General features: G+C 51.4%; 2 protein-coding genes and 1 long non-coding RNA gene across 17 annotated transcripts; 1 reads left to right on the top strand and 2 right to left on the bottom strand.

Annotated features, from left to right (window-relative positions):
- Positions 1-29,399: 29,399 nt before the first annotated feature.
- On the bottom strand, positions 29,400-45,975 carry ZBP1 (Z-DNA binding protein 1). 9 transcript variants are annotated; one of them, XR_001881500.1, is made up of 10 exons: positions 45,663-45,905; positions 42,291-42,356; positions 41,674-41,898; positions 40,947-41,015; positions 40,361-40,534; positions 38,656-38,823; positions 37,214-37,417; positions 35,665-35,883; positions 32,318-32,811; positions 29,403-30,291 (listed from the first exon to the last, which is right to left on the bottom strand). XR_001881500.1 is itself a non-coding variant. In XM_017852161.1 (9 exons), the coding sequence occupies exons 1-9, from the start codon at positions 45,694-45,696 to the stop codon at positions 30,095-30,097; spliced, it is 1,356 nt and encodes a 451-aa protein (XP_017707650.1). In that variant the 5' UTR covers positions 45,697-45,905; the 3' UTR covers positions 29,403-30,094. The 9 variants fall into 9 exon arrangements, 5 of the variants coding, with proteins under 5 accessions (XP_017707651.1, XP_017707650.1, XP_017707652.1 ...); XR_001881501.1 differs by having other exon boundaries at positions 30,215-30,291; positions 38,656-38,820; XR_001881502.1 differs by lacking the exon at positions 42,291-42,356.
- Positions 45,976-73,326: 27,351 nt separating this feature from the next.
- On the bottom strand, positions 73,327-136,304 carry PMEPA1 (prostate transmembrane protein, androgen induced 1). 4 transcript variants are annotated; one of them, XM_017852092.1, is made up of 4 exons: positions 136,105-136,304; positions 84,445-84,599; positions 77,982-78,035; positions 73,327-77,555 (listed from the first exon to the last, which is right to left on the bottom strand). In XM_017852092.1, the coding sequence occupies exons 2-4, from the start codon at positions 84,556-84,558 to the stop codon at positions 77,010-77,012; spliced, it is 714 nt and encodes a 237-aa protein (XP_017707581.1). In that variant the 5' UTR covers positions 84,559-84,599; positions 136,105-136,304; the 3' UTR covers positions 73,327-77,009. The 4 variants fall into 4 exon arrangements, with proteins under 4 accessions (XP_017707581.1, XP_017707579.1, XP_017707580.1 ...); XM_017852090.1 differs by lacking the exon at positions 136,105-136,304 and adding an exon at positions 135,239-135,553; XM_017852091.1 differs by lacking the exon at positions 136,105-136,304 and adding an exon at positions 84,877-85,247.
- LOC108515320 (uncharacterized) lies at positions 87,261-102,805 on the top strand. Of its 4 annotated transcripts, none has more exons than XR_001881495.1 (4): positions 92,409-92,538; positions 95,403-95,526; positions 95,740-95,818; positions 100,378-102,805. It is a non-coding gene; the product is annotated as an uncharacterized LOC108515320 (long non-coding RNA). The 4 variants fall into 4 exon arrangements; XR_001881496.1 differs by having other exon boundaries at positions 95,403-95,566; XR_001881494.1 differs by lacking the exon at positions 92,409-92,538 and adding an exon at positions 87,261-91,767 and having other exon boundaries at positions 95,403-95,818.
- Positions 136,305-141,884: the final 5,580 nt, after the last annotated feature.

The following is a 141,884-nucleotide window of genomic DNA, read 5'->3' as shown; positions in this document are numbered from 1 at the left end:
ATTGAGGTCTTTGATGGTTTCAGATGTAAGTGCTGCCCTGCTGTTAGGCTAAAATTTCCAGTATTTGAAAAGTTCCAAGCTAATTTTCAGGGAGGAAATTAGATGAGAAGTGGCTTTTAAAACATGGAGAATCTTATGCTTAAAAACTTGGGTTGCCAAGGAAACTCTCTCTCCAATATTTCCTTGCCACCATGTTGTAAATTAAGCCCCTAACTGAAAGGTGATTAAGGTAATTGGTGGCACCGCTGCAGAGAGAATGTGGCAAGGCAGCTGGAGAGAAGGAGCCCCCAAGTTTTTAGGGCACACAACCCCCTTAACTCTGGGGAAGCTGCATTCATTACTGCATGTGGGGCCCTTGAAGGCACCTTTGGAGGAGAAGGCAGACCAGCAAACAGCTGTGAGCCGTGCTCAGTGAAAGGCCACGGAAAGGAAATCTGAAATGTCACGCTGCTACCCTGTTGGTTTCGAGTAGGTGAAAGCTCCATGAGTCAGTTAATGAGCAGATCGGGAAGGCTACAGTGTTCTGGCCCCCTGTGGCCAGGTTAATGTATGTGGTATCAGGAGAGAGCTTCAGCAATTGTTTTCTGCCACCTTCGGGAAGAAGGCAATTTAGCATTTAGTTTGTGGTCCCAGCCATCCAGCAATCCATCTCTCCATTCATGTATCTCTCTATCTGTTCATTCATCTAACTGTCCATCTGAATATCCATCTACCCATCATTTATCCACTCACGAAGTCAGCCATCCACCCATGTATTTGTTTATCCACTCATCCATCTATCTGTTCACCTGTTCATCCATCTACCCACTCTCCCCACATACACAGCTGGATGGATGGGCATATCAATGAATGGAAGGATGGATGTATGGATGGGTGGATGGATGGATGAATAATGGGAGGGGTGAATGAGTGGACGGAGAATAGACAGACGGATAGTGGATGAGTGCATAGCTACTATCCATCTGTCCACCTATCTCCATTTACCTATCTATGCAGCCACCCACCTACACATCCATACATCCATCATCTATTCGTCATCCATCCTCCATCCGACCATCTATCAGTTCATCCCCTACCCATCCATCTAGTAAGTAAACATTTCCTAAGCATCCATAATTATAGTGACAACATCTCCCACTCACTGAGAGATAAGGTATGTCAAGGTCTTTCCAAGCACAATCTCTTTAGATCCTTTCCTCAACACTGTGACTTGAGTTATTATTCCCATTCCAGAAATGAGGCAGTAGAGAGGTTCTCACAGCTAGCAAAGGTGAGAGCTTGGATTTTAACTCTTGTCTACACCCTGGGTGCAAATTCCTAGGAGGGGAGCAGTGGGTTTTATCATCACCTATCTCTGCATCTTTGAGCCCGGAGAACAAGATGTGAAGGAGGGTGGGGACAGAGAGCTTGGCTGAAGCACTGGGAAAGAGACCTGTATCTCAGGCTCCAGGGGCCGGGGCTCTCAGTGACCCAGGTCCAACTGCCTTGGCCCTGACCTCCTGCCCTAGCACACTCTTCTGTACTTTTCTAGGCTTTTCCTCTTCCCACGGGGTAAACACTGCCAGCGTGGTCAGGTTGCTGGTGCCAAGGTGAAAAGTCCATGGATCAGAAACCTGGCCCCCCTGGGAAGTGCTGTTCCCAGAAGCTGAGACCTTTCTTCCAGTAAACTTTGGCCTCCTTCTTTCTGGCCCTGACTCCCCGTGCACAGGGAATCCAGGTTCACATCAAAGGGGTGGGTGGGGGGAGAGAGGGGTGTGCAGCTGAGCACCCCATGGCCCAGCGCTGCACTGTGCTGGGGCTTCAGGTGCTTCTTCATAGTCAATTCAGTCAACATCCCAACTGGGGGCGGGTCTCAGTCTTCTCATTTTGCAGAGAAGGAGACTGAGGTTCATAGTGGCAAAGTAACTCTCCCCAGGTCACACAGGTAGTTTCAGGGAGAGAAGTCTCATCTTGAACCCTGATATCAGCAGGCAGCAGCTGGAGCCACACTGTAGTGGGCCTAGGGGTGAGTGAGTGGGCTCCACTGTAAGCCAGTCACTTCTGAGCTGGGTGACCCTAAGTGAGTTCCTTAACCTCTCTGTGCCTCATTGCCCTCTTTCTGCTTACAGGGTTGAGACGACTCACAGAAGGGCTGTACACCAAGTGCTTTGGATACTCTGGGCACTCAATAAATGCAGGCTCCACGCGGTAATTGTCTCCTGTGTGTACTGGAGTTCTGCAGGGAGAAGTCTGTTGGGTAGAAGCGTTCCGCCGCTGCATGCTGGCTGAAGGGCTGCAGCTGCACATCGCGGAGGCTGAAACACCGGGAGAGGTGAGGCTCGATCTGCTGTCATTCAGCCCCAGCAAGGGCACCCCGAGGCGTGGCGGCTCCTCCACCGCTGTTTCAGACTGTAGTCCCGGGAGAGGCTGCCGCCTTGCTGAGGGGTGGGTGGGAGCCGGTCCCTGGGGGCGGGCGGTTCCCCTCCATGTGTCCTTCACAACCCTCTTCACAGGCAAAACCCAGGGACAGGTGTTAAGAGCTGTTTGTCATCCATCTAATGAACATTTGTTGAGTGAACCTCCGAGGGGCAGGAGCTGTCTTGTCCTTATCTCCTCTGACTCTGGTGCCCAGCACACGGCCTGGTGATACCCACTGGAGCTGACCCTCCCAAGGGCTCCTGTGTACCAGCAGAGAAGGCATTTCCAACAGGCTGCCTCTCCAAGCCCAGTCTACTCTCTAAGGCAGCCGTTGCCTGTGTCCTGCTCACCGGGCTTAGGGGGCCAAGATAGCCAAGGTCACTGGGATCCTAAGGGACAGAGCGGGATTTGAACTCCAGTGTGTCTGCCTCCTCCCCAGAGGCACTGCCTCCACCACTCTCTCCATCTGCTGACCCCCAACTGCTTTGCAAATGTTACCAGTGTCTACCGGTTGGCAAAGGCTTGCTCAACCTGGGAGCATCTACTGAGTGCTGTCTCCATGGCAGGGCCTGGGGGACTCACGGGAAAGCCAGACACAGCCCAACCACGGCTGAGGGCTTCTGAGGACACTGCACCTGCTATGGTTTTCTGTCGGGGTACCTGCCCAGGAGTCAACTCTGGAAACGCTTTGGAGCTGCTTCCCAAGGCCAGAGAGAAAGTCTGCCCCACTGCTCCTTTGTGGAGTAAAATCAGAATATTTACTCCTTATGGAGTTTGCCCCAGGTGCCAGGGCCTGTGCTGAGCCCCTTCCCATGGTCGCCCCTGAAAGCCCCTGAGGGAAATGCTGTCTTCATTCATATGCTGTTAATGAGAAAACCACAGGGAATTAGCCATGAGCACCACCACCTTTCTTGTCCCTTCAAACATCTCCAAGTCAGATAATCATAACAATAGTGGCAGGCATTCCACATTCATACAAGCTGGCAGTCCATCCTGCCTCGGCCCCCGGCCCAGATAAGCAGAGGGAGGTGGTGCTGCACCCTGCATCTCTATGGATGGGGAAACTGAGGCTCGGGGCCGGGAGGAGGCAGATCTGAGGGCTCCCAAGTTTCTCCTCCTCTCGCAGACTGACTAAGAGAGTCACCCAAGGTCATCAGAGCTGCCGCGGCAGCAAGACAACAATGTTCTGACTTCTGGTCAGGTCCTCCTTCCATCACGACGCTCCAGCAAGGGAGGGGAGGCAGGCGTGGGGGCCGTCAGGGGCCTCTTTAATTCATGAGTTACTGGCAGAAGCACAATCTCCAGGGAAGATTGATGACCGGCTGCAGGTATTGGTGGGTGGATTCATAAAGCTGTCGGCAGCGGGCCGTAAATCAAATGAATATTCAAGATTCCGCCTCGGGAGCAATTCCCTGGCTCCGACAGTAACAAGATGGATGTGGGTAGGAAGGCAGGCGTGGTGGCCTCAGAAGCCCTTGGCCCCGGAATGAGGCACCGCACTTGCTCAGAACTTCTGCATCTGCCTGGGAAATTTGGGCAGCTCAGAAGAGGGAGGAGAGCAGATCATGCACCCCAGACCCAAACATGGACCCTATGTTGAGGATTATGTTTTATTGAGGCATCATGTACTTGCTGTAAAATGCAGAGGTCTTAAGTGGAACGTGGGAGGAGTTTGGACACCTGTGTGTAATCACCATCCAGATCAAGGTCTAGAACACCCCATCATCACCCCAGAAAGTTCCCTTGTACTCTTCCCTGCTCACCCCCCATCCCGAGCCCCAGGCAGCCACTGCTCTTCTTTCTCTCACTGGAGCATGTGGACTTCTGTTAAGGACGTGGACTTGTCTGCCTGTTTTGCTCAGCTTTCTCTGCTTGGCTGAGCTGGGAGCAGCTCCCTGTCCTGCTCCGCTGTGCGGTCCCCCATGGCAAGCATCTGCCACCATGGTATGGGCCATTCCACCCTTCATGGCCACCTGGGCTGTTTCCACTTTTGCCGTTCTGAAAGTCTGTTGTGAGTTCCTGCAAGGGTTTTTCTGGGTGCTTTTCTTCGGGTAAACACCTGTGAGTGGAAGGGCTGAGTGGAAGGGCTGGGTCCCAGGGCAGACATAGGTTTACCGTTTTAAGGAACTGCCAGACAGATTTCCAAGTGACGATGCCTCTGCATTCCTGCCAGCAGTGGACCAGAGTTCTGGCACTCGGTCCTCATCCTTGCCAGCGGTGTTTATGACACCTGTTCAGGTGAGTGCAGTGGCAGCTCACCAGGAGACCCCCCATCCTTTGCTCAATTCACCAAGTCTCCACTGGTCCTGGGACACAGCCTTTGCTGTCCTCTTATGAGCCCTTGGGGAAGGTAGTTCATCTTTGTGGCTGAGTTCAGGAGCCGAGTCCCCAGGATCTGCCCTCCCCACCGGGCTGCCACATGTTCCTGGGGCTGCTGAGGCTGGGACTCAGAGCTGCCTTTTTAAGAACCCTCCCATGGCTGCCCACTGCTCTCAGGAGGCAATGCACTCTCCTTCCGGTGGTCACGAGGCCCAGTGTCATCTGACCCTGGCCATCTCTCTGCCGCCACCCCAGGCCACCATCCCACCTGCTAATCATGGTCTACTGCCTGGGATCAGGTCCCACCCAGGACCTTTGTCCTGGCTGTTCCTTCTGCCTGGACTCTATTCTCCAGCCCCTTCTGTTGGTAGCTGTGTCCAGGTAGAAGGAACGGCCACTGCCTCTGACAGTGATGAGATTGCTGTGGGCGAGATGCTGGGCACGCTCACCAGGGGTCCCATCACCAACCTCATCCTCCAGACAAGGAAACTGAGGCCCAACAAGGTCACTGGAACTGCTCAAGGTCATGCCACAGGTCAGGGGCAGAGAGGAGACCCGCCTTCATCTCAAGCCTGTGGAATCATCCTCTCCTCCAGAGTGGCCTGGCATCTTGTCTGGGAAGGAAGCTCTGGGCTGGCCTTGGGCATAGGCTAGATAGTATGAAACGTCACCCCTCTTGGAATCCACACTCCCCCAGTAGGGCAAAAGGCACACTCGTGCCTCTTCCTCTTCTGGAGAACATTTCCCCATTTCCCAACTCAGCATCAACCTCTTTCCTAATTCTGGGCCATATTGCTTCACTGCCATTAGCCCCTACCACAGACAAGTGTTCCGTGGGGTGGGGAGGCTTTAAAAGTTAACACAGGAGAGAGGTGGCCAGCACCACTGGGTTTCCCCTACTATCCGGAGCCCCTGTGCATCCTGGTACAAGACCGGCCCCCAGGACTCATCAACATCCCGGAGGTCAAAGTCTCTGCAGGTGGGACAACCCAGAGCAAATCTTGTCCCGTGAACTCTAGTCCCTTTGTATGCTGTTCGTGTGGGGCAGGCTGGTGACAGAAGACACTGTGACCCCCACCCAGCCCAGGTAGCCCTGCCTTCTCTCCCCAGAGCCGAGAGCACTGATAGCCTCAATTGTTGAAGAAAGGGACCTGTCCCAGGGTCTTCACTTTCTAGGTCCTGCCAGCAGCTCTGATTTCTATTGATAGAAATAAAAATCATTCTACTGATATCTAATATTGCTGTCATCCATCAACCCCCCTCAAATCAACTCCCCAAAAAACAGTCACCTCAGATTCTCCCCATTGAAGTAAAAGTTTCTTTTCCCAGACTTCTAAAGTCCGAGAACAAACCTTAGCAACACAGGCACGTCTCCTGGGCAGAGGCGTGCGTCATGGAAAACTTGGAGGTTGGTGATTGGGCCGCCTCTGCTGCAGAGTCAAGTCCCCGAACGCTTGAAAAACAACATAATGTATTCCTGTCTGCAGCTCTGAGCAAAAGCTCATTTTGTGTCCTGTGTTTCCATTTCCTGAGGATTAATAAGTGTGGAGGGGAACTCGGGCTTCGTGCCGAATATTTATTTAGTCAATATACACATCAATTTAGCAAATTAGAGATCGCAAGCCATTTCTAAGCAATGCTGTAAAAATAATAGCTGTACTTTAAACTTGTAATGGATTTTGGTTTGGTGGGAGGTGGTGGCTACTACGTGCCTGGTACTTGATAAACACAAAGAAGTTTAGTTCTCCTTAAACTTCAGTGGATGTCTGAGTCATTGGAGATGTTTGTTTACAAAGCAGACAGATCCTGTTACCCAGGGCACAGGCTGAGGGGTCTGGGGTGGGGGCTCTGGAACACAGGGAAGAGTGGGCTTCCGGTGAATGACCCTGTGTCTACCCCCCGGCTGTGGAGGGCAGGGTTTCTCTGCCCCAGGGCTGCTGTCTTGAGGGACTGCGTGCCTGTCCAGGGTGGGGGCTGTTCTGCGCACTGGAGAATGTTCAGCCTCACCCCCGTCTCTGTCCACTAGATGTCAGCAGCAGCAGCCCCCTCCCCAGCTGCGACACTCAGAAATGTCTCCAGACACTGGTACACGGCCCCTGGTGGGCAAAATCTCCCCCGGCTGGGATCTCCTGATGTAGCGCAGGGTTCTCAGCTTCTCTGAGCCTCATCTCTTCATGGAGACACACATTCTCATGAGCAAGGGTTCTATCCCACAACCCCGTGAGAGCACAGCTGCTGCTCACATGGCAGAGCTGAGAAAACTTTGACTCAGAGAGGCACAGCGACTTGCCCAGGGGTACACAGCACCCGCAGCTGACCTGGGGTACGCAAGGCCCTTCCAAGTCCTTGGAATGCTCAGTGGCACCTTCTCATCCCTCGAGCCTCTGTCCCAATGTCACCTCCTCGGAAGGGCCCTCCCTGTCTCTCTGTGCTAGTGTAGGCTCTTGCCCCCGCTCTTCCGATGCGCTTTCTTACCCCTCTGCCGTGTCCCCCACAGGACTTGGCCTAGCAAGCATCGTGACTGTGTGCGTATTGACTTGTCCTCTTCACTGTCCCCCACTGGCCTATGGGCCCCTCAAGGTGGGGGGTTCCTGAATGTGCTCCCTGCTGTTGCTCCAGGCTTTGGCGCAGAGCAGACGAATCACAGAGCAATCAAATGGCTCATTGGAAAGATTCCCAAGGCAAGGCTGCTGGCTGCACCACACCATTCATTCTCCACATATTCTTCGCTAATAAGGCCCCTGATTTTTAGCTCCTGGTCATATGGAAGTGTGACCAAGTGCTGGCCAGTAAGATGTAAGTAGAAGTCTTGTGTGAAGTCTTTCGGGAAGTATCCTTACAGGAAGAAGTAAGCCCCTGCTTATCCCTTTCTCTTTCCTGATGACTGAAGGTGGGATGTGATGGCTGGAGCACAAGCAGCTGCCTTGGACAATGAGGTAGAAGCTCTGTGTTGAGGATGGAGGGTCAACACGGTAGAAGGGATCTGGTCTTTGGTGACTTCTAGAAGTTGCCTTACCATGCCAAGCTGGGCTTCTCTTACGTGAGGGTGAAGTCATCTTCTGTTTCATTTAAGCCATGCTGCCCCTGGGTCTCTGCTCCATGCACCACACTGAACCCTAACCAGTCCTCTAGGCTCTGAGACTGTCCAGGATGGAAAAGGGAGCAGATGTTGGTTCTGCCCAGTCTGTTCTCAAATAAGTGGGTCCCATGAGGTTCTTTAATTATCATAGAAGGAGCTCGCACATGCACTGTTGAGGCTAATCTGCCCATCTCCCAAGGTCAGGGGATCGTTTGTGCCCCCAGGTGACAGGTGTGGTGCTGAGGGTCACAGGGATGTGAGGGGAAGGAATGAGCTAGGATTCAACTCCTGCAGTACCAGATCCTGGACCTGTGTTCCTTAGATGACACTACTGCCTCTGACCTTCAGTCATGCCCGCCCATCCATCCATCCATCCATCCATCCATCCATCCATCCATCCATTTCTTCATTCACTCAATGAGTGTTCACACTATGCTTGGTAAATGCTGGGGACAGGGTAGTAAACGCTACAGCTTCTAGAATCCTGGAGCGAAACAGACTAGTAGGTGGAGATAGACCGTGAGCCACCAGACAGAGGAACAGACATGGAGATTAGAAAGCACTGGGCAGGGAGTCAAAAGGGGAGATGGAATTGAAAGTGACTAGTAGGGTGGCTTCAGAGAGAAGAGATGGGAAAGTACGCTCTGATCAGGGGAAGTGAGGTTGAGAAGTGAAGAAGTGGGGACTGAGGGCTGTGAGAGCTGGTAACGGTGCTCCAGGGAGAGGGAACAGCCAGTGCAAACGTTATAGGCTGCGGGTGGCCCAGGCAGGTCAGGGGATGGGGAGGCTGGAATGGGAGGGGCCATTCTTGAAGAATTTTTGGCGAGGGGATCAGACCATGTGGAGCCTGGTCAGTGAATTATAAGAAGAGCTGGTACTACACAGCTCTTACTCAGTGCTTTGCATGTCATAGTTGATATTTTTGGTACCGACTTCTGTGCCCTTACCATTCATCCAGTGGTGACCAGCAACAAACACCTGTGACTTCCTGGGCTCGGAGACTTTCTCAGACCACTGCAGCTGCTCTTCCCATGCACTGGCAGGCTGTTCACACACTCCCTGGTTTGAAGCATCCTGCAACCAATGTCTGCCAAGATGGGTGGATACATACCTCAGCTCCCTCATCTCCCGGCTGGAATAAACTTGATCTCAGGGTTATTGATGGTGCACTCTTCACTGGCTCCCAAAGTTCCCAAGAAGAGTTGAGCCCACGGGGACAACCTACCTGCTAAGATGCCCTGTGTTGCTGCCTGCCTTCCCCTTCCCTGGCTCACTTTCCCCTGTCCTCTGCTAGGGCTTCCTGGGATTGTTCATGTTCTTGTCTCCCAATCAGCTCCTGGGACAACCCAACCTGAGACACAGAATTTGCTCATTTAGTCCTCATGGTGATCCCAGAGAGGAGGCACTATCATTGCTCCCATTGCAGAGAAGAAAATAAAACCGAGGCACAGAGACATTAAGTCATTTGCTCCAGGACACACAGGAAATGGCAGAGCTGGGACTTGAACTCCATGGAGGCTCTGAGTCTGTGTGTTGACCACCCCGTCTGCAATATCGTTTATATTTCATCCTGACTATGACTTGAGGTAGGCGGGGTTTCCATGCAGACCAGCGGTTCTTCAGCTGTGGTTCTTCCCTAGCGACAGCAGCAGCACCTGGGAATTTGTCTGAAAGAGTGATTTGGGTGGCTCATCCCCAGAGCTCGATTCTGTGGGTCTTGAGGTGGGCCCAGGAGGTTCTGGTGCACGCTCAAGTTTGAAAACCATTGGTGTAGGAGAGTGGTGTAGACATGACATGCGGGAGAGGAATGGGAAGCAGCAGAGGGGTCTCCATCCCAGGAAGGAGAGGCTTCAGGGGAGAGAAGGGGTGCGGGGGGTGGAAAGGGGTCAGATTCAGGCCACATTGGGGGTTGAGCTGACAGACTTGGAGGTGGATGGGGTGTTGGGGGTGAGGGGAGGAAAAACCAAACATGACCCCTAGATGTTTGGCTTCTGCCAGCAAGTGGATCTCAGCAACATCCCCAGAGTGGGGAACACCAGGGGAAGCTGGCTGGGCAGGGCTGAGGGGTCCTTGTGAAAATGAGAGGGTGGCATGCATAGAAGGGGGGCTGCCCTTCTCCCCAACCCTGCATTTTCCAGAAGCAAGGCTCTTTCTGGGAACCTGACTCCCTCTGAGAACAAGCCTGGCTGAGCAGATTTGGGAGGAGTGGGTTGGGGCAGGAGCTGGGGCCACTGGGTGGTGCTGACGGGGGAGGGGTGGTGCACATGCTGCAAAGTCCAGTCCTGTGGCCTGTGAAGGGAGCAACAATGGTGGTACCCGGGGAATCTCTGTTCCTGGAAGGGATGGTCAGGCAGAGGCTAGCTCACCCCACACCCCAGCTGTGATGTCCTGACTCCAAAACAGGGCGGAAAAAAAAAGCTCAGGGCGGAAAAAAAAAAAAAAGATAGCCGCATTTCACCATTGCATTTCAAAGCTTTCAGACAATGGTTGCCACCCAAAGATGGAAGCTCCCAACGCAGGTCACCTTGCTGCGCAAAAAGGGCTTTGGCTGGGACATCAGTGGGCTCCCTGTGAATGGTCACATCGGAGAACAGAGTTATCTTAACATCAGCAACTGATTTAAGAAGTAGGCGATTATTTTAAAATAGCATTTTAAAATATTTTTATCATTTAACTGTGTGCAGTATTCACATGCCCAGAAAAGCAATCCCCATTACAACACAAGGATGCATGGGCAAGGATTGGGTGGTGGGGGAAAGGGGAATGCTTAGGACTTGCAGAAATATGGAGTTCAGTGGAGAGCTGTAGAATGGAAAGGAGCTGAAGAGATGGCATATCAGGAAGGAGGACTGCCACGGAGAAAGGGATGGTGGTGGGAATGACCGTGTCTGGCCATCAGCTGGCAAGATGGCCCTCTGAGCTCAGTAGGAGATACCTGTGATGGGCCAGGCAAAGAAGCAGGTCTGACTGGAAAGGCAGGTGTGGATTCACGGAGCACAGGAGTGTGATTTCTCAGGGCTGGCAGGTAGAGAAGGAAAACAGACATTTGTTTCTGGAAGGGGATAAAATCTTTGATTTTACTCAATCTGATCCAACATATATTAATTGTGCACCTACCACGTATAGGCACAGTTGTACACAAGAAGATACAATGGTGAACCAGACAGACATGGCCCTGTCCATAGAGCACACACTCTGAGGGTGACAGCTTAGAGAGCATCACGTGATGTTGTGGTGGTGTGGCCTGATGGGGTGAGGGACCTGCCAAGGTCACACATGGCTGGATTAGAGTCCCAGGCCTTGACTGCCAGCCCAGTGCCTTTCAGCCTGTCCTTGAGCAGGGACTCCTGGGAACACACTGTGGGTGTACCTGGTAGCCCCAGTGCCCTCGTGAGCAGCTTCAGCAGAGGGTAGTGAACTCTCTACCCTGTGGATTCTTCTGGAAAGAAAAGATATGTTTTCTTGCTGCTGGTGGAACTTTAGCCACAAGGAACCTACTTTTCTCCCATATTTCTGCATACTGAAAGGGGTCTCTCAATTTGGGGCTGAATCTCAGACAGACCGAGGGGAGGGTGCCCCCCAGGCAGACTGCTCCTTGGGCATCCTAAGCATGTATCCTGAATTCACAGGAGGCATGGAATAAATTTAGACCAAGGGTGGAGAAGGCAGCTGTCAGAATTTTCAGCCTCCTTTCTTGGCCTGGGCAATTCTGCTCAGCCCAAACTTGCTTAGCCAAACCAAAGCCCTTTGGGGCATGGCTGTACCTCCTTAGAGGACGTCTGAGGTGGTATCTGCTGTTGTCCTGGCACATCTTCAGGAAAGAGGTCTCATCTCCAGTTCAAGTAATTTATCCTGGAATTCCTTGCAACCATAAACACACTAACCCTGAGAGGGGCTTGGATAAACGTGAATTTCTCCATCGTATCACACTCCCACAGATGTCTCAGCAACGAAGCAGCTGGGGCCAGGGAGCATCTAGACTCACTTCTTAATTGGTCTCTCGCTTAATCCTAAGCCTTCAGCACTTTCTCACCTGGGTGTCCTTTCTTCATGCTATGCACATATACAAAGCCACCACAGAGTCATACAATTTAGGACCAGAAGGGATCTCTAAAAAATAACCAATGTGTTTCGGGTGCTACGAACCAGGGACTGTGTTAAATGCTCAACCAGGATGAGCTCATTTGGCTTCCATTGTGAAACTGCTGCCTTAGGGAGCTGCTCAGTCCAGCCTCTCAGAACACGCCACCTCAGCGACACAGACAGGGAGAGAGCCCCCACCACCTTGCAGGGCTCCCCTGATTTGTCCTGAACAGCCCTGGTCTTTTAAGGAGGCTTTTGAGGTTGATGTTGCCCAACATTAAGCAGAAGTGAGCAGGAAGCAGGATGGAAAAGGGGCACTCACTCGAGTGAGCTTGGACCCTCAAGCTGGCCCTGCAGACCCCACTATGTCCTGGGAAGGCCTGGGGGGAGGTTCCGCCTCGCTGTCTTCGGGGTGGTGATAGAGCCACCCATACTGCATCTCCAGCCCTTGTAAGCTCTGCCCGTGCTCTCATCCCTGCAGCCATGGGAGGTGGGGGCCACCTCTCATGCCCACAGCTGGCTCTTTGGGTCACGGTGAGAATTAAATGAGAAAACACATGTGGAGGGCTTAGCATGGGGCCCTGTGACTGGCAATCCGTGACAGGTGCAAGCTTCTCCTGAGTCCCACTTTACAGATGGGGAAACTGAAGCCAGAGAGGATAAGTGACCAAGCTGGGTTTATGACTGATCCTCTGGAACCCTGATCCCATGCTCCTTGTGGACTTGAATGCTGGATGCCGCCCAGACCCTGAACACGTGTCCAGGGAATCAGGGCACCAGTAAGGAGGATGAAAATGAGGCTGTGCACATGGAGACAGTGGTGTTTTCCCAGCATGCCCTATTAGGGAGGGGCTGTCAGTGCTCTCATTGTATAGATGGGGAGACCAGACCTTTTTGCCTGAGGCCACACAGGGAGGCAGGATTTGAATTCAGGTCTCTCAAATAGCAGAGGATGAGTGCTTAACACTACCACCCCTACTGGTTCCTTCTCACAGGCAGAAAGGCAGGATCCCCCTAAGGCAGGCTCCCAAAGGCTGCACCGTTTCTGCTGACACCCCCAGGACACACCTGGAGGTGGCCATGGTTTCAAGGTGGTTGGTGGCTGGAGGGTGTCATGGGGAGCGTAAGGACCCCGCAGCTTCACTGCCTGGGCTGGCGTCCTGCACAGCCACTTGCCACCTGTGTGATCCCAGCCTGTGTCTGCTGCTCTGAACCCGGCTCAGAGTTGGATAACTGGAGAAGAGCACATGGCACTGACTGGGTTCCAGTCAGTGTGGCTCTCAGTCCATCCCAACTTCTTGCTACCCACTGCCTCCAGGTCAAGCATGTAAGGCTCTTAGCACCGCTGGGCACACAGCAGGTTCCTCACAAGCCCCACTCCTGCTGTGTGCCACGGCCACCCCCGTTTCCCACCCTCTGCTCTGGGCTGTGTTCTGACCAGGGCCTGGCTCCCCAGGAGAGAGGAGGTATCCAGGGCAGAGGTGCCAAGTCTAGGGGGTGGCCCTCTGTGAGCCCCTGTCCCGCTGGGCTCCTGGGTTGCAAATAGCCCCCTCCCCTGGAAATGCCTCCAGATGTAAACACACCCATGTGCTGAGAAAAATACCAGTCCCCTGCCCCAGTGAGCACCAACCAGCACCAGGGATTTTGCTGTCCCGGCAGTGGGGTGTCCCCCGTGTGTTCCCTTCAACATCCACCTGCCTCTCAGGTGGCTTTGCAAGGCCTTGTTTTTCTTGACCAAAGTCCTGAGCAGAAGGGACAAGCTCAGATGGGGTGGGGCTGCTCCCAGCTAACCCATAGCCAGAGTCTCTGAGAGCTAGAAGTTTCCAGCAAGAAATCCAGCCCGAGCCAACTCCGTTAATCATTCTCCGTGGATTCGGGACTCGGCCTGGATAGAGTTTTCAGGCCACAGGACGGCCCAGGCCCAGCATGAGGATGGGCACAAACATTCCAATGGGGGTGCTCTGGTGGCCTGCCCAGAGAAGGGGCAGGGGCAGGGGTGGGGAGAGCGAACGCCCACCCTGTGGCTGGACAGAGCCAAGGGAGGCCCTGCTGTGATGCTGGAGGAGTGCTCCCCTGGGCTTGCTCACACCTCACCATGCTCCTTCCAGAGTCAGAGGGGTGGGAGGGGATAAGATGAGAAACAGACTGGGAAACTAACCCCGGACAGCTGCAGAGATGCCCTCCTGCAGCCCACAGAGCAGGCTTCTGTGTATTCCTAAACACCCATGCGTACTTTGTGGAGTGGACTATGCCGGATTCAGACATGAGAAAGAAAAGAGAAGCATGGCAACAGGTGCATGAGATCAACAAGGAGAGGCTCAGGCCTACTGGGCACACATTGCATGCCAGGCACCATGCCCAGCGCCCAGGAGCCACCTGTCTAATGCTCCCGCCATGCGAGCAGTAAAGATTGTCACTGTATCCACTTCTCGGGGGGAGCACTGAGGCTCCATCGGGTTAGACCTTTGTCCAGGCCCCATGGTAAGAAATGGCAGAGCAGGCTGGACCTACCTCCGAGCCAGGTGTGGAGCAGGCCCGGGTGGAGAGGGGCGAGGTCCACATGTCCCCTCAGAGACGCCAGTCCAACAGCCGGTTCCCCGTGACGTGGTGTAGGGGTGGCTGTAAACTCTTAGATCCTGGGATCACAGACCCCAAGGCCAGGACCCAGACCTACTGCCACCAGCTGGAGTGGAGGGGACGTCACTGGCAGGGACCTGGGGCAGTGGGTGCAGTGTGGCCCCACGAGGGCCCAGTGGGGACCAAGCCGGGCGGGCAGCTGCACCCACTGACCCCTCTGCCTTTCCCTCTGTTTTGTTCTGTCCTCTCTCACAGGGACACCCACAGCCTGTGTTGCTCCAGGTCCACGTCTGCCCAACACACCTGCCTCCAACTGAGCAGATCTTCTGTGGGGCCGGGGCGGTTCTCCTAGGAGAGCAGCCTACACTACAGGCCCATGAGCAAAGGTTGCCCGGAACAGGGCACCTGAAAGATGCCTGGGGGCCTGAGGGCACGAGTGTGTGAAGAAGCGGGAAGGGAGCTCCATGAGAGGGAATAGCATTATGGAGGGGCTCAGAGGCAAGGGCCAGGCCGGGTGCGCCTGGAACTGGCTGCACGGGTGCGTTCGGTGTGCTGAGTTCTGGCTGGGGAGCAGGAGGAGGAGGAGGAGGAGGAGAAGGAGGAGGAGCAGAGGGCTGGGTCTGGCTAACTGAAGGCTGAGTTCAGGAGTTCAGTGTTCTGATCCTGGGGGCGATAGGGAGCCACTGAAGGTTATGGGCAGGGAGTAACAGGACTGGAGTTGTAGCTCCCAGGATCCCCTGAATGCTGAGAGAATGGACGGAGGGGCCAGAGGGACATGGGAGGCCAGTGGAGAGATTCCTTCCACAGCCAAGAGAGATGTGGTGGCTTGGCTGGAGGTGGTTTTGGAAGTGGGGAGAATGGGTGAGTGGAGGATTCTAAAAGTGGGTTTTGATGGGACCCTCCCCAAGGAGGCTTCACCAGAAGCAGAGAAGATCTTCCTGAGTCCCAAGGGAAGACGTGGGGACCCTACCCTGTTGCTGGGCCGCCGGGTGGGGGCCTGTTGCGTTTCTCATTGCTCTGAGGGCTCCTGCCCCCTCTTTGGGGAGACAGGCTCTTCCCGTTTCACCAGGGAGCAGCTGGAAGCCCTCAGAGCAATGAGAAGGGCAAGGAGGACACGGGAGCTGTACTGGGACTTGCCACCCCCTACCAGGGGAGGACAAGCTGGCGGGGAAGGAGTGGGCCAGCCGGGAGGCCCCTCTGGATGTGCGGGCTGGGATTGAGGTTCGGGGTTTGGGTGGGGGCAGAAAGACAGTTCTGTCTGGATGTTGACAGTCAGCAGAGGAGGTGGGAGGGAGCTTGTCACTTCCAGACCCATCCTGCAGCCCCTCATCTCAGGCAGAAAGTCTCTGGATATGACACCTCCAGCCCTGGCCTTAGATATCCCCTGTCCGAAACTGGAATCAGCCAGAAAATCAATGCTTAATCTGGTGACTTCAAGAGGAACATCGGCCACCACCTCGGAACCTGGACCCAGACCTGCGTTTTCGTAAATACCCCGGCTTGGAGTGAAGTCCTTGTTCAAAGTCCCCCACTGGTTAGTGGGATTCAAACCCCAGCTGAGGTCCAGAGATCGTGCACTTGGTTCTGCGTGGGGGTGCGTGGCAGCCAAGGAAGTGGGCTCAGAGGCCATGGGGCTTACCAGGCACCTTGACCTTTCTGGGCCCAACTGCGGCCCCCAGGGAATCTGAGATGCATCCTGGCTGCCACGGCCCCGGTCCAGGAATCACAGTGGGCTGGGGTGATGGGACCAGCCTGGCTGGGCACAGGGGCCAGAGAAAGGAAGGGAAGAGATGGCATCCAGGGGCCTCCAGCTAAGGGCACAAAGGGAAGAGGACACCGGGCCTTGGGGAACTCATGGTGCTGTGGGAGAACAAGCAGAATGAGGGTCCCCCATGACAAAAGCAGAAACCCAGGCTCGGAGGGTCGCTCGCAGGCAGGTGGCAGAGCAGGGGTGCGGAGCAGGGGGAGCCTGCTGCAGCCGCCACCTCTTTGGGTGGGAGTGTGCTTCACTCGGGGGCTTGCTCTCTGTGTGAGGCTTTTTCTTGTCCAACAAACACTTACTTGCTGTGTGTCAGGCCTGTCCAAGTGCGACAGGTGTCCACTCCCTAAAACTCCCACAATAACCCTGAGGTCAGTGCTGATGGGAAACCAGGCACAGGGTGGGTGGGTACTTGCCCGGAGCCAGGCAGCCTGGGAGAGGGCTCAGCTACCCAGACAGTTCCAGGGCAGAGCGCATGCCCCAGAACAAGGAGGACCAGGAGGCCTCGATTTACCCTTCAGCCTGCGTCCCACAAAGGGCCAAGGTCAGGAACTGCCCCTTCTCTGTCCTTAATCTCACGCTAGGACCTGGGCCAAGTAAGAGGTGAGTCCTCAAGGCTACCAGCCACAGCCTGTGTCAGAGCCTCCTGGGGAGGGGCTGCTGAACCCCTGGTCACACCCGACTTCCCCGCACAGTGCCTGGGGCCGGGGCCTTGGAGCTGTGATTTGCATCCAGTCCCTTGGCAGATGTCAGCTACCACTCACACTGGGGTCTGAGTACAGGCCTGGCCCCCGAAATGGTGCTGCTCATTTGAGAAGACACAAGCGTCTCAAGCAGAACACAAGGGGCCCATAAGATGTGGGATAGAGTTTACGGGACACAGAGAGAAACCCCGCCTCAGATAAGGCCCGGGAGGGAGGGCTACAGGGTGGAGGAGGAGGTCAAAGGGCCAAGTTAAGAGGCAGGACGTCCAGGTGGAAGGCACTGCCCAAACAGAGGCCCGGAAGCTGGAGAGGGGTGTTCCTAGCTGCAGTAATTAGATCCCGGGAGCAAATAAGGAAGAAGATATAAGAGAAGGAAGATGGGTGGGTCGGGCCAGACCCTGAAAGGCCCCGAGGGACAGGTTAATCAGCCAGGTTTCCAGACCCACTGGGCATCAGGGTCACCTGCGGGAGTTCATTCCTTCACTCATTCAAGAGGTGCATACTGAGTGCTAGTGTGGGCCAGACATAGTTCTCAGCCCTGGGGAGCCCAGGGGGAGCTGATGGATGAGACCTCTGCCCTGGTGGAGACAGAAGTGGCATCAGAGGACAGAGACTGTAATTAAAGAAACAGCATATAAAATAATGGCAGATCCCTCCGGATGCTCAGAGGCAAATAGACCAGGACACAGTAGAGAGTGCCTGAGCTGGGAGAGGGGCCATTTGAACCAAGTCCCCGAGATGAGCCAGAGGAGAGATCTCAGAAGTGGGTGGGAAGCCCCCAGAACAGATGGACGCTGGCAGCCCCTGCAGGGACTGGACACAAAGCCGCTGAAGGACGCATCAGGCCATCACCTCTGGGCAGATGGTCATGCGCAGGGCATCACCTGTGCTCTGCAGATGAACGGCCTGACTTGAGATTTGAGGGTCTGCAGAGATGGGGTGGGTGTAGGGGGTCTCAGAATCAGAAACTCTGACCCTGGGTGAGACCTCGGGGACCAGCCCCTGGCCCAGGGGTCCTGAACCAAATTGAGGCAGAGGGCTGCATCCATGCCCCCGCGCCCTCCTGCCCTGTGAATTCAAGTATGGGCTTTGTTTGCAAAAGCAGATCAGGGGCGCCACCTGGTGGCTAGAGCTGAGGCCGTGGCCGCTTCAGCCCAGGCCCGGGTCCAGGGTGGCCAGGGCTCAGGAGGCCGGTCCCTTTAGGTCACTTCTGATTTTGTAGATGTTTGTGGTTACACAATTAATATGTGTACCTTGCAGATACAGTAGAAAACCCAGATAAAGCTGAAAGAAAGCAACCACCTGGAATTTCGCACCCAGAACAAACCCTTCTTCACATGTGCACGGATTTCTTTCTAGGCTTTTCTTTATCCATCCAGGCATTTTCATAAAAAAGTGAATCATACACCACAGAGAGTCTGTAACCTGCCAAGCTGTTTCCCACTCACCGCTAGATCGTGGCTGTCTTCGTGCCAATGAATCTGCTTTTACAACATCATTCCTGCAGCTGTGCACGCCCTTTGGGTGTGGCCAGAAAGTGACTGAGGCCGACTGAGCCCCTGTAGGTTGGATTTCTTTGGAGCAAAGTGAGTTTTCTGGAGTTTTTTCACTTTGTTTTTGACTCCCTTGGGGAAGATAGGAACTTCAAAGCCCTCATTTCTCTGGTGCAAAACGGGTTTTGACAAATCCACATTTAGGGGTAAACTTCATGGTGCCAGGGTCCAACCTCTGCTGCCTCCCTGTGTCTGAAGCTGGGAGCATAGGGGCACTTGCCACTCACGCTGTGAACTGCCCTGGGCCCCTCTGGTAGCCTGAGGGTTTACACTGCCTGAAGTGGACGCACAGGCAGATCATATGCCTCACAGGGCTGTTTTGTGTTTAACAGGTGGTCTTTGTAAAGCACTCCATGCAGCGCTCAGCCTGTGGTCAGCCCTTGGTAACTGTCAGCTTTGTTACCATTCAAGGGACTACGGGGTGTGGGACAAGAGCACTGCGGCTCCCCCAGGCCTGTGTTCTTGTCACTGGCTGTGGGATGGGGGCCTGTTCTCGTCACCTGCTGAAGGGCTGGAATGCCTCCTTGGGGTCCTGGTGGGGCCTGACTTAGTGGGTACCGAGTTAGATCACCCTTTGCTATTCATGAGGCTGTGGCTGTGCCAGGAACTGCAGGCGCTGTGACAACACAGCCACGTCCCCTGACATCCACTGATGTCCCCTGCTCTGGGGCTCTCCGCCGATGATCTCATTTAACTTCCTGTTTTGCAGATGGGAAAACTGAGGCTCAGGGATTCAGTGGCACCTGTAACACCTCACACCTGGTCAGTGGCGGAGCCTCTGGGGCCCGGGCCTGGCTGCCACTCGGGGAGGTCTTGTTGGGGCCTCTTTCCTTTGTCAGTGACTCCAGGACATCTGGACAGAGTGGGAGGAGGTGACATTCAGCAGAGTGTGGCCATGGTGCTGTGTGTGTGAGATGGGAGCCTGTCTGGAGGCCTGGGCCCTACCTGGGCACTGAGCTGTGTATGTGTATGTGTGCACCCCGGTAGGGGGGCGCTGAGGTTCAAGGTAGGGGGTCACTTGGGCATGTCACAGCACAGAGGGTAAACCTGCTGTCCACCAGGCTTGGGGCAGATATGGCTTCTGAATCCATCCTACCTGAGCACATAGATTCAAACCAGGAGCTAGACTAGGAGTCAGAGAAGGAGGGGCCAGATGGAGAGGAGGGGGCGGCTCAGGGTGCAGCATGGTGAAGGTACATTACCCACAGCACTGATGCGGCCACTTCAACGAGCCAGGCCTCTGCTAGTTTCATCCTGAACACAGATGATCACCCCATTTGGCACACGTGGAAACGGAGGCACAGGAGGACTAGGTACTTGCCCAAGGTCACACAACTAGAAACTGGTTGGGCAAAACCTTGGGTCTGGGGTGGACCAAGTTTGTATCTTTGGCCCCACACTGTTGTGTAGACCTGGAAGGCATCCACCCGCATGGCGAGCCAGAGGGGCCTGTGGGCCGACTGTAAGTTCAAATGGGCTCTCTCTTCAGGTCCTGCAAACGAGGCGCCGCCCCACCTCCCTACCTCCCAGACAGGAGGGGTGATGATGTGGGTTTTCTTCCACACTTGGAGGTTGTCTGTACTCATTTTGTGCCCTGGATTTAATCCTAGAGGGCCATTCACTGGCTGTGTGACCTTGGGCAAGTAGCTTAACCTCTCTGTGCCTCAGTTTTTCTCCATGTGAAACGGGGTAAAGATTCCTTCCTTCGTGGAGTCGGTGGAGGGATGAAGTGAGTCAGTGCCTGTGGGAGTCCAGAGAGCATCAGCTCCTGCAGGGGTCGGGACTTCGATGCCACAGGAGGGCTCGCAGGCAGCGTCCTTGGGAGTCATGCAGGAGCTGGACTGGGCACTTGAGCGGGATACCCAGGTTGCAGGGGTGTTCCCCACGATAGAAGAAAATCAGCCTCTGAAGGGTGCTCGGTTTGTGCTCCTTCTCCCAAATTTGGGGTACTGGCATCAGCTGGAAAGGAGGTCCCCCCCGGGGAGGGCAGAGCAGGAACTTCACCTGGGGTCTGTGGACGGTCTGCAAACCTTGTGCACCACCCCAAAACCGTCGGGGAAACGCGTGTGTCTAGCTGCTTTGTGGGGAAGGAACAGGAGGGGTCACATCAGATCCCCTACCCCGCCTGACTCCACCTCAGGCCTTGGAAGTTTCCGAGCCCAGCCTGGTGAGTGGCGGCCGGCGGCGTGCGGCCAGCAGGGGGCGCTCGGGCCAAGGCTGTGAAAGCGCCGAGCGCCTGCGAGGCCGGCTCCGCGCTCCTCCCCTCCAGGCCGCCCCTGCGCCAAGACCTGCGGAGGGCGGGGGCTGGCTCGGCCTTAAGCCTCCGGGAGCCCGAATGGGGCCGCTGGGGCCACAGCTGGGGCAGCAGCCCACCAGCGCCCAGCTGGAAGCCGCCCCAGACATCTCAGCCCGGGGCGGGTGTCACAGAGTGAGTTTTGACAATTTCCCGGCCTAACCCCACCTGTACAGACGGCTGTCAATCAATCCCTGGGAGGGCCTAGTCTTCAGCCCTCAGGTCTGGGAACCACTGGGCAAGGACTCCCTTCATCCTTAGCATGAGCTCGCACCAGGCAGGGTCGGTCCCTATTTCTGCCCATTTTACAGAGTGGGAAACTGAGGCTCGGAGGTAGCAGGACTTGGCTGAGATTACAGTCAGGTTACACACACGAGGGGCTGTGATGCCAAGCCTCATTATTTTTTCTTTCCATTTATTCTTTATATTCGTGATATTAACAGCAGCAGCAGCAGCAGCAGCGCCTGTGACGGACCTTCTCAGTCTGGGCCCTGCTGGCACTCTCAGCTGGATGTCTGTGTGAGGGGCATGGGGTGTGCTGCTCGTTGAAGGGCATGGGGTACCCTGAACATTGAAGCCGCTTAGCAGTGCGGGCTGCGTGAGCCTCCTGGGGACGATGCCCGTGTACTAATCCCAGAACCTGGAACATGTTACCTTACATGGAGAAACAGACTTTGCAGGAGTGATTAAGTTAAAGATCGTGAGGTGGGGGTTCATCCTGCATTATCAGGGTGGCTTTGATGTCATCACAGGGGTCCATCTAAGAGGAAGGAGGAGGTGAGAGGGAAAGGCGGAGGTTCAGAGCCGGTAAGCTGTATGCTGGGGCAGAGAGGAGTCACAAAAATAGGGCGGATCCAAGATTCACCTCCAGGATCTCCCAGCCACGCAGTTCACCCCTACGCCCCGACCTGCAGGCAGAGCTGGGAGGGCCAGGCCTGTCCCGAGCTCTGTAGCCAGGGGCGCCACACCCCTCACCCCGTCCCCACCCCCGGCCCCCCAACTGACACTCCCACCTTCAGGGCTTTGCTGGCATTGGCCCTGCGGGACTGCTTCTCCAGCAGCTGGTGGCACTCAGCTGATTGTGGCAAAGGTCACTGTGCCCCGGGGTGGGCATGGGGGGGCAGGTGAACGAGACATAGTGGGGGAGCTGACCAGCCAGGGGCTGGGCAGTGACAGCCAGGCCGCAGTGATATGTCCTAGGCAGCTTTTTCAGTAACTGTTTAAGAGCACTGGCTTGCAAGCCTGCCTGATGGCTAGGTTTGAATCCTATCTCTGTCCTGGGGCAGTAGTTTAACCTCCCTGAGTGGGCTGCCTGGGAATCATGCGGGGGTGGCTGCATCGTGCTGCATATCCACAGCTGTCCAAGGAACCCCTGTTTCACAGGAGCTCTTGCAGAAGGAGGGATTTCATGGAATGCAAAATCCTGGTCCTGCTGGCCCCTCCCCAGCTGAGGCGGTGTGGCTGCCTGTGGGTGGGTGCCAGTCTGCTTTCATCCATGGGAGCTAGTACCCTGGCGGATGGGAGTGTTAACTCCTCCGTGATGGCTTGACCACCAGGACTGGGAAAATCTGGTTTTCAATCTGAAATTTTGAACATGGGTCTCACTTGTCAGCCATGTGGCTTTGGGCAAGCCTCCCTTGGTCCCAGTCTCATCATGTACTTAAGAGTAGGATTAAAGAATGCTTAGAAAATGCCCTCATCACAGAAGGTCCCCACCATTCTAAGCACCCCTAAATTCAGGGGTGAGCCTGGATTGGCTACAGCTAATGACTCTCATCCCCATGCCCAATTGGAGGTGGTAAATACTGGGGCGGTTTAGAAATTGCTTTTGTCCCCTGTGGGAATGTGAGGTCTGGAACCATTGCAGCCACTTTGTCGCCAGCAGGGAGGAACTCTCAGTGGCTGGAAAGTCTCGGTGTGGAGCCTGAAAAAGCTGAGTCTGTGGGAAGCCATGCAGAGAGACGGTGGGACGGTGGGTCCTGAACCACATTGTTTGGGCTTCTGGATGAGGCCTTACCTGAACTCTGATAGTTTGCAAGAGTCGATAAACACACTAAAAAAAATACTCTTCTTGGTTTTGATTCAGAAGTACCACTAGATCTGCAATATCTCACCTACAATATTTAACAGATGCCTAAACATACAGTCATCCCCTGGTATCCCCAGGGGATTGGCTCCAGGACTCCCTGTGGATACAAAATCCATGAATGCTCAAGTCCCTGATATGAGATGATACAGTATTTGCATATAACCTATGCGCATCCTCCTGTATACTTTAAATCATCTCTAGATTACTTATAATACCTAAAATAATGTACATGCTATGTAAATGGTTGTTATACTGTATCATTTAGGGAATAATGACCAAAAAAGTCTACATGTGTTTAGTACACATGCAGTCATCTTGTTTTCAGATATTTTCAATCCACAGAACCCTCACATATGTAACTGACTGTATTTTTAAACATCTTATTGGTTTCATTTTTCCCACTTGAAAGTTTATTCCCACATTCACTCAGCCTTCCATTCCAGGGCACAGCCAGTGGCTTCGTAGGTTTTCTGTGCAGTGTCAGGCTTCAGATTCTCACAACTCCTCAGGCAGGGTTGTTGGTTTTTTTTGTTTTGTTTTGTTTGTTTGTTTTTCTGTGTGGTCTTTCCTGGCATGTCTCCTTTTTTTCAGAGAGACCATCCACCAGTCTCTTCCTGAGAAAGGGGGCATGGAAGGTAAGCATATTAGTCCATTCTCACGCTGCCAGTAAAGACATACCTGAGACTCAGTAATCATAAAGGAGAGAGGTTTAATGGACTCACAGTTCAGCATGGCTGGGGAGACCTCAGGAAACTTAAAATCACGGTGGAAGGGGAAGCAAACATGTCCACCTTCACATGGCGGCAGCAAGGAGAAGTGCCAAGCAGAAGGGGGAAAAGCCCCCTATAAAACTATCAGATCTTGTGAGAACTCACTTAATATCATGAGAACAGCAGCATGGGGGTAACCACTCCCATGATTCAATTACCTCCCACCAGGTCCCTCCCACGACACATAGGGATTATGGGAACTACAATTCAAAATGAGAATTGGGTGGGGACACAGCCAAACCAGATCAGAAAGTTTTCGAGCGATTCTATTGGATAATATCCTTGTCAATCCGTTCTCCCAGTGAGCACTTTGCAGGGGGATAGCAAAGGCAGGGTGGAGGCATCTCCCTGAGGATTCCGAAGGCATTTTCCTCCACCCACCATGTTGCCACTGAGCCATCTTATGCCATTTAAGTTCCAATAGTTTTTCCTGGTGTGTAACCATTTTTATTTTGTCTCCAAAGGCTTTTAGAATCTTCTCTTTATTTCTAGTTTTCTAAAATTTCATCATAACGGATGCCTTGTTTGGGGCTTTTGTATTCATTGTGCCAACTATTAGGAGGGCCTTTCCATCTAGAAATTCATGGTCTTTCATTTTGGGACTTTTGTATTTTTAAGATAATCTATACCTCCCACTTTCCTCATACTTTCTACTTATGAGATGTAAGACTTACTTCATTTATCCAGTAATTTCTTTTTTCCCCTATTATTTTCCATCTTACAAACAAATCTTTACATCTGGGAAGCTTTTTTTCAACTTTTTTTTTCCAACCACCATACTATTCCTTTTTAACATTTTTTCAGCTTTCATGCTTCCAATGTCAAGGAGTATGTCCTGGTTCTCCTAAATGTCCTTTATTCAACAAATCACTCTTGCTTTCTGGTTGTGATAACCTCGCCTCTCTTGGAGGGTGTTAGTGACTGAGCTTTGATGTTTTCTTCTGTTCACTGCATTTTCTCTTCTTCCTTCTAATTTCTCTTGTATGTTTGCTTGCTTTTGTCTGACCTTCATATTAAAAGCTTTCTTCAAACGTCTTGCGAAAACACCTTTTTACATAAAGAAGTTCATTTGAGTAGGGTTTTCTGTAACTAACAGGCTACTAGTGACCCCTCAGTCCACCCCACCTTGCACACTCCCAAAGTGAAAGCCACCACGACCATTAATTGCATCTTGCCCCCACATTTTGTGAGGGAGGCAGAGAAGAAATTCTTGGTGTTGCACAAAGTAGGGACAGAGGTACAGGGAGGGTCAAATGATGGGCCCCTGGCACAAGGAGGGCCGGGTAGCACCTAGGCCAGAACCCATCCTCTGGGCTGCACCTGTCCCTGGCATCTGCCATCTCTGTGTGAGGCCACTGTCCATCCCATGCATCCAGCCTGTAGCCAAGGAAGATGGTGGGAGCCTGACACCCACTCCCTGTAGGAACCTTGGAAGAGCCTTTAATCTGTGAAGTTCCTCAACATCACAATTGTCCTTCAAATGAAGGGATGTTTTGTCTTTCTTTCTCTAAAGAAAGACTTTCTGTGTTTGAAGAATTCTGAAAAGTAACACCCATATATACCCCATTCCCTGAAGTAGACACTTGGTTTTTGTGGGTGCAGCACTGCTTCCCTTTTCTGACCCCAGAACCACTCTTTCTTGGGGAACACATCCCACATGGAGGACCTCACCCTCCCCTACCATGAGAGAGCACATTGGACCCCACAGTGGTCAATCAGGGAACTGCATTCTCCCTGATTGGTTCAAGGATCAGCATATGACCCATACACAGCCAATCTGAATCCTCCCTGCAACATACTCACAGCAGCATTTGGTTTGAGGACAGCTTTTTCTCCCAGGGTTTCCACATTGGCAGACCGTGAGCCTTCGGTGGCTGGGGCCCTGTGGAGAGGGCCTCATCAGAGGGATGGAGAGAAAGAAGCCTGAAAGGAAGGCTTAAGCCTCTGGATCCAAGCATTCCTGAACATGAGTGTCCCTTGATTCCCCAGTTGCATGAGCAAATATATTCACCATTGTGTCTGAGCCTGGGGAGCTAGGCTTCTGCCATTCAAAGCCAAAATGCCCTTGAGTCCCTCTGTAGACTCTTCTTCTTGCTCTAAGCATCCGCTTTTGGTTGCCTGGTAAAATCCCACAAGTGAGGAGTCCTGTCTGAGGTCACCCAGAGAGGAGGAGAGCAGCTGGAATGAGGACATAGAATTGCATCTGTGAGCAGGTTGGTGGTTTCAGAAAATCATTTCTAACTCCTGGAGCAAATTCCTCCTCCCCGCATCGAGCTCTTGGGGCTGCAAGCTCCATTTGCACACACCATCGCAGAAGGGAGGGGCAGATGGGCGGGCTAGCCAAAGCACGGGCTGAGAGGCGGATGGACTTAATCATTCTCTGCTTTTAACGGTATCTAGTTAATTTCCTTCCCAAGGAGACCAACACTGACCTTCACCTTCGGCCCCCATTAACTGCTAGCAATGCTTTGTCAGCGTATTTATGACAAATTAATTACACAGGGAAAATCTTGCTGGGAAAATGAGTATTCTGGTTTAGACTGGGGGTAGAAGCTGCATTTTGATTCCTCATTGACAGGGGGCCTGGTTATCCACAGAGTTTGGCCAAACTTTGAGGCAAGCAACTGATTTGCAGCTCCATGCAGAAGGAAGACACGCCCAGAGAGAGAGCCAAACGTCATTCTCATCCCCTCCTGCCTAGTGACTCATGTTTGCAAACTGGATACTCCATGAGAAAATACTTTGAGGATCCCAGATCAGCATGGTGGTTGAGATAACTTTGCCTACAGTATGGCTGAGCAGCTCCAGTCCATGGCACAAGAGCCGCTATCCCCCATAGTCAATCCAATGGCTGTACCGACCCAGTCCTCCCTGTGGGCTGACTTGTGCAGCAGTGTCTGGTCCAAACTCCCAAGCAGCCATGGTCTGGTCCCTACCTGCCTCCCCAGCCAGCCTCCCTCCACTCTTCTTTGTGCTGGGCTCTCCGGCAATACCCAAACCACGGTGGTTCTCTGAATAACTCAGCTGGTTCTGATCTGCATGACTTTACCCCAGCTGTGCACCTGTCTAGAGCACCATGTCCACCCTACACAGCCTCCTCCCGCTGCCTGGTCTTGAAAAATGGGCTCTCGAGAGTTTATTCCTCCTCCAGGAAGCCTCCTGAACCCCTCTAGGCTGTGTCTGGGCCCCTGTCCCACACTCCCATGATTCCCTGTGATTGTTCCTGCTCTGAACTCCCTGCCTGTGTGTGTCCCCCCTCCTGGCTCACTGTGAGCCAATATCAATGACAGGGCTTTATCTCCCACTCTCAGTAGCCCAAGGGCCCAGCACAGGGGTTAGCCTGCAGGATGTGGTCAGTGAAGGGCCTTGTCCAGCACACACTGGACCCTGGAGATATAAGAGTCAAAAGCCAGGGCCCCTGAGCCCAGTAAATTCCTCATTCGAAGGTGAGGAATGCAGTGGACTTCTGAGGTTCTAGCCTGTCCAGCATCCTTTTCCTGGTAACTTTAGAAAACAGCTGATCCGTCACCCTTAGGCCATGTGACTGGGGGTGGTTCCAGAGATAAGCTATGTGATACCAGTTGGCCAATCACTGCCTTCCATACCTCTGGCCAATGAGTGGTGGGGAATGGGCATACAATTAAAGCCATCTGTTGTGGCTTTTGCTGTCAGGAGAGTCATCCCTCTCCACTGGGTAGCTAAGCTAGTGGTGTGGGGGCCTGGAGCTGCCAAGGGCTGTCTTTGAAAACAGAGGAAAGCAGCAGGGAGGTGGAGTGAGGCTGAGTTCTAAGACATCACCTGAGCTCCTGGATCTAGACATTCCTGAAGCAGGCTCTATGCCTGGACTTGTCCGTTAGAAGAGTCAGTGTATCCCCTTTTGTGCTGAAGCAGGCCTCAGCGTTCTGTCATCTACAACCAAATGAGTCTTGATGGACACAGAGCTAGACTAATGACAAGGAAATGTTGGGACAGTGAAGTGTGGGTTTGATGTAGGGAGCAGAGGAGGCTTCAGGAGCAGACAGGAGGCATCCAGCTAGGCTGGGAGCTCTGAAATCTCCTGATAAGGTCATGCCTCAGGTTGAGTAGCAGTGAGCTAAGGGGAGTGTGTAGGGGAGGTGAGGGAGCAGCTGCCCTTCAGAAATAGAAATCCCAGTGGAACCGGCTTCAGCACAAAGGGGACCTTTCAGTTCTTCTAATGGGTAAGTGCTAGGATAGGTTCTGCTTCAGGAATGACTGGATCTAGGGGCTCAAACAATGTCTTACGAATCCCCTTTAATGGATAAACTATAAGTTCTACCTGTCAGTCTAGGTTCTGACCAATATGTCAAGGCATCCACCTTAAAGATCCTCCCAGTCAAGCTGGGCAAGGAGACATGAATTTGTTCAATAAGTGTTTTTACTGAGGCCCTGTGATGAGCCAGCCCCTCCCTGCCAAGGTAGACATTAGCCCCAGGGGGCATCAGCTTTTGGGTGTCAGATGCCAAGGCCAGTGAAGGAGACACAGCAGAGTGTGACAAACGCCCACCTGAGGGCTGGGTGTGGCATTGGAGTTGCGGGCAGCAGAATGCCTCTGTGTGTGCATGTGTGTGTGTACACGTGTGTGTGCACGTGTGTGCCTATGTGCACATTGAAGGAAGGACACAGCCCTTGTTCCACAATCACCCTGCCCGGCTGATCACCACCTCCCTCTATCCCTCTCTATCTTCCTCCCACCATGCCCCACCAAATCCCTCCACTACCCACCCCACCCCGTGGTTCGGGAAATGTTGCAGAGCCCATAGCCCTTCTAGGGGAACTTAGCTCCTAGCGGGGTGGTCAGGTCTGGTAAATAACAAGTTGACATGGTTTGGCTGTGTCCCCACCCAAATCTCATCTTGAATTGTATCTCCCATAATTCCCGTGTGTTGTGGGAGGGACCCAACAGGAGGTAATTGAATCACGGGGATGGTTTCCATCATACTGTTCTGGTGGTAGTGAAATAAGTCTCATGAGATCTGACGGTTTGATAAGGGAAACCCTTTTCACTTGGTTCTCATTCTCTCTCTTGTCTGCTGCCATGTAAGATGTGCCTTTTGCCTTCCATCCTGATTGTGAGGCCTCCCCAGTCATGTGGAACTGTGAGTCCATTAAACTTCTTTTTCCTTCTAAATTACCCTGTCTTGGGTATATCTTTATCAGCAGCGTCAAAGTGGGCTAATCCACAAGCACTCTCTGCTGATTGGCCAGAAGAGGTCACCTGACCCATGGGTCAGCCAATGACTTCCAGCAGTGCCTGGGGACCAGGGGTGGGGGTGGGAAAGAATTTTCAGTTTGGGAGTTCAGCTGAAAAATCCTGAGAGATCAAGGCTGAGGAGAGAAGATTCTAGACAGGTCGGGTGATAAGGAGGTCAGGTGGCCACGACGGGCGTTGAGGAAGTCAGACCTCAAGTGAGAAGAGAGTGGGGCAGTGTTTCAGTTGGCTCAGGCTGCTATAATAAAATGCCTCACCCCGGGCAATTTATAAACAACAGGAATTTATTGCTTACAGTTTCAGGGTCTGGGAAGGCCAAGATCAAGGTGCCAGCAGAGTCAGTGTCTGATGAGGGGTTGGTCTCGGCTTTAACGATGGCACTTTGTTACTGCATCCTCACATGGCGGACAGGCAAGTGGGACTAACAGAACCCCTCAAATCCTTTCATGAGAGCACTAATCCCACTGGCCCTCTTGACTCCATCCCCTCCAAAAGGCCACACCTCTTCATACCACTGCACTGGGGATTACGGTTTTTTCTTGGTTTTTGTTTTGAGATGGAGTCTCACTGTGTCACCAAGGCTGGAGTGAGTGCAGTGGCGCTGTCTCAGCACACTGCAACCTCTGTCTCCTGAGCTCAAATGATCCTCCCTCCCCGGCCTCTGGAGCAGCTGGGACCACAGAAATGCACCACCATGCCTGGCTATGTTTTTGTATTTTTGGTAGAGACAGGGTTTCACCGTGTTACCCAGGCTGGTCTTGAACTCCTGAACTCAAGTGATCCGCCCACCTCAGCCTCCCAAAGTGCTGGGATTACAGTCGTGAGCCACTGCGCCCAGTTGGGATTATGTGTTGATATGAATTTTGTTGGGACTCAAACATTCAAACCACGGCAAGTAGCCATGATGGAAGGTAACTCAAGGCAGATGCCCCGAGCCCAGGAAAGAGTGGAGAGAGTGGCCTGGGCCAGGCTAGACTACCGAGCCCCACTCCCATCTACCCACCTCTTCTTGGCACACCAAGGGTTCCCCAAAGCAACTCCTTGTCATCTACTCCTGGCCATCAAAAGACCTGGCCTGAACTCATCCCCACGCCAGGTCCATCCCCCAAAACTGACTCATGCAGGTGACGTCTGGAAGCAAGCAGGTCAAACAAGACACTTAAGGAATACAGAGAGCAGCAGGCTAGTGTCCCTAGCATGCACCCACCCCCACGTGTCCAAGCCCCACGTGAGGCTGTGCACTAAATCCCACCTCCCCACCAGCTCCCATAGTGTGAGGTTTCATCCACATAGTCGCTGCCTTCTGCAGCTTTGTGACTCCTGTTTCCAAGAGTCATAGCTTCCAACTTGGGGGTGAGCTTCGAGGAGCTGCGAGTGATGGGCTGACCAATGTCTTGAGGAAAGTGACTTCTGGATTGTGTGTCTGTGGGACGAGGACCTGGGGAAGAGAAGATGGGGGGTCAGCTTAATGGGCATGTGGCCTGGGCGTTTCCACAGGGACCCGCTCTTGGAAGGATTTCAAGCTCAGCTTGAGCCTTTGTTGTTACTTTCTAGATTTGTACTAAGTCTTGAACAGGGAGCCCCACCTTTTCACTGTGCATTGGGCCCCCAGATCATGTAGCCAGTCCTGTCCTAGTTTCACAGCAGTGAAATGGAGGAGCAGAAATGATACTAGAAAGCCCCCATCCCAGGGCTCTCCCAGTCCTCCCAGGGGCCCCAAAGGACGACTCTCCATGCCCTGGCACTGACAGTCTCTGATCAGCAATTTCCTCGAACAAAACAAAACAAAACAAAACAAAAACATTCCAGGCCTTACACCTCTCAGGATAAGGTCCTGCCTGCCACTCGAGGAGGAAGTGACAGGCAGACCTCATTTTATCGCACTTTGCCTTATTGTACTTTGGTTTATTACACTTCATAGATAATGCATTTGCTTTTCCACAAGTTGAAGGTTTGTGGCACCCTGCATGAAGCAAGTCTATCAGTGCCAATTTTTCCAGCAGCATATGCTCACTTCCTGTCTCTGTGTCATATTTTGGTAATCCTCACAATATTTCACACTTTTTCATTTTGATTATATGTGTTATGGTGGTCTGTGATCGGTGGTCTTTGATGTTGTTATTATAATTGCTTTGCTTTGGGGTGCCACAAATATCACCTGTATAAGATGATGAAGTTAATTAATAAATCTATGTGTTCTGACCTGTCACTGCTCAGCCGTCTCCTCCTCTCTCTCCCTCTCCGCAGGCCTCCCTATTCAGTGAGACGCAACAATATTGAAATTAGGAAAATTCATAACCCTACAATGGGCCAGTCGCCATGGCTCATGCCTGGAATCCCAACACTTTGGGAGGCCGAGGCGGGCGAATCACCTGAGGTTGGGAGTTCGAGACCAGCCTGACCAACATGGAGAAACTCGTCTCTACTAAAAATACAAAATTAGCCAGGTGTGGTGGTGCAGGCCTGTAATCTCAGCTACCCAGGAGGCTGAGGCAAAAGAATCGCTTGAACCTGGGAGGTGGAGGTTGCAGTAAGCCAAGATTGCGCCATTGCACTCCAGCCTAGACAACAAGAGCGAAACTCCATCTTGATTAAATAAAAATAAAAAAAGAACCCCAAATGACCTCTATGTGCTAAAGTGAAAGGAAGAGTTGCATGTCTCTCACTTTAAATCAAAAGCTAGAAAAGATTAAGCTTGGTGAGGGAGGCAGGTCCAAAGCTAAGACAAGTTGAAAGCTAGGTCAAAAGTTAATCAAATTGTGAAGGCAGAGGAAAAGTTCTTGAAGGACATTAAAAGTGCTACTTCAGCAAACACATGAGTGATGAGAAAGTGAACCAGCCTTGCAGCTGGTGTGGAGAAAGTTTTATTGGTCTGGATAGAGGATTGACCAGCCACAATAGTCTCTTAAGCCTAAACCTCATCCAAGGCAAGGCCCTTGCTCTATTCAATTCTAAAGGCTGAGAGAAGTGAGGAAGCTGCAGAAGAAAAGTTGGAAGTAAGCAGAGGTTGGTTCATGAGGTTTAAGGAAAGAAGCCATCCCCATAATGTGAGAGGACAAGGTGAAGCAGCAAGTGCTAATGGAGAAGCTGCAGCAGGTTACCCGGAAGCTTTAGCTAAGATCGTCGATGAGCACGACTACACGACACAGCAGGTTCTCAATGTAGACGAAACAGCCTTCTATTGAGAAAAGATGTCATCTAGAACTTTCATAGCTCGAGAGGAGATGTCAGTGCCTGGCTTCAAAGCTTCAAAGGGGGCAGGCTTTCTTGTTGGGGACTAATGTGGCTGGTGACTTTCAGCTCAAGCCTCTCCTCAATTACCATTTTGGAAATTCTAGGGCCCTTAAGAACGACGCTCAATCAACTCTGCCTGTGTTCTATGAATGAAGCAACAAAGGTAGATGACAGCACCTCTGTTTATAGCATGGTTTACTGAATATTTTAAGCCTAGCATTGAGACTTACTGCTCAGAAAAAAATGTTCCTTTGAACATTTTACTGCTCATCGTCCATACCACAGGAGCTGGGTGTTCAGGATCCTGGGCTGAGGGCCAAAAAAAAAAAAAAAAGTTTTTTTTTTTCTGCTCGTTGACAATGCACCTGTTCATCCAAGGGCTCTGATGGAGATGTAAAAAAGAGTTAATGTTGTTTTCATGCCTGCTAGCACAGCATCCATTCTGCAGCCCACGGATTAAGGAATAACTTCAACATTCATTTCTTATTCTTCAATAAATACATTTTATAAAGGCGTAAGTGTAATATAGAGTGATTCCTCAGATGGATCTGGGCAAAGTAAGTTGAAAATTGTCTGGAAAAAATCATCACTCTAAATGCCATTAAGAACACTTGTGATTCACGGGAGAAGGTCAAAATAACAACATTCACAGGAGTCTGGAAGAAGTTGATTCCAGCTTTCGTGAATGACTTTGAGGGGTTCAAGACTTCAGTGAAGACAGCAACTGCAGATGTGGTGGAAATAGGAGGAAAACTCGAATTAGAAATGGAATATGGAGATGGGACTGAATTGCCGCAATCTCATGAGAAAGCTTGAACAGATGAGTTGCTTCTTATGGATGAGCAAAGAAAGTGGTTTCTTTTTTTCTTTTTTTTTTTGAGACGGAGTCTCGCTCTGTCGCCCAGGCTGGAGTGCAGTGGCCAGATCTCAGCTCACTGCCAGCTCCGCCTCCCGGGTTTACGCCATTCTCCTGCCTCAGCCTCCCGAGTAGCTGGGATTACAGGCGCCCACCACCTCTCCCGACTAGTTTTTTTGTATTTTTTTAGTAGAGACGGGGTTTCACCGTGTTCGCCAGGATGGTCTCGATCTCCTGACCTCGTGATCCGCCCGTCTCGGCCTCCCAAAGTGCTGGGATTACAGGCTTGAGCCACCGCGCCCGGCCGAAAGTGGTTTCTTGAGATGGAATCTATTACTGGTGAAGATACTGCGAACATTGTTGAAATGACAACAAAGGATTTAGACTGTTATATAAACCTAGTTGGTAAAGCAGTAGCAGGGCTGGGGAGGCTTGGTTCCAATTTTGAAAGAAGTTCTAGTATGAGTAAAATGCCATCAAACAGCATTGCATGCTCCAGAGAAAGCTTTCGTGAAAGGAAGAGTCCATTGCTGCAGCGGACTTCATTGTTGCCTTATTTTAAGAAATTGCCACAGCTGCCTCAACCTTCAGTAACTGCCACCCTGATCAGTCAGCAGCCATCAACATCGAGGCAAGACCTCCACCAGCATAGAGAAGATGACTGGCAGAAGACAGATGATGTTTAGCACTTTTAGCAATGAGGTATTTTAACATTAAGGTATATACATTGTTGTTTAGATACAATGTGATTGAGTGCACACCTAATTGACTACAGCCTTGTGTGACTATAACTTGTATGTGCACTGGGAAATCAAAAATTTGCATGACTTGCTTTATTGGGGTGGTCTGGAGCTGACCCATAGTATCTCTGAGCTATGCCTATAGATGTCTCTTGGCTACAAGGAGAGGTGGGTGGGTCAGGGCAAGGGGTAAGGATGTCATCAGCTCCTCTGCTGGAACCTCAGGGAAGAATGTCAGGATGTTGCAGGACAAATTTGGGCATGTGGCCATTTCTTTAACAACACAGAGCTGTGTTCTTTCCAGAAAAGGGAGTCTTCAATCGTCTGGCTTGAGACCCACAGGGCTCTGCAGACGGCCTGTGCTGTGGGGTCCTAAGCCTGATGGGGGATGGAGGGCTGGTGGCACACGCTCTCCTGGGGGTCCCCAGTGGCCTTGGAGGTTTCTGAGACTCCCTTTGCTGCTAGAAGGGAGTCCATGTTCCCAGATGCTCATGGCCTGCACTACTGGCCTGTGCTCCTGGCCCCCGTTCTGCAGGTGTCACATGGGGCACCCAGGGGTCCTGGAGGGAGAGTTTGAAGGCAAGGCACATGGGGCCAGAGTCTCTTCAGTGTGCCGGGACAGCAAGGACATGGCCTTTGGGGTGAGAAGACCCTCTGCACTTCCAGGACAGGCGTCCCCTGGGCCTTCAGGCACTGGAGGGTGGATGCTGGCCAATCCTCCAGATTCTGCGAATCCATGTTTTCTACCCACTGGTGGGATTGGGTGTGACCCCTTATTCCAGATCCCAAAAGGGCAGGAGTGGAAATCCTCCTTCTAATTCTTTCTTCATATGGGAGGCATGAATTTCATCCTGCCCCTCTCCTGCTCAAGGCCCCTGTGGCTCCCAATTGCCTTAGCATCGACTGCCGCCTGGAGCTAGACCCTGGCTCTGCTCTCCACACTCAGGTCACCCTCAGACCCCTGTGGGCTCCCATACTGTCATGTCCTCACCTCCAGCCATTGTCCACCCTGTTCCACCCACCAGGTACACCTGCTTTGTATGGATCCACCTTGCATGGACCTGCCCTACTCTCCAGCTGCCCCTACCCCAGGCCCCGAGCTCCCTTCTGCAGAGTTGGGATCCTCAGGCTCTGCAACCAGCCTGTGCAGCTTCCAGGGACAGAACTGTGGCTGGGAAGGTGAACCGCGCTGGTTTCCCCTCTCCCCTCTTCCTGTTGGCAGCGGAGCCCCTCCCCTGAGTCTCTGCTGAGCTTAGGCTGCCTTGACACAGGCAGCACCTCCCAGATCCCCCGTGGCTAAGTGCTGGCCCTCAGAACAGCACAGATGCGGTGGGTGGGCTTGGTCAAAGACAACAGCGGCTCTCTGTACCCTGTCTTGCCCCTCTGCTTGCTGGTGCCAAGTTCAACCCCACAGATGAGGATGGAGCCCCAGGGATAACTCATCACTGAGGTAAAAGAATCCCTTGTCTGCTACCCTCACACAGACATGAGACCTGGGCTTTGGGCAGGGGGGGGCACAATGTGTGGCATCTCCACTGCGGCAGGTCAGCCTGTGCCCTGACGCAGAACCTTATTTGCATGGCAACCCAGCACCTTTCTGGGCCCAAAACAATCATGACAGCAATAACACTCCTATCTCCTGAATGCTGGCAGGGCTGGTGCAGGGCTGAGCTCCGCCTTCAGATTTTATCTCAGCCTTGCAACCACTGTAGGGGTTGCTTCAGGCTATTCTTACCATCCCACTTTCCAGCTAAGGAGACAGAGGCTCCCGGTTGAGGTGACTTGGGTGGGCCCCTCCACTAGGGGGACGGAGCCTCGAGCTCTGACGGTAGAGCTGCTGCTCCTTGCTGTGGGTGAGCATTGCCTCCAGACTCTGGGAAACCAGAGATTAGTGAATGATCGATGAGAATGAATGAATGAATGAATGGAAGGTGGCGAGAGAAAGAGAACACACAGGGGTCCACTCTGTCCCCCAGCTCACCTGCGTCCTCCCCTGTCTTCCCATCTCCAGACCCTGCGACTCCTCCTGGTCCAGCCACCCCTGGGCTGATAGACATTTTGTTGCTGTTGCCGATGGTGGCATACTCGAGAAAGCATGATTTCATGTGGATTCTCTGGGCGGCATCCCCCTTGGGGTGAGTTCTTGGACTGGGCATTCTTGCTTCAAACAACGCTTCTGGGCCGGCAGCAGTGGCAGAGACTGTGGGTCAAAGGGAGAGAGGCCTGGAGCCAGGAGCAGCTGGATAGTGGCCCGGAGCCCTGACCCCCAGACTGGCTCACCCTCCTCCCCAGACCTCCCACCAGCGGCCCACACCATCCCAGGCGCACAGCCTGTGCCTGCCCACCACACCTCCACACGTGCTGTTGGGCTGCCTGGGAAGCGTCTTTCCGCCAGCTGGTGAGTCTGCCCCACTGATCCCGCCCAGCTGATCTGGACGCCAGTGTCTTCTGGGATTCAGCTCCTCTCTCCTCTGCTGCCTGCTTCCCACTGCACTGGAACACTGGCCCCCACTTTTGGTTGAAATCTTATGGGGGCTCCCAGCCTGGCCCCAGCCCCTGTCATCTGGCTCTGCCCTTTCCCACCCAAACTTCTGAAGAACCATCCACACTGAGTCTCACCTCCTCCACTCCCCAGACCCCTTCTGCTCCCTGGCTCCCAGAAACCACCCCCGCAAGGTGACCACGACCCCTCTCGCTGAACCCCACAGATGCTTCCCTGGGCTCACCAGCCTGGCCCCTCTCTGGTGACTCCTTTCCCGGGGCCTCTGCTTTCCTCCTCCCTCGCTGGCTTCCCTGCTGGTTCTTCTCCCCCAGCCCATCTCTGCATTCCCACTGTGGGGGAGGCCTTTGCCCGGGGCCCTCTGGTCACTGCAGCCACAGCACCTAGTGGGGCACCTGTCTTCCATCCTCCCTAAACACCGTTCCTCCCAAACATCACCCTACTCCAGCTGGCCCAGCCTCTGCTTCTCTGCCCATTTTACAAATGAGGAACTGAGGTTTCCTGCCATGGGTTGTAGGGGATGGGGATCCAGAGTGCTAGCTTTATTTTATTTATTTATTTATTGAGATGGAGTCTCACTCTGTCACTCAGACTGGAGTGCAGTGGTGCGAGCTCCATTCACTGCAACCTCCGCCTCCCGGGTTAAAGCAATTCTCCTACCTCAGCCTTCTGAGTGGCTGGGATTACAGGCACATGCCGCCATGCCCGGTTCATTTATTTTGTTGTTGTTGGTATTTTTGGTCGAGACGTGGTTTCACCATATTGGTCAGGTTGGTCTCGAACTCCTCACCTCAGGTGATCCACCCACTTTGGCTTCCCAAAGTGCTAAGATTACAGGTGTGAGCCACTGTGCCCAGCCTAGAGTGCTAGCTTTAAAAGCCCCACCTGCTCTACTGTGGTTCAGCTGCCTGGTGGAAGGAAAGGAATTTCCCATCATGCTTCTCTCCCCACAAAGATTCTGGCTCCAGTTCCTTCCAGTGAGGACCCACGGGGTGACAGGGGTGGGTCTGGCCTCTAGATCCCCAGTTACCTGGAGGGCTGCCAGGGGGGATGTGGGCAGGGCCCTCGGACGGGACGCTGTGAAGCCTCATCTCATTGCTGTGTCCCAGCTGCACCCATCTGAGCATGGACCGCTCCATGTGGATGTCCTGGGGCTCCCAGGGATCATTCAGGGTCCCCTGAGTTGAGGAATGACCTGGTGCCATTGAAGGGAGGTGGCGGGGACCAGTAGAACCTGGCAGGGGACAGTGGCACAGCCTCACCAGAGATTACTGCAGCCTTCTTCCCTCCCCTCACCACCACGCACAGTCCTGTCCTCTGAATTCTTCCTAGACACCATCAAACTGGGGGCCAAAGACTTCAGGCTCTGGCTTAGACAGCAAGAGTACCTGGCAGAATAGCTCATTTGGGGGCTCCCTGGGTTCTCAGGACCGGGGCTGGTGCCTGGGTGTTGCAGGGACACTCACAAACCCAAACAATGAGCTCCTCCTTCTGATTCCCAGTCATTCCCGAGCCTTCTGACCTCATAGGGACAAAGTCTCCTTTGGTGCTAACACCAAAGGCTCAGAGCCTCCCGCAGTGTTTTAACTGCCAGGGACAACATTTATTTTTATGGTGATTTTAATGGTTTTCACTTAAAATAATACTATAAAATTGTTTTAAAATAAAATTTTAAAAATGTGCACTACTCAACATTAATTAAATAATCAGACATGGGTATGGCCAGAATTGGGAAGGTGGGGCTCAGAGGATTAAAGCTGGGGAAACTATGATCTAGATTCTAGAACAAAGTTCCTCATTTCACAATTGGGGAAACTGAGGCTGACAGTGGGGAAAGGTTCTCCCAAGGTTACAGGGAGTGTCCCGACTTTGGGCCTGAAGCTGTCACTCACAGGTGACAAGGCTGGGCTGACAGGTGGCTCTGTTCCGTCTTGCCACAGTACCCAGCACAGGGTAAGGGCTCAAAGTGCAACACCGCATTTCATCCAAACTAGGATGGCACAGGTGGTGAGATGCACCCCAGTTTCCAGCCTGTTAAAATGTGGGGGAAAGTTGCATGTCTCAGAACAAATACTGTACTATGATCACCTCCCCTGTGGCATTCCGCGGAGGGAGAGGAAATTGAGTTGTTTCTCATGAAAAACACCAGACCCCATTGAAAATGAGGCACAAGGTCAGGTGCAACACAGAGATACCCCATCTTAATTTTAAAATTTTATTAAAAGATAAAAATTAAATTAAATTGTAAAACGACGTAGAAGGTATCAGAATACAGGAAAATCAGGAGAGCTTTGATCCGGGCATCCTCATTCTCAGGATGGCCATAAAGGTGGACCGTGGGGATCTGGAAGCAACTCTTTCCCCTTGAAGGGCTGAATTCCCCCACTCCCCATCCCTACCCTTTGCCCCCACCCAGTGGATCAGGTGGCCCCCCACCGAGGTCCCCTCCCCGGGCTCTCTCGGGTGACTCACCATCCTCCCCGGAGGCTGTCTGTCTTGTAATGATGTTCCCGTGTCCAATCTGGATGGCTTCGGAGTTTGCAATGGAAATCTGGCCGTTCGGTCCATTCTGGCAGATCATGTTGATTGGATTGTGCTGGTAAATAATTGAGGCCGACTCTGCTCTTCTTCCAGAATCTTCTGCAAAATAATATTCAACTCGATCCCTTCACCCCTCTCTGTGGGTCAGGGGTTCCCAATACCAGTCAGCAGCACCAAATTCTCCTGGGGAGCTTGTTAAAATACCCTGGGTGTTCCGAGTCAGTAGGGCCAAGTGGGAGGCCAGAGCTGAGTGTTTAACAGACACCACAGGTACCTCAGAGGGAGCCTCGCTTGAAAATAGCCCTGTGAGTCACTCTACCTGTGTCCTTTGCTGCCCCCTGGCTGGGCTGCCATGATTGCTGACTGGGAGGACTGCAGGGGCCCCACACTGCTCTCCCTGGGGGGCAGCCACAGCCCGGACCCCCGAGCACCTGCACCATTGCCCTTCTCCCTTGAGTAGTGGCTGAGAGACAGCAGCCCATTGGCCAGATCCGTTGTGCTTCACGCCCATGATATTTTAAATATTTGAATTTGTCACTAGTGTTTAAAATCTGGCGGCTGTCACGCATTATTCCTTCCTCACAGCAGCCCTAGCATGCTGAGACCCCCTTGGACACCCATCGTGAGTAGCAGAGTCAGCCCTATAGCGGTCGAGGCAGGCACCTGCCCAGACTGTGCAGGGCCCATCACCACCCTCTGGGGTCTCGGCTCCTGTGCCTTTGTGGGCCCTTCCCCCATACACAAATATTTAAATTACATTGTATGTCAAGGATAACCCAGGCTGGATTTTTAAATTTAATTTAATTTAATTTTTTTTTTTTTGAGATAGAGTTTCACTTTTGTTGCCCAGGCTGGGGTGCAGTGGTGTGATCTCAGCTCACTGCAACCTCTGCCTCCCAGGTTCCAGCTATTCTCCTACCTCAGCCTCCCGAGTAGCTGGGATTACAGGCGCCCGCCACCACGCCTGGCTAATTTTTGTTTTTTTGATAGAGACAGGGTTTTGCCATGTTGGCCAGGCTGACCTCAGGTGATCCGTCTGCCTCAGCCTCCCAAAGTGCTAGGATTACTGGCATGAGCGACCGCGCCTGGTCCATTTTTAGATATTCATTATTATTATAGTATTCATTTCTTCTGATTTTAAATGAAATTAAAATTAAAACATTTTCAAGGACCCCTAAGAGTGCCATGGGCCTGTTGGATCTTGGCCCTGCGCCTAATAGATCTCACAAGGAAGACGACCCTGGGGCTCCACCCAGTAGGGGTCTGAGCTTAGTCTTGCCTTCTCTTCTGCCAACTTTAAAACCCCAACTTGGGCAAAGTGCTCAAAGAAAGCTATTCCCAAACTCAGACTAATACCTGCACCCCAGAGCTGAGAACATTCGGAATGGGCCACCTCCATCCCATTCGCTGGCCTTCTGCAACTGCAGCCCTTGGGCCACGCCTCCAGGAAGCTGTTCCTGGTTAATCCTGCCAGCACACCCCTTCTTCCTGGAAGCCCTTGCAGTGAACTGTCAGTAGGACCTCCAGAAGCTTCTGGCAGTTTCTGGTGAGCTGCTCAGCAGAGCACCCAGCAAAGACCAAGCGCTAGTGTCATGGTTTCCCTCTGCAGCCCAGGTGCAGGCAGCGGGGGGCCTACCTGGGCGGTAAATCGTCCACACTTTGGACTGCTCATCCACGTCCAGAAGGTGCCTGCTCTTCATCCTGTACAAGTCTCGGTTCACATCTTTTGCTGTCCTCATTCCCAGTGCCTGGGCGATGACCAGGGCCCTCTGGGGACCATTGTCTTTGAGAAACCTGTAGATGTCTTCCTCTGGGAGGCAGAAGGGCCAGGTGGTTAGGGAGGAGTCCTAGTATTTGCATCTGCCCCACCGCTTCCTAGCTGTGTGGCCCTGGACCCAGCCCCTCGAGGCCTGGTTTCCTCATCTGTAAAATGGGCACCACGATAACGGGGTCATGATGACGCACCGCAGAGGTGCCCTGAGGGTGGGAGACGTGCACACAGTGCTCTGCATGGTGAGGGTCAGCTATTGTCTGACTGGAGAATCACAGATTCTCCCGCTGTGAGGGCTGGGTCTTGGCTCTGAACACTGTTTGGGAGCCACCTGGTGGGTGGGGCAGGGCCCCTGAACACTGGTGAGATCTTGTACCCTCAAGGAGGGCCTGGGGTTCCTGAGGAGTGGGATCCTGTGTCCCAAGAGCTGAAGGGGCATGCAATGACTTACCCCGTTGTTGGCTGAACTGAGGGTTAGGGGTCTCTGGAATTGTAGCTGCATATTGCTGGGGCCTCTCGGCTGGAGAAAGAAAGACGGGTCAGAGGGTTGGGGGACAGAAGACAGCACCAGGCCTCCACCCCACAAAGGTGGGCAGCACCCTAGGGCTGAGTTGCAATGCTGGTAGTTGCATACTCAGACTCCAGAGTTAAACACACTTGACGTCAAGTCCTGCCTGTGCCCTGGCAGCTGTGGCTTCCTGCTGATTTACTTCTCCGGGGCTCAACCTCCTTTGCCTCCTGGGGTTGTGAGGGCTGAGTGAACCCTGAAACAGTGCCCAGCTAATCTTAAGTGCATGATAAATGGCAGCTCTTTCTGGCTGTGGGCTGTAAAGCTAGAAAAGCGGGGCTGGTGGGACTGAGTGTGTTCTGTGATTTGGACCATCGTGTCATTGCTGTTTCCATCATGACGATTTTCTATTATAATTGTTAGTGTTCTGCTGAGTACTTCCTGTGTGCAGGGCTGGGCTGAGCCTGATGCAGGGCCTCCTCTCAGCAACCCCTACCAAGCAGCCCTGCTGTCAGCTCCATCGACCGAAAAAGAAACCAAGGCACAGAGATGAAACCCATGAGCTCCCACGTGGTAGAACTCAGATTTGAACCCAGGCTCAAATCTGTGCTTGTCCATTGCCAGGATGGTCCCTGCCTGGTCAGACCCACCTCCCCAGGGTGGCAGTTACCAGGGCTGGACAGGGCCAGCTCTGCAGGACTCTCGCCTCCAGGACCAGTCTCGCCCAAGCACCAGGTGGCAGGGGCTGTGAGGCAGACTTTCAGCTCCTTTAGCATCCGGTAGAGGACTTGGTTGAGCTCCCTCTTGGGCGCTTGGCATTCCTTCACCAGCTGGGCAAGCTTCACTGAGGAGCCAGCCTCTGTCAGCACCTGCAGGATCCTCTGTTCAAGGTGGCCTGGGGGAGTGAGCGGGGGACAGAGATAGGAACTGAGTCTCCCGGGTCCCCACAGATGAGCCCAGGCTTGAGGCTCCAGGAGGCACGTGAGGCCACTTTTTGAGAGGTGTTCAGGGCAGAGGAGAGGACAAAGACCCCAGCAGATGTCCCCTAAGAGCAGCAGAGCAGCTGCCTCTGCCCAGAGAGAGGCATGCAGGTTGATCAGAAATGGCCTGGCAGCCAGAAGAGGTGCCGCCTCGCCTGTGCCCTCCCCAGGTGTGGGTGCCAGGGGGCAGTGGGGTTCCTCAGCTCTCAGGTGTCCTCAAGGCAGAGGGGAGTAGAGGGCAGAAGGACGGAGCCAGAGCGAGGCAGGGGGACCTGGGAGCACAAAGGCAAGTCCTGCCTGGGTGTACCTGATGCCCATTGCCATCCTTCCTGGGAATCGCCTCTTCTCAGCTCACCATCCTTCCATGGTGCCACTATCCATCGAAGCCAGAAACCGACCAGACATCAGAAACAGACCTTTCCCCCAATGCCCAGTTGTGGAGCCCTGGAAATGCCATTCTTGGATTTTCTGGAATTGCCCCACTCCTCTCTTCTGCCGGCACCACCCCCTTCCTCGCCACCATCTCCTGGGTGCAGAAATAGGCTCCCGGTTGGCCCGCCAGCTCCAGTCGGGTACCCTCCAGGTCGGTACCTGCCGACCACCCAGCCTGACCTGCACCTGCCCCCAACTTCCCTCCAAGTGCTGGCCTGTTTGTGCTCCCCTCAGCCCCACTCACCCCAGCCCCTTTGCACACACTGTTCCTGCTGCCAGGAACACCCTTCCCTCACATCCCAACCTGTATGATGTCTACTCAACCTCCAGGCCTCCTCACATGCCACTTCCTTGGGAAAGCCTGTCCCTGTGTTCCAGAGTGGCTGGGATGTTGCTTGTGTGTGGGTCCCATAGTGTCCCCTGCTATACTTGCATGGCTCACTTTTGTACCTTCAGCATCTAGCATAGTGCTGCGCACACAGAAGGTGCTCAGGAAATGGCAGTTGAATGTATGAGTGACTGAGTGAATGCATGAATGAATGAATGGGACCAGGAGTGGTGGCTCACACTTGTAATCCTAGCATGTCAGGAGGCTGAGATGGGAGGACCCCTAGAGGCCAAGAGTCCTAGACCAGCCTGGGCAATGTAGTGAGACCCCCCATATCTACATAAAAAGAAAAAAAATCAGGTAGGTATGATGGCACGTGCCTGTAGTCCCAGATGCTCGAGAGGCTGAAATGGGAGAATCGCTTGAGTCTAGGAGGTTGCAGCTGCAGTGAGCTATGAATGCACCACTGCACTCCAGCCTGGGCAACAGAGCAAGACCCCATCTCTGGAAAAAAAAAAAAAAAAAAAAAGGACTGAGTAACTGAGTGTCTGTCTCTAGGGACAGACATTTACTCAAAAGACCTGGGCAGCTCCTCCTTGGCCAGCTGGCAGGTGCTGCTGTTTCCTGGCCTGAGTTTAATAAGCCCTAAGCAGGACCCCAAGATATTCAAGGAGGAATTCTCCAAATGGCCCCTGCTCCTCCTGAGGCAGCTCTTAAAAATCAAAACCATTAGCTCACACAATGATTAAAAAATCAAAGCCAGCTGCTCTGCCCGGAGATGAGGCTGGGGCAGACACAGGGTATCGGCAGCACCTGCAGCCAGCAGCCTGGGAGAGCCACGGTGGGCGGGGCCCCACCTGTCACCAGGAAGCTGCTGCTTCAAGGAGCCCGCGGGCAGTGCGTGGGAGAGTCCGCGGGCGGTGCGTGGGAGAGCTCCCGAGGGCGGTGCGCGGGAGAGCTCTTCTTGGAAAGACCTGAGTTCCCCTTCCAGGACAGTGACTCAGTCCTTTGTCATCTGGGCTTTCTTCCTGTTCAGAGGGTTTCCTAGGTTTGCCCAGGGATCTTCGGTCGCAGCACTTGTAGGGGAGGGAAAAATCAGTTTGTGCCTGGCCCTGATGGCTACAATGCTGACAGGCTGCCATGTGCAGGTGAAGAGCAATTAGAAGACCTGGGAATTCCCACTCCTGCGCCTACCAAACTCCCCCACCAGCAGCCAGCAGCATCCCCGTGCACCTGACTTCACACCTGGCTTCGCCTTGTCTCTGAGTTTTTTTGTTTTTGAGACAGAGATTCATTCTTGTTGCCCAGTCTACAGCTGCAGTGGTGTGATCTCGGCTCACCGCAACCTCCACCTCCCGGGTTCAAGCAATTCTCCTGCCTCAGCCTCTCAAGTAGCTGGGATTACAGGCACGCACCACTACACCCGGCTAATTTTTGTATTTTTAGTAGAGACAGGGTTTCCCCTTGTTGACCAGGCTGTTGTCGAACTCCTGACCTTAGGTGATCCCCCCAACTTGGCCCCCCAAAGTGCTGGGATTACAGGTGTGAGCCACTGCGCTCGGTTTTGATTCTGGAAGGCTGACCCTAGGGAGCCACCGCCTCTGCTCCACGGACCCAAGAGGAGATGGGGTCAGAGGTGTAGATGCAGGACAAGCCCGGGCGCTGGACTGGACTCAACCACTGAGGCCCAGGCTCCTGTGTCTGAAAATGGGAAATCGTAAAATGGAGCAGGTGTAGGTAGCAATTTGGTCACAAAAGGAAAATCAACTGGGGAGGAAGACAAAGAAAGCCAGCGAGGGCTGAGTCCGGAACCTCTGTCAGCACCTGTGAGTCCCCGAAGAGGAAGCACCTCAGGAACTCGGTGGTCAGCGCGGCTCCTGGCCACACCCTGACATTAGCCCTCCGGGGGCACAGTCTGGGTTGGTTTTTCAAAAATTTGATGGCTGATTTCCTGGGTTTGAGCTCCTATCCCTGACAACTACTAGCTCTGTGACCTTCCGCCGGCTTCAGGTTCCCCTTCTGTGAAATGTAGACAATAATAACTACTTCAGAGATTGCGGTGAGGATTAAAAACAAAACAAACCCATCCCCCAAACTGCAAAACCACACTTCACCTACAGTCCACAGCGCTTCGTGGAGACCCTAGAGAACAGCAATTGCTCGATACACTATTGGCTTTCATCGCAACTCTTCCAGGAATAAAATGAATGAAATGTTAGTTGAGGAAAGAATGCAACAAGAAGGAACAAAGGCATATGTGTACCTCATCAAAGCAAATGGCTTTGTTCTCGATATGACTGTGACATGGGTCTTCAAACGCTAGCACCAGTGCTCGCCAGCTGTGCTACCCCGAGAGTGTCATTTCACCTCTCAGGGCCTCAGTTATCTATAAAATGGGAATGACGTGGCACTTGTTCCTGCAGGCCATTGAGAAATGCTTGCAAAGCATGTTTTGCGGTGCCTGGGGCATAGTCAGCTGTCGAAGAACAGCTTTCTACTTTTTTTTTTTTTGAGACGAAGTCTTACTCTTGTCACCCAGGCTGGAGTGCAATGGCGCCATCTCAGCTCACTACAACCTCCGCCTCCCGGGTTCAAGCGATTCTCCAGTCTCAGCCTCCTGAGTAGCTGGGATCACAGGCATGTGTCACCATGCCCGGTTAATTTTTGTATTTTTGGTAGAGACGGGGTTTCACCATGTTGGCCAGGCTAGTCTCAAACTCCTGAGCTCAACCAGTCCACCCACCTTGCCTCTCAAAGTGCTGGGATTACTGGCGTGAGCCACCATGCCCAGTTGGTCTACTATTCTTTAGGTTACTGGTATTGTCATCATGATCTGGGCCAAACAAAACAGGAAGAAAGAGAAGTGGAGATCTCACCCAGGGGGCTACCGCTGGTCCTTGGAAGGAAGGAGTACTGTACCTTCTCTGCCCGGGTCAGCAGGGGCCTGGGCCATGCTGACAGCAGCTGCAAGGAGCCGGAGAGACTTGGCAGGTGGTGCAGCCTTCTGCACTGTGGCCTTGAGAGGGTGGGCTAGATCGAGGCTGGGGCTTAAGTGGCCAAGCCTGGTGCTTCTTGCAGCTCTGAACCCGCAAGGGAAGGGATGCCAACTTCCACCCGGCGAGTGTCAGCTGCTTACAGTCCGGAAACAGACGCCTAGCCAGGCCGGCCAGATTAGGTTTCAGGAGAAAAAGAAAATGAAACTTCTCTGTGTGTCTTTTGAAAGAAAAGATAATTGGAAGCTGGGTGGATGAGCAAGACAGAGTTGGGGCCCTGACTTGATGTTGACAGGGAGGAGCTATGAACTTGGCAAGACCAGAGCGTCCTCTGAAGAGGCCTTTGAGACAGAGGACTTCCCTCACCTTCCCAGTTCCAGACACAGCCCGGCTGGACCTCCACATTTTTATTTTCTGAATCAGCATCAGATAATTGAAAAAAAAAAAAAAAAAAGAGTATGCACCATCTGGAGGGGGGATGGCGGGGTGTGGCATCACTCTGATGATGTCAGGAGCTGGGGCTGATTACCCGGTTTCTGTGTTTTTGTTTGTTTTTGAGGCAGGGTTTCTGTCACCCAGGCTGGAGTGCAGTGGCGTGACCATGGCTCATGGCAGCCTCTACCTCCCGGACTCCAGCGATCCTCCCGCCTCTCAGCCTCCCTAGTAGCTGGGACCACAGGCCTAAACCACCCTTCCTGGCAAATTTTTGTATTTTCTGTAGAGATGGGGTTTCATCATGTTGCCCAGGCTGGTCTCAAACTCCTGGGCTCAAGCGATCTGCCTGTCTTGGCCTCCCACAGTGCTGGGATTCCAGGCACGAGACCCCACACCCGGCCCCCCTGGTTTCTGTGGTGCTTCCTCCCCGGGGACTCACAGGTGCTACAGAGGCACCATCCCCAGCTCTCAGTGGCTTTTCTTGTCTTCTATCCAGTTTATTTCCCTTGCCCACACTAGGGGCAGAACATTTAGGTGGGTGAGTGCCCTGAGATTGTTCTTGTATGTATCCATGTGAGTGTCTCTAATGAACACCTACTATGTGCTTTCCAATCTCAAGTGCTCCTCCAACCCACCTACAGGGTAGGGGCCAGTTCTGACTTCTTCTCAGGGGGGAAACTGAGGCTAGAAAGGCAAGATCCCTTGTCCAAGTCCACACCGAGTCCATGGCAGAGCTTGTCCTGTCCATTCCCCAATTGTGTTTCCTGATCTGTAACACCTAGAAGTCATTGGTGAATCAGCCTTAGTGCACAGATGGCATGGAGTTCCCAGCCTCATCATAAAACTGACTTATTAATTCCAGAGTCAGATGCCTGGGGTCAGCATCTGAGAACGGGCAGCTGAGTGGTTCGGAATGCAAGCCTGCGGTCAGCATGCTTGGGTCCAAACCTGGCTCTGCCATTTACAAGCTGCGTGACCTTGGACAAATTATTTAACCCCTCTGTGCCTCAGTTTCCCCGTGTGTAAAAGGACTTAATCAAAGGACCTAGCTCATGGGGTCGAGGTGAGGACTTAAGGGGCTAATCCCGTTCAGCTGTCGGGCTAGAGCCCCAGAGCCATCCGTAGTCATGGGCACCGTGGTCACCCTCACAGGAATGCTTCTGGGAGAGGACCCATTGCTCACATAACATTCTCAAAAGGTCCAGTGACCCCAGAAAAACTCAGAGCCACTGTTCTCTTCCAGATCACAGAAGGGGGAACTGAGGCCCACAGAGGTGAATGCTGTGTGTAAGACCCCCCAGCTCTTGGTAGCCAACGGGGTCGAGAGCTCAGCCCTGAAAGTCCCTGGACTTGGGGTCTGTGTCTCATCTGCAGAGGGCTGGGAGGGCTAGAGATGTCTGCGCTCCTTGCAGACCCCATTTATGCATAAGGAGCAGCTTAGGAGCAGTTACAAATGGAAAGGGAGTCTGGAGGTTTATCTTGAAGCTATCTGTCTTTGCAGAGCAAGCACCTGGAGCCCAGGTCCTTGGCCCTGCCTGCATGTTAAGGGTTTGAAGGAAAAAAAAAAAAGTCTCAACGCCCAGGCTGGCCCAGACGAATCAACTCCAACCTCTGGGGCTGGGGCCCAAGGGCGAGATTTTTTATGCTCCTGAGTGATTTTCCTGCTTCCAGGTTAAGTCTGTGGCAAGTCAGTAACAACAAACTGCAGGATGCTTTTATTCTCCTTTTATGTAAAAGCGAAAACTGTGTGTGTCACCCTATGAAATAGCAATAGTGCTCTTTAAATGGGGGGTAGGTGGGGTGCTGAGGGAGACGATGAAGATGCCCTCCAGGAGGGACTCCTGCTGAGCCTGGCAAGGCTGAGCCCCTTGGGTGTCTGGGGTGCCATGCCCGAATTGGCCACCAGGTGACGCCGCTCACCAACCTGGGTTTGGGCCCACCTTGGCTTCAGGTTCCCTCTAATGTGCAGGGAGGAGCTCCTACCCCAACCCGTGGTTGGACTCCAGACTTGACCCCCAAGGGCTCCAAGACATGCCCACCCCTCCCACTGCCTCGTCCTGCATCATCCTTTACCCTTCCTGTCTCTTCAGTCACTCATCATGGTTTCTTCACTCATCTTTTCTGGAAGGAGTGAGATTCTAGCTGTTTATCTGCAAAGCCTCTAGGCAGTTCTTTGTGCTCCTCCTCAAGACTCCCAGTGTTGGTCTTGACACAGCTCACCACTCCCCTGTGGGGAAACCGTCTCCCCCTTCTCAAGGGCCCATGCTAGCTTCTCCCCTCCCTTCCCTGGACTCTGCAGCTCAGGCCTTGACCCCAGGTCGCTGGTTGAGGGATATTAGCTTGGTCTTGGGTGCCAGCCTTGCTTCTAGGAAGATGGCTTCTGCTGCAGGGGTGGAGGCTGCTGACCCTCATGGCTGGTCTCCATCCAGACTGTGCTTGGATGACCCCTTTCTGTTCCCGTGGCCCTGTCCACATGGAGCCACATGGAGCCCCCTGGGGCCCGAGCCATTCTTAGGAGTCTGTAGCAGGGACCACCGTGCCAGCGGAGATGCAGGGCCTCGGGAAGTTCCCTGGACAAGGATTCTGTCTTGTCTCTTCTCCAGGGCAGGTTCTCCTTCCCAGCTGTGTGGCGCTACCTCTCTGGGTCGTAGTTTCTTTAACTATAAAACAGAGATAATAAGAAAAATCATTTTTGACACTTAGCATGTGCTCACAAAATTTACATAAGTTAGAAAATGTGATGCATCTCCGCAATATCTCTTTAGACACCAAACAAACGAAAGGGAGCAATAGACAAAGAGAAAGAAAAAAACATTTCACGTGGGTGGGTTCCACCTTTCTTTGCATTCCGTGGCACATCTGGAGATGAAGCCAGGAATCTGCTGTGTGCCTGTCACCCCACTGAATGGGAGTCTTACTTTTAAATACTTGGATTGCCTTTATTTTTCTTCTCTATTTAAGAGCTGTTTAAGTTGAGTTTGACCCTAAGGATTATCTTTATGCCTAAATACCAGTGGCTAAAACGATAGGGTTGTGTCTTTTTCTTGTAACAATTGTAGGCATTCCAGGTTTAGTGTGGTGACCTGGGGTCCTTCTACGTTGTTGGTCTGCCATTTGTGGCCTTCATTCCCCGGTTTGCCTTACATTTTAGAATGGCTGCTCAAGCTCCAGCCATTACATCTGCATTCCTTCCAGCAGGGAGTAGGAAAGGGAACAAGGGCAGCTATCTCCCTTTAAGCACACATCTTGCAAGTTGCACACACATTCCACTAATACCCCATTGGTCAGTCTTGTGGCTCTTACCTGCAATGCAGGCCTGGAAAGATGGTCTGTATTGTGGGTCACCATGTGCTCAGCTAACATTGGGGTTCTATGACTTTAAAATGGGGGACAGTAGATATTGGCAGAGATGTAGCTATCTCTGCCATTTCAGGGTTCCATTGTGTCCCCAAGGAAGGGACAAAGATACCTCCTCTGCACCTTCAGGTGTGTCCATTCATGGGGTTTATTTATTCAGCAGTTGCTGTGCCTCCTTACTCTGCCTGGAAAGGGCCTCAAAGGCTGCAAGACTTCCAAGATGGCACCACTGCCTGCTGGAGTCCACATCTCCTTTTGCCTTGGAAGGCGCACTCCCTGTTCATGGCTTGTGTTTTTCTGGAAACTATTAGAGCTCTCCGCCCAAACCAGATGATAATTACATGTTACTGATCTTGAGTCTTTAAATTTTTCTCTCTCTCTTTTAAAAGAGAGATATTTTTACTGCACATTGTGTTGACAAAACCCGAGTCTCCTTTCTACCAGGCAGCCTGGATTTTATTTTCAGATTTCCTCTGTGAATTCACGCAGAGGGAGGAGGTGGAAAGGTACTGAATGTGAATAATAACATGTCTTTGGTCAAGGACAAGGGTCAGAGAACCAGGGGTGGTCGAAGAGGGGAATGAAGATTGCCCAAGGTCACAAAGTCGTCCTCCAGGGGCGGAATGAAGACTGAGTAAAACTGATGTGTCCGGGAAAGCAGGCTTTCATTGTAGTCCCTAGAGGAGTCTGCCCTGGCCCTGTTCTCTGCTCTTCAAGGCAGAGCTGTTGATGGACCTCCGTTGTTTATCTGTGTCCATAGGAGCTGAAGAGACCTGGGGTTCTGGTCCTGGCACCCACCTTTTTAACTCCGTGCCTTGAGCAAGTTACTGCTCTGTCTGAGCCTCAGTTTATGTCTTTGTATAGGGGGTCATAGAAGTACTTACCTTGTGGGGTTGTTGCACAGGTTAAATGTGATTGTGTATCTGTAGGTCCTAGTAGAGCATTGGGCACATAGTATATGCTCAATAAACAGGAGCTAGGCATGTTATCACCATGTGATGCTCAGCTGTCCCTCTCTTTGGTAATAAAGCAATCCTATTCACTCATCTGATCATTTGCCAAATACTTTCTCATGCCTTGCTTTTATCAGGCCACAAGCAGGGCCTTGCAGGGCATGGGAGAAACATCTCTGTCTTCATCTGTTTTCTGCTGCTCTAACAGAATGTCACAGCCTAGGTAATTTATAAACAATAGGATTTTATTTGGCTCATGGTTCTGGAGGCTGGGAAGTCCCAGAGCATGACACCAGCCTCTGGCAAGGGACTTCATGATGTATTATCTCATGATGGAAGGCAGAAGACAGAAGGCAGAAGGGCATACAAGCATATGAGACAGAGAGGAAAGGAGCTGAAATCCCAAGATAACCAAACTACACTGGCAAAAATAGCATTTGTCCATTCATGAGGGCAGAGCCCTCCTGACCTAATCGCTTCTTAAAGGTCCTACCTTTTAATACCATCACAATGGCAATTAAATTTCCACATGAGTTTTGCAGGGGACATTCTAACAATAACAGTTCTGTTTGCTGATTCCTGCCTCCATTTCCCACTCTGGCTGCAGAAGAGGCCACACTGCCTGGTCCTGGGATGAACAGGGTGGCTCAGATCAAGTCCTAGGGCCCCAGCACTGACTGGTAAAGGCGACCTGAGTGGGGGGCAACAACACCTGCTCTCAAGTGCATATGAGGTCAGGGAAGTGGGCATGGCCAGGGCATGGAAAGTCCTGGTAGAAAACTGAGATTTTTACCCAGGATGTAAGGGAAGGGCTAGGGGAAGATTTTCATCTAAGGCAAGTGGAAGATTTGGAAAGGTGGCCCTGGTTGCTGGGAGAACAGGTGACAGGAAGTGGGCAGGGGGAGAGGGAAGGCAGCCACTTCATATTTAACTTTTATTATAATCAAAAGATTTTAAAAATCATTTTGCTTCCAGAATTATTTGCCTACAAAAAATTCACTTAATTACAATTGGTGACAATTTACCAAGCATTATTCTTGGGAATTCTTGCAAAATGAGGAAAATTTCACCACCTATAAATTCTTTTCAAATATAATGCGGTGTCATGAAATTTTTATGAGAACTAAATGGAACAATTAATGAACTTGCCATAATGTTAGTTTTGTAGATGTTTAATTAAGCATTTATTGATTTTAATTTTGCAGTGGGTTTTTTTTTTTCTTCCATATTTTTGGGCACAAACATTTTCAGAGGCTCTTGAAATGTCTGTTGGCCTGATGTTCTAAGACTTTCACACCTAAAAAGTAAGATGGGGAAATGGAGGGCCACACATCCAAGGGACAGGGTCCCTGACCTCCCAGAATAGTGGACAGGGTGTGAATTGATGGTGGCGTTGGGTGTTGCTGAGTGTGGGACAGAAGACAAGGCAAGGGGAGATGGTTTTACATGTTAATGTGTAACTTCTTTTCATTTAAAATGAGTATCCTCCTTTGAAATTTGACCCAAACATGGCCCCTAAAAGGCTTGGTAACCGAACAGCAACTTACATTTATTTGGAGCTTACTGTGTACTCAATTTCCCGTGCCTTACACTATTTCATTGACTTCTTATAGTAATGCTATATGGTAGGCAACTAAGATTAAATCTGCATTTCACAGACAAGGAAACTGAGGCATGGAGAAATTACCAAGTCGACTGGCCAAGATCATAGAGCTGGTGAGCATTAAAGATGGGATTGCTATCACACCCTAGAACCCAAGATCTTAACAATTCTAATATTGCTAGGAACAAATCTGTTGTTATAATTCTGCAAAGATAAGAAGAAATGCTTTCTATGCCAGACAACTCTGCTATCTAGCATCGCTTTTGAGGCCTGTCAGAAAAAATAAGTTGCAATGTCATTGTTTCCTAAGGTTTCTTTGACTGAATGTGCCCAAGGGAACAGGACACTGTGCCAAGTACTCAGGGGCATAGAAAGCTGACCAGCTAGAAGAAGAGAATCTAATATTTAAGATTTTTTCCTCATTATGGTTTTTAAAATATTGACTACATGTTGAAACAATATTTGATATATTGGGTTAAAATATCGTTAAAATTTTAAAAAATAGAACAAGGTGAATATTTGTGCACCCTGATCTCATATACACAGCCCCGGACACACACATAGCCTCTCTGTGCTTTCTCCTCCCTGAGCCCTTCTCCTCCAAGGTTCTCTGACTTTCTCACTTTACTGACCACTGCTTTCTAGTTTGTCTGAGGCTGAGCACTCCCAGAAGCACACTGAAAGGAGAGCTTTGAGTGCAAGTTGGTTATTTGAGAGGTGGTCTCAGGAAATTCTGGGAGGTGGGTGTGGAGGTGAGCCCAGGAAGAACGGAGAGCAGTCAAGTGTGTGCCATCTGCTGATGACTTCTGTGGGCAACTGGAGCTCAATCCTGCTGGACAATGCTGGGAGAGCACATGCCTCAGGGTGATCTAGCCATGGGGTGAGGGAGCTGGGGTATTGATCCACCCACTTCCATCATCACTCAGTGAGGTTGCCCCTGGGGGGTGTTAATTCCCTGGCACACTTGGCCTGCTGCATGGGGGCCAGAGGAAACTCCAGGCAAGGCACAGATGTCATCAGCTGGAAGCTGGACCCATGTGGACAGAAATGCAAAGGGCCAAGTGGATGTGGGTGGGATACCAACCACATGTACAACAGATTTCTGTGTAAGTTGCTCCTTATGGCTGCTGAGGCCTGGTATGGTTAAGTAGCATGCTGGGGTTGAATAGCTGGGAAGGGGCAGTGGAGAGAATTTGAATTCAGATTGAATGACCACAGAGCTGGAGTACCTGACCTCAGGCTTTGCAGCTTCCTCTGCCTTTGCCAACTCCTATGAAGGGCAGGCAGGACTCTAACTCCGTGAATTTTAAAAATTCATTTTTAAACTCAATCATTCACTCAATCAAGTTAGAAGCTTTTAAAGACAAATTTAATAAGTTTGAACTCAATAAAAGCCTTTTAATAAGTTGAACGTCATGATTTCAGCCCTCTGCTCACAGAGTTATTAAGGCAAGATGGCGAGGGGGGGGTGGGGCCAGGAAGGGATAGGGGGGCTAGGGGAAAGGGGGAAGTTAGGGGAAGTGGCTAACACACAACGGGCACACGCACAGATGTATGTTTCTTTTTAAAATTTATTTGCACATTTAAATCGATGGTTTGTTTCAAATTGTTTGATTGTGAAGCTTTTATAATATTTTGTTTTATTTTTAGAAACAGTTCTTTTACTTCAGAACAACTGTACAAAGTGCTAAAGAAAATGCATTGCTGACTTGGCACGGGTTTGCTGTGTGTTCTGTCTCCTCGCTGGCTCACACATTCTTCCTCACACTGAACGTTCCGTCTAGGCCTGCGACTGAGACAGGAAGCCAGACACACATGCTGAACTAATTTCAACAAATATCAACTTAAAACCAACCTGAAGTCGTTGGAAATGGACGGGCTGGTTCAGACACGTTTGCCTTCCCCAGCTTCATGCACAGGAAACTGCACTGTCTACACAATGCAAGAGTGTTGCCATAGCTAGAAAAGTCTTCTGTTTTTCATGATTAAAAACTTGTCCAGTGTAGTGAAATCTGTTCTTGCTAGCTGCCCAGCACCCAACCCCTTCTTCTGGTAAAATCACCTCAATTTTCCTTTGAAAACCTCCTCTCCCCTTCTCAATCCATGTGGAGCTGAGTCTACCTGCAAGGGTCAGGCCAGGGCGTGGGACTCAAGCCTGGCCAATTAGAGCATTCCCTTCTTGTGGCTGCAGTGACTGGTCCAGAGATGGGCACGTGACCTAAGCCAAGCCAATCAGCTTCAATTCTGAGACTTTGGCTGGAAGGACTGGAGACTAACTTCTTCCGGGTGGATTTATAAGTGTAAGGAAATGAGCCTAGAGAAAATGTAGTGCCAGGAGGAGAGAATTTGAGCAGAAATCAGTAGAGAGAACAGCAGTTTGATGGTGGAGACAAACTCCTCCCTAACACCGCGGTGAGCATGTCTAGATCCGGTAGCGAATAATCTAGCCCAGCCCTAGACTATAGCTTTTCAATTATATGAGCCAACAATGTCCTTTCTGGCTAAAAGATCTCATTTGGGTGTAGGTCACTTATTATAGAAAAATTTAACTGATACATAAACTTATTTTAATTTCGTTTTAACAGAAAACCAAAATGTTGAATCAACTGGTTCAAGATCACTGGGTGAAGGTCTAGAGATGAAAAGCATTTTTGAGAGAGTGTAGTCAGTCCAGAGAATGCCTGTGTCCCAACCTTGCCATGTGGTCTCTGCTTGTTTGCCCTCAGTGACGGGTCATTCGCTATGTGTGTGTAGCAGTGATAATAATCAGAGTTTCTTTCTTTTATCCTAGAGATAATATTACATTGTTCAAAGATGTATGCATGAGATGTTCATCACAGGATTATTTACAAAGGCGAAGGAGGCACAAACAACCTACATATCCAAACAAAAGGGATCAATTAAATGAATTAGGAAGTCTGTACAATGAAATGCTCTGAAACTATGAAAAATGGGATCTAGAATTGTATTTATTGATATGGAAAAGTGTTCACAGTATATTGGGAAAAAATGTTTATAAATTGTATGGTTCCATTTAAAAAGTCTGTGATTATCCATAACCCAGAAAAATACTGAGAGTATGGAGTATGTCTCTGAGATATATAGGTGATGCTTATTCTAGATTTTCTTTCTTTCTATAGTAAAAATGGATTACCTGTGTTTCTTAGTCAGCTTGGGCTGTCATAACAAAATACCATGGCCCGAATGACTTCAACAATAGACGTTTCTTTTCTCACAGTTCTGGAGGCTAGAAATTCAGGAGCAGGGAGTAACCATGGTCAGGTTCTGGTGAGGGCTCTCTTCCTGGCTTGCAAGTGGCTGCCTTCTCATTGTGTCGTTGAGAGAGAGAGAGAGACCAACTAAGCTCTCTGGTGTCTTTTTTCAGGGCACTGATCCCAGCTTGACGGCCACATCCTTATAATCATATCTAAACTAATCACCTCCCAAAGGCCTTATCTCCAGCTACCATCCCACTGGCGCTAGGGCATCTACTTACCAATTTGGAGAGGACACAACTCAGTCCATAGCACTGTGTAATAAAAATAATAGCAAAAATCAATTATTTACATTGCATGGGACTTTGCAATGCAGTGAACAATATTGGCATGCAATGCAATGAACAATATCGGCATAGTCACAATGTAAACGCCGTTTACTGAGTTTCATATTTAGAAACATCTCACGGATAAAGTACAGATGATTCATTATGCTGCAGGGCAGAATCCAGATGTCATTAATGTTGAAGAGTTGGACATAACAATGAAGAGACCAGAGCAGGCAGTGAGCTGGACGCCAGGGTGGGGCTCCAGATTCTGCACTGGCACCACGGGGAGTGTAGAGCTGAATCCCCTTGTGTGGAACAAGAAATAGAGTCTAGATGAGGCAGGGAAGTGAAATATTTCCCCTGAAGTTTTGGAAAATTGAGACTATAAAACAAACAGGGAGTAGACAGATTAACTGGAAAAAAGGAATACAAATGTGTTAGGTGCACTGTGTGCACAGGAGTCGTACAAAATATGAAAACTCAAAGAAATGTCCAGATGGCTGATGCTTTTATAGCATCGTGAGCTTACAGAAAGAATAGTTTGGTGCATGGAACACATGTTATGGCGGCAATGCAGGTTATGAGAAGGAGAGAAGGGGAGGAAAGGCATGGAGCAAAGACAATCTTGTTTTGCAGATGAAACCTCCCCTCAGAAAGAATAGATGGTAGCCGGTGGGAATGTTTCTCTGTCAGAACTTTAAAGGTGTCAAACTCTCAGTTCATTTTTTTTAGATCCGGACAAGATGGGCTTAGAGAGAGCCTGTTCACATCTGTTGTTTACTTCACTGTATTTCCTCTGCAGATGCAGCTCTCCCCTACAAAAGACATCTTTGCAGGGCTAGCCTTAGGTTCACAGGCCCTCTGAATAGCCATCTAGAAATACGTCAAAGAGATATATTTTGGGGTGAAATATTTTTGGTTTCCTTTAATAACAGGCATGTATAGGAAACCCAATCTAGCAACAAAAAATACACATCCTTCTCCAGGGCAAGTGAAAAATTCTTCAAGATAGACCATATATGGCAACTGTTTTTTTAGCATGACACTGAAATTTTAAAAGGAACCAGAGAAAAAAATAGATAAATTGAACTTCATGAAAATGAAAAACTTTTGTACTTTTAAAGAACATTATGAAAAGGTGAAAACAACATAAAGAATGGGAGAAAAATTTTGCAAACCGTATATCGGATAGAGATACACTATCTAGAGTATATAAATAAGTATTACAACTTAACACTGAAAAGAAAAATTGCCCAAGTAAAACATGAGCAAAGCATTGAAAATACATTTCTCCAAAGAAGATGTACAAATGACAAATAAGCACAGAAAAGGATTCAGAATGTCATTTATCATTAGGGAAATGTAAATCAAAACCTCAGTGAGACACCACTCTATACCCACTAAGGTGGCCATTAAGAAAGAAAAGGAAAATAACAAATGTTGGTGAGGAAGTGGAGAAATTGCAACCTTTATGAATTGCTAGTGGGATATAAAATGGTACAGTCACTGAGAAGACAGTTTGTTTCTTCCTCCAAGTAGTTAAACATAAAACTACTGTATGACCCAGCAATTAATTCCACTCCCTGGTCTATATCCAAGAGGAATGAAAACATGTCCACACAAAAACTTGCACATGAATGTTCATAGTGGTATGAGTTGTAGCAGCCAAAAAGTAGAAACTACCCAAATATCGATCAACTGATGGATAAACAAAATATTGTACATCTATACAATGGAATATTATTCAATCACAACAAAAAGGGATGAAGCACTGGTTCATGCTACAACATGGATGAACCTTGAAAATATGCTGAGTGAGTGAAGCCACACACGAAAGACCGCATATCATGTGACACCACTTAGATGAACTGTCCAGACAGGCAAATCTATGGAGACGAAAAATCGATTAGGGGTTTCTAAGAGATGGCAAAAGAGGGAAATGAGGGAGCAACTACTAATGGCAATAGGATTTCACTTTGGAGCAATGAAAATGTTCTGGAATTAGATAATGAGAATCATTACACAATTTTGTGAATATGCGAAAAGAACTCTGAATTGTACATTTCACAAAGGTAAATTTTATGGTATGTGAAGTGTGTCTCAATTTTTTAAATTAAAAAAAAAAAAAAAAAAGAAAGACAGCCAGGCATGCTGGCTCATGCTTGTAATTCCAGCACATTAGGAGGCCAAGGCAGGAGATAACTTGAGGTAGGAGTTCAGGACTATCCTGGGCAACACATAGTGAGACCCTGTCTCTACTAAAAATAAAAACTAAGAAATAGCCAGGTGTGGTGGTGCGTGCCTGTAGTCCCAGCTACTTGGGAGGTGGAGGTGGGAAGATTGTTTGTGCTCAGGAGTTGAGGCTGCAGTGAGCTATGATTGCATCACTGCACTCCAACCTGGGCAACCTGGTAATTGTGTGCACCCGCCTTCATAACTGTGGTCATCTGAAATACTGTGACAAACAACTTAAGTCTTTGATGAGGTTGTTCAAAAACCACAGTGGATTACCACTACACATGCAGATCCTGTCTCAAAAAAGAAAGAAAGAATAAAAGAAAGAAGGTGTTTCAGGAGAACTTCCATTTTCAGCTCTGATGTGCTAACAACTTAGAAGTCGTCACTCTTAACCCTTACAACAAGAAAATCTGAACACACTGAAAATCAGTAACTTTTCTTTGACTCATCAGAGAACTGAGGTCAGAGGGCAAACAACCACTCTAAAATATGCAGAGATGACTGAATCCAGTGACTCCCAGCTGATATCTGTTTACCTAGGGAAGAAACCTTTGGAATAAATTGGTGGAAACACTTAACTGGTAATTTTGGTGAACTGTTGGAGGATGAGTGTATACTAGCCTGAAAGTTAATCCCGGCAGCCGCAGTCTTAGGGGGCCCCCACATTTTCGTGGGTTTCACCTCTAGGAATCCCTCCAGGTTTTTAGAGTAAAGAAGTGAGAAAATACCCCACCTGGGCTGGCAATGGAAGGGAAAGAGTAGCCATTGCAATTCAACCAGAGCGTCCTCCACAAAAAAGTCCTGCTGTCCAGGGAAAAAGACTCCACCAGAGCCCTCGGCCTTCCTGTCTTACCTAAGCAGGGAGATAAAAAGCTAATCAACACTTGTGAAGGTCATGGCCCAGGAACAGCAGCACACTAAGTAACTCAGATTCAATCATAAGATTATAAAATACTTTTCTTTTCCATACTATACTACCGCACCAATAGGGCTTCAGGAAAATGGGAGCTATCACCTGGAAAAGCAGGAAGACACAGATGGAGGAATACTCAGGAAAGCCCTACGTGAACAGGGATAATGAAAACAAGGACACTAGAGGAATTTGAAGTCTCTGGCACTATAGCTACAGAAAACATTAAATACAGCCCAACTGCTGGACAGAATAACATAAAACCTCACACTTAAGTCCTCTATACCTCTATTCTTATTACCCAATACTTGATGTCCGATTTTCAATAAAAAATTACCACACATGCAGAAATGCAAGAAAAAACATAATCTGAAGAGATAAAACAAGCATCAGAAGCAGGTTAAGCAATGACATAGATTTTGGAATTATCAGGCAGAAAATTAAAATAACTATGATTAATATGGTAAGGGTTCTAATGGGAAAAAAAGTAGACAATATGCAAGAACAGTTGGGCAATGTAAGCACAGAATAAAAATGCTCTAGAAAGACACAAAAGAAAATACTGGAAATAAAAAACACCGTAACTGAAATAATGAATGTTTTTGATGGGCTCATCAATAGAATGAATCCAGCAAAGGAAAGGAAGAGCTTGAAAATACTTCAAGAGAAACTTACCAATTTTAAAAGCAAAGAGTAAAAAGAATGGAAGAAAACAGAAAAGAAAATCCAGTAACTGTGAGACAATTTCAAAAAATTTAATGTGTGGGCAACTGGCATACCAGAAGGAGATGAAAGAGAAAACAGACCAGAGGAGATACTTGAAGCAATAATGACTGAGAATTCTCCAAAATTAATGACAGACACCAACTATTTGATCTTGGGAGTTCACAGAACATCAAGCAGGATAATCACCAAAACATCTACCTAGACATATCATATTCAAAGTGACAAAAAAACAAAGATAAAGATAAAATAATGAAAGAAGCCAGAAGGGAAAAAAGCCCCATCTTACCTATAGAGGAACAAGAAAATAGAGTTGACATCAGACTTCTTTTCAGAAACCATTCAAGCCACAAAAAAAAAAAAAAAAAAAAAAAAAAAAAAAAAAAAAAAAAAAAAATGAGTGGACTAAAATAGTTAAAGTGTCCAAAGAAAACAACCACCAACATACAATTCTATGTTCAGTTAAAATACCCTTCAAAATTAGGAGAAATAAAGACTTTCCAATATAAATCTGAATTCCCATATAAATTGGAGGAATTATTGCCAATAAACCTGCTTTGCAAGAAATATTAAAAGAAGTTCTTCAGGGAGAAGAAAAATGATGTAGGCCAGAAACTCAGGTTTACATAAAAAAATGGAAGGGCACTCAATCAAGTATAAGTGGAGATAAAATTAAATTTTATGTTTCTTATTTTGATAATTTAATAGGTAATAGTTTAAAATAACAATAGAAACAATATATTCATTGATAATAACTTGTGGCAAAGTGAAATGAATTACAGAAATGTTGTAAATAACAGGAGGGAGGAATTGGAATTCTGTTGTGGACCAAATGTTTACATTCCCCTAAAATTCTTACGTTGAACTGCTAATTCATAATGTGATAATATTTAAAGATGAGACCTTTGGGAGGTAATTAAGAGTTAGATTAGGTTATGAGGGTGGGACTCTCATAATGGGATTAGTGGCCTTATAAAAACAGTGATATCTCTCTCACTGTCTCTCTTTGTTCATCCCTCCGTCACTCCCTACCTCCCCACACACATACACTGAGAAAAGTCCATGTGAGACCACAGCAAGAAGGTAAGTATCTGCAACCCAAAGAGAAAACCCTCACCAGGAACCCAATCAGCTGGCATTTTGATCTTAAACTTCCTAACTTCCAGAACTGTGAGAAAATAAATTACTGTTGCTTAAGCCAGCGAGTCTATGGCATTTTATTATCACAGTCTGAGCAGACTGTTATAAAGACACTCTGTTACAAAATACATGCACTCTCCATGAAGCATCCCATTTTTAGAAATTGGACTAAGAATAATTGTAAATGTATATTGAAAACTCTAGAGCAACCACTACATTTTTAAAAATGAAATACTGATTTGTTAAGAGAGGGGAGAAAAATGGAATCATATAATGCTTCACTAAAGCCAGACATCAGAAAAAAGGGAAGATAAAGAATAAAATAAGGAATAAGTACAACAAAGAGAAACAGCACAAAATGGCAGATATTAGTCCAAATATATCAATAATCACATTAAATGAGAATGGGCTAAATACACCAGTTAAAAGACAGAGTGCCAGAATAGAATTTTAAAAAACAATATCCTTTTATATATTGTCTACAGAAACCCACTTTAAATAAAAAACGTGAACAGGTTAAGAGTAAAAGAATAGACAAGAGATATACTCTACTAACACAAATCAAAAGAAAGTTGGAGTAGCTATGTTAATTTCATAAAGGCAGACTTCAAAACAAGGAAAGCTATCAGGAATAAAGAGGGACATTACCTAATAATAAAAGGGGTAGTTTTCCAAGGAGATACAACAATCCTAAACACATATGAACGCAACACAGAACATGAAAATATTCAGGACAAAAACTAATAGAAATGAAATAAGAAATAGAAAAACCTACTCCTACAGTTGGACTCTTCAACACCTCTCTTTAGTAACTGATACATCAAGAAGGCAGAAAATCGGTGGGAATAGAATCGATCTGAACAGCAGCATCAATTGACATGATGTAATTTGCATTTATAGAATACTCCATCTGACATCAAATTACAACATTCTTCTCAAACTTATATAAAGCTTTCACCAAAATGGACCAAATTCTGGGCCATAAAACACAGTTTAACACATTTAAAATAATATAGGAATCATACATAGTATGTTCTCAGACCACAATGGATTTAAATTATATCAGTAGTTATCAATGTCTGGATGTAAACAACATAGATTTGGATCATAATTCCAAAAGACACAATCCTGAATACCATAATCCCAAATGTTGAAATCCCCAAAGATAAAAATCTCTAGAGTCTAAATTTCTAAAATCTCAAATACTGAAAATCACAATCACAGGATGGTTGCATCATGTCAGGCAGAATTATTACCTTGTTATTGTCTTTATTTTAAAATTAAGTATGGCTTAAGGAGATGTGTATATGGGAGCCAAATTGACCAGGGGTGAACTTTTAGACTTAATTTTAGGTGTTGATTTGACTGGATTGAGAAATAGTGGATTTACTAGAATCCTAGTAAAGCATTATTTTGGGTGTTGCTGTTTGATTGCTAGTATTGTTTCTGCCAAATCTGGGGTCTGTAATGTAAGTGCATGTGAAATGGGTTTTTGCATGCCCGAAACAACACAGAAATATGGCACAGAAGATAGGAAAATATAATCGGGAATGCTCGTGTCAGTGTCTATTAAATCACAGAATTTCAAAAAATGCAGCATCATATAGAAAGTGAATGTGAACATTTTCTCTGAGGACAGTCATGTGCTAAAAGGAAAAAAGCAGTTATTCATCATGATGCAAGACTTCAAAACATAGTTAATGACCATGAAAGTCAGTCAGCTTTTATGGACTATCCCTATGGAATTATGCATGATCTATACCTGAAATACCTTTTACTTATATTAATTTATTTAGGTTTTTGGGTTTTTCTCCTTTTGTGTGTGTGTGTGTGTGTGTGTGTGTGTGTGTGTATAATAGGGTCTCACTCTGCCATCTAGGCTGGAGTGCAGTTGTGAGACTCCACTGCAGCCTTCATCTCCCTGGCTCAAGCAATTCTCATACCTCAGCCTCCAGAGTAGCTGGGAATACAGCCACACACCACTATGCCTGGTTAATTTTTTAATTTTTTTTTGTAGAGATAGAGTCTCCCTATGTTGCCCAGGCTGGTCTTGATCTCCTGGGCTCAAGCACTCCTCCCACCTCCACTTCTTAAAGTGCTGGGATTATAGGCATGAGCCACTGTGCCAGCACTTTCTTTTTTCAAGTTTTTTTTCTCATTATTTTAAATTGTTAGCATTAGTTTTTACAATTCATTATGCTATGCATTTCACATTTACATCCTTTCCAATACTGAAAATATAAATTGTATAGAGACTTTGACAGAGCTCTAATTCACTTTACGCATTTTTTACAAATTTGACTCCATGAAAGTGCACTATCGCAACGTTGACTTTGTGTGTAAGCATTGTGCATGTATGGAAAAATGTTGAAACTGTCTCAATAAAAGAAGAGATGTCCTTTTTGTACATCTGCATTTGTGAAAGATAACATTTCTTGAGATCTTGGCTCTTTGGGAAGCTGTATATGCAGTGGTAATCTATTGTGGGTTTTTAACAATCTCATCAGACTTAGATTGTTTGTCACAGTATTGCAGACAACCACAGTTAGAAAGCTGCCTGCCTACAATTACCAACTATAGTGATACACGTTTATACGTTCCTTTTTTGACCTATTTCTTTACACAGTTTGTCTGCTCATAACTGTTATACCCATGTGACTGACTTCAGTATACCTGCTTGCAAAAATATGTGTTTTATTGTCTATTTTATTGTGTAAAGTGGCCTCTGAAGTGTTTTGTTTTATGTTTCTCAAATAATTTCCCCTTTAAAATTCTTCTTTAAAATATCTTTTAAATAAATATTTTTTCAGAAGTATATTTTTGAAATTTTGATATTTTGGGATTGTAGATTTTGGGATTTTAGACTTCGGTGACGTTTATCTTTTAAGATTTCAACATTCCGGACTGTGTCTTTGGGATTATGATTGGCTCTCAAACAACACATTCCTAAATAACCAATGAATCAAAGAAGAAATGACAAGGAAAGTTAGAAAATACTCTGAGATAAATGAAAACATGAAACATACCAAAACTTATAAGATGCAGCTAAAGCAGCACTTAGAGAAAACTTTTAGCACTAAAATGTGAAGATCAGCAAAGAAGAAAGATCTCAAATGAACAACTCAAGTCAACACCTGAAGAAACTAGAAAAAGGAGAGTAATTTAAGCCTAAAGCAAATAGATGTGAAAATAAAAATCGTAAAACAATTTTTTAAAAATCAACAAAACCAAATGCTGGTTCATTAAAAAATATCAATAAAGTTAATAAAACTCTAGCTAGGCTAACCAAGAAAAAAGAGAGAAGACATAAACTACCAGTCTCCGAAATAAAAGAGGAGTCATCATTACTGATTCCATGGACATTGAAAGGATAATAAAAAATATCAAAAATTGCCGGGTGTGGTGGCTCACACTTGCAATCTCAGCACTTTGAGAGGCTGAGACAGGTGGATCACTTGAAGCCAGGAGTTTGAAACCAGCCTGGTCAACATGATGAAACCTCATCTTTACTAAAAATACAAAATGTAGCCGGCTGTGGTAGTATATGCCTGTAGTCCCAGCTGTGAGGGAGACAGACCCGAGAATCGCTTGAACCTGGGAAGTGGAGGTTGCAGTGAGCTGAGATTGTGCCACTCTACTCCAGCTTGGGCAACAGAGCAAGACTCTGTCTCAGACAAACAAATAAATTTAAACAAACAAAAACAAACAAAACAAATTCTAAACCTACAAATTTGGTGACTTAGGTGAAACAGACCAATTCTTTGAAATATGCACACTGCAAAAAACTCACACAAGAATAAATAGTCTGAATACCTATGTCAACAAATAGACTAATTTGTAATTAATAAACTTCCAATAAAGAAAGTATCAGGCTCAGATGGTTTTCTTTGGTGAATTTTGCCAAGCATTTAAGGAAGAAATGATACACATTTTCTATAATCTCTTCCAGAAAATAGAAACAGAGGAAATGTTATGTAAATCATTCTATGAGGATAGAATTACTGTATTAACAAAAGTATATGAAAACTTCACAAGAAATAAAAACGATGAAACAATCTTTTTTGACCATAGGGCAAAAATCCTTAACTGAATAATGGCAAATTGAATCCAACCATGTAGAAAAAGAATTATACACCATGACCCAGTGGTATGCAAGACTGGTTTAACATTCAGAAAACCCTACATAATCCATACTAACAGGTTAAAGAGGAAAAATCATATGATCATATCAGTGATACAGAAAAAGTATTTGACAAAATCCATTATCCATTCTTGATAAAATGTAGTGGGAATAAAGATGCAATAGACGGACTGTGTATCCCCAAATGTATATGTAGAAATCCTAACTCTTAAGGTGGTGACATTAGGAGATGGGTGCAGGAGGAAAGAGCTTTCATGATTGGGATTAGTGCCCTTATAAAAAAAGATTTCAGAGAGATCTCTCACTCCTTCCACCATATGAGTTCCCAGCAAAATGACAGCTGTCCATGCAACGGGAAGCCCTCACCAGACACTGAATCTACCAGGGCTTTGATCTTGGGCTTTCCAGCCTCCAGAAATGTAAGAAATACAGTTATGTTGTTTATAAGCCACCTAGTCTGTGGCATTAATGTCATAGCAGCCCAAGTCAACTGAGACAAGAGGAGAACTGCTTCAGCTTAATAAAGAGCAGCTATACAAAGAACTTACTGTTAACAGTATACTTAATGGTAAGAAGCTGGATAACTTCCCTGCTAAAATTAGGAAGAAGGCAAGGATAGCCTTCTCACTTGTTCTGTTCAGTACTGTTCAACATTGTACTGAAAGGCCTAGGTAACTACCTAGGACAATAAGACAATAAAAGGAAATAAAATGTGTACAGATAGAGAAGAAATAAATAAAACTGCTTTTGTTCATAGATGACGTTATTGTTTATGTAGAAAATCCTAAAGAATCAACAACAACAACAAAAACTACCTGCAAATAATAAGAAATAATAACAATGTCTTAGGGCATAAGGTTAATACAAAAGTCAATTACTTTCCTATATAGCAGCAATGAACAATTAAAATTTGAAGTTAAAAATTAATATCACTCAAAACAGCACCAACCAAAAATGAAATACTTAGGTATAAATCTAGCAATATATAAGATCTATATGTCTAAAACTACAAAATCCAAATAAAAGAAATAACCAGATCTAAATAAAGGGATAGTCTGTGCTCATGAATTGGAAGATTCAATATTATTAATGAGTCAATTTTTCCCAAACTGATTTATAGAGCCAATACAATTCCAATAAAAATTCCAGCAAACTATTTTGTAGATATTGACAAACTGATTCAAAATTTTATATTGAAAGGCAAAATATCTAGAATAGCCAAGACAATAATGAAGAAAAGAAAAAAGTTGGAGGGCTCACACTAACTTATCTGAAGACTTACTATATAAAGCTATGTCAATCAAGATAGCATGGTATTGGCAAAAAAGTGGCCAAATTGATTAGTGGAACAGAGTAGAGGCCCAGAAAGAGACTACACAAATATAGTCAACTGATCTTTGATGAAGAAGCAAAGGCAATTCAATGTAGACAGGAAAATCCTTTTAACAATTGGTATTTTTAACAATTTTAACAGTTGGAACACTTGGATATCATGTGCAAAAACATCAACCTAGATGCAACACTTAGGCTTTCCCAGAAATTCACTCAAAATGGATCCTGGACCTAAAACATCACATCAGATAAAGGACTTGTATCAAAAATATGCGAAGAACTTGTGAAATTCAACAATAAGGAAAGAAACAACCCAATTTAAAAATGGGCAAAAGATCTGAACAGATACCTCAACACAGAAGATATACAGATGGCAAATAAGCATATGAAAAGATGCTCAAAATCATTTGCCACTAGGGAATTTCAAATTAAAACAACAATAAGTTACCATCACACATCTATTACAGTAATTCAAATAGAAAGAAAACCTGACAATACCAATGCTGGCAAAAATATGGAGCAACAGGCATTCTCATTCTTGCTGCTGGTGAGAATGCAAAATGGTACAGCTACTTTGGAAGATAGTTTGGTAGCTTCTTACAAGGCTAAACATAGTCTTACTGTGTAATCCAGCAATTATGGTACTAGGTATTTACCCAGAAGATTTGAAACTTATGACCACAAAAAAGCCTGCATGTGAATATTTTAGCAGCTCTGTTTGTAATTGCAAACTAGTGATTATGAAACAACAAAAATGTCCTTCAAAGGTGAATGGATAAACAGAACATGGTATATTCATACAATAGAATACTATCAGCAATGAAAGCAAATGAGGTATCAAGGCACAAAAAGATGGATGAATCTTAAATGAATATTGCCAAGTGAAAGAAGCTGATCTGAAAATGTTGCATATTGTATGATTCAATTACATGACATTCTGTAAAAGGCAAAATTATAGTGATAGTACAAAGATAAATGGTTGCCAGGGGATTGGGGGGATGGTAAAGGGGAGAAGAGATTCATTAGGTGAAAAATGGGAGATGTTTAGGTCAGTGAAACTATTCCAAAACTATGGGGTATGAGGCAGGACTTGACTCCAGAGGTGGGGCTCAGACACTAGGCCAAACTGAGGACTAGCTAAAACAGGGATGGAGTGGAAGCAGCTTTCCATGAGACACACCACCAGTGTGCCATGTCAGTTTACCATCACCATGGCAACACCTGGGAGTTACTGCCACTCTCCATGGCAATGACCTAACAACCCAAAAGTTGCCACTCTTTTCCTAGAGATTTCTGTGTAAACAGCCCTTTAGTCTATAGTATGTAACTAAAAGTTGGTATAAGTATGACTGCAGAACTGCCCTGAGCTGCTACTCTCAGCACACTGCCTGTGGGGTGGCCCTGCTCTGCAGGAGCAGTCACAGGACTGTAACATTTTTAGAGCTCTAAAAATGCCGCTTCAACAAAGCTGCTTTCATCTACCCTACCACTGACTCACCTTTGAATTATTTCCTGGGTGAAGCCAAGAATCCTTGCAGGCTAAGCCCCATTTTGGTGTTTGTCGGCCCTACATCAATGATACTGTAATGGTAGATATATGACACTATGCGTTTGTCAAAATCCATAGAACTTTACAGAACAAAGAATGAACCTTAATGTATGTAATTTTTTTTAAAAAATTAGGAGGTTGAGGGAATCTCAGGATGAAGTGTAGAATGTGACCAAACAATCTAACTGCATTACAAATGTAGGAAACAACCTCACTGAAAGGAAAAGGGTGTTAACCTAAGTAACTTTGGAAATGAGTGGAGTCTATAAGACTAAAGACAAAAGGAACTGTACATAAAAACTGGATGCTAGTTGATAAAATTCTTTCTTATGAGGATACCAGTTAACAATTCTGATACTGCTACCTACATACACTGGAATTGGATAATTAAATAAATGGATGATGAGTGATGGGACCCATGTTTCTCATTGCTGGGGTGAGAGATTGCAGATAAGTAAGGGGAGAAGGCTAGAATAATTCATGTGGTGACAGATTAGGATTGGAGATAGCAGTATAAATTTATGTTTAGTTTAATTTAAATACAGATGGTTACATATACAAATATTTATAAATATGTGTATATACATGGGGTACTATACACACATATATTTCCTTGCTAAGTCAGCTGAAAGGGCCTAGAAACAATAACACCCTATAATAGCATGCACACCTAGAGTTTGGAATGTCCTAGAGACTTGTTGAATGGCTTTGTCCAAAATGCTGGCAGCAATATGGACAATAAAGTCCAGGCTGAGGTGGTCACAGATGGAGGTGAGGAACTTGTTGAGAGGTGACTCTTGTTATGTTTTAGCAAAGAGACTGGTAGCATTTTGCCCCTGCCCTAGAGATTTGTGGAACTTTGAACTTGAGAGAGATGATTTAGGGTATTTGGCAGAAGAAATCTGTAACCATCAAAGCAGTCAAGAGGTGACTTGGGTGCTGTTAAAGGCATTCAGTTTTAAAAGGGAAACAAAGCATAAAAGTTTGGAAAATTCATAGCCTGACAATGCGATATAAAAGAAAATCCCATTTTCTGAGGACAAATTCAAGCCAGCCACAGACTTTGCATAAGTAATGAGGAGCCAAATGTTAATCACCAAGGCAATGGTGATGGCAGTCCCTCCCATCATAGGCCCAGAGGCTTAGGAGGAAAAAATGGTTTAGTGGGCAGTCCCAGGGTCCCTCTCTTGTGTGCAGTCTAGGGACGTGGTGCCCTGCATCCCAGCTTCTCCAATCATGACTAAAAGGGGACAAGGTAAAGGTTGGGCTGTTGCTTCAGAGGGTGGAAGCTTCAAGCCTTGGCAGCTTCCACATGGTGCTCAGCCTGCCGGTGCACAGAAATCAAAAACTGAGATTTCAGAGGATCTATGGAAATGCCTGGATGTCCAGGCAGAAGTTTGCTGCAGGGGCGGGGCACTCATGGAGAGCCTCTGCTAGGGCATTGCAGAAGGGAAATGTGGGGTCAGAGCCCCCACACAGAGTCCCTATTAGGGTACCACCTAGTGGAGCTGTGAGAAGATGGCCACCATCCTCCAGAACTGAGAATGGTCGATCCACTGACAGCTTGCACCGTGAACCTGGAAAAGGCACAGACACTCAACACTAGCTTGAAAGCAGCTTGGAAAGAAGCTGTACCCTGCAAAGCCACAGGGGTGGAGCTGCCCAAGACTGTGGGAGCCCACCTCTTGCATCAGCATGACTGTGTTGTGAGATATGGAGTCAAAGGAGATGATTTTGGAGCTTTAAGATTTGACTGCTCTGCTGGATTTTGTATTTGCATGAGGCCTGTAGCCCCTTTGTTTAGACCAATTTCTCCCATTTGGAACAGCTGTATCTACCCAATGCCTGTACCCCCATTGTATCTAGGAAGTAACTAACTTGCTTTTGATGTTATAGGCAGAAGGGACTTGCCTTGTCTTTGATGAGACTTTGGACTGTGGACTTTTGAGTTAATGCTGAAATGAGTTAAGAACTTCTCATTCTTAACTTTGGACTGTTGGGAAGGTATGATTTGTTTTGAAATGTAAAAAGGATATGAGATTTGGGAGGGGTCAGGGGCAGAAACGTATGGGTTGGCTGTGTCCCCACCCAAATCTCATCTTGAATTGTATCTCTCACAATGACTACATATCATGGGAGGAATCTGGTGGGAGGAAATTGAATCATGGGGGTGGGTCTTTCCCATGCTGTTCTTGTGATAGTGAATAAGTCTCACAGGATCTGATGGTTTTAAAAACAGAAGTTTTCCTGCACAAGTTCTCTTCTCTTGTCTGCTGCCATGTGAGATGTGCCTTTCACCTTCTGTCATGATTGTGAGGCCTCCCCAGCCACGTGGAACTGTAAGTCCAATAAACCTTTTTCTTTTGTAAATTGCCCAGTCTCTGGTATGTCTTTATCAGCAGTGTGAAAACGAACTAATACAGCAGAGATCAGAAAACTTTGGCAAAGGGTCAGATTGTAATTATTTTAGGCTTTGTACATCATATGGCCTCTGTGGCAATTACTCAACTCTACCATTGCAGCACAAAAGCAGCTATAGGTGACCTGTAACTAAACTGGTGTGGCTGTTTTCCAATAAAACTTTATTTACAAAAACAGGCAGCTGGGGATTTGGTGTATGGGCCAATGTTTGGTGACTCCTGGTTTAGAGAGACGATGCAAACAGCCCAGGGCCCTGACACTCCTTTGAACATCTTGCTTTAGAAATAATGCATTTCCTAGTCACTGAAATCCCTGTTTGCTTATTTTTTGTTACTTGCAGCCAGAAGCCCCCAGACATATACAAGTGTGCCAGCTCCTGTGCCCACTCCTTCCCTGTTTCCTACTGGCTGCACTGGGGTGAGTGAGGGAGGCCAGGGATGGACAGGCAGCTGGATGGTGCACATCTGTCTGCCCATGTCTGACTGTCTGTCCATGGGAAGATTTTGAGGAAATTGGATGAGGAAACAGCGTGGTTGGGATAGAGCATCCCAACTCTTCCAAACTGGTGACACAGAAGGCTGGCTGACTTCTCTGCCTCAGTTTCCATGTTTGAAGAATGGGGTGTTGTGAGAATGGAAGCAGTTGGTGAATGCAGGCGTGGTCCCTCCTGGGAGCACATGTTTATCCCCCATAGACAATGGACATGAGTCTGGCCCTAACCTCAGGCAGTGTAGTGACCTTGGGGAGGAGCCATGAACGCCACACGCAGTGCAGTGACTACCTCGGTAGAGCTGGCACAGAGAAGCTGGGGGCATCCTGGAAGGCTTCCTGGAGAAGGTGCTGTCTGAACTGGGTCTGGGTCTGAATTATGTCAGGGAAATGTGGGGTTTGAGAGAAGGGGGATCACAGGCAGAAGGGGCAGCAGTGAGTACAGCCGTAGGGAGAAAACGGGGTGTGTGGGGAGAAAATGGTGTGTGTTGCTGGAGCATCTGGGAGACACCAGAGAGAATGGGAAGACTTTGCAGGGCCTTGTGAGCCTTGAGAGCATCAGGGCTTCCTCGTGAGGCCATGGGGGCCACTGAGGATTCTAAGCTTCCCCAGATTTGGGGCTCCCCCAGGAGAGAGGGAGGAAGACAGGAGGCAGTGGTGGGCATCTGGGTGGCATGGGAGCCTGGCCCAGACCACATGGTGGGGACATGGGGAGGTACGGGCACCAGCTATTTAGGGATGCAGGTGGGTGGCATGGAGGGGAGGGAGAAGGGGCGTCCGGGAGGAGCAGAGGGTGGGCAACAGGAGGCTCTGGTCAGGCGGATGACGGTTGCCACCAAGAATAAGCTCAGGAAATTCCCTGTTGCCGCTGATGGATTCCAGACGTTCCTCAGGAGGTGCCCACTGCTAGGCCTGATGCTCAGTGACAGACATGGAGGCGGCCAGACCAGACAACTTGCTGGTTTTCAGGTAACTTCTGGTCAGGATGAGCAAAGATTGGACATGCCAGGGATGCTCGCGTACCCACAAAGAGGCCCCGAGGCCATCCCCAGGGCTGCCTCATTGACATCAGGCCTGTGAGGGGGAAGTGGGGGGCCTCTGCCTGCCACCTGCAGCCAATACCAGTCTGCAGGTGCCAAGGCGAGGATGCATCTGTCCGGTCAACCCTGTGTCCCTGTCAGTGGCCCCTGGCACACAGTGGGTGCACAGTGCCTGCTCATCGGGTGGACCTAAAGGCGCCCAAGCCCAGGTCCCTTCTCGCTGTGCTCTCTGGTACCTGCGTGATGCTCTGAAGCCACAGGAAGTGACATTTGTGATCATGCTGGGGCCGCTTGTCAGCCCACACTCATCACCCTTCTGGGCTGGTGTGCTGGAGAGTGGGGGGCCTGCCTCCCTTTGCAGAGGTCACTTTGTCATATCGAGCAGCAGCAGTGCTAAGTCCCCTCCCAACCTGGGCTCATGCAGCTGCCCGGTTCACCCTCTTCCCTCTTTTCCCTGTATGGAAGGTGATCTCTTCATCTCTAAGCTGAAGATCCAGTCTTCTATAAACCAATTTATTAATTGGTAAGGCTCCCAGTGAACAGTAGGGCTATTAGTAGTTAAGTTTTGGAGGAGGCAAAAATAAAGCATAAAGCTGGTGCAGTGGCTCATGCCTATAATCCCAGCAGTTTGAGGAGGCTGAGGGTGGATCTCTTGAGCCCAGAAGTTCAAGGCCAGCCTGTGCAACGTAGGGAGAACTCATCTCTACAAAGAATAGACTAATAAAAAGTTAGTCGGGCGTGGTGATGCACATACACCTAGTCCCAGCTACTCAGGAGACGGGAGGACTGCTTGATCCTGGGAGGTCGAGGCTGCAGTGAGCTATGATGGTACCACTGCACTCCAGCCTAGGTGACAAGGTGAGATCCCCATCTCTAAAAAAATTTTTTTTTACAAGTAACGCATGAACTTTTGACAGCAGGGGGGTTCAGTGTGCCTTGAATCCCTCGTTGTTCAAGGGTCAGCTGTAGAAAAATAAATGAGACATTTTCTGTAGTGGTTACTGCAGGTGCCCCAGGCCCCATTGGAACCCTTTAGTGGCTCTGTGTAGTCCTCCCCCTGCCTCCATGAGCATTGCTAGTGGTTGACTTCTGGGAGGACAGTTCTGCAGCTTCTGAGACTCACTCCTCCATCTTGTGCACCAAGAGCCAGAGGGGTCTGGGACTCTACCTTTCCAGGGTCCAGAGCCCCGACAGGTCCCCTTGGGATCAAGTTGAGGCTGGAACTTTGTCCACAAGTGTCTACCTTGCTCAGCTTCTCCCCCTCCTTGATCCTCTTCCCTGACTCCCTTAGCTGAAGCTCCCTGGGAGCATATCCTTAAAACGTCCTTAATCCCTTGTGCACAAGGCCATGTCTCAGGGTTACTTCTGGAAGAACCCTACCTAAGATAGTTTTTTTCTTGCAGACCTTATCAGAGCTTTCGTCATGCTATGGTGAATAATGATTTCCCAAGAGGGAGGAAAAGTATGCAGTGTTTTGCAAAATCATTTAACAACAATGACCACCCCCTTTACCAGAACCTGCCTGAGCTAGTGTTTTCACGGGGCTCCCTGAATGCTGCCTGAACTAATAAAACAGAAAGGTTGAATGAATTGTTCAAGGTTACACAGCAGCTCCGAGGGATCTCTTCCCCTCCATTGAATGCATCCGGGGTTGTTGTAGAAACGGGTGGGGAGTGAGAAGAGCTACATTTGGCCAAAGAAGTGAAAAAGCCTCGTTCCAAAGAATTGTAAAATTTATTGTATAAGTATTGCAGCTTTTCAGAATGTCATCATTGCCACTAATGATTACTGATACACAACAAGCAGTTTCTTCAGGCCTGTAGATTGGCATCCAAATACAGAGTCTTACGCAGCGGGGCGTGGGTGCGCGCCCCGCGTGCCACAGAGCGCTTACATAAGTTTAACTTGAACAGAGCTTGGGGAATGGAGCTGCAAAGGAGAGCAGTTCCCACGCCAGGAACCAACGTGAAAGCATTGGAATCAGCACAACAGCCATGGAATCAGGCAGGCAGGGGAGGACGGGCTGTGTCCTTCTGAGCTCTATAGTACAGCAAGATTTCAAGCAGTTTCCGGAAAAAACACAACAACATTTTCTTTCCTTATCATCGGGATATTTCATGGTTCTGGAAGCTTCGTGTTGCACATAGGAAAAAAAATTTCTCTGAAACGTACAAATCATAGGGACAACCAATGAGGACAGGGCATGAACCCGGCTCTCCCCAGCCCTGATTTTGCTACATATGGGGTCCCTTTTCATTCTTTGCAAAAACACTGGGCTTTTTGAGAACACGGATGGCTCTTAGCACAATTCGCGAAATCTGTCTGTGCAGAACCGGGCTTTGCAGGGGAGATAATTTTCCTCCTCTAGAGGAAAGGTGGTGATTGACAGGCAGGGAGACAGTGACAAGGCTAGAGAAACAGTGACGAGGCTAGAGAAAGTCACCCTCGGCCTTCCCTGAACCGGGATGGAACGGCAGACCCCTGAAACCAAGCTGGTTCCCCTCCAACTAGCCACTTCCGAGAACCCCATCAAACTTCCTACTGGAAAAGAGGGCCTCCTCAGGGGCAGTCCAAGAGTCTTCAAAGACAATGTGACAACTACTATCTAGAGGAAAGGGTGCACCCCCAGCAAAGAAGCGAAGAGCTTAACTCTGGTCATTTCCAGAGACGACCTGCTGGCTGTCTTGAGATGCGCCCAGCCTTTGATAGGTCACCACCCCCATTAACTTCTGCCATCTGCTGGGCATGAAGCCGGGGACAATGGGCTTCAACACCGGGTTGTCACGAGAGGGACAGGCTCTGTCCTCAAGCCGGCTGAGGGCAGCAACCACTCTCCTCCCTTTTCTCATGCAAAGCCACTCCCACAAATCCAGACCATACCATGAAGCAACGAGACCCAAACACTTTGGCTCAAGAGGATATGGGGACTGCCTCAGCCTGGCTTTAGGCTGACGCCATGTACACACACAAGGTCCACTTCTAGGTTTTCAGCCTAGATGGGAGTTGTGCACCAACCTTGGCAAAAAAGATTGGAGGAGCAGGAGGGGTCACATCACCAAGCTAGGCACCTCCTCAGTGGAGAGAGGGTGAGGACGCGCGAGGATGATGGGGTGTCTGAAAAGCAGGAGCCCTTGGTGGACCCTGGGAGGGGATACCAGTCCCAGGTGAGTGAGGCACTGTCCAGGAATGTCCCCACCCTGCGACAGGAGTGTCACTGCTTCTTCAGTAAGGCACTAGAGACACGTCACATAAAGGAAAGATACGTTTCAATAATCTTTACAAATACGTCCTTGTACCTTTCAGGATAACCTGTACTGATTTCTCTGCAGGACCTTTTCAAAGAATCCTCTTCTAGAGAGAAAAAAATTTTAGGCTGACGACTTCACGGAGAGACAGGTTCTGCTCTTGCCAATGAACGAGAACTTTCTACTAGGCTGGCGGCACACAGAGCCCACATCTGTCAGCTGCCACCTTCTTAAAGCACATGTTTCACATGCATGCAGTTCAAGTGGCTAGAACTTCAAAACTGTGCTCAGGTTTTTGTTTTGGAAGTTAAAAAAAGTTGCTCACAAACAATAGTTATTGCCTCATATCTTTCTTTTATGTTAGTCTGCTAGTCATTATTCTGCCCAAAATGGAAAGCCACTCCCATGGGAAGGGAGGGGGTAGCAGCTGGGAGTCTGCTCTTCCAGCTGGGGGTCCTCCCACCCCATGGGGAGGAAACACGTCGAGCTCCAGCCACTGGCCCCAGTGGGTCCCAAGGCCCCACCCTTCATGCTCTCCGCTCGTCACCTCTATTTATGCTTGCGTGCCCCTTCCCCCCTTCACCCGCATGTCACCAGCAGGTCCCGCCAACCCCAAATCTATTTGGTGAAAATCTGAAGAACAAGAGCAGAGCCTAATAGAGATGTAAATGAAAACACAGATCAACAGACGGGCCAGAAGTGAAGCGTTGTTTCTGCGGGGTAAGGAGATAGAAAGGTGGGAAGAGAAAAGGTGAAGAATTCTGCACCCGCAGCTTGGGTTGGTGTTGGCTCAACTGCTTTACTCACTTTAACCCTTTCACCTATCCTGGGAGAAACCCGGGCTTGTCACCTTTTCATGTTGGGTTGTCTGTTTATCGGCCTCTCAAGTGAGAATTGATCCGTGAAGGGAAACAGACAGGATGAGATCAGATTGCGAATACCCTGGGCCTTCCTAGGGTCCAGTGCGGCAGTTACCGCACCTGCCTTCACCAGTGAACCTTGAGCCGGCTGAACAACCACCGAAGCGCTCTGCACAGACAAGACAAAGAGCCCTCTGGCTTGTCCCTGACAGCCCGTGCACCAGCCATTGCGGCTTGTGAGGGGCACCATGCTCCACCCCACGGGGACCTTCATGGTTGGAAAAAAGAAGAGGAAAAACTAATTCCTTCGGTAACAGTTTATTTTCATTTTTGGGAAAGGCAAAACCACTACCTGGAACTCCGTGCCTCCACCATTAACTTTCCTATTTTGTTTGTGATTTAAAGGCTGTTCTGGGCCAGAGGGGGAAAAAACGTGTCTCCTTCGGTAGGGAATGTATAACGTGGTGATAACCTGTCACGAGGCAGAAGCAGCATCCACTCTGCAGGGACAGCGGCCCCTCGGGAAAGCCCGCCACTCCCAGCCAAGGCCTCTCTGCAGACTCCACGGGGGGCTACTCTCTGCCGTCAGGTGACTCTGAAATTCCGACATTTCTCCCTTAAAGTCTCAACAGACACGAGAGAAGTTTCCATCAAGCAAGCACTGACATATTTATATTAAAAAATAGTGCAAAATCTCAACATTTATATAAATAACTCTAAACCCCTGCTTTGTAATTTTTTTCTTTACAAGGTAATACACACTTTCTGACTTGGCACTCAAAAATTGCCATTTTTTTCCTCTTCTAGTTCAGAAAACTTTTTTTTTAATAGGCCTCTTCTAATACAAAAATACTCCTGCCCTCGCACATACAGTTTCTCTTATATATATTTATATATATAATATTGCAGATCTTTAAACAAAGGTTTTGTGCAAATATGTCTTTAAAGTTAAGTGAAATTATCATAAACAAAAGAAAATAAGCATTCACGCACGCAGCTCAACTAGAAACAAGAAAGACTACTGTAGAAACTTTTTTCTCTTTTGCCTTCAAGACACAGCTCAACAAAGAAACGTGTTTTTTTTTTTCTTTTTTCTTTTTTGCAAGCTCTCTTAGCTTGTGCATTCAGACCAGACATCACATGTAAATATTTATACACAGGGAGGTGGGAGGGGAGGGGTACACGGTGCACTGCTGTGCCCCCCGCCTTCCTCTCACTCCTCTTCTAAGAAGCGCGGAGTGTTCTGCCTTTTCACGCGGAGTGCTCTGCCTTTTCACCTACGCAGCCCCAGCCCTAGAGAGGGTGTCCTTTCTGTTTATCCTTCTCTTTGCTCCAGATGGCCGCACTCTCTAGCGGCGCGATGTGTGTGTGGTGGAGCCGGGTCCCCTCCAGCAAGGAGGGCGGCCCACTGCTCTGCTGGTGCTGGAAGGAGGACCCCGGGTAGTGGCCGATGACCTCGCTGTAGGTGGGCGGCGGCCCCTCCATGCGCCCGCCGCTGCCGTAGCACGTGGCGCTGATGCCCGAGTTACTGCTGGGGGGGCACGGGCCGCCCAGCCTGGCACTATCCATCAGGTCACTGTCGAAGATGGTTCTGTTTGGGGGTGCGCGCACCGACTCCCGGTTCAGTTCCAGCTGCTGCTCGGGGTCCCGAAGCTGGAGGGTGCAGGGGCCCTGGTAGGGTGGGGGCTCCTCCCCGTCCGACAGCGAGATGGTGGGGGGCAGGTCGATCTCGTGCTGCAGGTACGGGTAGGTGGGCTGGAAGCGGTGGAAGCGGTCCCGTTGGGCGAAGGGCGGCACGGCCAGGCGGTCGGTGGGCCGAGGCGGGGCGTAGACCTGCGGCTGGAGGAAGCAGAGCGGGAGTGAGGGAGGGCGGCCTTCTCAGGTCGGTGGTCCAGAAGCGATCCTGAGCCTGGAGTTCTGCTGCATGGGACTTGGCTCTCTGGGGAGAGGGAGAGGGCGGCAGGGCTGGCGGGGGCAGGAGCCGAGAGCCTGATCCCGCGGGGGGCCCTGGCCTGTGGGCAGCACTGCAGAGCTGCACCGCCTCCTCGAAACAGGGGCAGCGTCCGGGCTCCCGTGTGCAGAAAGCAGAGAGCTGGACTGCTCCCTCAGGGGCAGGGAGCAGATTATCTCGGGCAAGGACGATCCCAGCAGCAAGGACACTGCAGAGAAGGGCGGAGGGGTGAGCCTTTAGCAGCCCACACAGCTTCCGGGGAGCAGCCCGGGGTGGGGTGGGGCTGTTGGAGGGGAGGCCGAGGGAGGTCTCACCTCTGGGATTCCGTTGCCTGACACTGTGCTCTCGGAGGGCCACAGGCATCCTTCCTGCATGGGAGGAAACGTACAAGCAGGGTCAGTGGGGTGGGCAGGAGGGACAGCAAAGGCTCAACCCAGATTCGACTCTTAGGCCTTTACCCTGGAATCAGCTATTGAACCCACCCACCTCTCTGCTTCCGCACCAGCTTCCCCAGCCCTGCCCCTGGACGCTTTTCCAGGACATGACCACAATCGCCTCCTCACTGATCCCTATGGTGCCCACTGCTGTCCCCCGAAAATCCAGCCTGACACTTTCCGAAACATACACCAACTCGTGAGGCCCTCTTCTCAAAGCCGGCCCTAGCTTCCCATGGGCCTTAGTGGCTTCTCCTGAGGCTGAGCTTGGCCTCAGCCCCTCACCCCTGGCCCCAGGCCCCTGCTGGCTGTGTGACCTGCGGCAAGTTACTTAATGTCAATGCTGCAGTTTCTGTACCCGAATTATAGTACTTGCTATTAGAGTACTTGCCTCACTGAGTTGCTCAAGCACTTGCTGAATTTGAACATAAAATCCACCCGGAACCCACGTGGCACTCAGGTAGCATGTGAATGTGCTGGGTGTCACCTCCAGACTCCCACCAGTCACACTCACTGGCCCCACAGGGCCCCAACAAGCTGAGCCTGAGCCGCAGGTCCTGTGCACGGCCGGCTCCTGTCCACTTTCAGTTCCAGTGTCCCCTGCAGACCCATAGAGACCAGCATGTAAAGGGCCTCTCGGGAACCTTGTCATCTGTTGATTCCCTTTCCAGCACCTGTCCTACCTTAATCATTGCTGCTATGCCATTTCTTTCTTTACAGCCTTTCTCTCCCTCGATCTAGTGAGCCCGTCATTACTGATCCCAGTTCACAGGTGAAAAACAGGAGAGTTGAAAAAGTACCCAAGGTGGTTGCTCTGCCATAAAACAGTGATTCGGTCTCTGGCAAACGAGGAGTGTGGTTCCACTGCGGTGCCAAGCTCTGGTCTGGGTGCAGGGGCACAGCTGCCACTTCATGAAGCTTATGCCATCTGCTCTGAGATTACAGCAGGGGCCTGGACCTCCTCCCAGGAAAATGAGACCCCATGCCAGGGCCAGTTCCTCTGAGTTTCCCCAAATGCCATGACAGTGAGCCCTGGGCCCAGGGAAAGGGATGTCTGTTACTTTTATAGCTTTATTGAAATATAACTGATATGCAAATAAATGGACATATTCAAAGCATACAATTTGGTAAGCTTGGGCATATATTTATATGAAGAACCTCTTACCACAATCAAGATAATGAGTAATCACCTCAAAAGTTCCCTTGGGGCAGGTTTTTTGAGGGTTCCCGGATAGGATACCGCTCACCTGCAGCCTGGGTAGGAACAGCTAGAGGGTGGTAATTTCCCATATGGCCACTAGGAGGCTCTGTGGCCCTCAAAACTGTCCCATCAGGAACGCTCCTACCGCTTAAGGAGGTCTTATCCTGCCTTGTCTCCTGATTTAGTGAATGGGCTCTGACATTCTTCAAGTTGCAAAGCCAGATCCACGGGATCATTCCTGACAGCTCCTCTCCCCACCACCCTTGTTCCACCCACCCACCCGTGATCTCCTCCCACTTCTCCCTCTATTAAACAGTTCTGTCCACCTCTCTCCCCAGCATCTGTGCCTACTGGACAGCAAAGTCCTCTGGAACCAGCGCCTCCACGTGCACACATTCCATCTGCAGCCTGCAAAAATACAGATTCTGTAGCAGGAGGGCCGGTGAGGCTACGTGTCTCACAGTCTCCCAGAGGCTGCGAGTGCCGCTGGTCTTCGAGGTCCTTGAGGGGTCTTCCAGGGTCTCCTCCTCCACTCTTGCCCTTTCCCATGGCCCTTCCTCCTCACAGAAACGGGAACATCTCCCTCACACCCCCCACCCCACACCCTGTCACTCCACTGCTTAAACCCTTTGGGCTCCCCACTGCCTCCAGAAGAGAAAGTTCTAACCCCTTACCGAGACCCGTGCCCCTGTAGATGACCACGGCTGTAGCACAGCTGTTTCCTTTAACGAGTTTTCCTATCTGTATAGTGGGCTGATGACAGCACCTGCGATGCACCATACAGTGTGTTCTGCAAGGTGCCCAGTGAACACAGACTCTCACGTCTTGCCTTTGGATTTGAGCCCATCCTGGACCTGGACCAATGGCCCCTCTTTCCTCCCTTTCCTGAAGAACTTTTACCTTCCCCTCAGGCCTCTCGAAGGCGAAGACGTGCTAACCCCAGGCGAGGACATGCTAACCCCGGAGCTCCCCGTTAGCCCTCAGGCAGATCAGGCACCTCCTCCAGTCTCCTCCAGTCCCCTCCTGCACCAGAGCCTTTGTCCCTCTGCCCCTGGTAGCCTATTCATGGGTTTCACTCGCCCTGCAGGAGCTGCTACCATTTCCCCAATGCCAGGCGCCGCGTGGTATGCCGTCAGTGAGTGCTCAGGTTGCTACTCGAGTGCGTAAGTTGCTGGGTGACCTGTGCAAGTCATGTTTGTGGAATTAAGTCCCAAAGTGACCTGAGAAGTGGAGGGAGGGGGGTTCAGCTTCAGAATCATCTGGAACCTTCCCCAGCCTCTGGCTATGTCTGGCAGTCATCCCCAGGTGGAGGACAAGGACAGGTTCCAATCCTATAGCCACTGCTGACAAGCCCCCTGCTCCCAGCAATCTCCAACCACTCCTAGGCTCCAAGGGCTTGGGGTGGACTCCTCTTCTTGGAATTGGGTGCACCCAGTCCGCCTGCACCTTCCCCATCTAGAGGCTTCTAGACCAAGGGTCTGAAAACTTTCCATAAAGAGGCAGAGAGTAAAATATTTTCTGCTTTGTGGGCCGGCGGGTCTCTGTCATTCCACTGAACTCTGCTGCTACAGTCAAGCGCAGCTATGGGCAAACGCACTGGAAGAGACTTCATTCACACTTGGAGAAGACCTCAGTGACAAAACCAGGCAGCTCCTCCCAGACCCCTCCAGAGTCTTAACACCATGAGGCCAGAACACAGCTCCCCATTCTTCCCCTGGAGTCCCCAGGCACAGTCTTCCCATCCCAGGGGACGGGACAGCCTTCCATCGACCAGCGAGGACTCAGAGATGTTTCTGAGGAGTGAAAGATGATTCTGGCCAGGACACAGCCCAGCACAAGGGGCCTGGGGGAATTCGGTATCTCCTGAGGCCATGGGAGTGGACGCGAGGTCTTTGGCTCCTACTGCTGGCAGATTGTCGCACACTGGCCTGGCCACAGTCTTGTCCTTGCCCCTGGGAAATGGGCCCTTGGTGGGCTGGGTTCTCTTGGGAGCAGGAGACCCACGCTGAGGACTGATTTGGGGATAAAGAGGACAAAGGGTCACCCCATCCAAGGCCTGAGTTCCTGGTCCGAGCAGGCCTTGGGCACGAAGACTGGGATTGCCTTTCTGGATAAACCTGAGGTCTGGGCCACTCGGTGGCTGGGCGGTCCCTGCAGTGACGTTCTGCATCACGTCCCGGATACCCTCGGAGCAGCGCCAGGGTGGAAGGGCCATTCCTGGCTGGCCTAGGGGCTCGCCTGCACTGCAGCCTTACCCTCAGAGGGCAGATCCTTGCCCGGTGTCACACAGCAAGGAGGTGACAAGGCCAGGAACGGACCTCAGAGCTCAGGATCTTACCCGAGATGGTGAGGCAGGTAGGTGAGGCACAAGCTCTTGTCTCCATACAGGCAAGAGGGGACCCCCAGGGTCACCCTGAAAAGGGGCTGTGGTCGGATAGTCATGCCAGGAGCAGAGCATGGGTGGGTTGGGGGGATGTAGACTGGGCCCAGGGCAGACAGGACCTGTGTGTGGATCTCTATGGAAGGCCACAGGGCACAGGGACTCCTGTCTGGCAGGGGGTCCCCGGGGAGCTGCCACATTCTGTTTTAGGCCTAGCAAGACTCTCTATGTTTACCCAGCCAGGCACCCCAGGGACTTTCTATTGGCCGCAGGTGTCCAGGAGCCAGGACAGAATCCTATCCCCTTCCTGGCAGCAGGATCCCAGGTGCTGTCTCCCACTCCACAACAGTGAGGCCCCTCCAGTCCGCCTCTGGGAAGGTACACTCTCCCCTAACTGCACCCTCCCCATGACCACAGGCCGCACATGCGTAGCTTCTACCCACTGTGGAGATGCACACACTGAGGCTCCCAGGGGCAAGGTGAGCCCAGTCTGGAGTGTGTGCCCCTCCAAGGCTGGTGCCTTCTGGAATGTCCAGGGCACCGTCACGCCCCAGCATTTGAGGGAGGACAGAATAGGCTGTGGGCTCTTCAAACCGGCAGTGACAAGCAGTGTGGCCTCAGGCAAATGTTCCACCTCTCTCATTCCCAGTTTCTCCTCTGGAAAGTGGGGTGAACCCTTGGAGTCCCTGACGACATCCCTGGGCAGATGTAACCGGTGCTTGTTGCTGGAATGGTAGCAACAGCAAATAAACACGTAGGTGCCTGAGAGCAGCAGGTCTGCAGCACGCCCTCCGGACGGCATGCTGGGATGAACAGTGGGTCCCGGGTTTGGGGAGCCTGGCATTCCCATCAGAGGTCCCAGGGCTGATGCTCCTTGCCCTGGCAACCTGGTGACGCACTGAGACTGAGGCCTGACGCAAGCAAAGGTGCCCAGACCTGCCAGGGACAGGCCTGCCGGCTCGGGACCATGGCCAATAGGCTCCTCAGCTGACTTGGCTCAGCCCAGGGACTCTGGGCACCACCACCAACCCCAGAAGTCCCTGGAAGTGTGGAGGCCACACCCAGTGCTGCCTGTTCTGTGAGTCCTCCCCACACCTGGCGAGTCCCGGCTCAGAGACGTGCCGCAGCCCTGCGGCTGGCCACGTGCCACCTCCTCCCTGCAGTTCCCAGCCTGCTCTTTCAACAGCCGCTTCCCACCCCACGTTGTTGAGTTACATATCCTGGGTGCAGAGATGGAAGCCATTAAGAGATTAACTCTGTGACAAGCTTTGGTCCACCTGCTGAAGGATACCCAACGGCAGGGTTTCAGGCAGCCAACGTGGAGCCGGGAGTTCACTGTCAGAGGCAGGCAAGTTCCCACCCAGCTGGAACTGCCCTGTTTGCCCCTGACTTTGTGGAGGCTTGAAGGGGCAATTCTTGGGGTTTCCAGAACGCCCATCAATGCTACAACTCTGAGAGATCAACACCCAGGACTGTAACGGAGAGCAGGGTTCCTCCTCAAGGGCTCTGTCCTCCTCACACTGCCGCTCCGACTTCACCTGGTCCTTTGCAGCTCGGCCTCCAGAGCAGCTCGCCCCAGCTTCCCAGCCACAGCCCTCAGCTTCCTTCATCCATGCACCTGCTCTTGTCTGCACCCATCCAACTCACAAGCAGCACCTTGGGACTGGCTCACAGCCACTTCCCAAACGCAGGGGGAGTTCTGTGTACCCCATGTGTGTGCACTGGGTAGAGATCTGTCGGGCAGATGGATGGATGGAAGTACTTTTACAGCCAGTAGTGGCCAGACCTGTGCTCTGTGCTAAAGCCCCAAATCTCTGGGGAGGTGGTCGCGACTGTCAGCCCATTTTACATATGGGGGACCTGAAGCCCCATTTTGGGGATCAAGGACAGGTCTGAGGACACGTGGCCAGTACTGGTGGAGCTGGGATTAAACTCGGGCCCCAGGACCTGGTGTCCTGTTGCCTCTATGGCTCTCCATGGCACTGTGACCACATGACTAGATGTCAGCGTAGCACGGGCGCGAGGGCAGGGCTGCCACCTCCCTTCCATCTGGGTCAGGGCTGCAGGACTGCAGGCACCTTTCCCACCACTACCCCGGTGGGTGCAGAGCCAAATGCCGGCCCCTCGTCTCCACCATCCTGTTGCATCAGGCCTCTGTGTGGGCCCAGAACGCCTTCTTATGCTGCCTGCCCCAGGTGCCTCCCTGCTTTCAGCCTCATCCCTCTAGGTCTGTCTCCACTTAGCCCTGAGAGATGTGGGCCAGGACAGGGGTCAGCTTGCACTGCTTGTGAGCCCAGCCCTGCCTCCCCAGCCAAGGGTTCCTCGCAGAGGCTCCCCTATGCCCCAGTGGTGGCATCTCCCGCCGCATGGCGCTATCACCACCGGGTGTCTCCTCATCTCCCTCCTGGAACTTCAGCTCCGTGACAGCAAGGACCTGTGTGCTGCCCACTCCCGGGGCCTCACAGAGCCTGGGACCCGAGCTGCTGGAGAGTCAGCTGAGTGCGTGAGTGGATCACGAAGCCTCTTCCCAGCCCAGCTCTTCATTCCCCACGTTCCTCCAGCGTCTCTGAGGCCCGCCTGGCGGGTGCTTTCCTCCCATTTCAGGGGAGGAAGCTGCTAGCAGGTGGGCTCCTCAGACCCTGTGTTCCTGCCCTGAATCTGTTTCCTGCAAACACCGCCATTGGATCCCGTTCGAGTTTTTACAGGGGGCGTCCCACTGCCGCTGGGGCCTCAGGCCACAGACAGGATGGCGGGGCACTTACTGAGGACAGGGCATCTTCTCTCCTCCGCCCCTGGCTGTGCCGGCTGATGAAGGACCGCGCAGACAGCTTGTAGTGGCTCAGCAGGCAGGTGATCACCACCACCATCACCATCATCACCACCACGATGATGATGATCTGAACAAACTCCAGCTCCGCTGTGGAGACAGAGAGGGACACGTGAGCGCCTGGACACTCCCAGGCTGCTGTGCTCAGCGCTCAGCCCTTTTGAGCTTTTGTACCTGCCTGGGGGGACAAGAGTGCAACCCCGACTCCGGAAATCCCCCGCCACTCTCCCGGCAAGGTCACAGGCGATGCCTGGGGCTGGGGTATGTGCAGGGAAGCCGCTCTCATGGGGGAGGAAGGGGTACTGCTGGCTGGGAGAGCACCTCAAAGGTGTCCTGGGACCCAAACACCCCCTCTGTAGGGACTGACCCGAAGGAGGTAATGGGACAGGCAGGAGGAAGGCCCTGCTCTCTGCTGTCAGAGCCTCCTGGAGCTGTTCTGCGGATGCACGGCGTGATCTGACCGGCAGAAAGGGAGCCCTGCGCACTGGTTCCTGTAGCTGGGCAAAGGCTCAGGCAGATGGTCACAGACCTTCAGCTGTCTTAGGTGCCCAGGGAGACAGCAGTTGGTAGGAGAAGGGGACCCCTGAGTGCGGAGAGAGGAAGTTGGCACCGAGTTTGGGGGTGGAGCTTTGTGGAATTAAACGAGGAGGAGCTACGCATGAATGTGTGTACACAAACCTATGCACACCTGACACTCCTACACACACATCAACACCCCAACATACACACCCCAACACTCCTACACACACAACACACATGCCCCAACACTCCTACACACACAACACTCCAACACTCCTACACACGCAGCACTCCTACATTCACATTAACACCAACACACACCCAACACTCCTACACAAATAACACCCCAACACATACCCTTAACACTCCTACACGCACAACACCCCAACACTCCTACACACATGTCAACACCAACACACATGACCCAACCCTCCTACACACATACCAACACCCCAACACACACTCCTCAACAGTCCCACACACAAGTCAACATCCCAACACACACTTCCCAACAGACACAAACACAGTGCACCACACGTACCCACACACATACACATCTATGCCACGACTCACAAATACACGCCATGCTCAACAGGATGGGGGTGTTAGGACTCTCCTCCTGGTGAAAAGGCCTCAGAAAACCCACATTCCAGATGGCCGCAGATGTTGCGATTCACATTTTCTAAGGTTGGTTTTTTTTTGGTTTTGATTTGTTTTTCCCCTAGAAGGCGGAAAAACCCTCAAGTGCTGGAATAGGAAGAAGGTTATTTTGATCCTGCCTGAGCCGGGCAGTTTCTGCTGACTCAAGCGGGTCTGTGCCGAAGCGGCCGCGGCAGCTGGCCGAGCACGGTGCCAGCAGAGCCCCCAGCAATGGGCAAGACGCCGGGTCCCTTGGAGGTGACATGGCAGAGTGGGCACCAGCCGGCAGCATCCAGGGCTAAAGCTCCTCCAGCTTCACCCGGCCCAGGACACCCTGCCCAAAGTGTGCAGGAATGTGACTCCCCAGACCCCGTCTGGCATGGGGGCAAGGAGGACTCCCCAGAGCTCCCTGGCACTAACAAGCAATTAGCCAGGCTCCCTGGGGGACCCAGTTCAAGCCCAGTGCCACTGACTCAGCTCCTCCACCTCCCAGGACCGAGGAACCAAAGCTGGGGCAGGGGGATCGGGGTGGGCAGGTGTCAGGTGGGAACTGGAGAAACAGGCCGTGCAGAGCCGATGCCAGGCGCTCGGGCCCTCAGACGGCCCAGGCAAGCACACTCCAAACCTGGGAGGGCCAGCCATCTCCTGCCACCAGCTTTGCTCTCCCCAGGGCAGGAAAGCAACCCATCCTGGGTGGGAATGTCACTGTCTGGGAAGCGGCAGATGCCTCTCCACACAGAAGCACTCCCACACCTGTGTCCACTGCCACCCCTTCTTCCCCACCAGGTTTTCCAGAACTTCCCTGTCTCGGGCACTTTATGCATCTGCGCAACCGCTCAGGGAGCCACTGAGCCAGTGTTGCTCACCTGGGGCCGCGTCTGCACCCAGGGAACATGTGGCAATGTCTGGAGACACTTTTGGTTGTCACAACTGGGGGGTGCTCCTGGCATGCAGTGGGTGGAGGCCAGGGGCTGTGGTAACCGTCCTGCACCGACAGGACTGTCCCCCAGGACAAAGAGTGATCCGATCCAGTCAGTCGTGCTGTGGGCTGAGCACACACGTAAGAACAGGCGTTTTTATTATTATTCCCGTTTCACGGGTGAGGAGACACAGGCTCAGAGGGAAAGCGATTGCCTCAACAAGTCCAAGACCCTAGAGCTGGCGGGAACCCCCACTAGGCAGCCGGCCTCTGCACCAGGAAATTCAATCTGAGCCTAGGCCTGGGTTGGGGATCCTGGGCGAGATGCATCCCCATCTCACCCTGGTGGGGCCAGGAGGAAGAGGATGAACTAACCAAGGGCTTTGGTGAGGCTTTCCCAAGCCCCGAGAAGGCTGGGGCCCTGCCTGCTGGGAACTCAGGCCCCAAGCCCTGGGCCGCCTGTGGGATACCCGCATGTTTCTGGTCAGGAGAGATCAGGCTTCAGACCCAGGTGGCTGTGGCCACACCTCCTGTCTCCCCAGACAGGCAGGTCCAGGGCCGGGGCAGCCTGGCCTGATTCTGTAGGGCCCAGGTCCGTCTGTTAGCACTCGGGATAAAGCCGCATTCAGGGTACACACAGGGCTGGCTTTGTGCAACACCCACGCCCCCCCACCCCCGGGGCCTGCAATTCCCTGCCCCCCAACCCTGTGCACTCTTCACCCCAGTCCCCCCTCCCCAGCTGTCTCCAGGGACCCTGCCCACACCAGCCCTGGAGGGAGGGAGGTGTGTGGCTGTCTTTGTCCCTGTCCCAGGCCCTGGCAGCCCGCAGGACCCAGACAGCAGCGAGACAGTAGCTGGGGCTGCAGGGCTGGCGGGACGCAGGGGCAATGGAGGAGGCCCCTTCAGACTGAATGGGTGTGGGCAAATCCTCAGGCTCTCCTGGCCCCGCCAGGCTCCGCCCCAGGGGCAGGCGGATCTGACTTCTGGGTGCCTGTATTCACAGAGAGAGAAAAACGCTCCCAGAAATGAGCACCGGGCTCAGTAGGGCATCAAAGCATCACCCTGGTCCCCGGGGCACCAACCCCCATTGAGTCACAGGCCCAGGAAAATTCACACGGGGGAGGGGAGGGAAAAACTCTGCAGAAAAGAGAAACGACAACTGACTGCTGGCCAGACCTGGTGAGCCAAGGGCCTGGGGCCAGGCTCAGGGAGAGAGAGATCTGCAAGGGTTGCCGAGACTGCGGCTCAGGAGCATCCTGGAGAGGGGCAGGAGGTGGCAGGCAAGCGCAGTGGCTAGCTCAGAGGGCCCGGGCCCCAGCCTGGCTCTCGGGGGCCCGCTTTGCGTCCATCACAGTCACGCTGTGTCAGCGGGGGACAGTGGGCAGCAGCATGTGCGGGGGGCACATACTGAGCGGGTAATGCTCCCTGGAGGTGGACCCGGACACACAGGGCGCTCACTTCTACCCCGGCTCCACCAGAACAAGGGTGGCCCAAACCCATCCACCCTCAAAGAGAGCCGACCTGCGCTGGAATCGCAGAGGGAGCATCTAATGGGAGACCCTGGAGGGCTCCCTGTAAGGTGGGCACTGAGGCTTTTGGTGCAGGGCATGGAAGGAGAGGCAGAGGAGGGCACAGGCAGAGGGTGTAGGTGAGCAGAGGCTGGAAGTCGGATCCTCCTGGATGCCCCTGGACATGCCCAGACAAGGAGGTGCTGAGGGGGGCAAGAAAGGTGCCCCAGCCAGCAGCTGGGTCACCCCCACCCATCAGTAAGGGAACACCCTGGGCTGAGTATTCTGGCCAAGGAGACCCCGAGATCTCCATCCAGCTCCAGTCAAGCCCCACCGGCCTGGATGCTGTGCGGGAGGAAGGCTGGTCAGGCACAGCAGAATCAGGGCCCACAAACAGGTCCAGTGAAAACCACCCTTGGGATGGGGTGAGGGGGCACCTCCCATGCACTTTTGCACCCTTGGTGCTGCTTCCAGGGGACGCTCAGCTTTAGCGGACAGGAGCACACTTCTCTGGGGAGTGGACCATGCAGTGCCTGCTGGTGAGGTCGGTCACAAACCGGAGACCCAACAGCATGTGCACCAACCATCCCTGGCCCCAGCCGTGTTCCCACCTGGCATCACAGGAGCAGGGCTGTGGGCGGCCACCCTCTCCACAGGTCTGGTCCCAGGACCCACCTGGCCTGGGGCAGCCATGCCCTGACACTGTCGCTTCCCCACCCCACACTACCCCGGGATGCCTGAGACTCAGCAGGCGGGCCTCTACAGTGCACTCCAGGGCCCACTGCAGGCCGAGTTCATCAAGCATGGGATCCCTCCCCCAACACATCTCTCTGGGCAGCCACTGTGAATCCACCAGCAAAGACCCCTTTGGGGAGAGAAAGGTGCCTCCACACAAGGGCCTCGGAGTCAAGTTCAAAACACGATGTGTGCATGAAGCAGCACCAATATAAACATGGCTCTCCACCCACGGCAGCTCACAGAATCCTCCCGCGTGCCTGTATTTGTCCCGAGGAGTGCAGGGAGGCTGGTGGGGCCCATTCCCAGTCGCCGCTTGAGAGCCGGACTCTCAGGATCAGATGCCTCGCGGGCAAAGGAAGGAACCCCAGCAGGACTGCCAATGAGAGGTGGAAGGAGAGGTGGCCCGGCGCGGCCACATCCCTCCCTCTCTCCAGAGGACCTTGGAGCCGGCTGTGAAGTTGTGGTCCTTTAAGGCTGGAACCTCATTCAAGAGTTTTAAAAGGGCCAAGCAGGCCACACCCAAGGCATCTGCAGGGTGGGCAGCTTCAGGACTTCTGGCCAAGAGTTGGGCCCCAGGTCACTCAGTGACTACCAGCAGATATGGAGCCACACCAATCCTGCCTCGGTTTCCCTAATCTGACAGACTGCCCCTTTACCAAGGCATGGGCAAAGACATCCCAGGTCAAATGCCCAATATGACACCTGCAGGAGTGGGTCCTACCACTGTCCCTGACCCAGGCTCAACTCTGTTGTGACCACAGGGCTCATTGCCAAGCAGTCATGGACCACAAGGGACAGAGCAGGAGACGGCAGGGGGTCTGGTTCACACCCAAACTCAACTGTAGTCACTGTAAGTATTGTCATGATTCTAACACATGACCCGAGGCCACTGAGCTGAGCCTCCCCAGTTTAGGTACCATCATCATGCCCATGTTGCAGATGGAAAAACTAAAGCTTAGGGAGAAGTAGCCCTAGATGATGCAACTAGGAGAAGAGTTAAGACTTGAACCCAGAGCTGCCATATAGGAACTCAAAAGGGGGAAGGGTTTCATTCTCCTGTTATATTTTCCTAGCTCACCCACGGCGTTAGTCCGCCTGCCCCCTGCCCCGGGAATCTGAGGATGTGGTCCTCGTGCATCCATTGTCTGTGTGATGCTGTACGCATCTAACTCTGTGAACGGAAGTTACCTCATCTGTAAAAAATAGAACCAGCCAGGGGCAGGGGTGAAATAGTGGATGCAAGAGCTCAGAACAGGGCAGAACACAGCACACTCCACTGTCACCATTGTCACAATTACTGACACTCCTCTGGGGACAAAAAGCATCCCTCGTCCCCATGATGCTCCCTGGAAATGCTGAGGTTTGCCAGGCTGCAGAGTACAAGCCTGCTCAGCCCAGTGTTCCCTGACTGGCTTCTGCCCCCAGGGTGGGAGATTTGAGTTCAAGTCAGTCCCAAAAGGTCGCCCAGGATGGTGGCTGGACCCAAGGTCTCCTGGGAGCTAACAGGCGCTGGACCCCGCTCCAAGAGCCCACCGTGGGAACAGAAGCCGCTGGGAAGAAGCATCCCGTCGCTCTCATTTCATTCCGGGCATCAAGCCTGTGCTGGCCACTTGGAGGGCCGGGGGGCTCCTGCCGTTTTCTTTGTAATTTTCCCTTGGGGAGGGTGGTGCATGTGGCAGGCTCTCGGGGGTGACCAAGCCCATCTTCCACACACAAAATAAGGTCACTCTAATTTAGTTTAGTGTCCTCTTTCCTTGTGAATAATTTCACATTAACAGGTTCGTGTGCCTTGCTGGAGAGGCCCCATCCTCCTTTTCGTGGTCTCCTCCAGAGACAGGCGCAGTCCCTCTGGGAGGTGCGGGCACAGCTCTGCCTCTGTCCTGGTTCGTCCTACACTGGCAAGGCAGGAACCGTGAGCTGGCCGCTCCCTAGATGCCAGGCAGAGGGGCCGAACCCTTTATGCATGTCGTTTGATTGAATTCTCACTGTCATTCTGTGAAGTCAGTACTCACAGGACCCCCACTTTGCAGAAGAGGAGACTGAGGCTGGGAGAGGTGAGGCAACTACCAAAGACCACACAGTGCAGGACTCAGAACTGAGTTCCTGTGACCCCAAAGCCTGAGTGTGTGCCCGACCCCCAGCAGTCCTGAGTGGGATTATCCCAGAACGTCAGAAACAGAGGGAGATCGAGCCAAGGGCTTGTGTTGAATGTGACTGATCTTCGGGTCAATGACAATTGTCTGGCGTGTCACCTCCAGCGCAGTCCATGAAGCTGGTATTTATGGCCTGTGGTGCCCACCTCCCTGCCAGCACAGCGCAAAATCCGGATGGTGAAGAAGGAAGCAGGTGCCAGGAGTTCTGGGCACCTGCCATGGCATAACACAGATGCTGACAGCTGCTCTCTCCTCTGCCACTTCCTGTGTGCCAAGCCCCTCACCACGAAAGACTTCACCTTTCTCTGAGTTTTTCATGACAAGCCCCGAGGGGCAGCACTGGCCCCAGTCACAGGTGAGGGGACGGGCCAGGCCTGCTAAACCCCACATCTGGGGCTTCCAAGTCCTTTGCCTCCTCTCTCTGGGAGCCCTTAGTTGGGCGACAGCCTGTGGACCCTCTCTCATAATACAGTGCTGAAAACACATTGATTTAAAAAGGAAGCAATTTATATGGAAATAGTTTCCAAACTCCGAAGCAGATTTGTGACATGGGAATGACACACAGGATGGCACGTGTGCGACACAGAAGTATCATTGCATTAAATGACCTCACAGTGGACACCCACAGGGTCCAGAGCTGGAAGGCCTGTAAGGGACACGGGCCCGTGGAGGGAAGCCGGTGGCTCCCACCTCCAGCTGTGTCTTCGGTGCAGTCAAGGTGACGATGGTCAGGTGTCTGCATTTGGGATCCAAGGGGACCCCACCTTTCAGTTAGAGCTCAGGTAAGGCAAAGACACAATTCTTTCCCTTCCAAGTTTCTGGACCTCTGTTCTTGGGGACAGAGCCTGGACCTGAACTGAGGGCACGGCAGGGGTCTCAGGGTTCAGATCCCTGTTTGGACGTTTCATGGCTGTAAATGGGGCGGGGGTCGCTGGAGAATGTGTTAATGTGCAAGAAGAACCCACCCAGCCCACGGGGACACTGGTGGGGGTGCGGCAGCGACTGAGTTTCTCAGAAATAACAGGGGCAATACCGAGGTGCTGGGGCTCATTTCTCTCTCCTCAGCTGGGGAGCTGGGAGCAGAGTTCACCTGGTTCCTGTCAGCTCCATGGAGGTTTCCAGACCAGACGACCCCCCTCCACCGCCACCCCCAGTCTGTCCCAGGGGAGGGGCAGCTGGCGTCCTTCCTGGTTAACAAGCAGCCCGTGCATGCGGCCCTGTCTGGCCTCCTGGCCGCACACCGAGGAATTAGGAATTGGCGCTGTCTGAAATTTATGAAAATCTAATCTTGTTAGGCCTGCCTGGATGATACCCGCCTGGCGGGGCCTCATTGTCATTCTGCAGAACCCCAGTGGCCCTGGGGTTCCAGCCCCTTCATTTACTGTCCCCTCCCCCACCCACTCCCACTACATTTGAATGGGAACCCACCTCCCTGCCCCCCCATCCCAGCCCCCCAAATTTTAAGTACAATCAAACCAGCCGTCAAAGGAATAACTTTCTGATCGCTCCTGGTGCCATTTCAAACACCCCCGACGGCACGTCTATTTCTTAGGGTAAGACCTTTTATGGATAAAAAAATTTGCTTTCTCTTGAGGTTTGGGGGGCGGGCGGCAAATCTAGGCCGGTTTTCTCGTTTTTAAAACCAGACTGTACTGCTTTCAGAGTGCTTGTTCTGTGGCAAGCACACGGGTGAGCACCTGGCTCCTGGACAGGTGAACCTGGGACACTGTCCCATGTCGGGGAGGGACGCTGAGAAGGGAGAAGTCACATGGTCAGCAAGGGTGGGGACTGGGGCCCACATAAGGGCCTGCACTGGCTCCCTGCCCTGCTGTTCTTGGTAGAATCTTAGGATAGAGGTTAAGAGCATGCAGCTTGCACCCAGTGGTCCTGGGCTCAAGTCCTTGCATTGCCATTTGCTGTGACCTTAAGTAAATCTCCCCATACCCTCATCTGAGAAGAAAATGGAGAGATAACTAAGTCCCCTGTACACAAGGCTGTAGCAAGAACTACTTGAGCTAACTTCCCAGACGGAACCTCTTGAGTCAAGAGCTCCAAGCTCTGGGCTAGGCTCCTCCCACGCCTGTCCCCTCTCCCTACAAGCCATGAGCTGCAGGCATCCAAACTCACAGCGGGCGGAGACGGTTCCCTTAAGCGGGCCCCATCCAGGACCTTCACTTATGTGCAGTGTAAGCTGGAGCCCCTCTGCAGAGTGAAACAGCAACCTCTGGACATTTTCGGGTATGAACCTTTGCTCCAGCATATCAACAGCTGGGTGCTCATCACCCATTTCCAGTTCCCCTGGGCTCCTCCCCCATGTGCTCTGTTCCAGTCACCTGTTTTCTGTTCTATAAAACACCATGCATGACCCACCTCAGGACCCTGGCACGTGCTGTTCCTCCTGCCTGGAATATTTTCCCTCAATATCTGCATGGTCTGCTCCCTTCGTTGCCTTGATCCCGGCTCCCACGTCCCTGTCTCGGACTAAAACAGCACTCTGTCCTGCAGCTTCCAGGACCCCCATCCCTGTGCCCGCTTTACTGATCTCTGCAGTCCTGATCTGGAATCTGTATATGACCCACCCAACACTGCACTCTCTGCCTCTCCCCTCTGGAATATCAGTGACACAGAACGAACTCATTCTCTGTGGTGTCCTCAGCACCCAGAACGGTGCCTTCCCCAAGGCAGGCACGCAGTGACTACATTGAATAAAAAAGCACATTTATTTATTTATTTATTTATTTTGAGACAGAGTCTTGCTCTGTCGCCCAGGCTGGAGCGCAGTGGCACAATCTCAACTCACTGCAACTTCCACCTCCCGGTCAAGCAATTCTTGTGCCTCAGCCTCCCAAATAGCTGGGACTACAGGCACCCGCCAACACGCCCAGCTAATTTTTGTATTTTTAGTACAGATGGGGTTTCACCACGTTGGCCAGGCTGGTCTTGAACTCCTGACCTCAAGTGATCCACCACTTCAGCCTCCAAAAGTGCTAGGATTACAGGCATGAGCCACCGCACTTGGCCCGAAACACATTTATTCTGGTGTGCACAGCTGAGTGTGCAAGAAGGCCCCCTGCAGGTTTGCACAAAAGGTCACAATCACCCGGGAACCACTGAAATGTCCCCGGCAGGGCTGACAGCACCCTCGGCAGCACAGCCACCGGTCAGTCTGTGTCCTCACAGGATGAGCCCAAACTGGGTTAGAAAAGAACAACAAATACATTTTTAAAAATACAGGTGAAATCTTCTGATACACACCTGTATTAATGAGTGACTGTCCATGTCTGCATAGACCAGGAACCAGCAGGGCATGCGTGAAGCTGCCAGCTGTGGGTCCCTCAAGGAGGGACCACAGACAGCAGGGGACATCCCCTTCCATGTAACATACTTCTGCGTCTCAGCATTTTGGGGCACATATAATTATATTTATAGTAAAAGAGGGAAAAGATCTGAGAAGCATCTGTCAGTATCCAAAACAGACAGCTGCTCCCATAATGAGGTTTCCCAGGTGGTCTCTGAGGAGGTGCTGCCACCCTGGGCTGACAAGGGCTGCTGGCAGAGGGGCTCGGAATTAGGGTGGGAAGGCCAGACAGCCTCTGCCTGACCCTAGCAGCACAGATACTGCACTGGGAATGGGTAGGGCAGGGAGGGGCACCTGACCACCCCTCCACGTGCCCCTGGCTGAGGGCCCCAAGGTGGCATCCAGGTACCAGTCATCTCAGCTCCCCAGGCCTTCCCTCTCCTGGCCTGGAGGTAGGAGTGGGGTGGGGTGGCAGTACATGGAGCCAGGCGTGCAGGCTGCCTGTGACACCCACTGGTCCACTGTCTCTCCTTCACTGGGCCACTCCAGGGAGGAAGGTGTCTTCTCTGGGCCTCTGTGGTGCGGCACAGCAAACGGGCTGGCAGATGATGGTTCTGAGGGTGCTGTCTCACCACCCTGCCTCAAGCCCCAGGATCCACACTCATGCCCGCTGTCTAGAGACCACTTCCACTTTTTCCTCACCTGGCTGACTAGCCACAGTCTTTCCTCCCTCCTTCTAACCTCCCTCCCTCCTAGGTGCCAGGATCAAGGCTGACATGCCTGACAAGCCTCCATCCTCAGGTCGCATGCACACCTGCGATGCTCTGTTGGCCTTGTTCCTCTCCTTCCAGGCTCCCACACTAACTCCCACTCGGCCCCCTGCCCTATGGCCTGAGCCTCTCAGGCCGGGTGTGCCTGACTCAGCGTTGTATTCCGTCCCCAGCCAGCACACACCCAAGAGAGATTTCAGAGATCAGTGAACGGCACATACCTGGCCTGTGTGTGCTTCTCTTTTCACTGGTACCCTGTTCTAGTTTGCAAAGGGCCACTCAGTTTAGGGGTGAGCTGCCTTTTTATACGACACAGGGAGAACTGTGCAAACTCCATTCCTTTCTGAAGCTTCGGGAGTTTCTGAGCAACACAGAGAAACACGTTCTTCCCTGCCGACCCCCCAGCCCCCAACTGGTGTCCTGAGTCATCACGCAGGAGGTGGACCTGGAGGAGGATGCAGCTGCAGCCGTGGGTGAGCCCTGGGTCTGAAAGTGCGTTTGGGGAACAGGAAGGTAAATGGTCCCTAGAATCATTTTAGAACTTGATGATTTTGGAATACTCCTTCAATAAGAAAAGACAAAGCTGTGCCTGTTATCCTTCTTGCTATCATCCAAATGGAAAGAACTAATGGGATTTTTGTTTCTATTGTCACTGACACGGAACACCTTTAAACATCCACTGTCAGCAAAATATCAATCACCGTTTGAAGTTACTGGCAGAATGGAGTGAAATCACGGTGAGCGAGCGCAATGGACGTGTTGGAGGTGCGTAACATGCGGAAGTTATTTAAAACACACCAAATGTGTTTGTTAATTGAGAGTGGACGACAAATGGGGAATGGGTGGGCGTGGGTGAGTGAGTCTGTGGTGGTGTTGATGGCCACAGCCTTCTTGGAGGATATTGAGCAGTGCCTGTCAACATTACACATGCACTTGACCTTTCAACCCAGCAAGTTCAACTTCCAGAATCATATCCAATGGAAAAATTCACAGAAGGGTCCAAAACGTATATATAGATATACACAAAACAGATATATACATACACACACACATATATATCCTCGTTCATATATATATATATGTATGAAAGAGGATATCATTGCATGGGGTGTTTTTTAAATGATCAACCAGAGACCATCTAAATGCCACCAAACACACCTTGGTACATCACATTATGGGATAATGAGGCCATTAAAACAAATGACAGAAATTCATGCTGAGCTCTGAGCAGGGGACACTGAGCTTGGAGCTGGATCATCTCTATTGTGGGGCCGTCCTATGCAGCAGGATGTTCAGCAGCAACCTGGACTCTGCCCACTAGAGGGTAGAAGCACCATCACCTCCCCAATGCCACACTCAAAAATGTCTCCAGGCATTGCCAAACGCCCCCCGTGGGGCAAATCGCCCCTGGCTAGGCCCTTTCGGTCCACTGTCTGGTTCCCAGGAACTGAATCCAATGCAGTCAGATAATGGATGGATGCTGGCAATTACTGTGGGGCAGTAATAATGAAACTGGAATGGTAAATAAACTATGGATCCAGTTTTACAGCAAAAATGAGGATAAAAATTAAATTGTTCACGATGACTTCTAGATGAGTGAGTTATCCCTTTTACTTTTTTGTATTCGTAAATTGTTTGCATTTTATAACAGGCATGACCGTTTTTAAGTTTTTCAATCATAACATACCAGAAAGACTCTCGCACGCGCACGTGTGTGTCTGCATTCACTCACATGTGCGTTTCCAACCGGCCGGCAGTGACGCACGTATGCCCTCGCCACTCGGCAAGCACCTCGTGCTCCTTGGGAACCAGCAGATGTTTCTCTCAATTACTGATTTTCAAGAGCCTGGTGTTTCCTGACATGAGCCAGGACGGCGGGCGGCGCCCGGGGGCGGGGAAGTGAACCGGGGCTCCGTTTCCAAGCCTCTTGGACAAAAAGCGAAGCCCCTGGATCAGGAAGCACAATGCAGCCGGTATTTAGCTGCTTCTCAATAGTGCCTCATTCAATCCCTGGGGCCTCATTGATGCCCGCCGCGTGCTGGAGAGCCTCTAAGAGTCAGCCGGTGACGGGCACCGTCTGGAGGGGTCTCGGCGCTAACCCGGGGTGGCTCTGCCTTTCGGGAGCAAGAGGGGCCCAGCTGTTCTTGGTCTCCCCTGGGGCAGAGGCAGGGAGGCGGGCGGATGGGCAAGGTCAGAGTCAGAGGGGTTGGAGGAAGAAGTGAGGGTCTGGGCAGGCCCCTTGCACCATCGGGCTCCCAGGAGTTGAATTCAATTCAGTAAACACTCAGCAGAGTAGCTTAGTGGTTAACAGGAACCCTGACGCTGGCCTGCCTGGATCCAACCCCCAGCTCTCCCCATGGCTAAACACGGGACATCAGGAAGTGATTCATTCACTCTCTGTGCCTCGGTTTCCACATCTGGAAAAGCGGGATACCATTAGCATCCATGCATGGGTTGCTGGGTGGATGCAGTGAAGAGCCATTAAATGCAATGAACGGCACCTGGTGCACACTTAGGTGCGCGGTATCAGCCGCCAGTAAGAGGGCTGCTTGCCGAGCCCAACATGCCGGTTCTCCTGGGTCCCCGCCTTGACTTCACCAATTGCCCCTGACTGTGGTCCATGCCTCTCGGCCGCCAGCACCCTGGCCGCCCTGGGAGCAGAAGACCTGCCTTCCTGGAGCCACACCTTTGCCCAGGTTGGCCCACCTGCCTGGGGTGCCCGCCCTCCTCCTGCTGCCCATTCTCAGTGGCCCGCGTCTACCCATTTCCAACGGCCCAGCCCCTGCAGCCACTTCCTTCTCTGGCTGTCTCTGGCGGTTTTAAACTCTCCCATGTGGTGGTTAATTTTGTAAATACCACCCAAGACATCTGCTATGACTTCTAAGAAAATGTCTAAGTCATGACTTAGCCTTTCCTCGGTCTATGTCTTGCTGCCATCGTTGGTCTGGCCACTCTGTCAGATGCAGTCACCTCGTCCTGCAGCCTCCTCAAAGCTGGCATAAGCCTGGCACGCAGGAGTCCTCCGGTCCAGTCTCTAACTGGTAGACTCCTCTTTAACCCTCAAAGCCCAGGGCTGGTCGCCTGAGAACTGCCACATCCTGCATAGTCGTAGTAACTACTGTGGTATCGAGCCCAGGCCACCACCATATAGGACTCCCAGCTACAAGGAAGAGAGTGTCCCACCACGAGTGTCCCTTCACCAGTGTCCCTGGCACCTGGTCCATAGGCAGCAAAAAGACCCACAGCCAGTCAACACATGATCAGCCAAGCTACTACCTCCAGAGCAGTACAGGGGCTCAAGGTGTGAACCTGGATGTGGCATACACCTGCACACCAGTCCGTACCCTGCTACCTGCCACCTCAGTGCTACCCTCCCCTCTCTGGGCTTGTTTTCCCACCTTCAGATCCCATGAGCAAATGGGGCCTCACTCATGCAACCAACATGAGAGTTCTATAGTAAATGCCGACAAGTGGTAGCCACTATTAGGCTGTTGCTAATAGTAACATTATAGAGGTGGCCATTCCCACCTCCCTTCCCAAACCCCCTGTTTGGAGCAGAAAGCAAAGGACCTTGTGTTATAAACCTCTGTGCCCCTCCAACATATATTGAAGCCCTGACCCCTGGTGTGGCTGCATTTGAAGATGGAGCCTCTACGGAAGTAATTAAGGTTAAAAGAGGTCATAAGGGTGGGGCCCTGAACCAAGAGAATTAGTGAACTGATAAGAAGAGACAGCACAGAGCTTGTTCTCTCCCCCCTCCCTCCATGTGCTGGCACCAAGGAACTGCCATGTGAGGACGCAGCCTGGAGATGGCCATCTACAAGTCACAAAGCAGTTCTCACCAGAACCCAAACTTGCTGGTCCCTTGATCTTGGACTTCTTGACCTCCAGAACTGCAGGAAAACAAATATCTACTGTCTAACCCACACAGTGTGGGGTTATTTTATTACAGTGACCTGAGCAGAATAACACACCTTGTGTAGACAGACAGAGGGGCTGAATGGAGGGAAAAGAGCTGCAAGGTGAGGAGGCAGTACCCCTGCCCTGGACGATGGACTTGCAGAGTCCCAGCTGCACCCCTTTGGGACAGAATATCAGCAATCTGCCCTCTGTCTCCATGCAGGGATGCTCAGAGGGGTGTCTGATTTTATTTTCCATGACAGACATTTTCTTCTGTCATCTAAATCTGTCCTCAGGCCCTTTTCCTTCCTATTTCCTCACTGCGGCAGCACATATATTTATCACGCCCCTGCTACATGCCAGGCCCTGCACAAGGGCTGAGAATTCACAATGATTGAGGCCAGGCCCCAGGAGCTAGGGCACGCAAATTCTACTATGATCTGTCCTCTCTGGAGCAGAGCAATTTGATTCTGTGCCCTAGAAATCAGGCTGGACTTATATCTGGAGAGACGAATGTGGACATACGAGGAATAGCTTGGACTCTTCTAAAGCCGTTCTGACCACAGTGAACGTGCAGTAGGTACAGTGAGCTCCTGCTGTGCTTCATGCCCCGTAGGAAGGGGTTTCTGTCGTCTCATTTGATTTTCTCAGCAGCTTCCCAGGAAGTACGCTTCTCTTATTATCATCCCATTTTCATGATAAGGAATCTGAGGCTCAGAGAGTTGCAACAGTGTCAGCGCCCATCCCCCTCCCACGCCCAGAAAAGTCACAGAAGTTCAGGTGGGAGGGTCAGACTTTCCCTGTGCCTGGGACACGGAGTCCGGTGCTGTGACAGCTGTTCTCACTAGTCACAAGAGTGGACAACAAACTCAAAACAAAGTACCCACTCTGGAAAGCAGCCTCTAGCAGCCCTGACCTCTCCACCAGCAGCAAAGGCCTGAGTCCGTCAGGAGCCCCACTGAGCTGGAAGGTCACTGCCATCATGACCCACGTGTCCCCCGACCATGCCAACTTGCTGACCCTGGCCTGGAGCTTGGCTCGTCACCATGTGTGGCTCAGAGGCTCAGGAAGACCCCTGGTCCACAGGCGGGACACTCCTTGCTACAAGTGTTTTCCGGTTTGGGAGAAAAGGGTCTGGGAAATGCTGCTGGCCCCCGAATGGGCCGCTGGGCCCAGCAGCAGCCCGAGGAGGGAAGGAGCTCAGGTGGGAAGGGCGACCTCGCCAGAGGGGGGCCTCTGGGGCAGCAAACGTGTGTCCAAGGGCGTCTGTGTGTCTGCCTCCCACCTTTGATTGTTTAGGGGTGTGTCCTTTCCTCTGGGACGTCTGTCTGTCTGTCTCCGGTGTGTGACTGTCTGGGGTCTAAATCCGTTGAGTCTTTCCCTGTGTCTCCATCTGTATGAGTCTCTTCCTCTTTCTTTTTCAGGCAATGTGAAAAACAGATTCCAAGAAGGAAGTTCTAAGCCTCTCAGACATCAGCCGCGTCTCCCTGTCCCCGCCCCACGGGCGAGGCTATTCCAGCCCTTGCTATCACTTCCTTTCCAAGCAGCATCTTCCAGAAGCAGAAAATCGCAAATTCTGGGAAGACGAGGTTCTGACCAACTGTTCTGCGAAGGGAGAAGGGGAAGCTTCTGGAGGTGTCTTTTCTCTGAGCATCGAGATGGGGCACAGCAAAGCTGCGGAAGGCAGGCAGCCTGGCTCTGGATTCGAATCCAGATGCAGCCACTTGCTGTATGTGTGGTGTCTGTGGTGACCTGGCCCCTTGCCTCAGCTTCTTCACAGTAAGGCACGAATCAACAACAGTACCGGTCTCACAGGACTGCTTCAGGGTGAACTCAACAGGGACATAGGTACTAGCTCTCTGATCGTTAGCTGGTACACAGCAAGTGCATAATAAATGGTGACCATCATGACATGGCAAAGTAGGCATCCTCGCCTGACCTGGCGAGCACGGTGAACGTGTCAAGGACATCAGGCGCACATTTATTAACGATCTGGAGTGGCTGATACTGAGCAGGTAAATTCAATTTATAGAATCACAACAGGTACGGAAAGAGGAAGCAAGAGAAATGGTGAGAAAACTCAAGAAACCAGAAACATCCATCAGAAGACAGACCTAGATGGGAGCTCATGGTCCAGCTGCAGAGGCTCAAGGGGCTGACTGGCTGGGGATCAGCTCTCCTGCCCTCCAGGGGCGGAGCTCCGGGACAGTCACTCGGAGCTGGACCCCCCATGAGGAGAGGCCTCCCTGCACTGCTGAGCACCCACACAGGAGCCCTGTGGGCTGAGGAGGAGAGAGAACCTCAGGGCTCATCCCTCAAGAGCAGAAGGTTTGTCCATGTGGCCTCCTTGTCTCCCTACTTCCTCTTTTGCAAACACAACCCCAGTCTATTCTGCACCCTGCAGCCAGAGCAATCTTTAAAAATAATCAAGTCTCTGATTATGCTCAGGTTAAAACCCTGCGAAGCCCACCCCACCTCACCACTGCACCTCCCATCTCCTTAATCGCTCACCATGTGCCAGCCAGCCTGGCCTTTTGCCTGCTCCCACCCCAGGGCCTTTGCACACGCAGTTTTGGCTGTGGGAAGACTTTCCCTGGGTCTGTCATCCCACATGTGCTCTCACCTCTTCTCTTACTCTGCATCGCCTGGTGGCCTGTCTTGGTCACGAGGGGCAGTGCAGGGTATGGTGAGGAGCATGGATTATTTTGGCTGTGGGAGCAGCTGTGTGTCTCCACTTCCTTGTCTGTACCATGGAGTGAACTATGGCCCCGTCTCATTGGGTTGTTTGAGGATCATAAAGAACCCAGAAAGTACCTGGTGTGTAGGAAGCACTGAGTAAGTGTTGGCTGCTATGAGAAACCATCTTCCTTCTAAGTGCTTGCTTGTTCATTGTCAAGTGCACCTCACCAGCAAGAAAGTGCCTCAATGACCCTTATTTATCCTGGTGCTGTATCCATGAGGGCTAACACCATACCTGACACAATAAGTGGCCCTCAATTAACATGTGAAAGAGGAAGGAATCCATGCATAATGTCCACTCCCCAGCACTCATATCTTTCCACCAAAGCCAGAGACCAGAGGAAGGCATGGATGTGAACGGAAATTGAAGGGTCTTTCAAAAACTAAACCTGCAACTACCATCCGACCCAGCAATTGCACTCCCGGGCATTCACCCCAGAGAAACGAAGACTTAATGTTCACACAAAAACCTGTGCCTGAGTGTTCACAGCAGCTTTACTTTTCATAGCAAAAAAAAAAAAAAAACAAAAAAAACAAAAAACTGTAAGCAATCCAGATGTCCCTCAACAGGTGAGTGGTTAAACTAACCATGATGCGCTCATACCTTGGAACACTACGCAGCAACAAGAAGGAATGAACTATTGGAATGAACTATTGATACCTACGGCAACATGGAGACGTCTTCAGAGAATTACGTTAAGTGAAAAAAGCCAACCTCAAAAGGCTATATAGTGTATGACTCCATTTCTATAACACAATTAAAATGGCGATATTATAGAAATGGAGGAGATTAGTGGTTTCATGGGTAAGGGGGTGCATACAGTTAGAAAAGGGTAGAATGAGAAGCTCTTGTGATGGGACTGTTGTGTCTTGACTGGTGGTTACACAAATCTATGCATGCAATAAAATTGCATTGAACGAAATACACAGACACACACACTCGAATGACTGCGTGTAAAACTGGGGAAATGTGAGTAAGGTTGATGGTTTGTGACAAATGTCAACTGCTGGCTTTGGCACTGTACTACAGTTATGTAAGATGGTACCACTGGGGGAAGCTGGAAGGTATCTACATAGAACCCTCTCTGTATTCTTTTTTACAACTGCACACTAACAAACAATTATCTCAAAATAAAAAGTTTTCTGAAAACAAGTGAACGGTCTGGGAGTGCCCTGTCCCTTGGCATCACTACAATCGCCCTGGCAGACTCTAAGGCCAGCAGCCTTAAGCGGTCCTTAGGGCCTGGCCCAGGCCTGGCACTGGGGGAGGGGGTTAGTTTCCTGCAGAGGGAGGGTAAGAGCCGAAACAGAAGAAGCTTCCCTCTCTCGCAGCCTCCCTCGCCTCCCGCTCACAGCATCTGCCATCTGGCTGCTGCAGCCACACGAAACCCTCTCTCGGCTGTCATCTTTCCACTTGCAGGTCTGGCTCCCAGGTTTGAAGATTAAATTCTAAACACGTCATTTAAAATTTAGAAACGAGGAAAGGAGATTTTAAGTAACCTGGGAAGCATTGGCTCCTACTGTCTGCCCCAAGTAATAAGCACAGAACCTCCAACCTCTGTCTTAAAGGTGACAACAGCCAGGGGAGGGAGGGCAGCTTGGGATTCCTCGATGTAAAGTGTCACTGCCTCTCCAGTACAATCAAATACTCCCAATAGGATGTCCCATACTACCACTATATCCCCAAGAGAAAGTGTCACTGAAAATATCAACGTATTGCTCAGGAAGAACTGCAAACTTCTCTGCCGGTGTCAGGAACTGCAGGGATCTCTGAACAACATGAGTGTCTTTGAAGAAGAGTCCTCCTGTCTTCTCCAGAACATGCAACAGAACTAGAGCAGGTTTGTGACAATAAGCACCTGGGAGGGGGGACCTCCTTAGATGATCCAGTTAGGGACAGCCTTTCAGAGGAGGTGGCTTTTCAGCAGAGAACTTCAAGATGAGGGGAGCTGGGGAAACAACACTCCTGGCTGAACAACAGCAGGGGCAAATGCCCTGAGGTAGGAACCTTTGTCTCATTCAAGGACAAGAAACCCTACCTCCTGGGGCATAGCATGAAGATGCAATGAGGAACTAATTGGGGCTTGGCAAAGCTGCATTGAGACTTCCTGCAGGTGGCTGTGTGTGTGTATTGGGACAAAGGCAACATAGACAACGTGAACTTGAAACGATTCAGGTATCATTTTCCAGTGTGATTTTCCAAGCATGGCACACATCAGAACTCCTGGGGAAGCTCCCTTCAGGCAATGTGGGAGCCGTGTCCAACAGGCTGAAATCGACATCGTTCAGTGGTGGGTTCCGGGACCTGCAGGGAATGGCCTTACAAGTGCCCTACTACGGATGAACAGATTCTGACCAGGCGCTTGCTCCCTTAGTGGAGGAACTACCTGTTCAATTATGAAGCCCAGGATGTAAAAGCAACTGCTGGAGCCACATAGGTGAATTTGTTATGGTGGAAGGGGGTGGTCACCTGGCACTGTGAGTGGCTCAGAGATCCCCACGTGATCAGAATCGTGAATGACCCAGGCGAAAACCTTGGGAAAAACTCACCCGCTTAGATACTGAGTCTCTAGGGGAGGAAAGTGGCTTAGAAGCCCCTAAAATGGGTCAGATGAGAAAAGGATGGGGCCAGAGATGGGGAGTTGCCCAGAGACACAGAGCAACTGAGCAAAGCGGGCTAGGGCCAGAGCCTGCACCTTCCAGTTCTTTGGGTGCAGGCTGTCCGCGCTGGCATTCCTGGTGGGAGTGAGGGTCACAATGGCTGTGACCTTGACCATCTTTGCAAGGTGAGCCTAGCTGGTGGCACAGAGTCCGGCTTGCACTGCAAGCCCCAGGGAACAGTGAAGGGGATGAGTGGATGGTAAAAACGACTTCTGCCCATCAGACACTCAGACACACCAGCGGGGAGAGCTGCAGCCACTCCAGCTTTAGCCGGGTCGTGCTAAGAGCTTTAAGTGCATTATATCATTCAAAGTTCCCAAGGAGCCGCTTTGAGGAGTCCCGTCATCACCCGCATCCCACAGATGAAGGGACTGGGACCTCAAGGGCAGCTGCTAGGGCTAAGGTGTGGTTCTTATACCGGAGATGATTGTGCCCCCAGGAGACATCTGGCTATGTCTGGAAACATTTGTGGTTGCCACAACTGGGAGGGGGTGTTACTGGCATCTAGTGGGTGAGGGGAAGTAGCTAAACATCCACCCTGCCATGCACAGGAAAGTCCCCCACAGAAAAGAATTATTCAGCCCAAATGTCAGCGCCAAGGTCGAGAAACTCTGGATTAAATCAGATGATAGTGAATATCTAAGGCACAGTGCCGGTGCATAGTGCTTGCTCAATAAACATTAGCCAGGCAACAGCTGATTCCTAATTAGGCCTCAATATGAAGACAGCAGCAGGGACTTAAATCACATACAACCGGTTTAAAGAATAACAACTTAGTCTAAAAAAATCTACTTTGAAAGCAAACGCTTAGGAAAGGACACTTGTTCATTTCACACTTGGATTGTACATTTCCGAAGGCTGGAGTCACAACTACCTTGATCAACGATCAATGCACACTAGCATTCGTAAATGTTTGTCAAATGAATACACGGGTGAGGGAACGTGGCGGAAAGCAGTCTGTGTGAGGATGTAAGCACTGCTTCACAGGTCCTTCTCTGGAGGCAGGAGAATGAAAATCATCCCACGGGTCGGGGCCAGGTCAGTGAGGAAGGGAGGGAAGGAGTTCTGAGAATGTCAATCTGCAGGAAAACTGGAGTCTAGGGCAACTTCTAGGTTCCACCTTTGGCACAAAGGGCAGTCACTGAGCGTCTTTTTACCCAAATGCACAGGAAACCCTAAGCTAAAGGGCCTCTAAGAAACCAACGGCCTTCATTCAGTCTTTATAAAGACCTGGAATGGCCCTGCGTGGCCTCCGAACTGCAGAGCTGTGCTCTGACTGGCTGGAAGCTCCCAAAGGTGATCTCTATTGCTGGTTGTTCAGGTGATGGGATTTTCAGGCGCCCCAGGGCCTGGGATTCCCCTTCATCTACCCCGGGTGCTACCAGGGACAGGGCCCAGTGTGATTCGTGATGCCTGCCTGAGTGCTGGTGGGGCAGGTGCCCATGTTCCTTCCTGACCTCTCCAGCATGCCCCATCCACTTGCATGGAATCATGGCATTGGGGAATGAGAAACACCCCTCCATCACTGCCACTGGGAACCCCCACCCCTCGAAACCTGCCGCCTGCCTGAGCTTCTGAGGGCACCTTCACCCTGCATGGGTCCCCTTCCTGCCAGGGAGGGAGCCCTGCGCTAGGCAACCAGGAGTTGCCCTGAAGCCAGTCCCACTTCTAACATCTGTAAGTAACAGCTAGAGACCTCTCTAGGGTGTTCCCTTCCTGAGACGACCGTGAGGAAGGTGCAGCGCTGCCTTGAACAAGGGTGGTCCCAGCATTGAGAAGGGAAGGGCCCTCCCTGACCTTTCACTGCTTAAAATAACCCACTTTTTAGTTTAGCAACCATCGTGGTTTCACATTCAATTTTGTAAGAAGTAATAGAGCTCTCCATACACCCTCCACCGCTTCCCCTACCAGCAGCACCTTACAAAACTCCATTCTCTGTGGTTTTTCCTAGAATCAGAACTTGTGTACTTTTTAGTCACCCCTCATTTTACAGAAGAAGGAACTGAAACCTGGTCAGTCCCCCTCAAGGTGACACGGCCAGCTGGGAACTGGACATGGCCACCACACCTAGCTGAGCAGACCCCACCCTCCCAGCTTCTCCTGTCTGCCTGAGGTACTCCCCCCAAGGTCTTCCCACTGGTGACTCCTTCTTATCCCTCAATTCTCAGCACAAGGTCAGCCCTGCTGAGAGACCTTCTCAGACCTCCAGGAAAGCAGCCCCAGGCACAGTCATGTGACACTGTCGAATCTCCTCCTCCATTCAGTATCTGACTCTGTTTCCAGACAAGTAGTTCCCTGAGGGCAGGCTCAGGCCTGTTCCATTCACCAAGTCCTCCCATCTCCAATGGCACAGGGAAGGAGCTCACCTACTGGATAAATGAACAGGTGATGGGTGATTCACCCAAATACCAGGTCTGCCCTCCTTCCTTAGGTCGCAATTATATACAGACAGACACGGCTACCTCTCATGGGAGGTGACGGCGTAGCAAAGCCTCCCAGTGGGAATGAAGGCTTGAGCTGAGAGTGAATGGTGCTCAGAGCAGGGGACCAGCTCCACCAGCAGTTCCGTGCGTGACCTTGGGCAAGCTGTTCTCTAAGCCTCCGTGGTTTCATCCATAAAATGGGGAATGACAGCCCACTGCCCTTGCACACGTAAGCACAAAGTCACTGGTAACTAGGGGCCCAGGTCCTGGGTCTCCCTGGAGTGTCGGGGTCCTAGCCGCCGGCCCAGAGAAGTTTCAAAGTCAGCCTTTAATAGCCCTCCTAGTAAAGAGGCTGCTAAATGCTACAGAGCAGGCTCCCGTGGCCAACGCCCCACACCTGGAAGACGAAAGGACATGAGAGGGAGAGGCACAGCTGCGTCGCTGGCTGTGACCCACACTCCTCCAGTTTTTGATTTAAAAAAAAAAAATCCCTGAAACAGCACCCACTCCCTATCAAGTCTGTGTCCCCATCGCCAGCAGAAACCAACTCCTCCTGGAGGAAGGAAAGTTCAATGGATGAGCTATAAATATTTCTGCTAGATGCTGCCTGGGAGCTGGGCTTTCTGCATGAGCAGGCCCCGCTGAAAAGGAAGGCGGCTCGCCAGATTTGTTTCGAATTATGAAAATAGATGTTGTCTCCCCACCACATCTGTTTTGCCTGACAAATGAGCAGCAGCTCGCCTCCTAAATAAGGCAGCACAACCAAGACGGTCTTGAAACTCTGGCTTCTACAACTCTTCAGAAAAGAAGAAGAAGAAGAAAAAAAAAGAGTCCAGGCCTCCCAGGTTTGAGCTTTAAAAGCCAGACCTTTTTCAATGTCGTCTCTCACGCCGCAATCTCCTGGGGCATTTGCGCCACGCTCGTCCTTAAGCTCAGATCTCCCTGAGCAGGTAGAGGCTGCTCACGTTAGAGGGCACGGATATCCCCACTGCTTTTAAAAGGAAAAGAAGGCCAGGAGACACGCGATCAATTATAAAAGTGCAAAGAAAGAAAAGCTCCCTAAACTCAAGCCAAGGGTGCGTTTTTGATGTGCTGAGAAAGGCCAATTTTTGGAGGGAAACGTCAGTGCGGCTGCCATTCACTTCTCCATGCATTCAGTTCTCCATGCATTCAGTTCTCCATGCATTCAGTTCTCCATGCATTCAGTTCTCCATGCATTCAGTTCTCCATGCATTCAGTTCTCCATGCCATGCCGGCCTGGTGACTGGGTTGATATAATCATTTTCCTTTAATTACTCCAGGACAGACCCAATTACAGCACAGACGCATCTGCCAGCCTGAGGATCCAATATTTAATAGCCCATCCTTCAGGAACATTCCTGCTTGGGAGCTTCCTGGAGCGAGCAGCCCAGCATGCATTACAAACTTGCATTACCGTACTAACTTGGTGGTGGTGTTCTAGCTGGGGTGTGTGTGTGTGTGCGCGTGTGTGTGTGTTTCTTTTAAAAGTCTCTTCCCCTGAAAATACTTCATGTTGATTTTTCTTCTTAAAGACGCTGTAATTATGAGAAAGAAACCCCTGCAGAAAGAAACCCCTGAATGATTGTATAACTTGAAGTATTACAAGCTCAGTCACCCCACTTCCTCACCCCCGCGGGGAAATTTACAGGTTTCCAGGCTGCCACGAAGAGGAAAGGACTAGAGCTCAGCAGCTCTCGGAGTTCTAGGCCTTTGAAGCATATTGTCCGGCCACCTGCACAAAGCCCGTCATAAACCCATGCGGGCACAATGGGAGTAGCTGCTCGACAGACCACTCCTGCCTGTGGGCTGTCTGTTTTGGGAGTAGAAATAAAAAGATCTGGCCAGGAAACCCGGAGAGTTATGGGACGTCCTTCTCTATCTCCTGCAGACGAAACGTCCCACGGCGCACCACCCTCTGCTCCACAACACTGCCGTAAAGGAGGCTGATAGGTTAGACTCGCTTCATCTGGCAGAAACGAGATGCAGTTTAGGGATCCCAGGAGACATCTGGTCAGCTGCCCACCCTGACTCCTCCTCCCCACCTTTTGTGCCCCCTACCAAGTCAAAACCGGAGGGCAGATTGATGACTGCGGGAGGGGAGGTGGGTGGAAATTTATGGCTTTGCAGCAGGTCAATGGTAATGGCAATAGTTTTCAGGGGTGGAGGTGGGGGAGTTAGGGGTCTAGCTGGGAGGGGGGCAGGCTGACTTCTCTCTACCCTGCAGCCCTCGCTCCAGAAGGGGACTCTGAAGCCTGCTTCCCTCCCAGCCTGAATATGTAGCGGGCCTGGAAGGCAACTGAATTTCCCAAGTCCACTAGGCTTTGTGGCTGCCTGAGAAGGGGGGGGGGGGGCTCTGAGAACCGCCCCCACCACCCACTGCAGAGTCTGAGGGAGTCAAAGTGGGCCCACTTTCTGGTCGTTGGCAGGACAATGCCTATTTGGCCTCTGCACCGGTTCCTGTGGGGCGGGTGATAGGTGACTGGGGGCCCCGGGAGACCCTCCACCCCCACAGCTTGCCCCTTTGTCACTGCAGTAACAATGACCTAGTCGCTATGGCAATGAGGTTAATTGATGCATCTATTTGGCAGAACTAAAACCTCGGACGCATTCAAGTAGCCCTGATATGTTCATCCTTAAGAAGCCAACCTCTGGTGTTTTATTTGTCCAGGCATGTAGGCATGCCACAAAACAAAACATCACCACAAAAGGAGGAGCTGGAAGAAGAAACGGGGGATGTTGTGGGGAGGAGCTGGGAGGGGGTCTCTGCCCACCCCTCAGAGAGAAGAAAACCTGGAATGTCACTTTTCCTTTTTTGATGATGGTATAAAATTAGCACAGTCAAGTCAATGTGTTATAAACACGAAGATGCTGCCAGGAGGCAAAGTGCCTTAATTTAGGAAAAGAAGAACGGCTGAGGGGAGTTTTAGGAAGGGGGTTGGGTGGTCAAATGGCTGGAGGGGGTGCCAGTCTGCAACCCTCCCAAGTACTGTAACCAGAGGGAAAAGCCATTTCCCCCGAGAACGTGCATCTGCAGAACGTCTAGACAGTCATAAAGAGGACAATTAAAAAAAGAAAAAAAGCTGCAAGCCGCAGTCACTCTCCTCGCCAGGGTACCCACCCGGCTGCAATCTCCAGCTAACTACCCGAGCAGGTGAAAAATTATAAAAGCAAGAAAAGCCAGTGTGGCTAGGAAGAGGCCGGGGAGTCTGGGCCGAAAACAGTTTATGGGCAAGTGTTTTGAAATCCCGCTTTAAATAAGCTGGTGAATGAATTCAACCTTGTCAGATCTCTCTCCCCTCACGCAGACCAAATATTCCACTGGCGTGCTGTCTAGACACAGATAACAAAGGACTTTTTACAGCGCGCAGAGACGCGCTGACAAAGTAGCCATTTAAAGATGCAGTATTGCTTTCTCGGCCTAAAACGATTTGTCAGATGGACTCAAATGAAAATGCTAAGTTATCGGTCTGGTTTGGGGTCTGCTGGTGGACTGGCTGGGGGTAGGGGGCTGGCTGCTCCAGAGAACTAGAAACCATCGTCTCTGATTGGGCTGCCCTCCAGGTCGCTCTTAAAATAGGACTGTACGTGGCCACCCAGCAAATAATTCTGGCTCTTCTTGTTCTAGGAAGGCGCCTGCTAAGATGTTTCTAACACCTAGTAGCAGCAATTTTGTTGTAGAACTGTTCACTTAAAGGGGGGTGTGTGGCAAAAAAGGGTTACACGAAAATGCATGGGGGAGAACTTGTTTCTGCCTGCTCCGGGTGGACCAGAACCAAGAGGAGAGGAATCTGGTCTCACCTCCAACTTTGTATTTTAGCCCTTGTTATACAAAGGGCCGCTGTAAAATGAGTCACCCTTCCTTCCCAGGAAAGAAAGACAGGGTTGGAGGTGGGCTAACTGCAAGTGTGTGGCCTGGGGGCACACTCAGGGTGACACCTAAACACCCTCTAAACTGGGGAGTGGGCCTCCATGCAGCCAATCTTTCAAGGGTGGGTTCCAAGGGAGGAAGAACTGCATCCAGGAGCTCCTGGAGCCTCAACACAGGCCGTGCGCTGACCTCTCCTCCAGGTTACCCTCCGGATTAGCCGGACGGGGGTGGCTCTCCTAAATGGGGGAAGTAGTTTCTTCCCCTGGGACTGTCAGCTTCCAATCTAGAGAAAGACCTGCTGCCCACCAGATCCCAGTGAGCGCTCATTCACCCACCGACCTTTCTCTGATGGGTGCTGGTCAAAACGGTTACTTCCTTTCGATGCCTGCCCTGCTCATGGCAGCTTCTGTATGAGACTGGTCTGCTCTCCTTCCTGCCCTCCCTTCATTCCTTCTTCTCTCTCAAATGTTGTAAAGCCCAGAGGCTGGAATCAGGCAAAGCCTATCTCTACCACCTTCAGGCTGTGTGGTCGAAGGGAAATCACCTCCCTGAGCCTTAGTTTACCCAGCTGTGAAATGGGGTCTCAACCACCTGTCCTGAAGGGCTATTGTGAGGATTAAATGTCCTGGTGCATTTAACCCACTAACCAGCCACTGGCACAGCATCCACTGGCCTCTTTCAACAGTGACGCCCTGGGCAGGCCCCTTCCCTGTCTCTGGGCCTCGAGGCCCTCACCTGTGAGGTGGGGTGACCAGAAGTACCTGCCTCAATCCCATGCAACGAAGAGGAGATGACTGCACGCAAGAGAGTGGAGCTCAGTGCTGGACCCGCAGCAGACACCCCACAAACAAAACCATGGTCAGGCTTAGGATCCCCACCAAAAACAGTTGTCTACACTAATCCCATGGGGAGGACAGTGTACCAGGCAGATACAACCAGAGGACCTCTCCAGCTGGTCCTTACAGCAGCCCCCCAAAAGGGTGATGGATTATGTCAGAGGACTGAAGAGTTTTCCCCCATTTCTGTTTTTGGTTTCCGCACTCTCATTTTTAATAATTGCTTTTAAATGACTGTTCCTAATCTTCGCTCCTCTTGCAGCAAGCAGCCCACGAGCTCTGCCACCTGTGGGCACAGCCTCTGGTTCTGCCCCAGACATGGATGTGTAGGTTCTAGAAGGGATCTGCCAATGCGGAGGAATGAGTTCAAGACATGGAACAATGTTCTTTTTTCGTTAAGGGGTTCAACTGAGCAACTTCCTTCTTCTCCAGGTGATCTCCTGTGCCTGGGGCACCTGTGGCTGTGGCTGGTCCAAAGCTCCACAAGACAGCACATCAGTGAAGTGACCCAGAAGCCACTGACTCAGCCTTGCCATTTAACAGAGGGACCCCAAGGCCAGAGGGGACATGACTTATCCACAGCAACCCAAACAGGTCAGGAAAGAACCTAGGTGCTTTTTGCATGTATGACTTCCCCTACACATACCTACAGCCACTCCCTGGTCTGGCAACCACGGCAGACATTACTAATCAATTACCACACCCCTTCTCAAAGAGCCCAGCCCTGCCTCCAGGAGCTTCCTCTCCCCACTGCACCAGGAAGGCTCTATCAGGCAAATACAACTTTTTTGGCCAACTCTTCCCCAAACATAGTCATGGAGTGGTTGACCTGAAAAGAAAGGATAAAATATTCAGAGGAAAGATGAGAAATGCAGAAGGACAAGATCAGGGGTATTTGGGGAGCAGCTGACACAGCTGGGCTCCAGGAGTCACCGGAAATATCCACAGCAATGTCCGGCCACCGCACCTGTGCCACAGGGCCCTGCCTGGCCTGCCCTTCTCAACTCCAAGCTGACCCAAGCTTGCCCAAACTCATTTCCAGTCCACAAGGGTCTCCGGCAGGGCTCCTGAGCCGTGAACTCTCTCTAGTCTATGGGCTCCCTGCCCAGGGACATAAGTCTGACCCTGCGTCTAGATTGGGCCAACACTGCATCCACCCTGGGTTCAGTGTGTTTCCCTCTTCCCCTCTCACTTCGAGCACCACAAGGTCAGGCCAGGTGGTTCAGGCCTCTCTGCCACCTCGACCCTCACCTCGGGACGGCCTCAGCTCAGACTCCATCTAGGGATGGCCTCTGCTCAGCTCTCACCTCGGGACGGCCTCGTCTCAGCCTCCATCTCAGGATGGCCTCAGCTCAGCCTCCACCAGCTTTGAATTCCCCAGGGGAGAGGGCACCCGAGTGTTTCTCCCCATTCCAAGATGTCTCAATTTTTCCTGCTCAGGTCAGTGCAGCCGTTTTCTGTCCAGCCTCGTGTGAGCAATTATGCAGGAACAAGTTGGAGAGGGGGTGTCTGGGGCCTGGAGTGAGTTAAATCAGGGTTCCTCAACCTCCATCTGCCTGACCTTAGGAAGGAGACACTTCTTTGTGGGGTGGAGTGGAGTGGGCTGTTATGGGCATTGCAGGCTGTTGAATTGCATCCCTGGCCTCCACCCACTAGACACCTATGGGGTGGGCACTTCCTCCATACCCCAGGTTGTGATAACTAAAAAAAAGTCTCCAGACACTGCCAATGTCCCTAGGGGTCAGTTGAGAACCCCAGAGTTAGAGTATCAGGAAGCTACAAAGAACGGCCGGTAGCAAGGGCTGAATGACGACCACATCATCAGCCTCAGCACCCAGTGGTCAACCTCACGCTGCCAGGCAGGGAACTTGTTGCCAGGTAGAGCCTCACATTCATTCTCTCTAAGGAATCCGGGCAAACGCTCACATCCACATTTGACAGATGAGGCGAATGAGGCTAAAAGAGGTACAGGCCTTGCTAGGCAAGAACTAAGCCTAGAGCCAGAGAATCAAACTGGAGGTTCTGCCTCTCTCCTGGGTCAGCACCTGGAGCTTCCTGTCACTAACGGCCGTGAGGACAAGGTGGCTTTGGGGATGTTCCCGCCTGCCCTCCCCTTTATGGGGCACCCAGGCATGGTGAGCATGCCCTGAGTGGGTGGGGGTGGGAATTCTGCGTCTTTCCCCAGGGGTTTCTTTGGCTCAGACCTGGCTGAGCGCTGCCTCCAGGCCTTCGATCCCGGCTGGCAGCCCGCCCCAGACTTATTGGCACAGGCTGTGGGGTTTTATTTAGACGGTGTCAGCTAAACAGCTCTGGGCACATGGGCCCGAGTGGGCGTCAGCTTGATTGGGTTTCAAAATGCGTCTCTGTTTGGGAGCTGCCTCTATCGTTAGAAATTGGTGCACGTTTTGTTGGTAGGGCTGGTCACTCGCTGGGCAGGCGGAGGGAGAACCGGTTGCCTCCTTTGAAGCCAGTTTCCCCTCACACCACCCACCCCCTCTCTTCTGTCTCGGCCCAAATCCCACTTTCTGGGGCCCTCCCCCAACCCCTGACCCTTCGGAACAAAGGGAGCATGAGTGTCTAGACCGCCAGTCTGAACGTGAGAAGGGGGTATTGTGTGACCAGGACAGAGGCCTGGCCTTCCCAGGCAGAAAGGTCAGTCAGGGAGTGGGGCGAGGTGAGGGGTGGCTCTGGCCTGGTCCACCTCTGTGGCATCAGACACTGCCTCGTTCCTCCTGGGGAGTCCAGCATCGGACCCAGCACCGGGAATCAGACCTAGGTCAGTGCCAAGACGGGACAGTCTCCAAATGCAACTCGGGGAATCCCCTCTGTCCGTCGCTAGAGGAACAAGTTCAAGGAGAGTTCTCACAACTGCGCCCACATAAATAGCTGTTTCTCATGATGATCAGCTAAGAAGCTTTGAGTACATTCCTGGCTGGGGGGACAAGGCGACCCAGGGGCCGCCCTGCATCTGCCTCCCAAGACCATGGGGAGGTGCTCCTGCCTCCTACTCACCCTCTCTGGGTCTCAGGGACCTGTCTATAAAAAGAGGCTGTGGCCTTTCCGACATGTTTGACCGCAAAAGCCTTCAATTGTGAATCAAAGTCTGATTCAGCAGCTCCATATAGCGAAGGGATGTGGACACAGCGCTGCTCAGGCTGACGTGGATCCCAGGGGCCAGAGGCTGCATCGCCCGGCAGCAGCCAAGGTCCACGGGGCACTTACTGTGTGCTGGGAGTTTGCTGAGCTTTTCCCAACACCCGATGCACTCCTCACCTCAGCTCCATGAGGTAGGAACTGTCAGTGTCATCCCATTTTATGGATACGGAGGGCGAGGCTCTTAGGTGAAGGCACAGCTTGCCAGATTTAACCCTTCCACCTGCCTGGCTTTCAGCCCGGGGGCCTCCATGTGAAACCCTCCCTGCCTTTGCCAGCTGGGCTGCCAGGGAGTCCAGGAAAGTCCCCAAGTAAGCCTCTGACCTCACTTCTTAGGGAAGAGACACCGGGCAGCGGCTGGGGGAACAGACCACCCGGCGGGGCCGGGCCCAGTGCCTGCACCCACCCCCACCACTGCCACCCACCCTGCATCAGCACTACACATGCAAATGCTCCTGAGAATATCCCCCATAGAAGAAACTCACCTCCATGTGCTGGAATTGCAGGCATTTTGACTTTTCGCCTGTCATTTATCAAATTCTTTGAATTTTTGGTTAAATAAGGAGTGTATATCACTTTTTACAATCAGAAGAGCCATGCTATTTTTATTGCGAAGTAAAAAAGGTTAATTAACTGTAGCAGGAGGCAGGGTCTCCACTGCTATGTGGGGTGTACAGGGTCATGTGCAAACAGGTGGCAGGGGCCTGGAGAGCAGGCACACACCCCAGCCTCCGCTTCTCCTGCTTGGGCTCTGTCCTGGGAAACACTCACTGGGGATGAAGATCTGGCTTCTTCTGAGTTTTGTAAGTGACATGCCCAGCTGACCCCCACCTGCCAGAACTCTGGGGTGGAACCTGGCCGTCTACTGCTCACCCACCAGTCAGTGAGGATCCAGAGGCTGGGGATTCTGGAACTTGCACCTCCTGGGAGAAAATGTGTGAGCATGCAGGTTCCTGCACTCGCCCCATTTCAGCTCACATCCGAGGGAAGAACTGCGCCTGATAAATGCTGATGCCTCTACACCCTGAGGCCTGGGGATCCTGCTTACAAGGTTACCAGAGAAGTGGGGTTAGAGAAAGTTGGTCCTGGTGCCTTCTCCTAGTCCCTACCGGCCCCTCAGTCTTTTCCTACAGGAGTTCTGAAAGCTGTTCTACAGTCATTGGCTTTCTGGCCAATTTCCGGTCTGCCACACTTTATGGCCTGTCTTTTTCATGGTTGTGTGCGTCCAAAACACTAGAGCCACCACATAGTAGGTGCTCAATAAATGTGTCAGACGAGTTCATGAATGGTGTGAAATACTGAGTAAAATTACCCATTAGTGAGGTTCCTAATTGTGCAAAATGGCAAATGCCACCCAGTCTTCTGGTGTCCCCTCCATTAACATGGCATGAGGGGAGCCTCCTTCTCCCCAACTCTTCCAAAGGTCCTTCCAGCAGAGGGGCTGTGCTAGGGGTTCTTGTGCAGGATCTGAAGGAAGAGGAACAGACCGAGGACCAGCCAAGGCCCCAGACTGACTGAGAGTCGAATCACATACAGTCTCTGGGCCAGTCTAGGAGGGCGAAGGTGCCCAGGCTGCAGCAGCCCCAGGGACAGGCACCACTGGCACCACTCCTCTCCCCTGAGCTGATGCCAGGTCCTACTCCCCAAACCTCCTTTCGTGCTTCCTCAAGGATGGGGTAGGGAGAACGTTTTCCCCCGAAGAAAATCATTACTCTGCTGTTGAGGGTTACCCAGGTCACAGTAGAGGTGGGAATAGGGCCGGGGAGGCAGGACCCTCACCCTCACTCTCACCCCTCTCAGAGGAAGAAGCTGCGAGCTAGGGCCGGGTGCACCATCTCCCGGTCCAGACTGTGTCCATTTCATGTTCACAGAGGAGCTCAGACCCACTCAGACCCGCCTCACTGGTGCCCGCAGCCCTTGTTCCAAAGCCACCCCCGCTGTGTGGTCTTGAACAACCGCCTCCATCTGCAGAGTGGGGGAAAAGAGCCCTGGGTGTGCCTGGGAGGGGCTGGTTCCTGAAACCTCCCCCTCGGTAGAACTCCTACTCACGCTGCAAGCCTCAGTCTCACATCTCCTTCCCCGAGGAACCTCCCAACTTTTCACATCCCACCACTCTTTTTTCCCTTTTCATGGATAGGTCCCGGGTCTTACAGAGCCACCGCTCCCCCAGTACTGGCTACGTCTTACTAACAGAACAGGCTGTGTTTGTCGAGCACTTACAAAGCACCCGGGACTGAGCTGAGCCCTTGCCACAAACTGTCTCATTTAATTCTTACGATGCCCCTGTGCATAACGAAACATGGCAAAACCCAGACAAGTCCCGAAGCGGCAAAACCGCGATGTCCACGCTCATGCTGTGAGGAGGCCGGGGGGTGGCCGCCTCGCTCTGCGTTCCTGCCCAGCAGCCAGGAGCTGTGCTTATTACAATCCCCATTTTACAGATGAAGAAACAGAGGCTCATAGAGGAGATGCAACCCGGAGGACACTCTTATGTGGTGACCACTCACTCCCTATGGACGGGGTGTGGCCTCACCTGGACGTGGGCACCTGCAGGCACCAAGGCACAGCCCACCAGGTGTGGGAAGAGTCATGGGGGCAGGTAAGCAATGGGCTGTCAGGGCTGATGACAGGAACTCACAGGGTGGCTGGGACAGGGGACTGAAGCTCCCACCTCATGACCAGGGTACCCAGTACTCCTGAGTCCGGTCCCCTGCAGCCCCTCCCTGCCAGGCCACTGCTCCTTCCAAGGGCCCAGGTCTGTACCTGGCCTGTGGTTGGGGGGGTCACAAGCATGGTCACTTTTGGCCCCAGGAGGATTTAATTCCAAGAGGGCTGAGGCTGTCAGATGCAGAGGAGGCCAAGTGGCTGTCCCACCCCATGCCAGCAGGTGCCACTGGCAGGGTGGCCTGTGGAAGCCACAGTCACCTGGAGCCTGAGCAACCTCCATCCGCCTCCTCTTGCCTGGATACTCTTCATTGTGGAGAGAAAAGGCAGAGATCCTGGCCAGGCTAAGTGGGAGGATTCTGTACTATAGGACAGCACTCAGCAATGTCTCAGGGCATGGGGGGCTGCCTAAGTGCTGCTGGTATTAGGACTATTTTCCGGCTTTCACGACTCATCATAATCAACTGTTTATCTCAATCCCTGTTCCGGGTCAAGGTGTCCCAGGCAGTGGTCAAACCAAAACCTAATCAGAATTAACCTGGCAGAATCAGGGCATAAGGAAACATGGCAAAACCCAGACAAGTCCCGAAGCGGCAAAACCGCGATGTCCACGCTCATGCTGTGAGGAGGCCGGGGGGTGGCCGCCTCGCTCTGCGTTCCTGCCCAGCAGCCAGGAGCTGTGTCTGAAGCCCGCCTACCCCACGCCTCCCAGGGCCAGGATCTCACATTCCAGCCGACCTGCAGTGCCTCTGTGGGCTGCAATAAAAATTCCTAGACAGGTAGTCAGGTAGGAGGCAGGCCCACAGGATGAGCAGAGAGACCAGGCACAGAGTGCCAGGTGCCCTCCCTGCCCCACACAAGTCAGAGCCAGTGGGCTCCGGGAGCTGCCTCCTCGACCTTTCCCCCTTGTTCTTGTAGGATGAGACCCAAGCCCAGGATCCGAGACCTGCGTCCAGGAAGGTCTGCCAAACCGCAAGCCAGACAGGCAGCAGAAACTCCCCAACACCTCCCCGCCCCGGGACTTTTCCTAGCAGTAACTGGGTGAAGGTGGGGGCCAGCACACGGCAGGTGCAACTGCAAGGCCTGGGGCTGGGACACACCTGAGCCCTTTTCTTCACTTGCTTCCAATTGTCTTTCCCTGTCCCCAGAGCTAAAAAGGTACAGGAGGAAGCTAGATAATAAGTCACAGACCTATTCTGCAGAATATCCACCCATTTCAGACATTGTAAAACAATTAAATTAGGGAGTTTTTTTTTTTCCATTAGAAAAAGAGAACATCGAGATCTTGGTTAAAATACACAGAGATCAGGATGCCACACAGCTGTGACCTGGGGCAGGATACAGACACTCTTTGAGTCTCAGCAGGCTCTTCTGCAAGCCTTGTGAGGTGTTGGGTGGTGACGGGGCACCAAGGAAGTACCCAGGGAAGTGCTGGCCTCTCCATCATCACCAGCAGGCTGAGATTCAGGCTGGAGTCCCATCACCAGCTGGGAGCATCTCTGAGCTTTCTCTGCAGGTGAGGACAGGAGGTCCTTCTCCGTCCACACCTCTCCACCTCCCAGCCCTGCAGCAGGGCCACAGAACTCCATCCACCACTTTCCTGAGGGCAACATGACCCTGTGACCTTGATCTCATTAGAATCGAGTTGCCCCTGACCTTCACATAGCTGGGTGACCTCCAAAGGCCAAAGAACAAAGTGCATCCATCCTGCAGGAGGAGCAGCGGATCTGTAACTGCTGATTCAAGACCCATGCGGGGCTTGGGACACAGCTCCCAGATGACACTCTCAGCCTTCCTGATTTTTGCCCTACCCAAGTACCCCATTAAAGGAATTAAAATTCTTCAATATTTTTCTTTTCAACTGAAATAAAATATTCAATTGATTTACTTATTACTTAACCCGATCTTAAGCAATAATACTCATGAAATCGACAATGTGCTTGTTATATTTTTCCGAACATACATTCACGTGAGTATGGAACTATTAAATTTTAAATGCCCATCCACGTGCCATCTCCAGTTTTCTCATGGGCTACCGTTTGCTTTGTGTTTGTAGATTTCTTGGAACTGACATGGGAGGGTGGCTAGGACACAGGTGGGTGCAATGGGTTCCACATCCAGCCAAGCCAATTACGAGTCATGCACCCTTGGGCAATTGACTTCTGCCCTCTGAACCTCAGTCTCCTTATCTGTAAAACAGGTCTAGTAGCTCTTGGAGGGTTGCATGTAGCGCCATGTAAGACAGGTCTCGTAGCTCTCGCAGGGTCGCATGTGGTGCTGTGCCTGGCACATCGCAGGCACTCGGGAAATAAGGGTACGGGGGTCTGTACTGCCCTCACAACGGGAGGAAGTCAGGACTGCTTCCCAGAACTTCTGTCTCTAGATGAAAAACAGGCCTGAGAGCCACAAAACTGGTAAGTGAGGCTGCTGTGACAGACCTGGCATCCCAGTGCCGCAGCCACACTGCTCTTTTCTTTTTCTTCTTCAGAGCATGCTAGGGTGGAGAGCAGAGGGACCACTGCCTATCAGCCCATCTCACTCCAACGAGGCTCTTCAAACACCCACCTCAGCAGCCATGCCCCAAGCCCAGGACACGAAGCTCCACGCTGAGGTCCACACTATCTGGGAGGAAGGCAGCCTCGGTGTTCGCCGCCTCTGAGTAACCACCTCCCCAAGACATGATTCATACCTGTCTGGGGTCACCCACATCCTCGTTCCCTACAAAGGAATGCAGGCCAGGTGAGGCCGGCAGGCGGTGCCTCTGGGCTGGAGCCCAGCGGGGCTGGCATCAGTGGCTGATGGGCCGACCCAGCCCCAGAGCTGCTGGAGTCTGTCCAGTCTCCAAGGCTCTGCCACCACCCTGGGCCCCCTGGCCAGGGCTGGGACAGACGCCCAGGTCTCTGGTACCCATTATGGGCCCAGATTCAGGTTACAAAATGTTTTCCCCACAGAGGCACCTGGCATTTCACCGCTAGAGAATCAGACCTCCAGCCCAACTTGGTCCTTTCACAATCCATCTGCCTTGCTTAAAACTGCAGGCCTGGCTGGGCGCAGTGGCCTGTAATCTTTGGGAGGCTGAAACGGGAAGATCACTTGAGGTCAGAAGTTCAAGACCAACCTGGCCAACATGGTGAAAACCTGTCTCCCAAAGTACTGGAATTACAGGCGTGAGCCACCGTGCCTGGCCTAGCAGTACTCCTCTGATTAGCAGCAGAAGGATTTTGTGGCTGAAAAGTGGCCTGAGTTTCCTCCTCCCCCACACCAGACCTCAACTTACCCATCTGCAAGCTTGGGGCTGGGGGCAGCTCAGTGGGCTTGACTCTGCCACACCCTGGAATTACCCGGGGAGTTTCAGGAAACCCAGCTGGCCCGGCCCCATCCCAGAGGTAGTGGGTCTGGGGTGCCGCCACAGTCCTTCAGGTGGTGTTAATGTGCGGCCAGGACTGAGAACTACTGCATTTTGAAGAAGGCTAGAGAAGGTCCCTCCAGTCCAGATGTTCTCTGGACTCTCTCCTCACCCCTCCTGGGGAGCTCAGATCCTGCCCAAGCACCCCACTGGTCACAGGGACCACTTTCTCCCTTCAGCTGCAACCTGTTACCGACAATTTCTGCTCCCTCCTGCTCTGACCCCAAGGGATCGCTGCAGGTACCCTTTCAAGGAGGGAAGTGCGTAGAGGATGGGAGGAGAGGAGGAAGGAGCAGAGGCCCCCAATCAGCCCATCCCTTAAACCAAGTGACAGGCGGTTCTAAGGTTCAGGGGAAGGTGGGCTCATCCCTGCCTAGTCGAGTGAGGCACAGGCTTCAGGAAGAAAGAGGTATGAGCCCGGGTGCCCCTGGGGCTCCAGGAATGCCAGGAAAACCTTGTGTCTAGAACTTTCCCCTCTGACCATGGGCTGGCCAGTGGTCCTGCTTCTCTGTGACTCTCCCTCCCATTCAGTGCCAAGACACTGCAGCCCAAGTTCAAACCCTGCTCTGTGGTGTGCTGGGTGATCCCTGGCAAGTGACTCAGCTCCGCCTCCTCCACGCGACGGGGTTGCCATGAGGATGAATGAGACAGACTGTGCAAAGTGCTCACTGAGCACCTGAGCCACTGTCAGTAGGAATCGCTAGGGTTCAAAACACCACGATGTCACAGGCAAGAGCCCAGAGAAACAATCAAGGAGACAAAGCCGTTGGGTGTCAGGTTCATTCCCTAAATACTAACTGCTTCCCAGATTCTCCCCTTTCTTGTTTTTGTTCCTGAACCCCACCCTCAATTCCCCCGAGTCTATTCTGGGAAAAGGATCCAAAGCTCATTCTCACTAGAGTGAAAGGGAATGCCGCGAAGAGCAGAGCTCCAGACTTTTGTGTAGAGAGGCTGGCAAGAGAAAATGGAGGCCTCTGTGCACATTTCCGTTTTCACCCTTGATTTAAAAAAAAGAAAAATGACATATTGTCAAGGAACCAAGGATAATGCTTACTCCGGGCAGTCATGCTCTTTGGGGAGCCTTGCTCTTGGAGTCACACTTGGATGCTGCTTCACTAAAGTGCTGGGAGGTCCCCGCTACATGATAGCTGAAGTGTGGGGCTAGGCCATCCACGGATGGGGAATGTCCGTAGAACTCATGGAAGGAACTGCCTTGGGACTCACACAGGGTGACAAGGAGGAGCAGATGGGAGTTGGTCCTGGTGGCTGCATGCATCAGGATTTCTGCAGCCCCCACTAGCCTTTTAGTCAGCCGTTTGTCTGTACAACTTCCAGTTTTCTCCATAAAGATCATCCACATCCCGACAGCCAACAGGTATCATCACTCAAGCCCTCTCTGAACCCCGACTGGGAGCAGACACTGGGAGTACCACCTCAGTGAGGATCTGAGCCCAGCAAGGATGGAGGGTGCAATTGATTAGCAATGTCTGCTATGGGCAGCAAATGGGGGATGCTGATCGAATGCCATGCACTCAACATCCCTGATCTATACTTTGAAAGTCACCAGGCAGCTCAATAAATACTGGCTAGATTCTACAGGGTTACTGGCAAATTTCTCCTCCAGTGAACTTTCTCATAGCCATCCAGCCAGCAGCTACACAGATGCCAGTGGCATGCTTTGCACTTGGTCCTGAGCTAGAAGCTGGAGATACAAAACTACCTGAGACAGGCCCTTGTTCCCTGATGCGGAGTGGAGGATGCAGTGCATGGAGGATGCAGTGCAGCTATGCAGATGGGGAACGAACCAGAGGAAAGCACGGCAGGAAGAAACATTCCCCTTGCAAGCAGAGCCTAGATTTATAAGGACAGTTGGAATTTGGAGTCATAATGACACCTCTGGGCCATGTGGCAAGCAACTCTGATTACCCTCTAGACGGGAGGGCAGTCACAATTTAGGGCCAAAGCAACTAATAAAATCAGGCAAAATAAGTGGCACCATGTGTAAGTTCACACAGTTTGGAGAATAACGCAAAGAACTAACAACCGCAAACATCTAATAATTGTCATTGTTAGAGAAATGAGTGGGAAATGGGGCAGAGGCTCCCTTACACATGAGCCTAAACATTTAAACATGTGTTTCATGGTAGGTCCAGCTGATACATTTTTAAAAGAGGCAACGTTCTCTGCATCTGTGGCTTATGACTTGAAACGTCCCTCCAGGTTTGGGTTTGGCGGCGGTATCCCTCCCATATCAGCCTGCTCAGAGAACAAGATCCATAAACACAGGGAGAGATACACCCGAGATAGGAGTGCATTGAGCTGCGATCTATCCTAACAATCAACAGCAGCAAATGGAGTGGTGTTTAAAAGCTGGTTGGTGTTACTTCATTGGTTATATTCACCCATGTAATGACACCCTCTCCATCATTTCAATACACCCGCCTCTTTCTCCCCTATCATAAATAGATTAGAAAACCAGTTTCCTCCTATGGCCATGACCCTATTGGCTTCTAAGCTCAGCCCCATATGAATCAGCCCTGGCTCACCGAGATGGCATCTGAAATGACTCAATAACGAGGAAGCACAGACATCAATAAATGAATCACGCCTTCCGCAAGACCAAACCTTTGGCTTTTACAGACACCAATTACAAAGTAGAAAGAAAAGAACAAAGAAATTATTCAGGGTGTTTGCGCAAAGTTGATTCAGAGGTTTATAGAATTATTACCGACTAAACTGTTTTTAGGAAAGCAATTAGAGCTCTGGCCAGCTACAGACATCAGCTCAGCCCGCTGAGGGGAATCTGCGGAACAGGCGGAGCAGGCACCAAGTTCCTGCGGGGTTCCCAGACCTGCGCAAAGTTCCCGGGCTTCACTTTCCACCTTCTCCTGGAAAAAGCTGTTCCAGACGTTGCAGAAATCCTAAGAAGTGAGCACGTACATATGGATACACACACACACAGACTTGGCAAAAGTCTCTGTATTAACTTTTATTTTTTATTCCTTAAATGTAGCAGCCGTAAGAGGACATTGAGATTCTCCCTTCTTTGGGAGTCTGAAGCACATCACTGACCATATTCAAACTCTCACGCCATCTCTCAACTGACATCCAAAGAGGTGTTTCAGATCGAGGTTCTGTTACCTGCTGCGTAACTCAGGGGAATGAAGAAAGGTGTTTGCTGTGGCCCCATGCAAATTGTGAGCCTCCCTAAAGGAAGTGTGGCCTCTGGGATGAATCACCCCACGGGCTCAAAACGAATCTTGTTGTCTGGGCATCTGAACCTTACAGGACAGCTTGTGCAGTCTGTGGGTGTCACCCATATCAGGGATGTGCAAGTCTAGTGGGCAGCTTGATGCAAGAGGGAGACAACCTGAGCTCCGCTCAACTCACACTCTCGGGTAGCCGGCCCGCTTACCACCAATCCCTACTTACCATCAGCACCAACACCCTCGTGGCCATTTATTATCTACTAAGAATCAGTCCTGTGATAGGTGCTTAAAAGACAATTTATTTAATCACCTCCGTGCAGTAATTATAAATCCTAGTTTATAAACGAGGCAGCCAAGATCAGGGAGCGTAAGGAGCTGACCAAAGACTCCACATCTAGAAAGAAGCTGAGCTGTGTTAAAAAGCCCCTGGATCCTGCCACAGTCTCTCTCCCTGCACAACTACCAGGTGCCAGGACTGCCCCACAGGCTGAGCAAGGCGTGTGGGGTGCAGGGTAGTCTCTCGGGATCTGGTCTAGATGAGCAGAGGGGTACCCAGGCAACTGAGACCACTGGTGCTGAAAACCTCCTGGGGGAAAGAGCAGTTTGCATTTGCTCAGAATTTCTGAAAACTGATTCAACTTCCCATTTCTCTTGCTGCTGAGGACACAGCCTGGAAAATCTGATTTCACCTGCCTAGGGGAACCCAGGGCAAAGTGGGGAGAAGGTCAGGTTCACCTGAGCTCACCCTGTGACACACCTGTGGGAGGTGGGATGCCCATGGTGGACTCCAACAAGGGACTTCAGAGAAGCCTCCCAGCCTTGGCGGTTGGAACTCACATGTTTTGACAGTCCATGTTTTATATATATCATACATAAAATGCAAATGTATACTGTATATACTTGAAGATACATGGCTCTAAATATAAAAACACACCTTTTATATTCTTAACCACTGACACTCAGACAAATTCAGGGCTGGATTTGTCACTTTCATGCTCCCAAAGCCAGTGATGAACTGGCCCCTCCTGGAGACCTTAAGGACCAGCAGAGACTCTTCCACTCCTGATGCTGATGCGACCTGCATACTGGGAATCCATGACAACCTGCCAATGACAACAGAGGCTGACAGCTGCCACTGACAGACCCCACCACGGGCCCACGCTTTACAGAACATGTTCTGGGGAACAGGGAAACTGAGGCACACAATAATTCTGCTTCTACCGACTGTCAAAATGTTTATTGATCTATTTGGTGTCAAGATCGTGCAACTTTTATCAATACAAATAAGGACTCAGCACAGCCACCTCCCCTGAAACTCCAAAAGCCTAAATTGGGGGGCAAAGGATATAGGACGGTTTCTTAGGACTTAAAAGGCAAAGTGACATCTCGAAACTGCATGACCGCTAGCTGGTTCTGGCTGTGGCCGTCCAGCCTGGCGGGGGCGCCTAGCACCACCGACAAGGAGGATTGGGAGGTGTTTTTTGCTGATGGTGAAGAGTTGGTTTGTGGAGGTCACAATCAACCTTTATGCACCATCCAGATCCCCGAGTCAGTGGGGAGTTTCAACTTGCTACCAATAATTAAAACTCTCTTTTCTGCCAGTAGAGCCATTTCCCAAGCCCACTGAAACAATAACAAAAGATTTTAGTTAAAAGACATCAAAAAAGGGGCCTGGCATGGTGGCTCACACCTGTAATCTCAGCACTTTGGGAGGCCGAGGTGGGTGGATCACCTGAGGTCAGGAGTTTGAGACCAGCATGGCCAACATGGCAAAACCCTGTCTCTACTAAAAATACAAAAAATTAGCCAAGTGTGATGACTCACGCCTGTAGTCTCAGCTACTTGGGAGGCTGAGCTAGGAGAATCACTTGAACCCGGGAGGTAGAGGTTGCAGTAAGCTGAGATCGCACCACTGCACTCCAGCCTGGGCGACAGAGCGAAACTCCATTTCAAAAAAAATAAATAAATAAAAATAAACATAAATAAATAAATAAAAGACATAAAAAAAAAAGAAGAAGAAAATCAGACTATACTTCTAATCTTTCTGACTCCTTATTAGTTTATGGCAGAGACTGATTCCAAGCCACCTTTCTTCCTACCCTCATCCCCACTAACAACAAATATATACTAGAATGTGCTGGAGCATTAGGAATAGCTGATCACCACCTGATACCGCCAAAGTTGAGTCATAATAGCTGCTTAGCTTGGTTCAACATGTGGCATCTCAACATCCCCTCTGAGCAAACTCCACCTTCCTCCATGAAGAGGATATTAACCCCAAGACACTCCCAGTCTGCAGCAAGTGTATGCCAAGAAGAACCATGCTTGGAATTCTCCTTCTGGGGGCTTGCAGCAAGCCCTGGCAATGAATTTTTGCCATTTGATGGCCTTTGTAGAACTAAAGCCATCACTGTGGAACCTTGACCACACAGGACAACTGAAGCAGGTGCAGGGGAGGTGGGTCCGCATTGACTTCTGCACCTGTCCCTTAGCTCTAGAAGAGAGGGTAGGTATGAAACTCAGGCACAGCTTCCTGCCCCAGATGGTGGAAACTTTGGAGCATTAAAAATCACATTTTGTGCCAGAGGTGCTTTTCAGGTAACGGTCTTGACAACCCCATAAAACAGATGTCATTCTTCCTTCCACTTCACAGACTGGAGGCTCGGGAAGATACCACGCTCACCCCCGAAACGAAGGTCTTCAAAGCCTGTATCTTGAACACAAGAATCTGGAATCTCTCGCAAGTTCGCCTGCCCACTTCCTCCCTTCATCCAATGCATATTAGACTCCTACCAGGTTCAGGACACAACCAACAACCACTCGGTGCTTGGTGCCTGGGGGGAAAGCAGACATGGCACAGCTAATGACACAAAAATCGGATTACTGCCATGAGAGGTGGGACAGGAGGAAGACTAGGGTGCTCGTGGGCCCCAAACAGGACACCAGGCTGGGGGTCTCCCTAGGTGAGGCCCTGAAGGTGCCTCTGAGTGTGGCCTCTCAGCTTCCCTTCTGAAATGACTAGTGTTCTTTCACCTGTCTCCCTACAAGAGCGGCAGCTTGCAGAGGGCAGGAATTTGTCTGTGTCGTTCCCTGACATTCTGTGGCCCTGGGAACAGCACAGTAGGTCAGAGGTGCGTGGCAAATGGTGCTGAACGCCGAGCCCCTGCAGAGGCTGTGTCTAGTGATGTCCCCTATCAAGCCTACATTTGACTCCCTGGGAACATTCCCCAGCTACTCCCTAAACCCCTGCCATGACATCTGTTGGTGCTGGTATGTCAGAGATGCACAGAGGAGCTGGAGACAGAGACACCGGCTCCTCACACAGCCTGACAAGGCACGTGTGTTTGGGGGAGGCATTTCCAATGAATGTCAGCCAGTGTCTTGCCAGAGTAGAATGGACCCAATTGCTCTGAGAGGTGGCCAATTCTTATGTGTTCTTCCCTAACAAATGGTCCAATATGGGCTTGCACTGTTGGGAACCTAAAATACCACTGCAATGACCAATCTTGCAAAGAAAGCCCTGGAGCTCAGGTCGGTGTGGTGGAAAAGAAAGCCTGGGAATGTGGGCTGCAAGGTCAGGGAGCTTGGGTTTGAATCCCAATGGAGCATCAGTTCCTGGCTGTGTGACCTCGAGCAAGTATCTTACCCTCTCTGATCCCATTTTTGTATTCACAAATTGGTGCAATAGCTCTCTCAGGGTTGTTTTGAACACTGAGAAAAATGCGTCACTAATACCTGGCACATAATAATCTCTTCACATTCAACTAGGAAAAAAAGCAGAAGCAAAAAAAATCCATCAGTCACCAGGGGAACAGAAAAGAGAAGCCATTCTGTGGCTCTCAGATAGCTTGGGGATGCCCCCAGCTCTTCCAGGTCCACTCTAGGGTGCTGAAGCCCCTGCCCTGGCTGGTAAGTCATTCTGGGATTTTTCCCAGTTTGGTGACCAACAGTTCTGCCAGTGCCTGACAAGACCCTGACGAGACCCCTGAGGTGTCAAGGTTTGGCTTTGTAGTGTCATCCAACGGGAAAATGAGGTTGACTGTCAGTACTCGGCACTGTCACAGCTTCACAAAGGGGTGCAGCCCACCCCGGGGAGAAGGCAGGAAGGAGTGCTTGGAGCAGAAGTGAAACTGAAGACCGGCCCCTCCCCGGCCCTCCCCCCGCTGCACCTGTCGATGGGGGTAGGGGAGATCAGGGCCTTTCTTTCAATGGTTTGCCTCTCACACGCTCACCTGTTAAAAATTTCAATTGATTCTCAAAAGGGGAGCCCCAAACCATCAGAAACTACTGTTTTGTGCCTTGCCTTGTACCCCCTCTTCCAGCCTCTGTCCACCAAGCCTGGCAGTGGATTAAGGGAACCCGGCTGGCAGGCCCGAAGAGACTGTCTGGGGCTTCCCGGGCTGGCAACAGGCATGCTGGGGTCGTTGCCAGCCAGGTTTGCCGTGGACCTGGCAAGGACAAGGAGTATTACACAGATAGTCAATTACTTCCATGTTTAAGGCCATGGGCCCCAGATGGGCCTGTTGATTCCAACCTTCCCAGCCAGTCCGAGGGTGGGCAACCTTTTTCTGGTGAAGGCCTTCTCATCACCAGGCACTCTGTTACAGAGTGACCGCTAGGGAACCAGGCAGAAAGGACCATCGAGTCCAATCCGCCCCACCACCACCCACCTCCACGAACACACAGCTGCGCCAGACACCAGGCCACACACAGCCAGAATCTCTCGGCACCCTCAGCACAGGGGCTATTATCACCCCACTTTACAGACCTATCAGGTGACAGTGAAGGGGAGCACAAAGGGGACGGGGCCAGCAAGTTTTGACGTCTCCATCCCTCTGGCCCTCGATCACACTCCTAACCCACCCACAGCAGGGCAGGTCACTTGATGGGACAGATGGGGTCTGCCAGCAGGTTCTGTGGGGCTTCTTGGTGACAGGGGAGACAAAAAGAATTGCCACACTTAAAACCCAGGAGTTTTATGTCAAAATCTAACCATTCAGCTGCCCTGGAATGGAAAGATCTGGCCACTCAGGGCCCACGTGGCAATGGTGGGCTGAGCAGTGGCCACAGTGCCTTTAAACTGGACTCTTCCCCCGGTTCCCTGGAGCCCACCCCAAAGACAACTGAGTTTGCTTCCCTGAGCCATGCTCCCCCAGCCTCGGGGAGCCCCTGGCATGGCATGGTACCATCCTCGTCACTCCAGAGGGTGCATGAAGAGCAGGTCCGCCCTCCCGCACAGCTCCCGCACGTGCCCCAACCATGCATGCGTTACGCAACACTTTGTAAAAAGCAAAAAATGGGCCCTCAGCTTCAATCTCCTTCTCTCAGTATGTGCACCATGCAGAACCCGAGGCTGGCAGCAGCACAGCCTCCGAAATTCACCGTGTAAGAGTTCCTTCTCTTTGGGCAGGATCCCAGACACCGGGGTGCCTGCAAACTTGGTCTCTGGATGCTAACACCTGAAGCGAGAAGGCCACACCAATCCTCAGGTTTGGACCCTGCCACCAGCACCCTCCTCCAAACATTTTCTGGCTTTTAAACTATTGACAGGACTATAAACATTTGAACTCCCTGGCCCTGGGCCAAGTTGGGAGTGGAGATGGTGGGGGTAGGCACGTGGGAACACCTGACCCCGTGGCTCTGGGGCAATTTGGTGGCGGGTGCATCTTGCAGCATGGAGGCTGCCTTGGGGCTCCTGAGGGAAGCAGCTCTGCTGTAGATGCTTCCAGCCTCCACGGACCTCCGGACAGCCTCCCTTCTCCTGGGCAGCAGCACACATGGCTCCACTTTCCTTCTTTTTTGGACAGAGTGCATACGTTTGCACCAGTTACAGGGGAGAACGTGCACTCTTCCCCCTTTTCTTCTTACGTGGCCAGAAGTTTTAACCATTCCCAACCCAAAGAGAAGAGGGCAGGAAAGACAGATGGGAGTAGAAGCTGTGTGTGCCTGTGTATGAATGTGTGTGCGCACGTGTGTGTGTCTGCACGTGTGCACACGCACCCACTCACAGCCGTGTGTGTGTTTGTACAGGAACAATTAGTTATCCTGTGCCTTGACAAATGCTAAACTCACCTCGACCCTGGGTCACACTGGGCAGTGTAGCTGGCTTAACCCAGACCTCCTGGGAAGCTGCGGCCAACTGTCTGACCTAAGACTCAGGTCACAGAACTCAACTCCCTTAATAACTCCCTTTGTACACCACAACCTAAAACCCAGACAGTCAGAAAACCTGTGGGTGAAAAGTCTCAGGGTTTAGTGGGCCCACAGGGGAGAACAGCTGGCGTTAGACGTCTATATTTTAACCCCGATCCAAAACATCAGCTTTCACTAACGCCGGGGTCTCTCCTTAGAAACGCAAATCCAAGATGAAAACGGGAAAACTTCATCTCAAGAGGAAGCCCCTGTCTGTCCTTCATGGCACACAACAGGCACTCAGTAAAGCTGAGTGGATGAGTGGCTGCGGAGTGGCCACAGGCCTTCACGGGGACGGGCATCTGATGGGAACTGAGGGTCTCCTGGCAACGCAGATGCTGCCCTCTGGCCCGCAAGCCCCTTAGGAGAAACCACTAATTGATTAAACAGTGGTCACAGTAAGGGGCATTTGACCATGTCTGGAGACATTTCTGGCTGTCAAACCTGGGAGACGGGTGCTGGTATCTAGTGGGTGGAGGCCAGGGGTGCTGCTAACACCTTACAGAGCACAGGACGGCCTTTCCTGCCTCCCAAAAAGAATTACTGGGCTCAGAATGTCACAGTGCCAAGGCACTGTCTCTACACCCTCACTTGATTCAAGCAAGTGTCAAAACAGCATGTGCCAGGCAAACACAGGGAAACCTGGGTGTCCTGTGAGTTTCTGATATTTTCTCATATTTGTTTGGAACAGGTTGGAGAAGAGGAATCAGAGGCTCGGTGACTCTGGCCAGTGGGTGGTGTTAAAAAGACAGCTGTCCTAGATACCACCAGAGATGGGCCCAGGGCAGGGGCACCTCCCAGGACCCTCAGGAAACGTCTCCCGCATGAGCAGACACTGGATGGCCCCAGGTTCAGTCTTTCCCGAGAGAGACAACTTAGCATCCATCTGGGCCCCAAAAGTTTGAGATAATAGCCAGAGGAGAAAGACCAGGGGGTCATCTCCCAGACGCAGCTGAACTGAAACGAGGTAGATGAGGCTGCCAGGAAAACCGGGTGCCGGAGTCCTTTCCTCAAAAGTAGCCGCATCAAGCTCCAGGCTGTCATCTGCTGGGCTGTCACTCGTGCTGGCTGCTTTTAATCCCAGGACCCCTGGCTTTTTAAAAGAAAGGGTTTTCCCACGGGTATGTTTTGGGAACACTGAATTGCCACCAGACAGCAACCTCATCCCTTGACTCTCAGAAAAAATGGGGCCCCAGGAGTATCCTGTTACAGTCAAGCTCATTCCATTCAGCATCCTGAGAGCAGACACGAAGGGGCTCTGACGATTTCCCCCAGCCCCCAATTTCAAGGAGGACCTGCCCTGGGGCCCAAGTTCCAAATTCAAGAGGCGCGGGTGTGCAGTCCAAGAGAAACCACCCTGGCCTGGGGCTGGTGTGGGTTTTGGACCTTGGGCAAAACTTTCCACAGTGGGCTTTCCTCATCTATAAGCCAGGGATGTGAACCCCGAGCTTGCGTAGGCTCCTCTCAGGTCTGAAATTTGGGGTAGCTGAGGACCACACATGGGAACCGGCAGTGGGTGGGAAGCCCGGTCCTGCCCAGTGACCTCCAGCCAGGCTCAGCAGGGCAGAGACGCTATCTTGAAAGACTATAGAATTTTAGATTTCATCCACCTGGGTCTCATTCTTCAGATGAGGAGAGTGAGGCCCATCATGGCTTAAGGACCTAGCAAGGTATCTTACAGGATAGGAGCCACGTGGACACTGCCTCAAAGCCCAATTCCAAAGCATCCATCAAGTTCTAGTTGCAAACAACTCCCAGCATGTACTAGGTGAAAAACAGCAGCCACCACTAGTTAAAAGAAAAACCAAGTAATAGCTTCTTTCCTTTCTTTTTTCCTCCCCTCGCTTCCTTCCTATCTTTTGGTGTAAAGAAACTCCAGGAGACACCAGGTCTTACTACTTCCTCACCCTAGTCCTTCAGGGAAATCTGATGAAAACAAACTGCTACAGTATACCTGCATTTTAAAGACTGGTTGGTTCCCTGGCGCCTTGCAGCTTTCTTCCAGTAAGTAGGGGGCTGTGTACACACAGAACACAGGACTAACTGGGGCACCCAGGGGCCAGCTGGAACCAGCTAGGGTTCCAGGTATTAACCCCAAGGGTCCTACTCACTTAAAGGCTGCCGGGGCGGCCGGGCAAAGTGCAGAGGGTGGCAGCAAGGCATTTAGCAAGAGGCCTTGATGTCAGGTCAAAAACATCATGAAGGACTGATGAGCCTAAGAGAGAACAGAAATAAGAACTATGCTTGTTTTTTGTTTTTTGTTTTTTTAAAGTCCTGAACCATAAAGAGAGACAAGAGTAAAATGCTGCACTGTGCCCAGCCCTTGGAATACGGGTGACACAAGGATGTGTGCCCCTTGAGCAGGAGGTCCCCAAGGCAGCTTTACAGAACGAAGGGCAAAAAGTGAGGCAACCAGGGCCCTGAAGCAGCAATCCATCTAAGGCAAGACTCTCCAAACGTGTGCGAACGGATTTTCATAACATCCTCGTGCATTTCATTAGCCTCCCGAGTTCACAAAAGGCCTCTGGGAAGGCAAGTCGGTTCCGCAAACGCTGGCTCTGGGCAGGTCCTCCTGGCACCTCGCTGGTCTGGCGCAGGCCGGCTGCGGGGGGTAGGGGGAGAGCTATCCGTTCCAGGCTGGGAGGGAGTGTCCAGGTGGACGGACGGAAGGACCCACCGCCAAAGCCCTGCGAGCCTGGTTATTTTTACCACTCAAAGCTCACTGTATAGGCTCAGGGGCCACAAACTGGCAGCCCCCTGCGGACACTTGCTTATGAGCTGCCCAGACACTGCCTTCATTCCACGGCGGCTGCTTCCCAGTTCCGGGACCCAGCTAGGGGCAGCCTGGCCCTGGCAGGGAAGGGCTGTGTGCCCCTTCACCTGGGGCGCTTCCTCAGAGTGGGAATGGGAAAACTAAAGTTCTGGGAAGCAATAGGTCCCCGAAAAGATGGGCTGGGGGACAAGATGTAGGCTAGAAGCCAGAACCGGGGAGGTGGTGGTTCAATTCCCCGCTCAACCAATTGTCCACCTAGGTGGGCTGTGTGTGCAGGAGGTAGGGACTTACTTATCTGAACTTTTGGGTGCACAGGCGGCTGCGTTAGCTACAAGGTTCAAAACCCCACTCCCCACCGTTGGTCCACTAACCCCTTTTAGGGCCAGGCAGTCCTAAACACAAACAGCCCCAAACTTTGACTCCTTTGTAACCACGGCTTCAGCCAGACTGAACCAAGCTGTTCAGACAGAGGCTATTTATAGGTGCGTCGGGGACACAGACACTGGCACAATGACACACACACATTCAAGATCCACGCTGGGCCAGACGCGCCAGCGCTGAGCCCTGGATTCAGACACCTGGACACACACGGTCCCCAGATCCGGCCCAACCAGACCAGACCCCCAGAAAGACGCATACGCTCAAGAAAGGCACCCCGGCCCGGACACGGGAAAGACACACAGAGAGAGGCAGAAAGACTCGGAGGCACGCACTTTTGGGCAAGACCGCGACTCAGACCCCCAGACACCCCGAGAGACGCCGAAGACCCAGACAGAGCCACGCAGCCACGCACACTCCACAGACGCACGGACATCCACTCAGAGCCCGAGACAGCACCGCAAACACTCCAGACACACGCCCGGAGCCCCAGACACCTCGCAGACCAGACAGTGTCTCACACGCCCCTCCACCCCCGCCCAAAGTTGATAAAGAGCCGGCCTAATTGCTCCATCGCGACTGCCCCTTAGGGAAATAAAATGGAAACTTCACGGATCCGCCCGCACCAGCCCTCCCGCGCCGTGCGCCGCCGCTGGGCCCCGGGTCCGAGTCAGGGCGGGCGGGGCGCGGACAGCGGGGCCGTGCCCAGGCTCCCAAGCCCGCCGTCCGTAGGGACAAAGCCGGGCCGGCCGCCAGACTTGCCCAGCGAGCCGTCGGACTAGAGAGGCTTCGCGCCCGAGCGCGCGGCAGACGCCCCGCCAGAAGGACTCACACAGAGCGTTCGGTCCGAGGGGGGGCGCGCACGGCCCGGACGCCCCGCCCGCAGCATGTGCCCCAACATAGGGTCCGAGCCCGACGGAGTCTCCGGGGAGGGGGCGTGGGGTCACTCCACTGATCTCATGCTCTGGAACAAAGAGCGTTTGCTTGCACGTGCAGGGAGACAGTACTGCCGGCGGCGGCAGCGCACGCGGCCCACCGTTGACCCCCATCAAAGCGCGAGCATGGACGGCCGCGGCGGACCGGCGGCTGGCCCGGGGTGGAACCGCCGGAGCGTCCCGGCTCCCGCCTCGGGCGCCCGGACTCGGCCCCGCATGCAGGAGGCGCGGGCGCGGACAGGTGCCGCCCGGGCTCGCGGGCGTCGGGTCTTCGCGACACATCTCCGGGCGCCCGGGCGCCCACCCCAACCCATGCGCGGGACCGCGCTCCTCTGCGCCCCCCCGGCCGCCCCTGCCAGCCCCGGGCCTCGGCAGCCCCGGGGCGTCGGCAGTGCCCGCGGGTGGCGTCCGGAAAATGGGCTGGCAGCGGGGCGCGCGCTGCCGCCCGGGCTGAGCCTCTGCCGCTAGCTTTCCCCAGCCGAGCGCCTCCGCCGCCGCCGCCGCCGCCGCCTCCTCCTCATTCAAGTCCAAGGAGATCGGGTTTCGCTCCGAGACCGCGGTCGGAGGCAGGCAGACGGTCTGACGTCAGCGCTAGACGGGGCTGCCGGTTCCCACCGCGCGGGGGCCGGGGAGGGGGCGCGCGCTGCGCCAATCCCCGCCGAGGTTCCCCCGCACCCCCTCCCCGAGCCGGGGGGCGGGGTGACGGGAAACGGGGCGGGCTCTTAAAGGGCCAGAGCTAGGCGGCCCACGTAGACCCGGCACCCGCGCAACGGAGGAAGGGCCCTGTGCCCTCTCCCCAACGGCGGTCGGCTTGGAACGCCTGCCCGGCGCACGCCCGGGGCCAGGGAGCCGAACTCGGTGCCAGCTGCACCCGGGGGGTTGCTGGTGCGCCCTCCCCTCGCCCCCGTCCCTGGGGTCCTTGACCCAGGCTTCTGGGGCTAGCCTGTCTTCTGAGGAGCACAAGGTCCCTGGGGGCTCAGGGAAGAGAAACTGGAGAAAGGGGGAGGAAGCCCCCAAGATGCATCACCCATTGCCTGATTTCGCAGGAGACTGTCCGCCTTCAGTTCTGCAGCAACTCGGGAATCATGGCCCACTGAGCCCCCAAGCGCTTTCACCAGAACCCAAGGAGGACGACCAGGAAAGACGGGAACTCGCGTAGACACGCCCGGAAGCCCTTGTCATGTAAATAGCTGTCGGGGACTGGTGTACTGTCGCCGCCCCAGCCGGCGGGACCTGGGGCGAATCCACACCCATTGTCTGCTGCCCGAGGGGCCACCGGCTGGGGGGCGCGGCTCCGGAGTTCAAAAGGGATATGAGCGGGAGGGGTGTACTTTTATTTCATTAAGTTTTAATTACAGGAGTGCTACAAGAACACATTCTTCTGGTTTAAAAAGATATTAAAATATTACATAAGAGACCTCCCCTCCCTGGCCCACCTCCAGCCTCTTAAGAATTTAGTGTGTCGCCTCTTAGACACTTTCTCAAAGCTTCACTTATTTAACAAGCACTTAAGGAGCACCTACCTGTGCCAGAAACTCTCCAAATATTAACTCAACTTGACTCAGTGTGGCCGAATATCATTCTCACCATTTTACAGAGGGGGAAGCTGGTCAGGGAAGTTGCTTGTTGAAAGCCACACGGTGGTGGAGCCTGTGTTCCAACCCAGGACCCTGGGGTAGCTGCCTCTCCCTCTCCCACATAGTCCTGATTCTTTAAATATCCACATATTCCTGTAATGCCTGGAGTTTTAGTAATTAGCAGGGACTTAGTGTGTGTTCAAAGCAAACAAACAAAAAAAGCTTTTAAAAAATGTTATTGTGTTGGTAAACAGTTTGGATAGAGAAGAAAAAGCTGGAATTTGGGAAATGAAGGTGGCTACAGGGGAGAACTTACCTAGACCAGAGTGAATTCATCCTTCAAAGAAAGCCGGTGCAGGAAGTGGGTTCCTGCTCTCCCTGCACAGGCACAGTGGTGCGCCAGAGCTCCCCCAGAAAGACTGAGAGGCTGGTTCTGGAGAAGTCAAGCCCAGGGATGTGGCTCAGGCTGGTCCAGGCTCTTTGGAGGAGTCCAAGAGTGCCCAGCCCAGAGGGAGGTTCAGAGTCACTGACCATCTTCTGTTTGAGAGGAGAAGCTCACTCTTGGAGCCACAGCCAGCACTAGATCAGGACCCAGGCCCTGGCCCAGGAGTGGGGCAATACCCAGGGTCTACCCCAGATGGCACTCTGCTGTGAGCTGGGCTCCCTCAGCCCCTGCCTTGAGAAAGGGGCAGTATCATCAGCGTGTCTTTTATCAGGGGAGATATTGCTGCAGTTTGGCCTCTGCAACTTAAAAGAAAAGCTGAGGGGTCCTGAGCGGCCCTTGGGGGACCACTGCAAATATTGGCTGGGCCTGGAGATGACCTGGGTCCCATTCACTTCCTAGGGTAAAGGAGGTCATCTTTACCACTCCTGCTTTCAGCCATTTCTTCATTCATTCAATCAACTAACTCTGGCTGAGCTGCAACCCTGAGCAGAGGGAATTCAGCCATGCCAGACCCAGCCCCTGCCCTCCGGGAAGTCTCCGGAGACCTGGCTAGTCTGGCTGGGAGAAGTCACACGTTGATTGTCTTGGAAGTGAGATGGCATTTACACAATGGAGGCTGCACTGCCAGCAGGCAAAAATAACCAGTTAATTCAGTGGATTAAAGAAACCAAACCTACCCACAACACTTGACCTCCCATTGATCTGTCTGCGACAACGGCAGTGGCTACCATTTATTGAGTGCTGACGGTGTCACCTGGGATTGACTTAGTGGTCTCTGGCGCTAGTTCCAAAGTTGATTCTGTCTGGAGAGCTTAAGGCAGTGTTCAGAACTGAGGGTCCGACCTGAGGGTCACCCAAAGATGAGTGGGACATAGCTGTGTGACCTTGGCTGAGTGCTTTCACCTCTCCAACCTCAGTTTCCTCTTCTGCAAAATGGGTGGCTTCATGGCACCTTCACATGGTGTGATTGCGAAGAATGAAGGGATTGATGCCTTGCAAGTAGAGAAGAAGGGGCCGGATACATCTTAGTTGTTATGTTACTTAATCATCTTGGCAACCCTGGGAGGGAGGAACCACTATCATTTTATTTTCCATTTTACAGATGAGGGGAACCATGATTCCAGCACAGACAGGGCCCCTGACGGGGCAGTAGGAAAGGAGAATTGCTTTGGAAGGAGCATAGGCTGGACTGCCAGCATTCACAGGAGGCTTCGTGTGTGCCCAGGACTGCCAGAATTAAATACAGGACACCCAGTTCAGTTTGAATTTCAGATAAACTATGAATAATGTTTAGTATATCTCAATTGAACTGGATAGCTTGTGTTTTTCTTTGTGAAATCTGGTAACCCTAGATGTGCCAGGGATTGTGATGCCGGCAATTTGGGCACGAGGGGCAGAGCCCACTGTCAGGCACAGGCAGAGAAGGTCACAACTCCCTGATTCTACCCAGGGGAAATGGGCACAGCCAAGATGTTAATGGGCTGAGGAGGGAGGGCTCACTGCTGGAAGTGGGAGTGGGGAAGGGGCACCACGATTGGGCAGGCCTGAGTCCCTGGGAAGAAGGCCACAAGTCAGAGGTAAAAGAAAGGTTTTGTTCACTCATTCAACAAACATTCTGCTCCTATTCAGTGTGAAACTCTGTGCTGGGTATTGGGCACAGGGCTGGGAAGAAAACAAACTCCCTGACCTCAGGTGACATTGTGAGGGACAAAGGGACTAAAGACACACATGCAAACTCATAGGTCAATGTGGTCAGGAGGTCATTTCAGACATGGTGACGACAGGCCAAAGGCCAGAGTTGGGGTAAGATCAAGGAAGCCCTCTCTGAGGAGGTGGCATCTCATTCCACCTGCAGTTACCGACCACCCACAGGTGCAGCCCCAGCCATACTGAGGCTCACAGGTGAGGCTGACATCACATGTGTAAAAAGATGAGTCCAGGTGATCATTTCAGAGGGACCAAACCTGGGAAGAATATAAAGGGAGAGGGTTTGGAGGCGACTTGAGCCCAAAGCGTTGGGTTTCCTCTCTGGGGAGACGTGGGCTACGCATGTAGGGGACAGTGGAGAGGGGGTGCCAGGCCAGTGGGGGCATCAGGAACTAGGAGACTCTTATGGTCCCAGCAGGTTTAGAGTTTGGGACACATTTCCCAGCCTGGCCGTGGCCGTGGGGTTGTGAAATGGGTGTGTGAAGCAAATGGATTGTGAAACAGGTGACTGCAGAGACAGGCCTTTCTGGGACTCCAGACAGTGTGTGCCACCATCCGCCCTGCCCATGGGTTTAATCTGTGGCAGGGGGGATATTTCCAGAGGAAACGTCCTGTTTCAGCAGGTAAAGGGGCTTTGCTCCCAGCGGCGCCGTGCATCTGTGCTGTGTCAGACTTGGGCGCAGAGCCAGCTTTGTGGGAGTGCAGCCTCCCTGCACTCGCCAGGGCCACATGCTCTGAAGGGTCGGGGGTTTATTGTATTATTTTATTTTATTTTTTGGTTTAGTTTACTTCTCTACTGTTGACCTCTTGAAATTCCTAATAGCTAACAATTTCTCAACACGGGGGCCTGCAAATCTGTAACCCGTCCTGCTCAGATGCCAGGCCCCCACTGGCAGCCAGTTGGGACCCCGTGGAAGTCAGTGTGGGTTTTGGCCACAGCCGAGGGTGGCTGGCAGTGTCCTGACTGTGCCCGCTGGCCGAGGGTGGCTGGCCACTGTGGAAAGTGCCTGGCTGAGCCAACAAAGGTCCTGCTTGGGGAGCCGGTTGTGGGCACAAGGCAGAGGCTCTCCTCAGGGCCATCTGTGCCCCGGTCTGCTTGCCACCCCCTGGCCTGCCTGGACGGAGCTGCCTCTGCAGAATTAGTCTTGGGAAACCTTAAGCAGCTTAGTGACCTCCCCTCCCAACTTAGCACCTTTGGAAACGGCGTCCAGCAGGCTCATTTTGTTCCTCAGGTTGGGGTTAATTGGAGCTGTCAGCTTTCACAGGTTAGCAACTTTGGACTTCATTTGTGTTTTTTGTTTTGTTTTACTTTTGTTTTACTTTTAAACACTAGTAAGAGCCAATGTTTATTGGGCACTGCCCATGCGCCGTGCCAGGCCCTGTTCTAACCACTTCACATTCTTCCACTTAGTCATTCAACAAATATGCATTGGGATCCTACGGTGAGCCAGAAATTAGCTCACTGGATCCCCACAGCAACCCTCTGAGGTCCAAGCTAATATTATTCCCATTTGACAGATGGGGACACTGAGGCTTAGGGACTCAAGGATGAGGTGGAGCTGGGATGGGAATCCAGTACTTGGGCCCCAAAGCCCAGGGGTTGGCCTCAGCAAATGACGCCTTCTGCACCCCCTCTCCCTCCTCACTGCCTCTGACTGGGTTCTTCCCGGCCGTCCTACTGGACTCGGTTGGCACTGTCCCCCTTGGCTCCATGGAGGCTCCCTGGGATCCACCATTTGCCTCACCACTGGTGGTGTTCATTCATAAAAACTCATTTCCGACGATGAGGGGCAGCTGACTCTGCAGCGGAGTGAGGCTGGAGGGGTTGGGGTGGTGAGAGAGGTCCCGTCAGCACCTGCTCTGGATCTGGCGTGGGCGGCCTTGGCAGGCTGCTCAGCTCATTGAACCCACATCCCCTCTGCCACTGAACAGGAAGGAGCGGGATTTCACAGTGAGGGAGAGGCAGCATGGGGAGGCCTCAGCACAGGGCCCAGCGGCCGCTGGACTCGGTGTCTGTGAGTTCACCATCCCCTCCACTTGATTGGTAGCTCCAGCAGGCAGGCCAGTCTGGCCTGCAGTGGGTGCTTGGCAAACCTCTGTGGAGTAAATGCGGGAGGGGCACCTAGCCACAAACACATTCAAATCCCATTTTTGGCTGCCTTCATGACCAGCTAACAAGTCTTCCCGCTCACTCACCCTCTCCACCTCCAAGTATCCTTCCAACCAAGTATCCTTCCAACTGAGTATCCAGAAGCCAGTCACCTGGGCTAGCACCTACCGAAAAGAGCAAGGAGAGTTTGTATGGTCTCAGCCATAAAGACGTGTTGTGTGTGTGTGGTCTACACTGTGAGCTTATGGGTGTGTGTTGCATGTATATGTGGGACGTACATGTGCATGTTCATGCTGTGGGGGTGTTTGTATGTGTGTGGTGTGTGTTGTGTGTGTTGAGCGTTTGAGGGTGCATGTGGTGTTGTACATATGTGTGGGGTACACATATGAATACTTGTGCTGTGAGGGTATGCGTGTTGTGCATGCATCTGCGCGTGTGTGTGCACATTTTCTTGGTTGCATTGTTTGTTTAGGCACTGATACATGAGTTTTGCTGCTGGACAAATGTCAGATGGTTGAGTTCTCCAACAGCAATCCAAAGAAGCTCGGCTAAATTGGCCACAGATGACACCCCCACCTCCACCCTGGGGTGCCATCCCATTCTCTTTTGTCCAAGTTTTCAATTTCAGCAGGGAACTGGATTCTTCCTGAGAAGACAGGGCTTTGGAAGCCAGGCAGGGAGATAAGGGGTGGGCAGAAGGAGAGGACAGAAGGGAACATTAGAGCCAAATTTGTCTTCTGACAGATGGGTAAACTGAGGCCCACAGAGGGCCATGACTTGGAGAAGATTCAAGGTGCCAGAGAAAGGCAGAGCTGAGCTAGGATCCATCCAGCGTCTGACCGCAGCCCAGGCCCCGCAGGGTCTTTGGTTACCTTAAATAGCTTAATACACAGACCTTTCTAGCACAGGTTGAGCTTGAGAGGGAAATGGAAGATTCCAGATGTTTTTAACTCATGTCTGAAACACTTTCAGAAAGAACTATTAGTCATTCAAGGTGATTTCATGGACCAAAAATACCCAACCAAAAGTGTTCTGCGTCTCTCTTGTTACAAATGACACATTGTACTGTTGTTAGGAGTAATTAATAATATGAAACTGTGCTTCTCAATGACATGAGAGAGATTTAGGAGAGGTTGGCCCTTTGTGTTCTGCTGCTGGGTTTGAGGGGAAGCAGGTAGAGTGGGCTGGGTGTGACAGCAAAGACCATGCTGATCACAGAGGACTCCGACATGACTGTGTCTGCCTGGCTGTGTGCAGTGCTAATGCTGGGCACCTCACCTGGCACAGAGACTATTCCATACCTCGTGCCAGGCACTGCAACAAGCCGTGGGACTGCACAGTGACTAGTGCAGGCCAGCTCTGCCTCCACAGTTTCCCCTCTGATGGGCTTACTCACTCATCTGCCCATTTCCCCAAAAACTGAATTCTGCATGCGGAAAACGGCGGGGTCAGGCAGGTATACGTTACCACTTCTGTGTGCCCTTGCTGGAGAAAGTGAATGAGCTACTCTGGGCCTCAGTTTCTTCAACTTAAAAGTGGAGATCTGACAGCTATCCACACATAGAGCCACTGCAAGAATTACATGGGGAACTCACACAGGGCACTGAGCACAGGGCCTGGCTTGGAGCAAGCTCTTGAAAAAGTTAATTACAGTAGTCCCCCCGCCCCCACCACCCCATGCATGGCTTCCCTTTCCAAGGTTTCAGTTACCCATGGTCAGCCGAGGTCCAAAAATAGTGGGTACAGTACAGTAAGATATTTTGAGAGTGTGAGAGAGAGAGGGAGAGACCACATCCACATAATTTTTATTACACTATATTGTTATAATTGTCAA

Source organism: Rhinopithecus bieti, unplaced genomic scaffold (genome assembly GCF_001698545.2).
Source record: "Rhinopithecus bieti isolate Rb0 unplaced genomic scaffold, ASM169854v2 scaffold_33652, whole genome shotgun sequence".
Lineage (NCBI taxonomy): Eukaryota > Metazoa > Chordata > Mammalia > Primates > Cercopithecidae > Rhinopithecus > Rhinopithecus bieti.
This window is presented reverse-complemented; position numbering and strand designations above follow the sequence as displayed.

Coding starts and splice junctions, on each gene's coding strand:
- ZBP1 (XM_017852161.1), bottom strand. CDS start 45,696: ATGGCCCAGGCCCCTGCTGACCCGGGCAGAGAAG. Junction 40,535..40,946: donor TCAGTTCAGCCAACAACGGG/GTAAGTCATTGC, acceptor TCTGCCTCCCAG/AGGAAGACATCTACAGGTTT. Junction 30,292..35,664: donor GAAGACAGGGGAGGACGCAG/GTGAGCTGGGGG, acceptor TCTCTTCCCCAG/GTCCTCGTCCCACAGACACA.
- PMEPA1 (XM_017852090.1), bottom strand. Junction 78,036..84,444: donor GAGAAGATGCCCTGTCCTCA/GTAAGTGCCCCG, acceptor CCTCCCATGCAG/GAAGGATGCCTGTGGCCCTC. Junction 77,556..77,981: donor CAGGCAACGGAATCCCAGAG/GTGAGACCTCCC, acceptor TGCTTCCTCCAG/CCGCAGGTCTACGCCCCGCC.